Raw genomic sequence first — 142991 nt, 5'->3', positions numbered from 1 at the left:
AGTATTTCTTTTATCCGCAGACCAACCTTACATAATGATGTCTACCGCTAATTTTGCTCTGGCGGCAAAGAATCTTAGAGCCAGGCATATTAAAGCTTCCAATTAACTTAGGCGCTAAGTTTATAGAATTTTTTAAACTAAATATGCGTGTATAGTACTACTAAATGCTTTTTGTATTTTATTGATGTTTTTTAATGACTGTGTTCCTTCTGTAACAGCCAATGGCTATGCACAGATTTAATAAACTACTAAACTACAAGCAGTATATGCACCTTAATATGTGGCTCTAAAGTCCTACTTTAAATACTGATTTATGCTATTTCCTGTTACCTCTATTAATTTTAATTATTGATTAGGGATCCAAGTCCAGTCTACCACAATTCTCCCCTTTGAGGCTACGCTTCGTTTGTACCGGACTAGGTGGAAAGACTCTGAGGCTCCTAAAGTTTGACAAAGTCTTGTCTGCTTTCCCATTCTCAGAAAGATTCAAACATCCATCAACAATCATTTGCAGCTCAGTTTCATTTGCTGCCTCTGCTACTTTTCCTGTTTCCTTTACACAGCTCTTGAGACACAACCAAAAGGACAGAGCTTGGAAAAGTTACTTTTCTGAACTACAACTCCCATCAGCCCCAGCCAGCATGGCTACTGGATTGGGCTGATGGGAGTTGTAGTTCAAAAAAGTAACTTTTCCAATCTCTGCAAAAGGAATATATCAAAAAGCAAAGGAACAGAAACAGCAATGCACCATGTATCAGACTAGCTCCAAGGGATGAAAACATACTACCAAGCCATTCCCCCACATCCCAATTCAAATCTTCCCCAGTTACATCATGGGCTTCTTTCCCCTCCTTTTCCACTGATACACTTCTCTCCTGAATAGTCCTTTAACATCCCCCCCACAAGCAAGGATTCCTCTGCCCCGCAGATTTACCTTGCCCTAAGTCACCAGACCTTACGATCAACTTGTACTGTGCCAATAACATCGGACTTCACAAGGACAGGGAAGGACGTATTGGTGGCGGAGTCGCTCTATACGTGAAAGAAGGCATTGAATCCAGCAAGCTCGAAACCCCAAAAGAGGCAGACTCCTCCACAGAATCGTTGTGGGTGGTGATACCGTGCCCCAGGAGGGACTTAATACTGGGAACGATCTATCGTCCCCCTGATCAAAATGCTCAGGGAGACCTTGAGATGAGATATGAAATTGAGGAAGCATCCAAACTAGGAAAGGTGGTAGTAATGGGTGACTTCAACTACCCAGACATAGACTGGCCGCATATGTGTTCCAGTCATGACAAAGAAGCAAAGTTTCTAGATATTCTAAATGACTATTCCCTAGATCAGTTGGTCATGGAACCGACCAGAGGGACGGCAACCCTGGACTTAATCCTCAGTGGGGACCGGGACCTGGTGTGAGATGTAAGTGTTGTTGAACCGATTGGGAGCAGTAACCACAGTGCTATTAAATTAAACATACATGTAACTGGCCAATTGCCAAGAAAATCCAACACGGTCACATTTGACTTCAAAAGAGGAAACTTCACAAAAATGAGGGGATTGGTAAAAAGAAAGCTGAAAAACAAAGTCCAGAGGGTCACATCACTCGAAAATGCTTGGAAGTTGTTTAAAAACACTATATTAGAAGCTCAACTGGAGTGCATACCGCAGATCAGAAAAGGTACCGCCAGGGCCAAGAAGATGCCAGCATGGTTAACGAGCAAAGTCAAGGAAGCTCTTAGAGGCAAAAAGTCTTCCTTCAGGAAATGGAAGTCTTGTCCGAATGAAGAAAAAAGAACACAAACTTTGGCAAAAGAAATGCAAGAAGACAATAAGGGATGCTAAAAAAGTATTTGAGGAGCACATTGCTAAGAACATAAAAACCAACAACAAAAAATTCTATAAATACATTCAAAGCAGGAGACCATCTAGGGAGACAATTGGACCCTTGGATGAGAAGGGAGTCAAAGGTGTACTAAAGAACGATAAGGAGATTGCAGAGAAGCTAAATGAATTCTTTGCATCTGTCTTCACAGTGGAAGATATAGGGCAGATCCCTGAACCTGAACTAACATTTGCAGGAAGGGATTCTGAGGAACTGAGACAAATAGTGGTAACGAGAGAGGAAGTTCTAAGCTTAATGGACAATATAAAAACTGACAAATCACCGGGCCCGGATGGCATCCACCCGAGAGTTCTCAAAGAACTCAAAGGTGAAATTGCTGATCTGCTAACTAAAATATGTAACTTGTCCCTTGGGTCCTCCTCCGTGCCTGAGGACTGGAAAGTGGCAAATGTAACGCCAATCTTCAAAAAGGGATCCAGAGGGGATCCCCGAAATTACAGGCCAGTTAGCTTAACTTCTGTCCCTGGAAAACTGGTAGAAAGTATTATTAAAGCTAGATTAACTAAGCACATAGAAGAACAAGCCTTGCTGAAGCAGAGCCAGCATGGCTTCTGCAAGGGAAAGTCCTGTCTCAGTAACCTATTAGAATTCTTTGAGAGTGTCAACAAGCATATAGATAGAGGTGATCCAGTGGACATAGTGTACTTAGACTTTCAAAAAGCGTTTGACAAGGTACCTCACCAAAGGCTTCTGAGGAAGCTTAGCAGTCATGGAATAAGAGGAGAGGTCCTCTTGTGGATAAGGAATTGGTTAAGAAGCAGAAAGCAGAGAGTAGGAATAAACAGACAGTTCTCCCAATGGAGGGCTGTAGAAAGTGGAGTCCCTCAAGGATCGGTATTGGGACCTGTACTTTTCAACTTGTTCATTAATGACCTAGAATTAGGAGTGAGCAGTGAAGTGGCCAAGTTTGCTGACGACACTAAATTGTTCAGGGTTGTTAAAACAAAAAGGGATTGCGAAGAGCTCCAAAAAGACCTCTCCAAACTGAGTGAATGGGCGGAAAAATGGCAAATGCAATTCAATATAAACAAGTGTAAAATTATGCATATTGGAGCAAAAAATCTGAATTTCACATATACGCTCATGGGGTCTGAACTGGCGGTGACCGACCAGGAGAGAGACCTCAGGGTTGTAGTGGACAGCACGATGAAAATGTCGACCCAGTGTGCGGCAGCTGTGAAAAAGGCAAATTCCATGCTAGCGATAATTAGGAAAGGTATTGAAATAAAACAGCCGATATCATAATGCCGTTGTATAAATCTATGTTGCGGCCGCATTTGGAATACTGTGTACAGTTCTGGTCGCCTCATCTCAAAAAGGATATTATAGAGTTGGAAAAGGTTCAGAAGAGGGCAACCAGAATGATCAAGGGGATGGAGCGACTCCCTTACGAGGAAAGGTTGCAGCATTTGGGGCTTTTTAGTTTAGAGAAAAGGCGGGTCAGAGGAGACATGATAGAAGTGTATAAAATTATGCATGGCATTGAGAAAGTGGATAGAGAAAAGTTCTTCTCCCTCTCTCATAATACTAGAACTCGTGGACATTCAAAGAAGCTGAATGTTGGAAAATTCAGGACAGACAAAAGGAAGTACTTCTTTACTCAGCGCATAGTTAAACTATGGAATTTGCTCCCACAAGATGCAGTAATGGCCACCAGCTTGGATGGCTTTAAAAGAAGATTAGACAAATTCATGGAGGACAGGGCTATCAATGGCTACTAGCCGTGATGGCTGTGCTGTGCCACCCTAGTCAGAGGCAGCATGCTTCTGAAAACCAGTTGCCGGAAGCCTCAGGAGGGGAGAGTGTTCTTGCACTCGGGTCCTGCTTGCGGGCTTCCCCCAGGCACCTGGTTGGCCACTGTGAGAACAGGATGCTGGACTAGATGGGCCACTGGCCTGATCCAGCAGGCTCTTCTTATGTTCTTATGTTCTTAAGGCAGGAAGAACAATTCACTTGCTTCTCATAGTCAGGCTTTATTGTCCTTGTAGCCATTCACACAACCTAAACAGTGTTCTTAATGGCAACTGAGTGGCAAGGAACACTCGTAGCATGGACTTAGACCACAGTTGCCCCACATGCAAGTCCCACCACCAAACACAGTACCGCCACCTGGTTCTCTGTTGGCCTACTGGGCTCTGCATATAAAGATCCCCAATCACTGTCCACTGGTCTCTGTCAGCAAAATGCCGTATGGTCTCCAAGTAGACAGTTGCCCAAAGGTCTCCCAAATGGCAGCTGACCCAAACAGTACGCCACTCAGGACACTATTTTCCTTTTGACAAGGGACACAGAGGAGAAAGGGGAGGAAAACAGGACACCAACTTCCATGCAGGGTAGTTTGTGAACCTGGTCTCTACTAACTCCTTCAATCACTCAAGGTGGTAGACACCAGAATGCCAGCTGTTTAAGCAACTGATTCACTCGGCCTTGTTCAGATTGACTGACAAGGGGGAAGAGTCTTGCAAAATCAGCTGTGCATCCCAGGACCCCCTGAAACATACACATTCACACTAGCTTCTTCAGCCTACCATCGTGGGCACTGTGGAAGGAAAAACTTTCCAGTCAATTTATTGTGCTCCAGAGGACAGAGTTTATTGAGAAATACATATACTAATAGGGCATTGGGAGAGTGGCTCTGCAAGAACCAACTCTGCAGAAAACAGGTAATGCAACCTATACTCTGGACAGGAGGCTACTGTAAGGACAGAATATGGAGAAACCGATTGGTTCCCAGTTGAAAAGGGTGTGAGACAGGGGTGTATTTTATCACCCTGTTTATTTAATCTGTACGCAGAACATATCATACGGAAAGCGGGATTGGACCAAGATGAAGGAGGTGTGAAAATTGGAGGGAGAAATATAAATAATTTAAGATATGCAGACAATACCATACTAGTAGCAGAAACCAGTAACGATTTAAAATGAATGCTGATGAAAGTTAAAGAGGAAAGCACAAAAGCAGGATTACATCTGAACGTCAAGAAGACTAAAGTAATGACAACAGAAGATTTATGTAACTTTAAAGTTGACAATGAGGACATTGAACTTGTCAAGGATTATCAAGGTCCTAGAACGAGTGGTTGCAGGACAGCTCCAGACACTCTTGGATGAGACCAATTATCTGGATCCATTTCAGTCGGGTTTCAGGCCTGGTTTTGGCACGGAAACAGCCTTGGTTGCCCTGTATGATGACCTTTGTCGGGAGAGAGACAGGGGGAGTGTGACTCTGTTGATTCTCCTTGACCTCTCAGTGGCTTTCGATACCATCGACCATGGTATCCTTCTGGGGAGACTCGCTGAGTTGGGAGTGGGACTGCATTGCGGTGGTTCCACTCAGGGCCAGCTCCAGGAATGCGGGGCCCTTGGGCATTAGCCTGCCTCAGGCCCCTCTGCCCTTCCGTGATCCTGCGGATCGCAAGACGACCTTCCGAACCGCCCGCCATCCCCCTCCATCCCCAGTGCTTCACCTACCTTTCTCTGCTGTTTGCGCAGGGTTGCCATCAATAAAGATGGCGGCTGAGGTTTCCATAAGGGACTGAAGCTTTTGCCGCCATCTTGGTTGATGGCATGCAGTGCGCGCATTGCTGCCATCAACTAAGATGGCAGCAAAGGCTTCAGTCCCTTATGGAAACCTCAGCCGCCATCTTTATTGATGGCAACCCTGCGCAAACAGCAGAGAAAGGTAGGTGAAACTCGGGGGATGGCGGGCGTCTCGGAAGCTTGTCTTGCGATCCATGGGATCGCAGAAGGGGAGCGGAGGACCCCTCAGGGGCCCCCAGGGGCTCCTAGAGCTGCGGGGCCCTCGGGCCACTGCCCAACCTGGCCGCCCTTTGGAACCGGACCTGGTTCCACTCCTACTTGGCAGGTCGCCTCCAGAAGGTGGTGCTTGGGGAACATTACTCGGCACCCTGGACTCTCCAGTATGGGGTTCCGCAGGGGTCAGTTCTGTCCCCCATGCTGTTCAACATCTGCATGAAACCGTTGGGTGCAGTCATCCGGAGCTTTGGAGTGTGTTGCCATCAGTATGCTGATGACACGCAGATCTATTTCTCCTTTTCATCTTCTTCAGGTGAGGTTGTCAATGTGCTGAACCGGTGCCTGGCTGAGACAATGGACAGGATGAGGGCTAATAAATTGAGGCTCAATCCAGACAAGATTGAGATGCTGTTAGTGGGTGGTTCTTCTGACCAGATGGTGGATGTCCAACCTGTTCTGGATGGGGTTGCACTCCCCCTGAAGGAACAGGTTCAAAGCTTGGGGGTTCTCCTAGGACCATCTCTGTCACTTGAGGCTCAGGTAGCCTCGGTGGCACGGAGTGCCTTCTACCAACTTCGGTGGATGGCCCAACTATGTCCCTATCTGGACAGGGATAACCTGGCTTCAGTTGTCCATGCTCTGGTAACCTCCAAATTAGATTACTGCAATGCACTCTACGTGGGGCTGCCTTTGAAGACAGTTCAGAAACTGCAGCTTGTGCAAAATGCAGCAGCCAGATTGGTAACAGGGACCAGACGGTCCGAACATATAAAACCGATTCTGGCCCACTTGCACTGGCTGCCTGTATGTTTCCGAGCTCGATTCAAGGTGCTGGTTTTGACCTATAAAGCCTTACACGGCTTGGGACCACAATACCTGATGGAACGCCTCTCCCGATACGAACCCACCCGTACGCTACGCTCAACATCAAAGGCCCTCCTCCAGGTGCCTACTCCAAGGGAAGCTGGGAGGATGGCAACAAGGGAGAGGGCCTTCTCAGTGGTGGCCCCCAAATTATGGAATGATGTTCCTGACGCCAACCCTGTTATCTTTTCGGCGCCAGGTCAAGACTTTCCTCTTCTCCCGGGCATTTTAGCATGTGTTTTAAAGTTGTTGTTTTTATTGTTTTGAATTTTAAAATTGTGTTTTAAATTGTTTTTAAAATATGTTTTTAAATTGTGTATTTGTTTTAATGTTTTTGATTGCTGTAAACCGCCCAGAGAGCTTCGGCTATGGGGCGGTATACAAGTGCAATAAATAATAAATAAATAAATACCTTGGCACAGTCATTAACCAAAATGGAGACAATAGTCAAGAAATCAGAAGAAGGCTAGGACTGGGAGGGCAGCTATGAGAGAACTAGAAAAGGTCCTCACATGCAAAGATGTATCACTGAACATTAAAGTCAGGATCATTCAGGCCATGGTATTCCCAATCTCTATGTATGGATGTGAAAGTTGGACAGTGAAAAAAGTGGATAAGAGAAAAATTGACTCATTTGAAATGTGGTGCTGGAGGAGAGGTTTACGGATACATGGACCACGAAAAAGACAAATAATTGGGTGTTAGAACAAATTAAACCAGAACTGTCACTAGAAGCTAAAATGATGAAACTGAGGTTATCGTACTTTGGACACACAATGAGAAGACATGACTCACTAGAAAAGACAATAATGCTGGGGAAAACAGAAGGGAGTAGAAAAAGAGGAAGGTCAAACAAGAGATGGATTGATTCCATGAAGGAAGCCACAGACCTGAACTTACAAGATCTGAACAGGGTGGTTTGTAACAGATGCTATTGGAGGTTGCCGATTCATAGGGTCGCCATAAGTCGTAATTGACTTGAAGGCACATAACAACAACAACAAGGCTACTTTGGCTTATTTATTCAGAGCCTGCTTCAGCTGAACATGGAAGGAAGGTTTTTGGGACAGTGAATTCCACCAGGCATGTCTCACATCATGGCTTATGTTTTGGAGGGGCAAAGGGAAAGCTCAGACTTAACTCCAGGAACTGTGCTATCTGTTTCCCAAGAGGTTTCCGCACCCTCAGAAAATCAAGGAAGCCACAGACCTGAACTTACAAGATCTGAACAGGGTGGTTCACGACAGATGCTATTGGAGGTCGCTGATTCACAGATTCGCCGTAAGTCGTAGTCGACTTGAAGGCACATAACAACAACAATAAAATATAAAATAAAAAGAACATAGGAAACTGTATTATACCGAGTTGGACTGGTGGTCCATCTAGCTCAGTACCCAACACAGTCACTGAGATCATCTGCAGGAGCATCGTTGATCATCCTCCGAACTGGCAAGGCTCATTTAACACTGACACAAAATTGTGTCATTGGCCCACTTCTTTGGAATGCTCTACCAACAGAGATTCAGCAGGCGCCTTCTGTTTTATCCTTGAAACACCTGCTGAAAACATTTCTGTTCTGCCAGGCAATTAAGAAGATGTCTTTTACAATAGTTGGTGTTTGTTTTTACTGTAGTTTTAATGGTTATTACTATATTTTGGGGGGTAAACCTCTTTGATTCTTTTTTTTTCAAGTGAAATAGCAGTATACAAATATATGTATAAATATATACACACAAAAAAGAAGCTCACTGCTGAATCCTGGCCCTTTCCCTTTTTTATTCTATATGTTTTGTTCACAACCTAAGCAGCTATTTCTGATCAAGTCTTTTGAATTATTATGGTTCATAAAATTAGTCACACTCAGAACAGGCCCATTTAAGTCAATGGACAACTAACTTAAGAACCAGTGTGGTGTAGTGGTTAGGATGTCGGACTAGGACCTAGGAGGGCAGGGTTCAAATGCCCACTCAGCCAAAAGACTCATGGGTGATCTTGAGCAGTCACAGTCTCTAAGCATAAGATACCCCTGTGGAGGAAAATCTTTGGTTTAGGCTTTATAGTGAGCACCAAACTGGCTAGGCCTCATTGCGTGTTAAGATAGAACAGCTATTAATAGGGCAGCTTCCTTGTGTGCTAAATAGAACAATAGAGAGCAGCTGTTGCATAGCTTGCAGAGGAAACTGGAGATTGCAAGGCTTGCCAAATAGGAAAAGCAGATGACAGCTGACTTACAAGAAGGGAAAAAACAAGTTATTTTGGACATGAGTATGTTGGGAAATAAGGGCCTGCGATTGCCATTTATGGAAATGTGTGTGCAGCTTCTTTGTGTAATTGTGCAATGTACGTACATCATTGAAAGGGTATAAAGCTCCCTGCGTGGAGTGTGTTCGGGGGCTTGCACTAGGATTCTGTTTGAGTGCTTGTCCCCAGGCAATTGCTTGTTTAATAAAGCTTCTAATTACAGTGCCAATCCTGTTTGCTGAGAATTTCTTTAGAACCTCGCAGGATTGAACTCGCAGGGATGAGTCCTTTCCTTGGCCCCTGCCACACCTCACAGGGTTATTGTGAGGGTAAAATGAGGAGGGGGAGAACCAGGTATGCCACCTTGAAGGAAAGGCGGGATATAAATGTAATAAGTGAATTTAAAAAATCCAAGCAGTCCGTAGGGGCTCAGGAATTCCAAATATTTGGGCAAAATTAATATCTTTACTTTCCATTTGTCCCATTTTAGCAGCACGTCTGCCCTCCTTCATGACCTTGGCCCCTTAAATTGTCATGCTAGAATTTTGCTGTCAACTCCCCCACCTCCCCAAGGGCACTGGGAAAGGAACTTTGTTAATTGCAGCCCCACCTTCACTCTCAGATGACTCAATCCCTCTGAGAGTTTCATCTGGATTTACGAAGAAGAAGAAGAAGAAGAAGAAGAAGAAACTGGGGTGAGGGGGTAGGGGATCCCAAATCTGCATCAATAAATATATTTTTATTAGGACCAACAACATTTCACAAGATTGTGACCAAGCTTTCTCCAGAACTCTTCATCAGGCTGTGTTCAACTGGGGTTAGGGCAGGGGAAAGAGGAGAGAAAAAAGCTGGCTTGTTTGCTTAAATTGTGGAAGAAAACAAGCCTTCACTCTCTATTTTGGGTTGCAACTGTTAGGGTGACGTTTTGTTCCCACCTAAGGTGGGCTTGCTCACCTCAGTACCCCGGGAAGGAGTGCGAGCAATGGGGATTCCAATTACCTGCTTTGGATGTTCAGCCAGATACCAAGTAAAGACACACGTACACTTCTTGATCAAAAAGTGGGTCTCAAGCTCACACAGACACGACAGTCTGGCGAGGAAGAGAGCCCTGTTTATTATCTGTTTCACCATTTTATAGGTTTCTCAAGCAAAAATATTAGCAGACAGAATATAACATAACATAAAAGAAAAATAACAAGCCGAAGTTACATATCACTTGTTATATTTCAAAGTCAGGATGTTGTTTCTTTGAAAATCAGGACTATGAACAGTATTCTAAAGTAAGACAATGGAGAAGGGGCTTGGATTGACGCTTAGAGATCATAAACATGGAAGCACATACATACAAAGGGTCACTCTAACTGCTACAATTTTAATGAGAACTATGGAATTGTTTTGCTGAATTTGCTAGAAAAAGATATGTGGGCGTGAAAGGAGTGTAAAGGGCAAGGAGAGTAGAACAGAATGTAGTTATCTTCTCAAAACAATGTTGCCGCCTCGCAGGCAACTTTTACAACTTTTACAACAACAATAAAGAATACTGATATCAAGTAAAATTAAAATTACAGCAGGCCATATACCACATGGTGTGGCAGGTCAGTAGCCTTGGTCACAGCACAATACAGTAGGGCCCTGCTTTACAGAGCTTCGCTTTACAGCGATTCACTAATACAGCAGTCTCAATTAGATGTAATTAGACTAAAGCCCCACTCATAAGGTGCTTGTTCCGCTTTTACAGCGGTTTTGGGCATTGCGCGCCACTCTATGCAATGGGTTCTACTTTACAGCGGTTTTCGCTTTACAGCGGGGGTCCGGAACATAACCCGCTGTATTACTGTATATCATACTGAGTACACACGCATGCAACCAGGCATGACTGGGCCCTTGGGCACCAGCCTGCCCCAGGTGCGCGGCTCCTGCCTGTTCCACCTATCTCTCTCCTGCGTCCTGCTGCTGTGCGCGCTGTGCGCACAGGACTACCATCAACCATGTTGATGGCGGAGGCTTCTCTAAGGGACTGATACCCCGCCACCATTTTGGTTGATGGCACACATGCGCTATATGCTACGCACATGCACATGCCTGCCATCAACTAAGATGGTGGTAGGTGCATTAGCCCCTTAAAGAAGCCTCCACTACCATGTTGGTTGATGGCAGCCCTGTGCACACAGTGCGTGCAACAGCAGAAAACAGGAGAGAGAGATAGGTGGAGCAAGTGAATGGGCGGATGGCCTGGAATGTCTCTCCCTGTCATCTGCGCCAGGGTCCTTGCCACAGATTGTGGGAGCACTACTCCCCCACTTATGGGGCCCTCAGCCAGGGCCCAATCTGGCCACCCTTTGGCGTCAGCCCTGTTGAGTACACATAGTAGCTGTTCTATAGAGTGGCCCTAATACTCATCAATACCAATGGAAATGCATCCGGCCATTTCAGATTGATTTCCGCACAGATTTTGCTAGTTTGTTTTTTAGAATTCCATTCTGGTGTTCCACTGCTCCTGTGGATTGCAAGGGGGGCGGCAATGGAGATTTTGTGTGATTTGTGAGGCTGCACAGAGTTCTTTCATGATTTGTCCAATAAAGTGTGTGCCTCTATCACTATTGATACTAACAGGTATCCCGAACCTGGGTACAAAGTCTCTGAGTAATATTTTCACAACAGATTTCACATCTGCTGTCCTGCAGGGTGGACCTCAACCCATCCAGAGAACACATCAACAAGTACCAACACAAATTCATGGTTACAACATTAAGGCATTTGTATAAAATCAATCTGAATATTTACAAAAGGTCCCCAAAGAGGAGGATGTGCTGCTCTTTTTTAAAAACTGTTTTCCCCATGTTATGTTGTAGATATATCACACAGTGTTGACAGTATTGTTGGGCTACAACAGAAAAAGTGGGTGCGTACCATTCTCATTTAACTGCAGCAATCATCCCCCCTTTGCTCACATATGCCACCCTGTGGTGCACGCAAACAAAATACGGGAATAACACTTCAGGTGCAACTAGGCGGCCATCCGGGGAGTGCCAGAGGTGGTCAAGATAAAAAATGTACCCAGCAACACTCCATGAATGTTTTTCAGCCTCGGATGCGGCTTCTTGAACCTTCGGAAGGTCCTCAAGGGAGCCCAGTAGAGGTTGCCCATCGAAGACAAGAGAATGTGCAGCCTGAGGGGAAGAAAGGGCTGCGTTCTTGGCTGCTGAATCAGCCAAGGCATTTCCATATGTAACTTCATCATGAAGGGTTTGGTAAGCTGTGCATTTCACAACAACAATAGCTTTAGGCAACAGAAGGTCATCTAGAAAAGCACACACATAGGGACCATTCTTGATAGGGGAACCAGAAGAAGTGAGGAAGCCTCTTTGTTTCTAAAGTTGGCCATAATCATGCATATCTCTGAAGGCATAATGGGAGCTAGTGTATATGGTGACAGCTTGGCCTTGTGCCAAATTGCAGGCTTGTGTTAGGGCAAGAAGCCCAGCGACTTGGGTCAGATGGGGAGCAAACAGCATAGCCAGCAACCAATTGACCTTTAGGATTTCAGAGGCAGGAGCCATCTACAAAGTAGATGAGCCCAGGGGTTTTGCAAGGGCATATCAAGACGGTCGTCTCGCAGACGGGTGAGGGCAGAAGTTATGGACACACAATCATGGGGCTCACTGTCTTGAGGTCCAGGCATGAGAGAGGCTGGATTCAAGATGGGACAATGAGTTAGGGTAATGTAAGAAGATGACAAAAGTAATTCATATTTGATAAGGGTAGAGGTAGAAAGTGATGAGTTTTAGTTTTAAGCAAGAGGGCAGCCACAGCATGAGGAACTGCAATGGTCGGAATCAGACAATTCAACAGCCAAAGCTGCTACCGCTACAGCTTGAAAGTGTTGGGTCCAAACCCAACACGCAAGCTGTCACTGTCTACTCAGCTCACATACACCCAGGAAGGTGCGGAGTTGAGAGCAATAACCCACTGCCAGAGATCAGGAAATAAGTCGCCAAAATTACCTTTGCAAAGGGGTCCCAAAACCTGCCAGCAAGATGCTTTTCAGAAGTGGAAACCCCGTTTATTGAAATGCTGTAGATTATATAGTTTCCCCAGTGGTTACAGAAATGGGGAACAGACGTCATAAAGTAATAGAAAAACATTGCTAGACAAAGTAACATCTTAGATATGAAAAGAGGGGTGCTAAAGATAACAAAAGCCAGAAACATCTTGCTTTCTTTCAGACATAGGCTTGCATAGTTTCTACGACCTTGAGATAAGCACTCAGAGTCAGGAGAACAAAAGACAGATAGTAACGGGAGGTTCAGCACAAGAGAGATCATTAAAGTAAGAATAACACTCAAGTTACATCTTCTACATTTGTAATAGTATACGTGTCAAGGCCTACAGCCATATAAATAAAGTATAGGCATTCTTTTGTGATACAGCTAGCAACATTATATGAAACCTAAAATATAGATATGCACAGAGAAATGGGAGGGGAACACATTTCCAGTTTAAGCAGGCTTTTATTTGATGAGCCACTGGAATGTTTAGGGTCAGGTCACCAGGAAATAAACCGATATTTAGTTTATATCAGTCCCTTAATATTTCCATACCCAACAAAAGCAAGGGGGAAACCAAGCCACAACAGCATCCAGAACAGTGCTATAGTAAGCAAGCGGGCAATGTTTGCCCCCATGTTTTTGAGTTAATACCGCCAAGGCAAAACCATTTCATTCATGTCAGAAAAGAGCAAATGGTTTGGTGTAATCTGGAAGTCCAAGAGTTAGTGCACTGGAAAGACCTTGCTTGATGGCCACAAATGCCTGTTTTGCCTCTTGCGACTATGGAAGTGACTCAGCTTCCTGCAAGGGCTTGACCAGGGCAGCATACCCTAGAATCCACTGCTGACAGTATCCAGTCATGCTGAGACAGCTCCACATTTGAGAGACAGTGACTGGTCTGGGGACATTTAGGATGGCAGCAATGCGAGAATCCAACAGGTGGCGAGTGCTGGCTGAGATATTATGGCCCAGATAGTAGACCTTTGCTTGGCACAACTGAAGCTTTTCTCAGGAGGCCTTATGTCCTTTAGCAGCAAGGGCTGCCAAGAGGATGACAGTGTCAGATTTGCAGGATGCAAAAGAAGGAGGTGCCAAGAGAAGATCATCAACATACAGTATAAGGATAGATTTTCCTGGAAATACCACATTGTCTAGATCCTTCTTCAGGATCTGGGAAAATGGAGATTCAGTATATCCCTGAGGGAAGCAGAGGTCCACAACAGTAAAGTGGGTAGCTGAAGGAGAGACACAGGAAAGAATGGTAGCAGGATTTGGGACTACTGGGAAAGAGGGCAAGACAACAGTATTTACAGCACGTAGATCCTGAACACAACAGTGGGTGTTTTTAACCTGGTATCTTTACAGGTAGGATTGGTGTATTGCAGGAGCTAGCAGTAGGAACGATAATGTCCTGCTCCAACAAATAATTTATCACTGGAGCTATTCCTTCTTCTGCTTCAGGATGCAGTGGATAGTGTGGCACCTTGGAAGAGGTTTAGAGGGATCCATGGGAATTTTAACAGGTTGAGCTGTCTGGATTTGACTTACTTCATTTGCATGCTGGGACCAGAGGCAAGAGGGTACTTGAGATAGTAAACTGGCAAGGTCGGCATCGTAAGAAGAACTTACAAGGCTCTCTGATTCAACTGGCTCTTCCTGTAAGGCAGCCAACACAAAGTTGGTATTCCCATCTGGGACCTCTAAGAACACACCATCTGGCATGCAATAAATGGTGCAGCCTAATTTGCACAGGAGATTACATCCTAATAAATTAACAGGGGAGGAAGGACTTAGCAAGAAGGCATGCTGGTCTGAAATTGGTCCCAGAGAGACAGAAAGCGGTTTTGTAATGGGATGAGGAACAGGCTGATTAGAGATACCAGTAGCATTTATTTATGAAGAAGAAAGCAGGACAGAAGGAAATTTCTGTGACCTTAGAGTAGATCTACTGGCACCAGTATCTACAAGGCAATTTATGGTGTGTCCTTCAGTTTCACACTTCACATAAGGTCCCTTTTGGTTAATAGGTATTAAAGGATTCATGATGCTGTTACACTCCCTCAGGCTGTCCTAATATGGGTTATTTTGCCGAGGAAAGCCAGGGGCTTCTGGGTTTGGAAACGGAGGTGGGAGAGCTTGTGGTAATCGGTTTGGGCATTCATTTTTTCAGTGGCCTTCTTTACCACAATAGAGGCATGAGGTTCTACTGCGTCAGGTGGGGTTCGTGAACCCTTTGCCCTTTCCGCGTTCTTGAGCTCTCCCATTTCCTCTCAGCATGCCTCGTCTCCTACCTTGGTAAGTTTGTAATTCTAAAGCTATAGGTTTAGTTTCTGTATTCTCCTTTTTCTGTTCCTGACAGATTAGGCAGTGATTAGCAACTGCCACTAGTTCCTGTAGGGGTTTGGTCTGCCATCCAACACAAATTACCCTAACTTGTTGTTAGAGTTTAGGTAACAGGCCTTGGACAAAAGCAGCTGCTACTGCTTCTGTGGCGTTTTCAGCTGGCTGAGCAATTCCCGAGTGGAGCTCAAACACACTTTTTAGCCTATCTAAGTAGTCAGCAGGGGATTCATCCTTGTTTTGTTTGCAATTACTTATTTTTGTCCAGTTGGTTTTCTTGGGGCAGATTTCTGGGATTGCACCCAAAAGGTGGTCCCTAGCCTGGGCCAGCTCTACCCCAATGCTAGGATCAGTGCTTGGCCACTGAGCCTGAGTCAGTAGTAGCTGCCTAACTTCAGAAGATAGGACCACACTTCGGAGCTGATTAATGTCTGACCATGATGGATTGTAACATTGAACAACTTTGGAGTTCTTCTCTAAAATTTTCAGGTTCCTACCTGATGCTAGGAAATTATTTAACTAGGTTCCTGAGGTCTCCTAGAATCCACAGAGCATGCACCATGACCAAATTATTTCTGTCACTGGGCAATTGTCTTAAGGGTGCATGGATTACTCCCAAATATATCCTTTGATTCCTGGTGTGTGGTGGACTGAAAGTTTCAGATCCAAAAGTCACACCTGCCTCTTGATATGATGGGGGTTCTTTTCCTCCCACCACCCCTTGTTCTAGCTCTGCCAAGGATAGTGGGGGAGGCAGTGGAGGGGTGGGAGTCCAGTGGCTAAAAAAAAAGCAATATCTTCCATGGTTTCTCCATCACTCTGTTTTGGTCAGTTAGGGATATAGAGAAGCTGGTGGAGGTGAGGAAGCTGGGCCAGGGAGGCATTTGGTTGCTTTACATTTAGCCTTTAGATCCTGTATTTGAGCTTTTAGTCTTTCTTGGGAGTCCTTTAGACTCCTCACTTGAGACTCACAGAGTCTCTTTGAAGTTTCCTCACACCAATAAAAATAGGCTTCCCATTGACCATCAGGGGTTTTACTGCCTCTTGACTCGAGGGCTCCTCTTAAATGTACAATTTTATCCAAATCAAAGATACCTTCAAGTGGAAAGTTTAGAAGGGTCATCACACATGTAAAAGTTCCATTTATCCAAGTACTTGCAAGCCCTGCGGCCATAATGCATGTACATAGAGTACCCTGGAGTGCCCTTTGGTGGGGGAGGTACATCTTTTGACTAACCATGCCCCATTCTTCAGTCACCAGGGGAGGTTCCACTGGGTCACTCAGTTCGGCACACAGAGACTTAAGTCCCAGACCTGGTCAGGGAAATACTGAGGAAACATTTTCTCTCTGCTGGGTCACAAAGTTTGGCTGACCCCCCCCCCTTGATTTCAGAACTGCCCCACAGGGTAGTCCTGGGGCAGCTGGAGTCAGCTTAACTCTTGGCAGCAGCACTAACACCAAGCACTCACATTCACTTCACCAGACTTGGATCCATTCTTCTTTTTCTTTTTACTACCTTATTTCCGGTGTCCAGACTCAATACAACTTTTCCCTTATGTGAGGCTGCAATCTCCTCAGCACCATTCTGCATCTGACCTTAGTTGCTAGTTCAAACAGTTCATATGGAGTGAGCCCAAGAGCAGATGGCCCCACAGGCGGCCCTCCTCCAATAACCCCGTTAGAGATTTCAAAAGGTCTCTTACCTTGTGTGGCACCTTGGGGTTCAAGGGGGAATGGTCTGCAGCCTTCACGCCATCCCAACTGGGTGTTGCCTTCCAAGTTACGGCACCAAGAATTGAGGCAGAAAACAAGGCTTCACTCTCTATTTTGAGTTGCAACAAAGTCGTGTTGTTGTTATGTGCCTTCAAGTCGATTACGACTTATGGCACGACCCTATGAATCAGTGGCCTCCAATAGCATCTGTCATGAACCACCCTGTTCAGATCTTGTAAGTTCAGGTCTGTGGCTTCCTTTATGGAATCAATCCATCCCTTCTTTGGTCTTCCTCTTTTTCTACTTCCTTCTGTTTTTCCAAGCATTATTATCTTTTCTAATGAATCATGTCTTCTCATGATGTGTCCAAAGTATGATAACCTCAGTTTCTTCATTTTAGCTTCTAGTGACAGTTCTGGTTTAATTTGTTCTAACACCCAATTATTTGTCTTTTTCGTAGGGAACAGAGAAGAACTAGGAATTGTGGGGAAATGGGGCTTAGGTGACAGAAATGAAGCAGGAGAAAGACTTATTGAATTCTGTGAAGCCAATGATTTGTTTCTTGCCAACACATTTTTTGGGCAACCAAAAAGACGACTGTACACGTGGACATCACCAGATGGTCGATATAGGAATCAAATTGATTATATAATTGGAAACAGAAGATGGAGAAGTTCCATACTTTCTGCAACAAAGTCAGAGACACTTTATTCAAGCAATTGCAAGCGAAGACAGCAACCCAACAGAGTGTCCCCTGTCCTTGAGCAGATCTTCAGCCAGCATAACATTTTAGGCAAGTATTTATACATTTAGGTTATCACAGTTGCAGCATCACCTGTTATTTCCTGTTAAACATGTGCCTAATCAGGCGTTACCCACTATCTTCTTGAAACATAACTAAACAGCACATTCTGAGGTTTCCTTGACTCAAAAACAAGTTCTTTTCCCTTGTCATGTATACAAGTCATCTTAGATGGCTGCACTTAGGCCATTTCGTTCTTTTCTACTTCCACAAAATGTTTAGAGGAGAGGTTCCCAAACTGTGATCCACTTTGTTCAGGTGGTTTGCAGCGTGTCTGTGAATTTGCGATTGAAGATGGAAGACAGCACATCCATTCCATTAAATATTCATATTGACTTTAATTGCATTTCAGTTGCTTCTCTTGTTTCTTATGTTGCATTTTATTATTGTATTTCAGGTTGAATTCTATGGACTATAATAAAATACCATCTATAAGAAATAAAAGAAGCAATTAATATATAATTAAAAATCATACAGCATCTGGCACAGCACAGCACTATTATTAAATCAGACAGAAAAATCAAGACCCTGAGCAATTTTCAAGTGGTCTGTGGGGGAAACATTGGGGGAACCACCAGTGCCATAGGTGGCTTGAATAAAAATATGCAACTATAAAACACGATTTCATTCAGCCACCATAATTTAAAGCAGTACTGAATAAATATCCAAAAACAAAAAGGTGCAGCCAAGCTATTCTTAACATTAATTAAACCCTTCAGCACAACCTTACAACCAGCAGCGAAATAACCATCACTAAATCCAAGGCTAGCCCACATACTAAATAAAAGCATCTCAGCAGAAAGCAATTTGGAACAGAGGGGTATTCAAAGCTCATTTAAAAGCCAGAACTGATGGGGCCAGCCTTATATATCTTGGGAGAGAATTACTCTATTTTATTTATTTAAAAAGTTAGGATGTAATAAAAATCTTTAAGCACAGACACACAAACAATGGAAATCCAACAACATTCAAGAAAATGTCCCTAAAACTAGATAATGATAAAGTCACAAAGTCTGCATTTTAGTCACAGCTTTAAGCAGGGTTGTAGGAGGAGATAGCAGACTTAATTGAATTAGGAGTTTCAACCTTTTACTCTTTCAGTATCATCAACCCAAGGTCAAATCCCTTCCCTTTGTTTAGGTGGGAAAGGCCGTGAACGCTTTTGGTATGTATGGCTGGGGAGCTGAGCCCCATTTCATGATTAGTTCAGGAAGCTCTTATTAATCATTGTACTTGCGTGATTTGCTGTGTGCTTTTAAGGACAGTGTGATTTTATGGATTTCTTCCCACCCCACCCCCATCTGGTCGCCTGCTGCAAACTGCCATGTGGCTTGTGCAAAGGGAGGTATATAAATTATTTAAATCTGTCAATAATGTAAGAAAAATGGCCAGATGAGAGTACCAGCCCAATACACCATTATTTGGAATCTATGAAAATTGTCATAACTGGATGACTGCAACTCAAAAAAAGAAAAAATAGATAAGACTCCCAGGCAATAAATATTGAACAGAACGGAAACATGATTTATTTTCTCCAAAGGTTTTTTTATTTATTCTTTTTGTGTCTGACACCACTCTTTTCTCGATATCTCATTGGGTATTTAACATCCTTAATGATCTTGTGTTATAAATGTTATAACATTAAACCCTTCAGCACAACCTTATTTAATAAGTGCATATTTTGTGCCTATACTTTAAAAATCCAATAAAATCATTAATCTCAATCCACTATCTCAATCCATCCATCCATCCATCAAATAAGCTCTAATCTGACACTAGTCAGCTGTAACTCTAACCACTGTGTTGAATGTGTAAACTAGCAAGTGGTAGTCACTGCCTGTTTGAGGAATATGACTCCCCACCCTCTCAAAATAACACCCCAGCCTGCAATACATTTTCTTGGAAGGCTAGCTTATTCTGAGTTGGTATTGTCAGTACTGACAGGCAGGGCTGGCGCCAGCATGACTAAGCCCTTGGGCACCAGTCTGCCCCAGGCCTATGGTGCCCGCCCACCTCTACCTTTTCTGTTGGGGTGAATGCTGGTTGTGCTGAACGTGCATGCCTGCCATCAACCAAGATGCCAGCCAAGGCTTCCCTAAGGGGCTGATGTCTCAGCCGCCATCTTGGTTGATAGCAGGCATGCATGCAGCGCAACCAGCATTCACCGCAACAGGAAAGGTAGGTGTGGTGTGCAGGTGGGTTTCACAGGCCTGCACGGTTGTAGGAGGGGTGCCTGGGAGCACCCTCTCTGCAGTCTGTGGCAGGATCAGGAGCTGACGCTGCTGCGCTTCACGGAATGTGAGGGCTACCCACCCATCCTAAGGAGGGGCCCTACGCCCCCTGGCCCCAGGGGCCCTCATCCAGGGCCCAACCCGGCCATCCTCTGGTGCCGGCCCTGCTGACGGGCACTGAGTCTCCAGGTAAGGATGAAATTCGGGTGTTTTAATTATTTCATTTATGAATCACTTCCTATGAAGCATCTCAAAGCAATTTCACACTACAATAAAAACATATATAAAACAATTGCATAAAAACATAAGAAGAGCCTGCTGGAGCACGCCAGTGGCCCATCTAGTCCAGCATCCTGTTCTCACAGTGGCCAACCAGGTGCCTGGGGGAAGCCCGCAAGCAGGACCCAAGTGCAAGAACACTCTCCCCTCCTGAGGCTTCCAGCAACTGGTTTTCAGAAGCATGCGGCCTCTGACTAGGGTGGCAGAGCACAGCCATCATGGCTAGTAGCCATTGATAGCCCTGTCCTCCATGAATTTGTCTAATCTTCTTTTAAAGCCATCCAAGCTGGTGGCCATTACTGCATCTTGTGAGAGCAAATTCCATAGTTTAACTATGCGCTGAGTAAAGAAGTACTTCCTTTTGTCTGTCCTGAATCTTCCAACATTCAGCTTCTTTGAATGTCCACGAGTTCTAGTATTATGAGAGAGGGAGAAGAACTTTTCTCTATCCACTTTCTCAATGCCATGCATAATTTTATACACTTCTGTCATGTCTCCTCTGACCCGCCTTTTCTCTAAACTAAAAAGCCCCAAATGCTGCAACCTTTCCTCGTAAGGGAGTCGCTCCATCCGCTTGATCATTCTGGTTGCCCTCTTCTGAACCTTTTCCAACTCTAGAATATCCTTTTTGAGATGAGGCGACCAGAACTGTACACAGTATTCCAAATGCGGCAGCACCATAGATTTATACAACAGCATTATGATATCAGCTGTTTTATTTTCAATAACTTTCCTAATTATCCCTAGCATGGAATTAGCCTTTTTCACAGCTGCCGCACACTGGGTCAACATTTTCATCGTGCTGTCCACTACAACCCCGAGGTCTCTCTCCTGGTCAGTCACCGCCAGTTCAGACCCCATGAGCGTATACGTGAAATTAAGATTTTTTGCTCCAATATGCTGAGAGAGGCAGAGAGGTGTGTGGAGGAGGCCTTCAGGGACATTATAGCTGTGTCCCACTCCAGCGATGATAGCTCTCCTGCTATCATGGAGAACGATGGTCTCGGGGAAGGAGAGCATCCAGCTGAGGAAGAGGGAAACGATCCCTTAGAAGGGACCCATTCCTTGGGGGATGAGCAGCTATCCTCTCGTGCCGAGGATATATCTCCAGGGGGTGGAGGGATCCTTGTAGTGGGTGATTCGATCATCAGGAACATAGACAGTGGGGTGTGTGATGGGCGTGTAGACCGCAAGGTGTTTTGCCTGCCTGGTGCGAAGGTTGCGGATATCGCCCGTCGTTTAGATAGTTTGGTAGACAGTGCTGGGGAGGAGTCAGTGGTCGTGGTGCACGTTGGCACCAACGACATGGGAAAATGCAGCCGTGAGGTCCTGGAAGCAAAATTTAGGTTGCTAGGTAGGATGCTGGAAGCCAGGACCTCCAAGGTGGCTTTCTCTGAAATGCTACCGGTTCCACGCGCAGGACCAGCCAGACAGGCCCAGCTTTGCAATCTCAATGCGTGGATGAGACAATGGTGTCGGGTGGAAGGGTTTAGATTTGTTAGGCACTGGGGAACATTTTGGGACAAGCCGGGCCTGTACAAAAGGGACGGGCTCCACTTGAACCAGAATGGAACCAGACTGCTGGCACTTAAAACTAAAAAGGTAGCAGAGCAGCTTTTAAACTGACTGAGGGAGGAAACCCGACAGGAGCTGAGAAAGGTCCGGTTCGGAATAAACCTCCCCCCTGGGATAAAAACCAAAGAAATGATGAAATGTTAAAAGGGGTAGGCCTAGAAGTAGGCATTGTGAGAGCAGGGGCACAGGATATAAATTCAGAAGAGCAAAATTGCCACAGGCCAAACCACAAGTGCCAAAGACACTTGAAGAGAGACACTGCTTACAAGTGCCTGTACGCTAATGCTAGGAGCCTCCGAACCAAGATGGGAGAACTGGAGTGCTTGGTCTTAGAGGAGAGCATTGATATAGTGAGCATAACGGAGACCTGGTGGAATGGAGAAAACCAGTGGGATACGGTTATCCCTGGATATAAACTATATCGGAAGGTCAGGGAAGGACGTATTGGTGGCGGAGTCGCTCTATACGTGAAAGAAGGCATTGAATCCAGCAAGCTCGAAACCCCAAAAGAGGCAGACTCCTCCACAGAATCATTGTGGGTGGTGATACCATGCCCCAGGAGGGACTTAATACTGGGAACGATCTATCGTCCCCCTGATCAAAATGCTCAGGGAGACCTTGAGATGAGATATGAAATTGAGGAAGCATCCAAACTAGGAAATGTGGTAGTAATGGGTGACTTCAACTACCCGGACATAGACTGGCCGCATATGTGTTCCAGTCATGACAAAGAAGCAAAGTTTCTAGATATTCTAAATGACTATTCCCTAGACCAGTTGGTCATGGAACCGACCAGAGGGACGGCAACCCTGGACTTAATCCTCAGTGGGGACCGGGACCTGGTGCGAGATGTAAGTGTTGTTGAACCGATTGGGAGCAGTGACCACAGTGCTATTAAATTAAACATACATGTAAATGGCCAATTGCCAAGAAAATCCAACACGGTCACATTTGACTTCAAAAGAGGAAACTTCACAAAAATGAGGGGATTGGTCAAAAGAAAGCTGAAAAACAAAGTCCAGAGGGTCACATCACTTGAAAATGCTTGGAAGTTGTTTAAAAACACTATATTAGAAGCTCAACTGGAGTGCATACCGCAGATCAGAAAAGGTACCGCCAGGGCCAAGAAGATGCCAGCATGGTTAACGAGCAAAGTCAAGGAAGCTCTTAGAGGCAAAATGTCTTCCTTCAGAAAATGGAAGTCTTGTCCGAATGAAGAAAATAAAAAAGAACACAAACTCTGGCAAAAGAAATGCAAGAAGACAATAAGGGATGCTAAAAAAGAATTTGAGGAGCACATTGCTAAGAACATAAAAACCAACAACAAAAAATTCTATAAATACATTCAAAGCAGGAGACCATCTAGGGAGGCGATTGGACCCTTGGATGATAAGGGAGTCAAAGGTGTACTAAAGAACGATAAGGAGATTGCAGAGAAACTAAATGAATTCTTTGCATCTGTCTTCACAGTGGAAGATATAGGGCAGATCCCTGAACCTGAACTAACATTTGCAGGAAGGGATTCTGAGGAACTGAGACAAATAGTGGTAACGAGAGAGGAAGTTCTAGGCTTAATGGACAATATAAAAACTGACAAATCACCGGGCCCGGATGGCATCCTCCCGAGAGTTCTCAAAGAACTCAAATGTGAAATAGCTGATCTGCTAACTAAAATATGTAACTTGTCCCTTGGGTCCTCCTCCGTGCCTGAGGACTGGAAAGTGGCAAATGTAACGCCAATATTCAAAAAGGGATCCAGAGGGGATCCCGGAAATTACAGGCCAGTTAGCTTAACTTCTGTCCGTGGAAAACTGGTAGAAAGTATTATTAAAGCTAGATTAACTAAGCACATAGAAGAACAAGCCTTGCTGAAGCAGAGCCAGCATGGCTTCTGCAAGGGAAAGTCCTGTCTCAGTAACCTACTAGAATTCTTTGAGAGTGTCAACAAGCATATAGATAGAGGTGATCCAGTGGACATAGTGTACTTAGACTTTCAAAAAGCGTTTGACAAGGTACCTCACCAAAGACTTCTGAGGAAGCTTAGCAGTCATGGAATAAGAGGAGAGGTCCTCTTGTGGATAAGGAATTGGTTAAGAAGCAGAAAGCAGAGAGTAGGAATAAACGGACAGTTCTCCCAATGGAGGGCTGTAGAAAGTGGAGTCCCTCAAGGATCGGTATTGGGACCTGTACTTTTCAACTTGTTCATTAATGACCTAGAATTAGGAGTGAGCAGTGAAGTGGCCAAGTTTGCTGACGACACTAAATTGTTCAGGGTTGTTAAAACAAAAAGGGATTGTGAAGAGCTCCAAAAAGATCTCTCCAAACTGAGTGAATGGGCAGAAAAATGGCAAATGCAATTCAATATAAACAAGTGTAAAATTATGCATATTGGAGCAAAAAATCTTAATTTCACATATACGCTCATGGGGTCTGAACTGGCGGTGACCGACCAGGAGAGAGACCTCGGGGTTGTAGTGGACAGCACGATGAAAATGTCGACCCAGTGTGCGGCAGCTGTGAAAAAGGCAAATTCCATGCTAGCGATAATTAGGAAAGGTATTGAAAATAAAACAGCCGATATCATAATGCCGTTGTATAAATCTATGGTGCGGCCGCATTTGGAATACTGTGTACAGTTCTGGTTGCCTCATCTCAAAAAGGATATTCTAGAGTTGGAAAAGGTTCAGAAGAGGGCAACCAGAATGATCAAGGGGATGGAGCGACTCCCTTACGAGGAAAGGTTGCAGCATTTGGGGCTTTTTAGTTTAGAGAAAAGGCAGGTCAGAGGAGACATGATAGAAGTGTATAAAATTATGCATGGCATTGAGAAAGTGGATAGAGTGACTTCCGGGAAGGGTGACTTCGCTTGTGCCTGCTTTTTGAGACGAGCTCTCGTCTCAGAAGAAGCTTTTTCAGTTTTAAAATCAGTCAGGACGTTCTTTTTGACTGGTAAAGATTTTCTCCCGGGCAGGGAGAAACGTAGAGATTAACCACGGACTTTAACAGGCAAGCATCCTTCTTTCTATTTTTTTTCACTTGGTTTAAATTGTTGCAGCAAAAAGAGATTTGTCAATGAATCAGCTATAAAGAATTTCTGGGTGAGTTATAACTCTTCTCTTTTATTCACGAAATTAAGGAGGAAAGAAATTGAAAAAGCTTATCTTTTTTTTATTGCAAAAAGCTGGCCTGGAAGTGCATTCTAAAGATACAAACGGAAGAGGGATTTCTATTTCGAGGAGGAAAAATAAATAAATAAATTTGATTTATGAACTTTGGAGTATTATATGTCCGGGACTATTTTCTTTTTGGTCTATTTCATTTTGACGAATCTACTTGTTCACGACGCCACTAACTGTTTTGAAGCTGGGAACTAAATTTGTTTTGTATTCCTGAACATATAAGAGATAAGGCAGGCTGTACTGTCTACACTGTGATGTCATCAAGCCTGGAATATTAACCCAATTGTGGCTGAAATAATTTTTGTTTTCGTGGTTTTAAGAATGGCAATCAGGAAAGTGGCTGAGACCATGGAAGAAATTATGTTTCAGAAAATAATGGATGAGATTGAGATAACGAAACAAACCCTGAGACAGGGTAGACAGGAGATGAAAATTGAATTTGGCAAAATGACGCAGGAGCTTAAAGAAATAGGGGATCTTGTGAGAGAGGAGATTGATGAGATTAGAGATGAGAAAAGAAAAATTAAAGGGAAGATACAAGCCCTGGAGATTGGAACAAATGTGGAATTGGAAAAAGATTTGGAGTTTATGGATATTAGAAACAAAGTTTACTGTTTGGAAATCAACGTTGTCTCTGAAGAAATTATTGAGAAGGGAAGGGTGACTTCGCTTGTGCCTGCTTTTGAGACGGGCTCCCGCCCCAAAAGAAGCTTATTCAGATATAAATCAGTCAGAACATTTTTTTTTTGACTGATGAAATTTCTCCCGGGCAGGGAGAAACGTAGAGATCAATCTCAAAAGCCTGTTTTTGTTGGGAGGACTGGATTTCATTAATTTATGAGAAAAGGTCCAGCCAGCAATGCCGGACGGACTTCCAAACAAGCTCTATCTGATTAATGCGATACGTTTATCTTTTTTTCAAAGAGAAAACGGACTAACAGGCAAGCACCCTTCTTTCTATTATTTTTTTTACTTGGTTTAAATTGTTGCAGCAAAAAGAGATATGTCAAATGAATCAGCTTTAAAGAACTTCTGGGTGAGCTATAACTCTTCTCTGTTATTCACGAAATTAACAGCTTATCTCTGTTTCTATTGCAAAAAGCTGTCCTGGAAGTGCATTCTAAAGATATAAACAGAAGAGGGATTTCTATTCCGAGGAATATTATATTGTCTGGGACTATTCTCTTTTTGGTCTATTTTATTTTGACGAATCTGCTTCTTCACGACGCCACTAACTGTTTTGATGCTGGGAACTAAATTTGTTTTGTATTCTTGAACATAGAGAGATAAGGCAGGCTGCTCTGTTTATACTGTGATGTCATCAAGCCTGGAATATTAACCCAATTGTTGCTGAAATAAGAAGTGGTTCTTCTTTATTTTTGTTTTGTTTTGTTTTTGTGGTTTTAAAAATGGCAATCAAGAAAGTGGCTGAAAATCTGGAAGTAATTATGTTTCAGAAAATAATGGATGAGATTGAGATAACGAAACAAACCCTGCGACAGGGCAGTAAGGAGCTGAAAATTGAACTGAGCAAAATGACGCAGGAGCTTAAAGAAATAGGGGATCCTGTGAGAGAGGAGAATGAGATCAGAGATGAGAAAAGAAAAAATAAAGGGAAGATACAAGCCCTGGAGATTGGAACAAATGTGGAATTGGAAAAAGATCTGGAGTTTATGGATATTAGAAATAAAATCTACTGTTTGGAATTTAACGTTATCTCTGAAGAAATTAATGAAGATATTAGAGATAAAGTTATCAATGGCTTGGATAATATTCTGGACTGGAATGACGTGATGGAGCTTGATATAGAGAAAATCTATGGAATTAACTGCAGCCATGTGACAATGGAAAAACTCTCAAGAGATGAGCCAGTGCATTTTGTAAAAAAGAAGAACAGAGATATGACTTTACAACAATATTTCAGCAACTTATTCAGAATTGATGGCAAGAAAATATTTGGGATAGAGGAAATTCCCATCAGACTCTTATTATATGACTATGGCTATGACAGCAAGATTATTATGGAATACTGATAATGGAAGATTGGACACTGAAATTACTGGACTTAACAGGACTATTGAAGATGGAAGATGGAATTAATATGGATAATGGAATAATGGCTATTGAAATTATTGGACCTAACAGATTTTGATGAGATGGATTAATCGATATGTTTATGTGGACTATGGTTATGACAATAAGATTATTATTATTATTAACGAGATGGATTAATCGACATGTTTATTTGGAGAAAAATTGATAGATATATTTCTTAAAGAATTGAAACCTCTCTTTGACTTTTTGTGGAAAGAATAAAGTAATGTTTATGAGATTTGATGATTAATTAAGATAACTACTGGAGGAAAGTGATTTTATAATATAATTTAAGAGACAGGATTGTTATATATTGTAGACCTATAACTGATTTGATCTGCGACAAATGGGAAGTCAACATTTTATTTTTTTGTTTAATCATTTTTGTTTTGTTTTGTTTTTTGTCTTTGAATGTTTTATGATTTTGTTTTGTATGTTTTATGAAAATTTGAATAAAAATTATTGTAAAAAAAAAGAAATTAATGAAGATATTAGATATAAAGTTATCAAGGTCTTGGATAATTTTCTGGACTGGAATGATGTGATGGAGCTTGACATAGAAAAAATCTATGGAATTAACTACAGATATGTGACAATGGAAAAATTCTCAAGAGATGAGCCAGTGCATTTTGTAAAAAAGAAGAACAGAGATATGACTTTACAACAATATTTCAGCAACGTATTCAGAATTGATGGCAAGGAAATATTTGTGATAAAGGAAATTCCCATCAGACTCTTATTATATGACTATGGCTATGACAGCAAGATTATTATGGGATACTGATAATGGAAGAATGGATACTGAAATTACTGGACTGAACAGGACTATTGAAGATGGAAGATGGAATTAATATTGATAATGGAAGAATGGCTATTGAAATTATTGGACCTAACAGATTTGATGAGATGGATTAATCGATATGTTTATTTGGACTATGGCTATGACAACAAGATAATTATGGGATACTGATAATGGAAGAATGGCTACTGAAATTACTGGACTTAACAGGATTATTGAAGATGGAAGATGGAATTAACATTGATAATGGAACAATGGCTATTGAAATTATTGGACCTAATAGATTTGAACGAGATGGATTAATCAATATGTTTATTTGGAGAAAAATTGAAAGATATATCTCTCAAGGAATTAAAACCTCTCTTTGACTTTTTGTGGAAAGAATAAAGTAATGTTTATGAGATTTGATGATTAATTAAGATAACTACTGGAGGAAAGTGATTTTATAATATAATTTAAGAGACAGGATTGTTATATATTGTAGACCTATAACTGATCTGCAACAAATCGGAAGTCAACATTTTATTTTATTGTTTAATTATTTTTGTTTTGTTTTGCTTTTTGTCTTTGAAAATTTGAATAAAAATTAATGATAAAAAAAAGAGAAAGTGGATAGAGAAAAGTTCTTCTCCCTCTCTCATAATACTAGAACTCGTGGACATTCAAAGAAGCTGAATGTTGGAAGATTCAGGACAGACAAAAGGAAGTACTTCTTTACTCAGCGCATAGTTAAACTATGGAATTTGCTCACACAAGATGCAGTAATGGCCACCAGCTTGGACGGCTTTAAAAGAAGATTAGACAAATTCATGGAGGACAGGGCTATCAATGGCTACTAGCCATGATGGCTGTGCTCTGCCACCCTAGGCAGAGGCAGCATGCTTCTGAAAACCAGTTGCCGGAAGCCTCAGGAGGGCAGAGTGTTCTTGCACTCGGGTCCTGCTTGCGGGCTTCCCCCAGGCACCTGGTTGGCCACTGTGAGAACAGGATGCTGGACTAGATGGGCCACTGGCCTGATCCAGCAGGCTCTTCTTATGTTCTTATATTCTTATAATTTTACACTTGTTTATATTGAATTGCATTTGCCATTTTTCCGCCCATTCACTCAGTTTGGAGAGGTCTTTTTGGAGCTCTTCGCAATCCCTTTTTGTTTTAACAACCCTGAACAGTTTAGTGTCATCAGCAAACTTGGCCACTTCACTGCTCACTCCTAATTCTAGGTCATTAATAAACAAGTTGAAGAGTACGGGTCCCAATACCGGTGCTTGAGGGACTCTGCATATACAGAAACAGCCAGGAGCATAGGAAGCTGCCTTATGCTGAGTCAGACCATTGGGTCTTCTAGCTCAGTACTGTCTACATATGGAGCAGATACACATCAAATTATAAAGACCTAGCTCCAGTTACAGGCAGCTTGCCTGCCTTCGTTGCCGCCGCTGCTGCTGGCGAGACAGGTCACTTCTGTACTAACAGGCCTGGGCTCGGCCAGCGGCGCCTGGAGCCTTCTGCCTGAGGAGTCCGCTGCGAGGAGCAGCGGTGGCCATGGCAGCGGCAGAAACCAAGATCATCTACCATCTGGACAACCAGGAGACGCCGTACCTGGTGAAGCTGCTCATCCTGGTCGAGCGGGTGATGCTGGGCGACTTCAAGGCGCTCCTCAAGCGGCCCAACTACAAGTTCTACTTCAAGTCTATGGACGATGATTTCGGGCAAGAATCCAATTGTGTTGGTGAGCAAATCCTTTACAACAGCTGCTCAAAGACTAGAATTCTTGGAGTGGCAGTGCTACATTTTAAGGGCAGATTATAGCTCAGTGGCAGAGTATCTGCTTTGGATGCAGAAGAACCCAGGTTCAATCCCTGGAGTCTCCAGATAGGTCTGGGGATTTTTCTTGTGTGAAACTCTGGAGAGCCACTGTCAGCTGCTGGACGGACCAATGGTCTGACTTGGTATACATCAGGGGGCAGCTACTGCCTTACTGGGGAAGGGCTGTAGCTCAATGGTAGAGGTTCAATCCCTGGCATCTCCAAGTAGGGCTAGGAGAGAATCCTGCTTGAAATCCTGGAGAGCCCCTGCCAGTCAATGCAGACAATGCTGAACTAGATGGACCGATGGCCTGACTCAGTATAAGGCAGCTTCATATGTTCTTTTACTCCTGATTTTAAGACTGTTACAAACTGCAAGTCTTTCTCTCCCCCTGCCCATCATATTTTTCCTTAATATCCAGCTCGAAGATGATTTTTTCTTGGTTCTAATTAAGGTATTACCTTTTGCATGCAGAGCAGATGCTCTACCTGTGAGCTCTGGTCCTTCCCGACCAGGAATAGGAGAACCTTTGGTCCTCCTGAGACACACGTTACCAAATTCTCCCAAGCCACACAGGAAGCAGATTGGACTGTGAAAGACCAACCCAAATTATATTTGCGGTTTTACAGATTTGTAGGGCAGGACAATATCTCAGGAAAGGGGTCAGGTTTCACTATATAGCTGCCCAGTTTCCCTGCTTTTTAATGTTTGATAGAAATATCTGTTGGCTATCAGTACCTTCTTAAACTGCAAGGTTTTTTTGTTTTTGTTTTGCCTATTAGTGAATTATACATAGCAAGGAGGAAGTGGATAGAGAAAATTTTCTCTCTCTCGTAACACAAGAACTCGGGGACATCCAAAGAAGCTGCACGTTGGAAGATTCAGTCCAAACAAAAGAAAGTACTCCCACAAGTTGTCCCCAAAAGAGACAGTGATGGCCACCAACTTGGAAGGCTTTAAAGGAGGCTTAGACAAATTCATGGAGGAGAAGGTTATCAATGGCTACTAGCCAGGATAGCTATGCTCTCCCTCCACAGGCAGAGACAGCATGTTCTTGAATACCAGTTGCTGGAAACCGCAGGAGGGGAGAGCTGTTGCACTCAGGCCCTGCTTGTGGGCTTCCCAGGATGCTGGAGTAAATGGGCAACTGCCCTGATTCAGAAGGGCTCTTTTGTTTTTATGTATCATCAATATATAAATAATTGAAGTGTGCTTCTTCCTCCCTTGTCTGTGCCTGATTCCACTCCATCCTGGTGCCGTATCTTCACTGGCAGAGCAGATGCATCAGCAGAGTATCCTGCTAACACATATGGGATGTTTCACCAGTATACCTTTTGTGCAGGTGGCGTATCTGACGTTTCATTATCACAGCAGAACTTCCACCACAGCCTGTCGTCTCTCAACCAGCATAACTCAAGTGTAGAATTGTTGTGTTAGTCTGCATTAGGAATGGGCAAGAAATTCTGTTCTCATTTCAAGCCAGATCTATCAAGTTGGCGCGTTCCAAAACAATATTGGAAGCAAAACACAGCCATTCTGTGAACTTCGCACTTATTCGAAGTTTGCAATGCAAGTTCGCCAACCAATCAGTGTTTACAAAAATGCATATGTTAGGGGAAAGTGTGGATAACAATGAATACATGTGGGAAAAAAAGATACAAAAATGCATTATGTGATGGGGAATCATTTGCAAAAATGAGTACATTAGTCAAAGGTGCCTATGAAACTGTTTATTAGGAGATATTCACACTAAAATGCTGGTGAATACTGCAATGGGGGGATGCAAATGGGGCACTGATTATTTTTTTTGTCTGTAAGGCTGCATTGTTATTAACCCTATAAATGTGCCTCTGAGTAGTTGAGCCTTTGCCTGGTTCTGTAGAAATGTGGGGAACGAAACTGAAGATTGGAAAAACAAGAAACTAGGGGAACCAAAATTGACAGGTTCTTCCATCCTTAGTCTGCAGTCCAACTCATTGCTAGTTTCTAGCTTTTCCTCCAAGAAGAGAATGTGGAACATTTCCCCCACTGAACAAAGGTCTCATGAAACTTATTAAATTTCAAAGAAATACCACATATTTATTTTTACAATACTGCTAAAGATACAAAAGTCAGAATTCCAATACATCACTACCATCCACTTCAATTAAAAAAGACATCTTATAAATGTTAATAAAGGCCCATCAGAGCAAAATTATGAGACATTTCCACACACACATCTATTTGTAATGTGTACTATTCCTATTTCCTAATTACACAATTTAAGTAGATATTGGTGAAGCTTTCTGGGAAGGATGGGATTAAATTCTATGTTTCCAAGGTACATTTTGTGAAACATTCTGTATCTTCCTATAATTTCTCTCCCGTATGGATTTTCTGATGGGCTATCCACTTCATTTTCTTCAGAAAGCCTTCCCCACACTCCACACACTTGAACGGCATCTCCTTTGTGTGAACTACTCGATGGGAAATCAAATGATCATTCCGAGTGAAGCTTTTCCCACAGTCCAGGCAGCAGAATGGCCTCTCTCCTGTGTGAATCCTCCTATGCGTCATCATTTGAGACCTGAAGAGAAAGCTTTTCCCGCACTCTGGACATTTGTGCTGCTGTTTAAGCTGAACAATTGTTATTATTTCCTGTTGTCTATCACGGAGGCCTTTAGGAGGTGGCAAGCATGCTCCAGACAAGGAGCCATTCATTTGGCTCGTCTGATTTATAACCTGTCCCGATTTGCTGCAATGTGTCTTCTTGACCTTTGAATTGGGGGCCTTTTTCACACACGACGGGTCCCTTGTGGTTTTATTTCTCAATCTGTGGTCTTGGGCCAACTTAGCGGATCCACTTGGGCCCTCTGCTAGCAACACTCCTTGCTGTTGTTCAGAGTCAGGCACAAATTTGTTAATTGCAGCTCTTAGAGACATTCCTGATAATAGGGAGAAAATCTGTTAATTCTTGATAGATGAGGAGAAATTTCCCCATTTGTGGGATGCCCTCTGTGATGAGGTGCATTTATCTCCCTCATTAACGCTCAGGAGGAACTTGAAAATATTCCTGTTTACCCAGGTATATGACGACTGAAACTGTCCCTAGCAACCTAGATATTATTAGTTATGTGATTGTTTTTAAATATTTTCATATGCTTTTATTTTTAATTGTATTGTTTTAACATTTTAGTGTTTGCCATGCTGGACTCCTTTGGGAGGAAGGGTAGGATCATCCCTGGCCATTGGCCATGCTTGCTAGGGCTGATGGAGTTACATTTTAACAACATCTTGAGGGTCAAAACGTTTCCCATACCCGACATGGGGGTCCAATGTGCCAGGGACCACTTATGCTAAAATATACCTCACCCTAACCATATTTCCAATGACCAATTGGTTTTTAGCAAATAACTCATTTCCTACTGAGGAGTTCTTAAATCCTATGGTGATTCCTCATATACAGATGGTGAGAGTGAGAGACAGACAGAGAGAATATGCACATTTAACATATTTCCTGAGCCAATCAGGTGTGAGGAAGCTTTGGCACTCCAGATGTTGCTGAACTGCAGTTCCCATTAGCCCAAGCATGGCCAATGGCCAGCAAGATGGGAGCTGACGTTCAGCAAGATCTGAAGGGCCAAAGGTTCCCCACATGTTCAGTAATGGGATGAAAGGAAAAGGAGGAAAAGATGGGTGCCAGGGTTCAAATTCCCACTCAGCTATAGAGCTCACTGGGGTGACCCTGAGTCAGTCCCGGTCTCTGAGCCTAAGTTACCTCACAGGGTTGTTGTGAGGATAAGATGGGGGGGCCACCATATGTGCCACCTTAAATCAACTGCATGAAGAAGCCTCTACAGCCATTGCCAGCTCCCACTTCAGGCTATCACCAAATGCACAGGGGGCAGAGCCCGCTGGGCACAGGTTCACTGGGACAGAGCCAGAAGGTGTGATGACATTGTGGGCGGAACCAAAACCCCATAAGCAACACTTCCCCACCTCTACCCCAGCCAGCAATAAAAATATTTATTAATAATGAATTAAATAGCCAACCATTTATAGCCAACTTCTGTGATACCCACCATCAGATACCTGAAGCGGCTGCCTCATTCAGCTTAACAGCAGGGCCAACCCTGGGTGGAGTCCTACAGGGTGTTTCCCTGTGCCCTCGCTGCACACACCTGCCCTTCAGAAAACCCACTTTATACACCCCTCCTTCAAGCAGACACCCTGTCTTTAAAACCCCTTACCAAAAAGGTTGCCTTGAACCGCCATCCTGTCACGACAGCCCACTACAAGCATCTCATTCTCTGGTTTGGGCTCAGAGAAGACCTGAAGTTTGGGGATCACAACTCCTCCTAGAGAATGTTCAGGAGCACTGATGAGTCAATTAAATCTTGAAATTTTAAAGATGTTATCCAGAGTGGTGGCTGGTGGCTGCATGTCAGTGGAGCAGTGCAATTTGCTCTGGGTTTTAATCCCCTGTCCTTCCTTTCAGAATTCTCTGTAAGTCTTGGGTTGGACTAGCCTGTGCCTGGCCCAGAGCATTCTGGAATCCTGGCCCAGATCAAGGAATGGCTTTACCGTAGATATTACAGAGCTGTCTAAGGTTCAGCACTTAGACAGCTCTTTGAAAGTTTGGACTAAAAACCCGGAGCAGATTCCGCTGCCCCACTGACATGGGGGCACCAGCTGCCACTAATTATCCATAACTAGTAGCCACAATGTTCTACATCCACTGTTGCAGGCAGTATGCCTCTGAATACCAGCTGCTGGAAATCGCATGTGGGAAAAGCACTATTGCGCTCAGGCTTTATTTATTCATTTTAAAGTATTTATAAACCGCTTAATGTTTCAAAAATCTGTAAGCAGTGTAAAAAACCAACCCCAATGTATTATTAAAACAAAAACAAAACCTAAAACCAATAAAACAGCAGTATAAAAATACATTAGAGCAGTGCTTCCCAAACGTTTCTCCTGCGGACCACTTGAAAATAGCAGAGGGTCTTGGTGGACCACTTTTTCTGCGTGTTGTAGCAATTCTAATGCACTGTGCTACATGCTGTAAGATTTTAGTTGTAGTTTTTATTTATTTCTCACATTGTATTTGTATTCTTAGTTTGAATTTTTGAGGAATGCAAACTGTAACATAATAAAATACAATAGAAGAAATATGCAATAAAAATACAGTTTAAAAATCAATGGGGATTTTTAATGTGGACATTAGTCCGCAGAGCACCTGAATAAAACTTGTGGACCACTGGTGGTCCACAGACCACAGTTTGAGAATCCCTGCATTAGAGCATACAAAAGCAAATAAAACAGAAATCCAGAGGATTCAAACACGTAAAACAGGGTCCAATCTTATGGGTCAGGGGAAGCCTGGGCAAAACTATAAGTCTTCACAAGACATCGGAAGCAACTGATGGTTGCTGCTTCACATACGGCAGAAGGAAGGGCGTTCCTTAAGGTTCTGCCTGTGCCATGTGGTCTTCTCTGGGGCATCTTGTTGGCCGCTGTGAGAACAGGATGCTGGACTAGGATGGGCATTTGGCTTGATCCAGCAGGCCTCTTCTTACATTCTTACTGCTCAGAAGCCTCCCCCAACCTGGTGAATCTATCGATCATTAGGGGTAATGGATATAGTTAGTTGAAAGGCCCCTGCTTAATGACGTTATTTTGTTTAAGATAAACAACACTCTCCTTCATATTCTTTTTATATCTCCAAGTTGTGAGTTGGAGTGCGAGATAATGAGAAGGAATGTTGGAAGTTTCACTTTAACCAGTGCGTTATCTCGCTGTGTGTTCTGAATCTACTGACCATTAAGGGCAATGGATATAGTTAGTCAGTTGAAAGGGTCCCTCCTTGAATTCTCACCTTGTTACTTTCTTCAAATTTAAGCATGCCTCTGATTGGTTAGACTGATATTCTCAGGGCTATCATCACTTCCAGTTCTTCCTCCTCCTCCCCACAATTCTCTCTCTCCCTACCTTTTCAATTCAGCTAGTGTAGATGATTAGGCTTTCCTATCCACGTGTACTTTCTTAATTAAATGAGTTTTTTTTTCTTTAAACACCACTCCTCATCACTCCCACTCCACAGAACCTTGCTTACCCAGAAGGAAGACACTTACCTGAAGAGGTAAAGCCCCCACAATTCTCCTGTGCGACTTCCCAGCACATAGGGTTGCCAGTGGGGTTTAGCTCAGCCTCCTCAGCCCCATCCGAGGCCACGGTCACATCCGTCAAGCCCACAGCTTCCTGAAACAGCAAAGCATCCCCCATTCAGACCCAGCGGCCTGGAGCCCGTTTCCCATCCAGGCCTCAGGTCAGACCCAAGGAGGTCACTGTTGTTTGCTGGGAGAGAGACGGGTAGAGTGGTGTGGTGCAAATGAACTGGTGGTAGGTGCCAGAGGGGCTGGACTGGTGGTAGCCTCCCTCCCATCTTGCTGCTCTCCCTCCCATTTACTAGGAAGTTAGCGCAGCAACTCCACCCCACCCAATAAACTGCATATGATGCTGTGGGGGGGGGAACAAAAACTGTGTGGGAGGGCAAATGGAATGGAGTATTGGGAGGAGGACATGGCTGGCTGACTGACTGAAACAATGAACGGTAACATTCCACATTTAAACATTTTGCTGAAGGTTGCACTTGTAGCCTTCTAACAGCAGAAGTTAACGAAGCCTTTATAAGGGTTGATGGGCCCTCCCTGGCACCCCTGTTAATTCAAACTGTGGCTATTTAATGATGAGGTGAAGGCACTCTACAGATGCCCAGAAACATTTTTTTTTCATATTCCAGTCCTGAGGCTTAGCATTGAAAAACAGACACAAAATTATAGGCTGGACCTGCCCCAAAGCAAACAACCCCATGAGAGCTTCATGTACCTCAGACGGCCATATGTCAGGCACTTCCTGTCTTTCTGGAGGAAGAATCAAACTCTGGGGATTTAGGGTTGGTGACCCACTGGCTACAAGTCAAAGAGAAGGAGAATTAGTGTGTGTTACTCATCCTCTCATCCCGCAAAGACTAAACATGATCTGTTGATGTCTGTAAGACAGCAGATCTTGAATTCTCTTCCAAGTGAAGTTTAATTTAGTCCCTTCCCTGCTGCCTGAAGACCCTTCTTTTCCAGAGGGCATTTGGGATGTTTAGGAATGTCCATAAATAGTCCAACTTAACAAAGCTATTGTTGGCAGCCAGATGATATCATCCATCAACAACAATTTGTATGCTGTCTTTCCATAGTGAAACATGCTCAAGGCAAAATTAAATAGCCATATAAAACAAATAAATGAATGAAAACATCTCCTATTTTCATACATGTTAGACAGACGTCATCTCTATTTTCTTTTCATCACCCACTGAAGACCTTCCTCTTTCAACAAGCCTTTTAAGTGGAGATCTTTATCCCAATCTTCATCTGTATTGGAACTAATTTTAACTATTTTTTAATGTAGAATTGGTTTTAAATGTTTGTACTTTTTTATGTTTGGAAGCGTTTTAAATTATTTTAACATTTTCCTCATTTTATGGCTATAACAGTTTCATATTTGGGTGTTTTATTGTTGTAATTAATTCACTCTGGAACCCTATGGTAAAAGGTGAGTCAGAAATCCAGTTAAGTCCTACTCAGAGGAGACCCACTGAAATCAATAGTTAAATGGGCCTTAACCTCAGTGGGCCTACTCAGAGTACAACTAGAATTGGACATAGCTCAATAATGTTAAGCAGTTAACTGATACTGCATAATAAGATCTAACAACAAAAATACAAGAACATAATCCAGATTTACAACAAAAATCAATGCATCTCCAAAACTAAATACTGACACTGCCCTCCCCATCCCCTGCAACAACCCCAAACAACACCCCACCCTGATGGGCTCTAGACATCCTGAGCAGCAGAAATAGCCTTTGCGACTGGCCTGGCAATCAAAGGCCCCGTCCGCGCCCTCCCAGACCAGGTGGAAATGGGCAAGACAAAGCAGGGAGCAAGTCTTGCAGGACTCACAGCAAGATGGGCCCCTGGCACCTCTGGCAAAAGGCAGCTTTCCCATCGGTCCTTACCCATCAAACTGATTTCTCCATCCTTCTCTTCCTCTTTGTGGACCTGTCTCTGACAGTCCTCTGACAAAGCCTCGTCTGCCTCGGGCAGACGCACAGCCATCTCCTGCAACGGCACCTGAAACAACAAATAAAAGATGCTGCCATGCAGACATAGACAACTCAATGCCCTCCAGACGTTATTAGACTCCAGTTCCCATCAGCCCCAGCCAGCATAGCCAAGAAGAACATAAGAAGAGCCTGGCTGCTGGATGAGGCCAAAGGCCCATCTAGTCCAGCATCCTGTTATCACAAGGGCCAACCAGATGCCCCAACACAAAGCCCATAAGCAGGACCCAAGCACAGGAGCCAAAAGAACAAAGTACAGATAGGAAAAGGGGAGTATTGAAATAAGAGAGGCCTGTGAGGCATCCTTCCCTGGCTCTCCCTGTCAGGTTCCTACCTGCTCGTGGTTACTGCCTGTCTCTAGGCACCACCAGGGACTCCACCAGTCCGGACCGCACTCTCTTATGGTTTACCTATCCGCTCTAGCACAGATCTCAACAGATCCCCCTGCTAGGCAACCACCAGTAACGTCCCAATACTAGTATTCCCAGAGACTCTGAATACTGGTATTGTTATTCTCTTCACCGCTGCCACCATTTGTTACAGTTCCCCTTCAGCCTTGGTCATTACCTTACCCTCCCTTCTGGTCTGTGAAACCCCAGCCAAGGATCAGGCCTTTGGTAAACCAAATTAAGTATTTATTACAGATAACAAAGCTAACAAGATTAACAAGATTTCTTCTTAAGGCACATAAGCATATGGTTTTACTCAATACTAATCCGAACTCCACCTCCCTCCTTCTCCACGCTCTCCTGGCAAACAACTCTCTCAAACCCCACCAAGCAATCCACTCTTTCTCTTCTCCCCCCCAGATTCCACTCTCACTCTTCCTTTTATACATTCAGCCATTTTAAACACTCAGCCAATCATCTCGCATTCTACTGCCCATTCACTCCCCCTCCTCTTTCACTCCACTTACCATGTATCTTCTAAAACAACAACACTTACCATATATACATTAATATAGGAACATCACATTTCCCCCCCCTTAAACAACAGCAGAGTATTATTCCTGTTCCAGGATTTATACGTCGCGTTAACAAATAAAAGTCTCTATGGGGAAAATGTCTTTCTTTGTTCCTCTGTCTGGTCACGTCACTGCAGTCCCAGCCACTTGCCTGGAAAGTCCATTGGCCAGTACATTGTCCTTGCCTTTTATGAACTGGAAGTCCACTTGATAGTCCTGTAGAGCCCAGGACCACCTCTGCAGCATAGTGTTATGGTTTTTCATAGTCTGCAACCATAACAAGGCCCGATGATCCGTAGTCACTGTGAATCTTCGTCCCCACACGTATGGGCGCAACTTGTTCAGTCCCCACACGACCGCTAGGCACTCCTTCTGGACCGACAAATAGTTTTTCTCCCTCGGCGTCAGCTTGCGACTCAGGTACGCCACTGGATGTCTGGTGCCTTCTCTCTCCTGTAGCAAGATGACTCCCAGCGCGAGGTCCGACGCATCTGTAGCCACGATGAATGGTTTTTCATAGTCTGGTGCTATTAATATGGGTCCTTGGCACAAGGCTTGCTTCAGTAGATCAAAAGCCTTCTGACATTCATCCGTCCATACCACACACTCAGAACACTTCTTCTTTGTTAATTCACGCAAGGGGGTTGCTATTTCCCCAAAATTTCTCACAAACTTCCTATAAAATCCAGCCACACCCAGAAATGCCCTTACTTGTTTTTTGGTTAAGGGGATCGGCCACGCTTGTATTGCCTCCACCTTGCTCCATAAGGGGGTGATTTTCCCACTCCCCACCTTATGTCCTAAATAGATTACTTCCTTTAGTCCAAACTGGCATTTCTTAGCTTTTATTGTGAGGCCTGCTTTTCTTAAGGCCTCCAATACTGTTGTCAGGTGTTGGACATGCTCAGGCACCGACTTGCTAAAAATGGCCACGTCATCGATATAGGCCACTGCAAAATCTGACATGCCTCGCAACACAGTATTGATTAGCCTCTGAAATGAACTTGGTGAGTTCCTTAGTCCCATGGGTAAGGTCACAAACTCATATAACCCATCTGGTGTACTGAAGGCAGTTTTGGCTCTGGATTGCTCGTCTAGTTCCATTTGCCAAAATCCTTTACAGAGATCTAGTGTAGAGATAATGGTTGCTGCCCCCAATAACTCTAACATAGCGTCTACCCTAGGCATAGGATATGCATCTGGGACAGTAATTTTATTGATTAGTCGATAATCAATGCAAAACCTTGTCGTTCCATCTTTTTTCGGAACCAGGACAATACTTGAGGCCCAGGGACTGATGGATTCCCTGATCACTCCTAATTCCAGCATATCTTCCACCTCCTTTTTGATCTCATTCAAAACTTTCCCATTCACACGGTACGGAACAGATCTGATTGGGACATGATCTCCAGTATCAATGGAATGTATAACTATACTGGTTCCGCCAGGTTTGTTGCTAAAGAGATTCCTATAGGTTTTCAAAACTCTCAGAATCTCCTCTTTTACTTCCTCCTTCACCTCCTCTGACCATTCCACTTGATCTACCCCTCCTTTGTCTTTGCTTTCCTGTACCAAATCTGGAAGTTCAGGCCCATTTCCCTCAGGGAATAAGGTAACTTGCAACACCTGTGCATCCCTGGTATGGTAAGGCTTCAACATATTTACATGAACCACTTTGCTTTTGTTTAATTGGTCTGTGGTGATTACATACGTCACTGTGTCAAGCCTTTCTCTGATGGTATATGGTCCTTCCCAGTTAGCCTGTAATTTGTCATGTTTCCTGGGTATGAACGCCATAACCATATCTCCCACATTATACACACGTTCTCTGGCTGTTCTGTCATACCAGTAACTTTGCTTCTCCTGTGCATGACTCAAATTCTCTTTCACTACTTCCATCATTGATGTTAATTTATTGCGGAATTCCAATACAAAATCTACTACAGAAGTTTTGTACTCTCCCAGAGTTCCTTCCCATGAATTTTTTAGCAGTTCCAAAGGTCCCCTCACTTTTCTAGTAAACATTAGTTCAAAGGGTGAGAAGCCTGTTGACTCCTGAGGGACTTCTCTGTATGCAAATAAGAAGCATCCCAACCGTTCATCCCAGTCTTGTGGGTGATCTTGAACATAGCTTCTGATCATGCCCTTCAAAACTCCATTGAATCTCTCTGTTAGCCCATTAGTGGCGGGATGGTAAGTAGTGGTCTTTAGATGTTTTAGACCACAACATTTCCACATACATTGCATCACTTCTCCCGTGAATACACTGCCTTGATCCGTCAGCACTTCATGAGGGAAACCCAGCCTCATAAAGATTTTTAATAAAGCCTCTGCCACTACAGGGGCTTCTACAGATCTCAGTGCTTCTGCGTCTGGGTACCTGGTGGCAAAATCCACCACCACCACTAGATATTTCTTGCCATGCCTTGTGGGTTTGGAAAAAGGGCCCATCAAATCTATTCCCACTCTATAAAAGGGTTGTCCAATTATAGGAAGGGGCTTTAAGGGTGCCTTGGTCTTTACTCCACTCTTTCCCACCTTTTGCCATATTCCACAAGATAGACAATGTTGTTTTACATCCTTGGAGATATTTGGCCAATAATAATGTGTAGCCAATCTCCTCTTGGTCTTTTTTATTCCCAGATGTCCTGCACGTGGGACATCGTGGGCTACCTCTAGCAATCTGGTTCTGTATTTGCTAGGTACTATCAATTGCTTCACTGGTTCACATTCATCCTTTCTCTCAGCAGGCAACCACAGTCTATATAAAATCCCATTCTCACACACAACTTGATTCCTCAGTTTGTCAGTGAAAGGAATCTGTTGGGTCAGAGCTTGTTCCTTTATCTGCTTCAAACTTATATCTTTTTGCAGCTCTTCCCTGAATTGATCTGCTTCTTCCCCAGAGAACAATTGATACAGTTTGTCTTCTTCAGCAGGCCTGCTAGTGGTTGCTATGGTGACCTGAGGCTGGTTAACAGATTCCACCCTGTTTGTTTCAGCCCCCCTTAATATGGCTTCTTTTTCTCTGCCAATTTGCTGTGTGGTCACTACATAGATCTTTCCTTGGGCGCCCATTACATCCCTTCCCAGTATTACTGGTTCTTGTTGCTGGGCATTAATGCCTACTTTATATCGGCCCTCTCGGCCTCTCCAAGTCATATCCACCAGGGCCACAGGCAAACTTTCTGGTTGATCCCTCACTCCTTGGATAGTCACAGTTTCCTGAGGTAATATTACCTCAGATTTTATTAAATCTGGCCTCAGTAATGTCTGAGCGGCACCAGTATCAAGCAATGCCCAATAATTTGCCCCTTGTACACTCACTTCCTCTCTCAGACTTGAATCAAGGTCTGTTACTTCTGTCCAGTTTATCTGGCAAAACTGAACCTTTTTCGCTGTTTCTAAAGCCTTGGGCTCTGTTTTCACTGCCCTTGTCTGAGCAGGATTACTACTGGGGTTGGAAACCTCACATTGAAAACGTAGGTGCCCCGGTCTACCACATTTGTAGCATAATTTCTCCTCACTTTTAGGGTACACAGATCCACTCTGGGGTGTCCTGTGCCCTTCAGATTTTAATGGAGGACTCACTCGCTGTGGTACCACATCCCTTCTGCCAGCATTATATGGTCTGGGTTTAAAATCTCTTGATGTTTTCCCCACCCAGCCAGTTCTATTGGAGGCAAAGTGATCCACCATCTCTGCGGCCTCCTGCACAGATGTAGGGGAATGGTCTTTGACCAGGAGCCTTATTTCTGGTGGTAACTGATGGTATAATTGATCCAGTATCATGAGGCTTTTCACCTCTTCCACTGACTGAGCTTTGGCACTACTCATCCACTTTCCAAATATATCCATCAACTTTGCTCCCAGTTCCACAAAAGACCTCCCTGTCTGTATCTGGCAGTTTCTGAAAAGCTTTCTAAAATAATCAGGCCCCAGTCTGAATCTTTTAAACACTGCTTCTTTGAATTCAGCATAGGTGACGGGCCTGTCTGAGGGGAAATATTGGTATACCTCAGCCAATTCCCCTTTAATCAGGTTTGATAAATACTGCATGTATTTATCTTCAGGTAGCCCCCACAACTGAGCTGCTTTTTCAAAGGTGCTGAGGTAAATTTGAGGATCTTGACCAGGCTCATAGACAGCAAAGTCCTTTGGAGTAATTTTTATTTCTGCTCCATCTCTGTCTTTCCTTGTCTCATCAGAATGAAACTTCTCTCTTTCAAATTTTAACTTTTCTGCCTGTAATTCCGCATCCACTCTCATTCTCTCAAATTCCAACTCCCTCTGTTTTTCCTTCTCTGCACCTTCCATCCTCAATCTCTCAGCTTCCAACTCCCTCTGCTTGTCTTTCCCATCAGCTTCCATCCTCAATCTCTCAGCTTCCAACTTCCTCTGCTTGTCTTTTTCCTCAGCCTCCCATCTTAACTTCTCTCTCAAGTACTCTATATAAGCGGGATTGCTTAAATATCCTTCTGGGGTCTCTTCCCTGACAGGTTGTTTTTGCTGGGCAGTTGTAAATCCTATAAGTGCTACCCTCAATTCATCTACCCCTTTACCCTCGTGAGGTAAATTGAATGTTATGCACTTCTCCACCAGCTCCTCTCTTTTCATTTTTATATATTCAGCCATGGTGTTTGAGTTCACTCACTCTTTGCCACACACTCTTTGCCAGTCACTCTCACAAGTAATCTTGTTTTGTTATTTCTGTTTGCCACACCACTGTTAGGGATTCTCTAGTATTCGTATCTCACTGCTACAGCCAACACCTGTGACGTAGTCTCCTTTGTCACCACGTGTCTTTGGGACTCTCTTTGGTTCATATCTGGATTCTCTGTTGTTCGTATCCCACCGCTACTGCCACCACATGTGACAGCCTTTCTTGGCTCTCCCTGTCAGGTTCCTACCTGCTCGTGGTTACTGCCTGTCTCTAGGCACCACCAGGGACTCCACCAGTCCGGACCGCACTCTCTTATGGTTTACCTATCTGCTCTAGCACAGATCTCAACAGATCCCCCTGCCAGGCAACCACCAGTAACGTCCCAATACTAGTATTCCCAGAGACTCTGAATACTGGTATTGTTATTCTCTTCACCGCTGCCACCATTTGTTAGTTCCCCTTCAGCCTTGGTCATTACCTTACCCTCCCTTCTGGTCTGTGAAACCCCAGCCAAGGATCAGGCCTTTGGTAAACCAAATTAAGTATTTATTACAGATAACAACGCTAACAAGATTAACAAGATTTCTTCTTAAGGCACATAAGCATATGGTTTTACTCAATACTAATCCGAACTCCACCTCCCTCCTTCTCCATGCTCTCCTGGCAAACAACTCTCTCAAACCCCACCAAGCAATCCACTCTTTCTCTTCTCCCCCCCCAGATTCCACTCTCACTCTTCCTTTTATACATTCAGCCATTTTAAACACTCAGCCAATCATCTCGCATTCTACTGCCCATTCACTCCCCCTCTTTCACTCCACTTACAATGTATCTTCTAAAACAACACCACTTACCATATATACATTAATATAGGAACATCATTCAGTGGGGGATACATTCAGGTTACATTTCTGCATTTACAAACAGATACGTGTAGAAATCTATAGACATGTTAAAAGAAACATTAGCTTTCTTTGTGCTCAGGGTCAGCAATATGATACAATCTACAGGGTATTGATATTGAATGCATAAGGAAGGAAGGGAGTCATCTCCAGTTTATTCAGGCTTTTATTTACCCAGCCACCTGGAGTGTGGGGTCAGGTCAGGGGGAAATAAACCGATATCATGTTTATATCAACCTTCATTTTCTTAACCCAACATTTATTTGTGTTGAAGTCAATTTCTATTTTTGCTAACTTTTATGTCATTAACCTTTGTTTTCTAATGATCTAAGGTAGCCGTTCCCAAACTCTGTCTTCCCATGGACCACGTGAAAACTGCCAAGGGTTCTCTTAGGCCGCTCCTGTTGGGGCAGTTGTAATGCACTACTACATGCTGTTTGTTTTTAAATTGAATGTTTATTGCTTCTTTTATTTTTACCTTGTAATTTATGGTATTACATACATTATAAGAAATAAAAGAAGCAATAAAATACAATTTAAAAAATAAATGTGAAACTTTCATGCAGACACGACACAGGCCATCTGAACGAAGCTTGCGGACCATAGTTTGGGAACCCCTGTCTAAGGACTAGAAACAAAAAAAATCCATCTGAATCTTGATGAAGCAAATTTAATGATCCTTTCTACATAAAGGAAAATAAATAAAGCTCTCTCTAGTGGGCCGCCTGCTGGGTTTGGGGCCCTCATCAGATGCCCCAAACATCGACCCTCAGTGCCAGCCCTGAGCCAAATAAAGCCCCTCAGGTTAGCAGTAGCTTTATTTATTTATTTAAAATATTTCTATCCCACCCATCTACCCTATAAGAGGGCACTCAGGGCAGCTTACAAAAATAAAATCAAACACATACATAATAAAATTGTAAACAATAAAATCACAAAAACATTAAAATAAATTAAAATACATAAAGTACTATACACACACACACACATATATAGGGAGTGGTACTAAAGTGCTTATCATTATCTGGATATTAAAAATCTCACCTGGCATCTTCCAGTCGTGGACTCTTGCTGGCTCATCAGGAAGTCCTCCGCCAAGGCAACAGCCTGGGACCAGGTCTCCGGGCCCCCTCCCTGGATCCAGGTCTGGAGTTCTGGCGGCAGAATGGCCAGGAACTGCTCCAGGACCAGCAGCTCCAGGATCTGCTCCTTAGTGCGTCTCTCCGGCTTCAGCCACTGGTGGCAAAGCTCCTGCAGCTGGCTGTAAATCCTTTGCGGGTCTTCAGCCTCCTGATAGCGAAGCTGCCTGAAGTGCTGGCGCTGAACCTCCATCTGGATGGCATCCCTTTGCAAGATGGCAGCCTTCACCTTCCCATAGTCTCCTTTGTCCCCGGCACCCAGCCTGCTGAAGACAGCTTTGGCTTCTCCGCTCAGAGCTGGCAGGAGCCGGGCTGCCCACTCTCCTCTTGGCCACTGGCAGGCTTCAGCCACTTGCTCGAAGGAGGCCAGAAAGGCATTCGTATCATCCCATGGTTTGCGTTCCAGTGGTGGCAAATTCCACAGTTCTGGGTGAGGAGACTGGAGGGTCTTCAGCAATGCCTGCCATTGAGCTTCCCAGCTCTGTTGTAGCCCCTGAGACTCTTCGTGTTCAGGTTCTCTTGGTGTTATCCATTCTGGGTGGCCCATTCTCCATCCAGGGACAAACCCAGAAGGGACTTTTCCTGCTGCCAAAACTGGCCTCACTTCCATTTTTGGAGCAAAATTCTTTTACAAAAAGAAGAGCAAATTCTGGCAGGAGGCTTGGAAGTGAGTGTTCCTGTTGGTGGTGGCTTGATCCCAGCTGAAATTTAGGCTCTCAAATCCTTCTTCTCCCAAGAGACATAGAAGATGGCTTTCAAACCTGCCCCCAAAAGCTAGCCCTGACCTCAGGTTGATGGGCCTCACCTACTGACACAAAGAGCTGAACAACTGGAGGCCTTCAACACCCAGTGTCATTCCCTGGGGGTAATTCCTGATTTGTTATGTGGGTGCATTGTCTCTCCAAAAATGGGGGAAGATCCTTAACAAGGTAAGGTCCTTAAAAAGGAGGTCCTGCTAACACAAGGGGCCACCTTAAAGAGCAATCTCCTTCCTTCCTTCCGGGTGAAGAAATTAAACCCTAATAGAACAATTAGGTATTCCTAATAAAACTATTAGGTGATGTTGAATTTTTATTGCATTTATAGCTAGTTTCAAACTGTAAGCAGCTCTGTTAAGGTGTTTTGCTTTGAAAAAATGGGGGCATAAATTGAAATAAATGAAATCCAATAATAATCCAATTAGTTACTGAAAACAGAGATCAGGTGTGAATCTGCTAAAGAGATAACGAGATTTACAAAACAAGAGCCAGGTGCTGGCATTGTAACTGGCTTGTAGTTTTTTCTACCTTCCCCACAAATACTACGAAACTGAGTTAAGCAATGACAGGAAAAAAAAGACAGACATCTTGTCCCAATATATAATTCTTACGGCATTTGCTGCAGGGTGATGCAGAGTGGTGCTGGATTAATTGGCCTTAATAAAAAGGAGATTAGACAAATTCGTAAAGGCTAACCCAAAAGCCATGATAGTTAAATAGAACCTCCAGCTTCAGAGGCAGTCTAGCTTTGAATTCCACATGCTGCACACAAAACAACAGGGGAAGGCTGTCGCTTCCATATCTGGCTGTCGGGCTAGCCACACCTAGAAAGAGGATGCTGGTGTAAATGGACATGATCCAACAGAGCTCTCCAAGTCAGGCCTGTGGGATCTAATTTGGTTTTTTTGGTTTTTTCAAACTAGAATCCTGCACTCCACCAGCAGGAGCCAAGTGCAAAACAGTGACTTAGGCGGGTGGGCACACTTAAAACTGAGGAACAGAACACACCTGAGCAGCAGATCAGCCCAAGCATATGTTTTCAGTACCAGAACGGAGCTCACAGCCCTTTCATACAAACGCAAAACCCACCTCTGCTTCCCTGCCAGCTTTTTTCATTTGCAACAATAGACAAACAACAATCACAAACCTAACAATGGGTTGTATTCAACTAGCTTTTACTCACTAACTTAGGCCCATTCATTTCAATGGGCCAACTCTGACTAAAAGCTTAGCTGAATACACCCCAAAGTGTTCTAACAGTCTGGTGATTTTCTGTTACAGATGAAGACATATATTGGGCAGCATTTTGCACAGCAATTGCAAGTACTCTTGGATGCAACAGATTATCTTGACCCGTTCCAGTCTGGGTTCAGGCCTGGTTTTGGGACTGAATCAGCCTTGGTCGCCCTGATGGATGACCTTTATCGGGAGAAGGAGAGGGGGATTTAAACTGTAATGCCTGCAACTAAATAACTGAATGCTTTATTCTGCCACTCAGTTAATACTTACTTGGTTTATAAGCTAACATAGGAAATACAAACAAGCTCTCAGGCTTCATATATTGCTTAAAGGGAAGACATTATTCATTTTATTATTTATATAAAGCATTTATACCCTCCTCTTGAAAGGTCTCACAGAGCAGCTTACAGATGAATAAAAACAGCTGCCCTCAGGCTTGCAGTTAAAAAAAGACACTCCATAAAAGGGCTGCAAGAGGAAAAACAAGCAAACTCAGACATCAAGTTAATGTTACAAGGCTCTTACTAACCACCAGAACCAGATGGGTCTGTCCACCGTTCAAAATAGGCTGTAGTGGATGCCTGAGAAATAGCCTGGCAGATTTTCCTGGAAGTGCCTAAAATGCAAGTGGAAAGGCATTACAGGGTGGGATCTTGGCCTTCTGGGGCCTAGCTAGGAACTGTCCATTTCTTCTTACTCCCACTAAGGTAGGCAGACTGAGGCGGCCCCGTTGATACCCTCAGCCCTAGAGCAGATGGTCCTGTTGCTGTTACTCACAGGGCAGTTGGTTCCAAAAGTGTCTGGGAAGGGCAGGGCGGCCCAGCCCAGCTTCTTAACCTCACTGTGCAGTTGGAAAAAAGAAAACGACATTTTGTCAAAGAATAAGGAGGATTCTGATGTTAGCAAAATAAATAAGGTGTGAATAAGACAATGAGTCGTTTGCAAGCACATGCATGGTGATTCTTTGATGTCTAATCACAAGTCATTATCTTGTGAACAGTTCTGGTTTCACCTGCCTGGATTGTCTGGAGTCTAGTTACTGTATCTTTCCTAGAGGCGCTTTTCTCACACCTAGATCATTGGTATCTCTCTCACGTGTGGGTTTTCTCATGTTCATTATCTTTCCCTGACTGAAGTGTGTTCCAAACTGAGTTTGCTCATGTATTTGATGTCTCCTCGCGGTATTGGAAACTTTTCCCACATTAGAGCATTCATGTGTCTTGCTACGATGACACTGCTAATGATGGCTTTGCACACTAGCAAAAGCAATCCTTTTACGAAATGATTGCACTGCTATTATAATGTTGTGATGAACCACCCTCCTGGCAGATTGGATGGCAGGTCAGTTGTGTTGTCTGAAAGGCCTGGGGATGAAGAGAAACCAGGATGACAAGTTGAAAAGGGTTCCACTGGGAAACATGTTGGTTTATGGTAGGCTGTTGCCTGCTCTTCCATACAAATGCTCTAAGTGGTGTATAAAGTTCAAATGTACTCGAAAAATGCATTAAAAACATCTCTCTCTGTGGCTGAGACTAAAACACTTGCCCCAACATGTCACTCTTCTATATGCAGGGTATTTCTTTTTAGGATGAACATATATCGTAATTGATGGTGTTTTTGTTTTGTTGTCATTTGTGGATATCTTGTTAACATGATATGTGAAATGGATCCTTGAATTTTGCCAATTGCTTATTTTTAGTTATATTTTGAATTATTACACAATGACAGTGTTTGGGGGTATATTTTATCATTTCTATGGTTGTAAACCACCTTGAGAACAATAATGTAGAAAGGTGATATACAAATTAAAAATGAAATGAAATGAATGAAAAATGAAATGTTTTCTCATACTCGGAGCATTCAAACATTTCCCCCCAGTATGAATTCTTTGATGTTTGACCAGATGATCTTTCTGAGAGAAAGCTTTTCTGCACTCAGTGCATTTATACGGTTTCTCTCCTCCCACACACCAGACACTTGTAAGGAATCTATCCAGCATGGATTGTTTGGTCTGAGGCAAGTCTTGATTTGATGTAACGCGTCCTCCCACTCTTGGCATACATCTTGGGGCCTTGTAGGGTTTGCAGCTTTCATCAATGGGTCATGAATCTGTCCAAGCCTGACAGGTCCATTGTGTTCCTTCACTGGTTTCTTCCTCCGATGGTAGGAAACAGATTCATATTCTCACTCAAAAATCTCAAAGGGCTATTTCTAGTGACATATTCTGCCTTTCTCCTTTCCTTGTGAGAATGCTTCTCCTTGACTGCATCTGGTTCCTCATCACCTGCAAGGATGGAGAGATAATTCAGATATGATGTGTTGTGTGCATGGTATGGTGCTGGTATAGGTCGGTGGTATGTTTTGCATGCATTAGACCCAGGTGTTGGAATTACAATAACAGGGATCATTAAGGGTTAATTCTGTTGACAGTTAAACAGCCAACCAAGAGAGGATGGAGGTGTTGCCTAGAAACCACTCGGATTGAAATGATCTTTCTGAGGTGTTCAGATCGGTTGTGCAGTTCTGAAGGAGTGTTTCCCTTGTGTAGTGGAATACCTCCCTACTAAATAGTAGGCCTGAACCCTGTAAACAAGACAAAATCAACCCTGTTTCTTTCTCTTCATGAGCTGTTTTTCTTCATTTTACCTCAGCAAGGTATTATCAGTTTCTTGTCTGGCCTCTGTCTGCTTTATTCTGGTCACACGGGATATTAGATAGCAGGGGTGGAAAAATGCACTATGATACCACATTAACAGTCATGGCTTCTCCCAAAGCATCTTGGGAGCTGTAGTTCATGGGTGCTGAGAGCTGTTAGGAGACCCCCTATTACCCTCACAGGGCTACAATTGCAGAGTGGTTTTAACAATCAGTCCTTCTTCCCAAGGAACTCTGGGAAGGGAATGGGGTCCCCTAACAACTCTAGCATCTTAGTGCTTTAAATAGTGCTTTAAATGTACAGGGCAGACATTTTATTTATTTATAAAATTTATATCCTGCCTGTCGTCTCAGGAGGAGCCCAGGGTGGCAAACATCAAACAACAAAACACACAAACAATATTTAAACCAAAAAGGTATGGCCTGACTGACAGTGGTTCTCCAGGGTATTAGACTGGAGTCCTCCCCAGCCCTAATTGGAGATGCTGGGAATTGAACCGGAGGTCTTCTGAATGCAAGTGCTTTGCCACTGAGCGAAGGCCCTTCCAAAAAAGCTCACTGCTCACTTTTCTGCTGCTATGGATAAAACTCCAAACATTTCTAGTAAAAAAGGACCACCTTGGGTAGCAGGCTTAGGAAAAAACACCTGATGAGGAAAATTAAATTACTGGAATCCCTCTTGGCTTTAGCATCCATCCTGTTTTTCCAGAAAATAAATTTTTGTAAAATCTGACTGTGTCATTTTTGGGGGGAGACAGTCTGGGGCAGACACAGGCGGCTTGTGAAACCAGCTGGAGACCAGAAATAACAAAGAACAGTTTACAGCTAGGCCAGATGGTGGAGATTTCCTGGTAATAAGTACACCTGGGTCAAAGACATAATTTCTGAACTATCGGAAAGTCCCTTGCGAAAAAGCGCCTCTGTATTGCTATTGATTTGTTTGCTGTTTTCATATCTTTTACATGCTCAGTGAGGCTCGCTGGTAACTTCATGTATAAAATATGGTGCACTGCGCATGGAGGGCAGAGAGATTTTTTTCAAATTTCTTGGGAGATCTCTCTCATTACTGCAGTAATTGTATGAGTGGGTTTTGAATAAAGCTTATGGCAATTTATGTTAACTTGGTCAGACTTTTTTTCCACAACACACCCGGTTATCCGGGTTTTACCCGGATTATAGCCCTGCTACCTGGCACCCACTTAACCCATTAGGTGGTCCGGATTTTCTGGGTGGGCACCAAGCCGAAGAGAGGGAGCTACTATGCCTTTAAATCTGTATAAACCCAGTTCGCTGATAATGCAAAAAGCTCATTGGAGTTCTGTTTGCCTCTAATCAGTTTCATGTCAATTACACCCGGAGGCTCTCCTGCTGGTGTGCAATTGATAAGAAACAATGAAACTGATAAAAAAACTCATCCCCTTCTCCCTTAGCTTTAGCAATATTCCGGAGGGAGTAAACATTGTGTGTGCGTGTGTGTGTGTGTGTGCACCTTGGCAGACCGCAGCCCCCAACCAAGCAACCAGGGATGGGGAAGTAAAGCAGAGCAGAGCAGCAGCAGTAGCAGCAACCTTTGCTTTAAAGTGTCTGCAGCTTCCAACTACTTTCTGTCATGCCAGCTTGCCCTGGCCTGCATTTAAAATGGCTGTACACAAAGACTTTTTGTGGGGATTTTTCTCTTGACATCTTTTTCTGTTGACCTGCCAGTAAGCGGTTAACATTTGGTTTTCCTCACCAGTGTGACTTGGCAATTTTACAACCCAGCTGTATTAGATTACAAGCTAGCCTCACACCTTGTTATCAGTGGAGGGGGCCTGGTTCCATCAAGGCCATAAAATTCAAGGAACTGTCTTGGGAAACCAGGAGGGAGGCGCCTGGTGTTGTGGGAACATAGTTTTTTTCATCCTTTTGATAATATCTCAGTTGGTTAATTGTCTCCGGCTGTGTTGAGAATTTCTTCCATAAGAAGGAGCCCAGAATTCTGGTTTTTGTCCCACTTCGTGAGTACCACCTTGTTGCATAGGTGATGCTCTGTCGTGGCTCCAATTATATCCTGACTCGCAATTTCCTGAGGGGAGAAGGCTATTCATCTATAGATCCTACGGTCTATAAATATAGATTAGGCAAGAAAGCTTTGTTATTTTAAATTTGTGTCAGAACTCTCTTATTTGTATTTCTTACCAAACTTTATCCTGTTCGGGTGTATGGTAACAGCTGGATTTAAATTGCTGCTAGAACTAATTTTGTACACCTCTTTTGTTTGTAATACTTTTATGCTTTTCTTATTATTTTTAATAAACTTTAATTACTTTAACCAACGTGTGTTCACTTCAGAGAAGGCCAGTTCCTAAATTCAGTCCTTACCATTCATCTACGAACTACCGTGTAACAAAGGAACATTTTGCTTGAGGCTTTGGAAGGGGCAAGAAGTGTACCTAGGCTCTTGCCCTGAGAAGCTCTGGTGTTTAACTGGGTTCTGAGGTTCCCTTCGCCCCAGAGTGGCCAACCAGCTAGAAGGGTGGTGGCAGTTACTACCTTGCAGGGTTGGTGTGAGCGTGCACAACCTTGGCAAAGCAGGTTTTGCTGGGACCAATTGCCCAAGCTTGGGAATTGACTCCTGGGACAGTGAGAGCAGACAGACGGAGCCTCCCGGCTTTCACTACACTTTCCTCCTCCTCCTCTGGCCTGCCCAGCAAGTTGGAGGTATGGTTTCCCTTCTCCTTCTCTTCCCCCCCCCCCCGATTAGAGCTCCTTGCTCTTCCCAGGAAGCTGCTTATGGTAATAAAGTCTCTCTTTGTGTCTTGGGCGAAAGCAGCCTTTGGAAGCGCAGGGGGGTGGAATTGGCCAGCTCAGACCTGTAAACAGATCACCTGTTGTCTGCAGGTCTTGCTTTCTTTGAAATCGGGTTGTGTGTGTGTGTGTGTGTCTGTGTGAGTGTGTGTGAGAGAGAGATTTTTCAAAGTTGAGAGCCAGTGTGGCATAGTGGTTAGAGTGTTGGACAAAGACCGGGGAGACTAGGGTTTGAATCCCTACTCAGCCATGAAGCTTGCTGGGTGATCCTGGGCCAGTCGCTGCCCTTCTGCCTAAGTTGTCACAGGGTTGTTGTTGCAATTAAATGAGAAGGGCTAGAACTGTGTACTCCACCTTGAGCTCCTTGGAGAAAAGGTAGTATTTTAATAATAATACAACTACTTTACCAACGAAGAGCTTCCCCCTCAGAAAACAAAAACACACTTTTTTTGTTTTGAGTGCCCTGTTGTCTGTGTCTTGGTTAAGGGGTGTATCCAACCTTGATGTGCTTATGGAAGGGGTGTGCAAGTAGTGCCCCCCCCAAGTATGAAGGTTTGGACAAACACTGTGTTATAAAAAACAAAGTCTGTGTGAAAGTACGCATTTGGAAATGCCATTGGTGTGATCCTAAGCACATTTACTAAATTATGTCATATAGAACTTGAACTTCACAAAATATTTTTTGGTCACACCCATAAACACCTATGCAACCTTGTGTCTGGAGACCTAGAGCACATAACACATTATTAAGAATCACTTTCCATAACTGTAAAGAGGTATGTCTACAGGTGTGCATCCCAGCCACCTAAATGAGGAGTGAGAGCAACATAGGAACATAGACAGATGCCTTACACCAAGGGTTCCCAAACTTTTCTTGAAAAGTTACACTTCTTTGTTGTAATTACATTTGTAAGCTGCCCTGAGCTCTGTTTTTAACAGAAGGGCAGGATGTAAATCTTCTTAATACATAAATAAATTTTCCATAGTGTTGGAAAGTAGAGCCTAGGCATTAAGGCTGAAAATGTACATTAAAAAAAAAGATTTCTCACATATTCCTTCAGTTTTTGTTGGTAATTACCAGGTTAAAAAACCACCTGGATATTGCAATTATTAAAATGCTTCATTTGCATAATTGGCAAATAATTTGAATAATATGCAAATTAGCCTGCCGGATTTGTGGGACTGGAATATGGCAACCAAAAGGCCTCTCTTGTCCAACATCCTGTTTTCCACAGTAGCCAATCAGACGCATCAGCTGAATCCCAGAAGTGGGAGGTGAGGGCAATAGCCCTCTCCCATTGTTGCTCTCCAACAGCAACTGGTACTCAGAGGCATATTACCATTGAAACGGGGAGGTTTCATACAGTCATCAAAACTCATAGCCATTGATTGATGTATCCCCATCTAATTCCCCTCTCTGGAAGGGCCGTAGCTCAATTTCAGAGCATCTGTCTTGCATGCAGGTTGTGCTGTGGGGTGCCGCAGGGTACCATCTTTTCCCCCATGCTGTTTAACATCTATACGAAACCCTTGGGAGCAGTCATCAGGAGCTTTGGGGCAAGGTGTCAGCAGTATGCTAACGGTACCCAACTCTATTTCTCTGTAACATCTGAATCGGGAGAGGCCGTGCAAGCCGTGGACCGCTGCCTGGACTCGGCAGTGGGCTGGATGAGGGTCAATAAACTGAGTCTGAATCCTAGCAAGACGGAGGCGGTGTGGGTTGGTGGTTCCCAAGTTCGGATAATTGGTCAGTTGCTTTGGATGGGGTCGTACTCCCTCTGAAAGAGCAGGTCCATAGTCTGGGGGTGCTCCTGGATCCATCTTTGTCGCTAGAGGCCCAGGTGACCTCAGTGGCTAGGAGTGCCTTTTACCAGCTTTGGCAGGTAAGACAGCTGCGGATGTTTCTGGATCAGGATAGCCTGACCGCTGTTGTCCACGCACTGGTAACCTCCAAGTTGGATTATTGTAATGCTCTCTATGTGGGGCTGCCCTTGAGGTTGGTCCAGAAGCTGCAGCTGGTGCAAAATGCGGCAGCAAGACTCCTCCCTGGGGTAGGGTATTGCTAACATGTCACCCTGCTGCTGAAAGAATTGCACTGGCTGCCCATTTGCTACCGAGCCAAGTTCAAGGTTCTAGTTTTGATGTACAAAGCCCTATACAGCTCGGGACCAGGATACCTGAAAGACCATCTTACCCCTTATATACCCAGTCGATCACTGTGCTCTGCAGGTGAGGGCCTCCTGCAGATACCATCTTATCAGGAGGTTCATTCTGCACAATATAGGAAACGGACCTTCAGTGTGGTGGCACCTACCCTGTGGAATTCCCTCCCCTTAAATATTAGGCAGGCACCATCTCTGCTATCTTTTCGGCACCTTTTGAAGACTTTCCTCTTTCAACAAGCCTTTTAAGTTGAGACCTATCCCAGTCTGTGTGTGTGTTAGAATTGCTTTTAATATGTTTTCTTTAATAATATGTTCTTAACCCTTTTTTTAAAAAAAAGATGTTTTAAAAGCTTTTAAAAAATGTTTTTAATGTTGTTTTGTTTTAATGTATTTTAAGTCTTTTTATGATGTTTTAAAGCGTTTTTAGCATTTCTGTTTGCCGCCCTGGACTCCTGATGGGAGGAAGGGGGGGATATAAATCAAATAATAAATAAATAAATAAACAATGCAGGTTCAATCCCTGGCATCTCCAGGTTGGCCTAGGAGAGACCTCTGTCAGAAACCCTGGAAAGAGGCTGCCAGGCAGTGTAGACCGCACTGAGCTGGGTGGACCAATGCTCTGGCTTGGTGTAAGGGAGCTTCCTATCTTCCTAAAGCCATCTAAGCCACACTGCCCATCACCTCCTTCTGGTGGCAGTGAATTCCATAACATAATTTAGGTAGTTTGGGGGTAAAGAAATTGCTTCTTTTTTTCTTGTCCTGAATCTCCTCCACTTACTTCCCTCCCTCCCTTGTTTCACCCCATCTTGAATCTTAGTCTGTAAGCTACTTGAGGCAGGAAGTGTCCCTCTTGCACCCTGTAGAATGCCACCTACGCTGATTATATATAGATATGTCAGTTTCAAGGGATAATTTTTTGGAATAATGATATTGTGAAAGGGGGAGCGGAAAAGTTCTCTCTATTCACTTAACGCCATGCATAAATTTTAGAAACCACTGCTGTGTCTGTCCATCTGTCCCCTAACTTGCTTTTTCTCACGTTGGAGAACCACCTCCAATCACAGAAAACAATACTGAGTTAGATCTGACTTGGTATAAGGCAGGGTCATAAGTGCAAGGAACACAGTAGCTGCAACTCAAAACAATTCAGCAGAGTTACTGATAGAGAGGGAAGAACTCAAGTACTTGGTGCGTGACTTGCAGGGCTTGGACAATGGGGAGCAAATCCAGGGACTATTTCCAGACCTTTTATGTCCTGGCTCTCAACCTAAGAAGTAGACTCAGGACTCGGAGACCAGATTTTTCTGCATGAAGCTTTATTCCAGAAGTCAGTACAGGAACACAGCATCACACTTCAGGCTTGAATCAGGATACAGAACTGGAGCGAACTAAGTATATCTCAGGATAAAACACAGGAACAGACTAGACATATTTCAAGAACATACTAAGCTTGTGGAGGCAACAACATGACAAGTTCTCAGGACAAATCTAAACAGGCTTCACTACACCTTTATATTGGAGAAGAAGCCAGCACTTTATTCTACAGGTTAATTTTGGCTTTTTCTCACAAGTGCAGTTCAGCAGGGGCTACATCTAGAAGCAGAGAGCATTTTAGCTCATTGTCGTTCGACTCTTCGCCTTGACATTGAACAGATATATAATTCTCCTTCTGAGAGAGAGTCAGCCTTATCACTCTGGCTTGGGTCCTTATCGTCTGCTTGCTGAATGACTAGGTCTGGCCTGGGTGCCAGTGAAGGCTCTTAACTGACTGATTCAGGCAAAGGTGGGTTTTCTGGGCTGTTCTCAGTAATTTCATTAGCATGCCGAGAGGCTTCTGAAAGCATTTCCTCTGTGTCCTCTTCATTTCTTTCATCATTACTGGCAACCCCCTCCCCAACATCTATACCCTGCTCTTCATCCTCCCAATCTTGCCACAGGTTCTCCTAGGGTCTGATGACATCTTACATAGGAACGTGCCTTATACTGACTTAGACCATTGGTCTATCTAGTTCAGTAGTGTCAGTACTGACTGGCAGCAGCTCACTAGGATTTCAGATGTGGGTTTTCTCATAGCCCTACCTGGAGCTGCCGGGGACTGAACTTGGGACCTGGCTCCTGCATGCAAGGCAGGTATCCTGCCACTGAGCAACGCTACTTCCCATTGGTTTTTACCTGTGTTGCTTCCTGGAAATGTCCCTTTGTCCTTGTTACTCCGTGTGACCATTGCTTCCTCGCGTTCCTGCTGCATGGAGAAATCTGGGAATCGGAAATCTTTCTTTGATGTAGAGTGGGGGGAAAATGAATCAGATTGACCAAAGCTTTCCTGGCTTTGATTGTGGAATGCCCTCCACAAATACATTTGCTTTGCACAAACTATTCTATCAAGTGGAATTTCTGTTATTTGATAATGTTTTTGGTAAGCTCGTATCACAAACATATGTTGGATAATGGAACGGACCAAGGAATTTCAGAAGGAAATCAGCCTGTGCTTTACAGATTACAGCAAAGCCTTTGACTGTATAGATCACGAAAAACTACGGAATGCTTTAAAAGAAATGGGGGTGCCACAGCACCTGATTGTCCTGATGTGCAACCTATATTCTGGACAAAAGGCTATGAAATGCTGATGAAAGTTAAAGAGAAGCACAAAAGCAGGACTACAGCTGAACGTCAAGAAGACTAAGTAGTGACAACAGAAGAGTTCTGTAACTTTAAAGCTGACAATGAGGACATTGAACTTGTCAAGGATTATCAACACCTTGGCACAGTCATTAACTAAAATGGAAACAATAGGCAAGAAACCAGAAGAAGGCTGGGACTGGGGAGGGCAGCTGTAAGAGAACTTGAAAAGGTCATCAAATGCAAAGATGTATCACTGAACACTAAAGTCAGGATCATTCAGACCATGGTATTCCCAATAAGTATGTATGGATGTGAAAGTTGGACAGTGAAAAAAGTGGGTAAGAGAAAAATCAACTCATTTGAAATGTGGTGCTGGAGGAGAGCTTTGCGCATACCATGGACAGCGAAAAAGAAATAATAGAACAAATTAAACAGAACGATCATTAGAAGCTAGAATGGTGAAACTGAGGTTATCATACTTTGGACGCATAATGAGAAAACACGGTTCACTAGAAAAGACGATAATGCTGGGAAAAACAGAAGGGAGTAGAAAAAGAGCAAGGCCAAATAAGAGGTGGATTGATTCCATAAAGGAAGCCACAGATCTGAACTTGCAAGATCTGAACAGGGTGGTTTATAACAGATGCTATTGGCGGTCGCTCATTCATAGGGTTGCCAGAAGCCATAATCAACTTGAAGGCACATAACACACACAGCAATCCTAAAGGGGGGGGGTGGACTTTTTAACTGGCCACCACAAACCAACCGTCCACAAGAGGTTAGAAGAATAAACCCTAAGGAAATAGATAATAAAGATCCCAGCCATCCTATGAAATCAAAAATTATCTTTCTTTAAGCTAGCCACTTGGCAGGGCCCCCATCCCTCTCCCCACACTAGGCAAAGCAACTTTGCTCCTACAACCTTATAGCAAAATCTCTCTAACAATAAACTGGATTATCTAGACCCTTTTCAATCAGGCTTCAGGCCTGGTCATGGGACAGAGACTGCCCTGGTCGCCCTGCTTGATGACCTACGCCGGGCATCGGATATCCCAATACCCGATGTACAAGTTGGACAGTGAAAAAAGTGGACAAGAGAAAAATCAACTCATTTGAAATGTGGTGATACATGTGAAAATTGGAGGGAGAAATATCAATAATTTAAGATATGCAGACGATACCATACTACTAGCAGAAACCAGTAATGAGTTCAAATGAATGCTGTTGAAAGTTAAAGAGGCAAGCACAAAAGCAGGACTACAGCTGAACATCAAGAAATCAGAAGAAGGCTAGGACTGGGGAGGGCAGCTATGACAGAACTAGAAAAGGTCCTCAAATGCAAAGATGTAATGTGTTGGAGGAGAGCTTTGCGCATACCATGGACAGGGGAAAAGGCAAATAATTGGGTGTTAGAACAAATTAAACCAGTACTATCAATAGAAGTTAAAATGATCAAACTGAGATTATCATACTTTGGACACATAATGAGAAAACATGATTCACTAGAAAAGATAATGCTGGGAAAAACAGAAGGGAGTAGAAAAAGAGGAAGGCCAAATAAGAGGTGGATTGATTCCATAAAAGTAGCCACAGACCTGAACTTACAAGATCTGAATAGGGTGGTTTATAACAGATGCTATTGGAGGATGCTGATTCATAGGGTCGCCAGAAACCACAACAGACTTGAAGGCACATAACACACGCACAGAAATTCTAGGGGGTCAACTTTTTATCTGACAACCTCAAAGTGACCCTCCACAAGAGGGTAGGAAAACAAACCCTAAGGAAATAGGTAATAAAGATCCCAGCCATCCTATGAAATAAAAAATTGTATTTCTTTAAGCTAGCCACTTGGCAGGGCCCCCGTCCCTCCCCCCACACTAGGCAAAGCAACTTTGCTCCTACAACCTTATAGCAAAATCTCTCTAACAATAAACTGAACGAATAAGGCTGAATGCAAGAGGGTGGGACTTGTCAAGAGGAAAATGTACTGCCTTCAAGTCGATTCTGATTTATGGCGGCCCTATGAATAGGGTTTTCATGAGGCTGAGAGGCAGTGACTGGCCCAAGGTCACCCAGTGAGCTTCATGGCTATGTGAGGATTTGAACCCTGGTCTCCCAGGTCACAGTCCAGCACCTTTTATTCTCCTTGCAGTTTACTCAGGTGAAGGAGAGGGGAAGAGAAATGTGTTGCATCATTAGTGCAATACAAGTGACTAACAACTCTCAGCACCCTTAACAAACTCCAGTTCCCAGAATTCTTTGGGGGAAGCCCTGCCTGCAACAGTCGTATATAACACGACTTTAAATGTAAGCTGCAGATGGGGCGGCCCAAAAATCCTAATTCTTGTTGAGAAGAGAAATATTATAAGGGTGTCCCCATTTTCATGGAGTGGCCTATTTGACATCGCCTCGCCCCCATATTTTCATCTATTAAAAACTGGACGGCATGGAATCCTTGTCCTTAAATGATAAACATTTAAAATAAATTCTGTCCACATATCTAAGGGTTAAAGTGACCAAGTGCAGGCTCCTAGAGAGAGAGACAAAGAAAGGCGGGAAAGGGAGAAAAGAATGAGTGTCGCTCCTGCCTCTTCCAGCCTGCAGCGGTGGGGGGGGGGAAGGAAGGGAAGGGAAGGGAGGGAGCAGCTGGCTTTATATGCCTGCAAGGGGAAAAGGCGGTGAGTAGAAAATGAGCCTGTAGACAAAGGGAAAATGGAGTCTACCGGAAGGAGAAAATCGCTGGCCGGAGGGTGCACAGGATGGGCAATGAGAGAGGGAGAGATTCTTTTAAAAGCACAGATTGTTTAAAGGCAAGGAGCCCTTGTTTTCATGCTTCATCTCCAGTGTTGCCTTACTGGTCAGGAGACAGCAGCCTGCCCGTTAACGTCCTGTGGATCAGAGGTTTGCAGGTGAAGCTGTTCGGGAGGTGGAGATTAACCCTGATTAACAGCTGGAGATCAAGAGCTGTTAAAGGGGCAGCCAGTTGAAAAAAGGACCCAACTTTATTCACGTTCTATGAATTGGAAACAGAGCAGCAGATCAGCCTTCAAAGGTAGGGGAGGGGAACCTGCTGCCCTTCAGAGGTTGCTGGATTCCAGCTCCCGTCAGCCCCAGCCAGCACAGCTGATGGTTAGGCATGTTGGGACTTGGAGTCTAAACATACTTGGAGGGTCACTCAATATGCCGAATTTGACAGAGACAGGTTTTCAGAAGGCCTTGTCCCATTCAAATTCTCCCAGAGCGAGCTGTTAAGGGAAGAGGCACAGGGGCAGGTTTCAAAAGTTGGCAATCCTGGGTAAACGGGTGTGATTTTTGTCAGGCAAGCTGTTGTCTGAAATGTTGGATAGGAGTGACTTGAGTTGCTGGATGTGTATACCCAGTTAGCAAGCAGTTTAGCTGGCTGGGATACAAGGGCTTAGGGAAAATGATCATAAATGGGTGTTTTATAAAACAAAACCTTTCTCAGTGGTATCCCTGGCAGGAATCTGGTAAGCTAAGAATTGGAAAGAGGAGGTGCTCAATTGCTGTTCTTTGGGTCAGTGGATAGAGCAGGTCAGTGGATAGAGCAGGGATTCAGGCACCTCTGCTTTCCAGTTGTTGTTGGACTCTGTGATGTTCCTGTATTAATGTATATATGGTAAGTACTGTTTGTATAGAAGATATGTGGTAAGTGGAGTGAAAGAGGAGGGGGGAGTAAATGAGCAGTAGAATGCTGCATTATTGGCTGAGTGTTTGAATGGCTGAGAGTATAAATGGAAGGATGACAGTTGAATCTGGGTAGACATTGGTGGGTTGTTTGAGAGGTGTTTGGTGGGGTTTTTGAGAGGAGATTGTGTGGAGAGTTGGTGGATGTGAGGAAAGTGTGGAGTTCGGATTAATACTAAGACAAGTATCACAGGAATAGATGAAACCATATGCTTATGTGCCTTTATAAAGTAATCTTGTTATTTCTAATATTTAATAAACACTATTCTGGTTTACCGGAGGCCTGATCCTTGACTGGGGAATATACAGACCAGAGGGGAGGAAAAGGTACTTACCAAGGCTGAAGGGAAACTGTAACAACTGGTGGCAGCGGTGAAGGGAAGAATATAACACCACAAGTATCCAGAGCAACCCAGAGTTGTATGCTTTTTATATAAAGATCAAAGGGATTGGGGACAGCTTAAGCACACAGTCACAGAGGTAACCTGATAGAGAGACTCAGGCAGAGTCTCTGGGAATACTGGTTATAGGACGTGACTGGTGGTGCTGCCTAGCAGGGGGATCTGGTGAGGTCTGTGCTAGAGCGGAGAGAGAAACCATAAAAAAGGACAGTCCGGACTGTTGGAGTCCCTGGTGGTGCCTAGTGACAGGCAGTAGCCACGAGCAGGTAGGAACCTGACAGGGAGAGCCAGGGAAGGGCGTCACAGACTCCAATTCCCATCAGCCCCCAGGAATAGTCAGGGATGATGGGAGCTGGAGTCCATCAACATCGAAAGGGGCACAGGCTCTCCACCCATGCAGCCTTTCCCAACCTTTGGGTCCCCAGCTGTTGCTGGACTATAATTCCCATCATTCCTGACCATTGGTTGTGCTGGCTGGGGTGATGTAGTTCAGCGATATCTGGGGACCCAAAGTTTGGGAAAGGCTTTTTAGAATTAAAAATATAGGAATTAAATGTAGATATGGGGAACCTTTGGCCCTCCACATGTTGTTGGACTACAACTCCCATCAGCCCTGACTATTGGCTGGGGCTGATGGGAGAGGTAGTTCAGCAACCTCTGGAGGACCAAATGCTCCCATCCCTGGATTAAGCACTATCATTGTTTCTCTTTCTCTCTTAGAAACACATACCTGTATAGTAAAAGGCCCACCTGGTTGTTCCAGGAGTGGAGTCCAGCCCCCACCATCATAGCCAATGGGCAGGGCTGATGGGAGTTATAATCCAGGAATAAGTGGATGGCTACAGGTGCCCCTGCCCTAAAACCGCATTACACCACAATTAATGACAACCAATATTGGCCAACATAGCATTGGCTACATTAAATATGGTTTCATACAATTGTCATAGCAGTATTATATTCTGTCTTGCTACTTACCAGATGGCAGTGCTGCAGATAACATCATAGAGGAGACCTCTGTGCCCGGCCTCAAGAAGGAAGTAGCGAGCCAGACGAAGAGCTTGTGATTTTCCCAGAGTCCGAAAAGACATTCCCTTGAGGCCTAACGCCTGTGGAGAGAGACAGATCCCCAACATGAGTCTAAAGGAACATCCATGGAAGACCCACTCTGGAGATGAACATGGTCTCTTTGATCCAACAACAGTTAAATACGAGGATGAGCTCATGAACTTCAGCAAATCAGAAGATGACAAAGGTGAGAGAAAGACAACAGGGGCCCACCTCAATTTAGGACATCAATGGTTTTCAGACTTTTAACATTCAGGAAATTTTTCCTGCACCTTCTTAATAATAATTAATCATTGTTATTATTACACCTATTTTTTTCCTAGGTACTATACGCAGATTAAACAATGGTACAGGCTTTGCCGTCAGGCTTACCGTATAAACAGATACACTACAAAAGGAAAAATGACGGTGAGGGGTGAGGAAAACAAGCCAATTCAGGTGCCAAGACTTTTCTGTTACATGATGACCAGTGGAATGGCCACTGAGGAGATAGCTCTGGGAGAGGAGGAGCTAAGCAGCAGTTGATCCCAGCCAATGTGATGGTTCCTCACTCATCTGCTGAGTAACCCATGTGTTTTACAGACGTTTTAGGGAGCCCTCGCCACCCATCCTACACCTGATGTCATACATGATGTCAGGTCTGGGGCGGTAAGAGCAGGGCTCCTCAGGAACAAGGGGGAGCTTGGAGTGGGCTCCTGATTGTTTCTTTGCTGGTGGGCAGTTGGGGTGTACCTTGCTCAGGGCGGGGGAAGTGGCTTGCATTCGGTGGAAACCAGATCTCCGTGCTAGTCCTGCTCCTTGAAGCCATTTCATGAAGCTCCTTTCCATCTCCAGCATCCAAAATGGAAAGAAGCACAGGGAGGCTCACTAAGGGCAAGGGATTTTGACAAGGGGGGGACACCAACAACCCACATGTCAATTATGTGACATCATAATGATGTCATGCAATTGACAGGTGGATTGCCATGCCAGCGTGTGAAAGTTGGCATGTGGAGTGCAGCCAGATAAAGCTGTGGCCCCCAGAGCCAGAGAGGATTCTAAGATGATCAGTAAGAGTGAGCGGACTTTCAGGGATGTTTGAAAATGGAAATGCACTGCCTTCAAGTCGATCCCAACTTATGGCGACCCTATGAATAAGGTTTTCATGGTAAATGGTATTCAGAGGTGGTTTACCATTGCCTTCCTCTGAGGCTGAGATGTTCAAGTTTAGGAAGCCCTCATAAGCTTCCAGGGAACCCCAGGGCACATTATCTTTGGTGTTACCCCAGGGGTGGATTTAAACTTCTTGTGGCCCTAAGCTATAACATGAGTGAGGCCCTTCCCTCTTCAACAAGTAATAAAAATTTGAAATGCAAAATACGGGCTGTACAATTAAATGGAATTTGATAGTCATGTAATAAAATTGATTTCATGATAAAATTGCCTCAAAAACAGTGTAATAGGTACATGAGCATCGCAGTCCCTGGTTTAATTTGTATAATAAGAATATAATACTAATTCTAACTACAAAAATAAGATAATGTACCTTTTTACTTTTATTGCAAGATGCAAAACTCGTCAATACTTCACAACAGCGCACAACAGTGGTTCACGTATTGAAATAAAGTAGATTGTATTCGTAATTGATTCGGATTTTTTCTTTCTTCCTTTCTAACGCGAGGCCCCTCGTAATGTGAGACCCTAAGCTGTAGCTTGTTTAGCTTGTATGTGAATCTGGCCTTGTGTTACCCTTATCAGAATGCTGTAAGATAGATCAGTGCCATTATCCCCATTTTGCAGATATGGGGTGCAGGTGTGACGAGGGACACATAATGGATTTGTAGCAGAGGCAAGGTTTGAACAACTGCATATTCTTGAATCATACACTCAGTCCCTTAGTCACTGTGCTGTAACCTTGTTGGTCCTGGCCCATAAACAGTAATGGAGCAAAATGCCTGGTAAGGATGTGATTCTGTAAACTTGGCAGACATTTTCAGGTGTCAGATTGGCTCCAGCTTATTTATTTATTTAAATTGTTTCTATACTGCCCTTTATATGGGCCAGATGGCAGTTTAAAAAAAAGCAAGTGCATAAGAATACATAAAATTCATTTAAAAACACACACTCAACAACAAATCACTGAATACTAATAGAATCAGAAGCGATCAGGTAAATTTGGTGGCAGTTGAATTGGAACAGGCATGACCCAGTGAACTAGGCAAGGAAGATGGCAGAAGTTGGCCTGTAGCTAACAGAGTTCCTCTGCTTTGTCTGACCACTGACTTGGAAGCTTTTATAGGGGCCACTGAGTATCACCTGGTCTTCTCTGGCGTGGTGCATGTTTGAGCTGGATGGTGGTGCACTCCCTGCCTGACATCTTCCAGGCTACCAGTTCAAGACCAACTCGTCTCAAGAGAACATCCGCCCTCCTAAGCAAATCCCTTTAATTAATCCCAGTAAATTTTAAATCATTGTGCATACCCCTTGTAGCAAAACAACTGTATAGCCAGGGAAAGAGGTGTGTGTGTGTGTTCCATTTTTATCTGACTGTTCAGCCAAAATTCAACTCCCAGAGTGGCTAATAGAATTGAAATCCAATGCAAATGGCAGTCAAAGTGGGAAAAAAAGAGAGTGGGCTCTCAACAGGCATGAAGCAGGCATGTTGGAGAGGATGTCTAGTTGCTGCTACTTCTCCCTCTGATGGTCTCGCAGTGGCGGTTGGTAGCTGGAAGAAGGGGTGGTGATAAACATTACCGGTCATTAATGGAAAAGGTTATGTGTCTCACACACACACACGTGTGTGTGTCTAAGTTAAGGGCAATGTAAGTTGAGTGGTTAATGCACATCATAACCAGCCATTGTGCACATTCACCACGCTTCATGGAGGATGCGCACATAATCCTTCCATGGTGAGGGAATTGTGTGCGTTTCCGAGTCAGTATATATAATCTCCAACAGGCCTTGGGAAATATACCTATATTGACTGAATTCTGTACATTTGCTAGCCATTATGCATAATCCCCAAAAGGAGAATATGCATATCTGAGCTGTAACATATACACATGAACACCGTCCCTTTATGTAGTGATTTGAATTTCTCTTATTGTGCTGTTTCCCAGAGGGAAGGAGGTACTTCACAAGAGGGGTGTTCCATATCTTCCATGGGCCAACACCAACACCCGAAGTGAGGGGGTCAAAGAAGGCACTGACTCATCTCTGAACTGCTACAAGTGCAGCTTTATTTTAGGCCTGCTGCTTCAGGGGCCAACTTCCACCCATGCCCCAGCTGACTCACCAATGAGTAAAGGCTTTCCTTTGGCCTCCTCTCCCAGCATCGCTGACTTTGGTGCTGTTGCTTTGGCAGGCTTAGGTCCAGACCTCCTATACCTCCCTATGGAGGAAAGGGGATAGGTGGACTGAAGACACAGGGATCCCTTCTTCAGCCCTGTCCAATTGTGGGGGGCTTAGGGGGAGAGCCTGAAGACAGCCTCTGTCAGGAGTGCGACGGCCAAGCTTCTCTTCCCTGCGTAGAGGAACCTCACCTAGGCCTAGCAAGGACTACCTGTTCCCACTGTCCCTCTGAGGCCTTTTATAGCCTCTAGGTTTCCCTACCTTTCATGCCAGCTGATTCCCTGCAGCTGGGCTACTTCCCTGTTACCAAGGAGACGCCCCGGCCTGCTCCATCTCCCCTAGGTAGAGCCTCCAGATAGTGACCAAATATGGTCTTCCTGGGAGCCATTGCCTGCTTGGTTCTTGGTGGTGTGGATTGAGGCCTACGTAAAGGGTAAGGTGCTGGCGACAGGTGAGCCCTTGCAGCCCATTACCCTTGTCACTGAGGCAAAACAACCAAGACAGGGCCTTTTTAATAGTTTCTTTTACATTGCCTGTTACAAAACGACAGCACAAAACAAAGTCAAGGTGTCCTGTAAATAAAAAAATCCTTATTATTATCAATAGCAGTAGTATGATTGAATGTATATCCCATCCTTCCTCCCAACGGAGCCCAGGGCAGCAAACATACCAGCAAAAACAACTGAACAAGAAGAAAAAGAAAAGCATTCTAAAAAACCCCAGTTAAAAACATTATTTCATCAGTGATCTTCACGTCACCCAGAACAGCCATCAGATCCAAGAACTGTGATCCCAAAGTGGTCAACTCATAAGGAAGGGGTGAATCTATTGAAATGCATGACCTGCTGCTGCTGGAGCCCTTCCTCCTCCTCCCTCCCTCTCTGTTTTGCTACTGACTCTGTCCAAGGCAGGCTTGTATGTTCACTTTGGAATCTCTTTCTTATCCCATCAGGTGAGGGGAATGCAGTTGAGAATGCAGATGAAGGTCATCCATGGCAAGCCTCTGAGCAACGGGGACTCCGTGTGTCTGAGGGAACCACGGAAGGGAATGTTCCCAAAGCTTTTGAGAAGGCAGAAGCCGTTGAAAGTCCCCAAGGATTGTGGGGGCAACAAGAAAACTGTTTGGAGAACAGCATGGGTAGATCCATTCCTTATTGGCCAAGTGAAATTGCAGACCAGAGTAGAAGCTGTGAATATCAGAGACAAGAGATGCTGACCAAAGGGGGGAGCACCTCAGGCCGGGCCCAAGCAGAGGAGAAAATCTACCAATGCTTATACTGTGGAAAATCATTCAATGCACACTTTAAACTTGTTAGACATCATAGAATCCATACGGGAGAGAAGCCGTATAAGTGCTTGGATTGTGGGAAGAGTTTTGACCAGAAAGGAAACCTTATTGCTCATGCAAGAATCCACACAGGAGAAAAACCACACGTATGCTCAGATTGTGGGAAAAGCTTCAGCCACAAAGGCAGCCTTGTTTTGCATGTGAGAATCCACACCGGAGAGAAACCATACAAATGCCCAGATTGTGGGAAAAGCTTCAGCCGGTCAGGATCCCTAAAAGAACATGAAAAAACTCACACAGGAGAGAGACCATACACCTGCTTAGACTGTGGGAGAAGCTTCAGAAAAATCTCTGAGCTTACAACACATCACAGGTTCCACACTGGAGAGAAGCCTTATAAATGCTCAGGCTGTGAGAAATCCTTCAGTACGAGCTCAAATCTTATTGCCCATCAGAGGACCCATACAGGAGAGAAACCTTATAAATGCTCAGATTGTGGGAAAAGATTCAGCCAAGCTGGGAACCTTAAAGAACATGAGAGAACCCATACTGGAGAGAAGCCGTATAAATGCCCAGACTGTGGGAAAAGCTTCAGACAAATTTCTTACTTTATTAAGCACCACCAAACTCACCTTGCAGATGAGGGGATGCATTTGGAAGAGAAACCATATAAATGCTCTGATTGTGGGAAAGGTTTTGGCGAGAAAGCGAGCTTGGGTAGACATCAGAGAATCCACACAGGAGAGAAACCATTTAAATGCTCAGACTGTGGGAAAAGCTTCTGTCTGAAATCAAATCTTGTTGTCCACATGAGAATCCACACTGGCGAGAAACCATATACATGCTCAGAGTGTGGGAAGAGCTTCAACCAGACTTCAAGTCTTCATAATCATGAGAGAACTCATAAAGGAGAAGAACCGTATAAATGTTTAGAGTGTGGGAAAAGCTTCAATAGACCTTCACAACTTAAAGCACATGAGAGAATCCACACCGGAGAGAAGCCATATAAATGCCCAGACTGTGGAAAAGGCTTCATTTATAACCACCATCTTGTTAGACACCAGACAAATCACACAGGAGAGAAACCATGTAAATGCCCAGAATGTGGAAGAGAATTCAGCCTCAGATCGACCCTTATTAAACATCAAAGAATCCACACAGAAGGAAAACCATAGAAATGTGGACCTGAGGGTCAGGTCAGGGAGACTCTGCCAGTGTGGCAACATCTCATTCAGGCCAAAGGACTGATGGACATTTGGTCAGATCCAGGAGGATACTTCCTATGTTCTTAATAAAGTGGTCAGATAGACAAGAGAGGGGGAACTTTTATTTCTATGATGCATGAAGAGATTTTAATAATTTTTATTTTTATTTTTTTGTATGGCTCTTTCAGCAGTCTGTCCTTCTGGGTGCACTTGGTTGGTTTGATAAAAAAAGGATTACCCATATTGTGTATTAAGTAAAGTAGAATATTGTTCTAAAGTACATACTGTCGTTGAAAATTGCCATGGTCTACCCCTAGGCTAATGCATAAGTCAAAGTAGTGATATGCATATGGAGAGTAACTCAGTGGTCTGAGCTGCGTGTGCCAGTGTGTGCATTTACCTAAGAAGCAGGCTTTTACCCTGTGTTTAAATCACTCAGAAGACTTAGTAAAATAAGAAACAGCTACTTTATTTATAAAAATGCATAGTAGCTGGGAAAGGCATACCTAGTTCTATCTAACTAACAAAGTTGGAGGTGCAATGCCCAGACATGGGTACTGCCCTCATGACTCAGGAGAGAGAGCAAAGACAAAGATGTCTCCTCTGTTCTCGGACAATCGAAGAAGACGAAGGAAGGAGGGGCAGGTCAGCTTCCCAGAGCATATCAGTTTACAACAGAAGGAAGTTAGGTAGAGAAGAGCTCAGGTAATTTGTTCTGACACCCAATTATTTGTCTTTTTTGTGGTCCATAGTATCTTCAAAGCTCTCCTCCAACACTACATTTCAATGAGTTGATTTTTCTCTTATCCGCTTTTTTCACTGTTCCACTTTCACATCCATACATAGAGATCGGTGATACCATGGTCTGAATGATCCTGACTTTGGTGTTCAGTGATACATATGGCTTCACACATTAACACACATGGCTTCTCCCAAAAGAATCCTGGCAACTAATTCATTACCGATGCTAGGAGTTGTAGCTTTATGAGGAGTAAACTATAGTTCCCAGGATTCTTTGTCAGAAGCCATGTGCTTTAAATGTGTGGTGTGAATGTGACCTGTCTTTGTGCACGTTATTTGGCACCTTACTCTTTTATCATGTGTTTGAGTTTGGGGGTTTTGTGTTTCATCCAGCTCTAAAATGAGCCTCAGTCTATGGAGCAGTTTTAACACATTTCCCCTTATTACTTTTGCCTCTCTTCCCTGCTCCCCTTCCTTCTGTTCAGCCCAACAAAGTTTAGCTAGTTTGTGAGCTCCTCAGGGAAAGGCTCTGTCGTCGTCCCAACACACACACACACACACATATCCTGTTTATTTACTCTGTAAAATGCTATGTATGTTAGGGGACGGGGGCACAGCTCAGTGGTAGATCATCTGCTTTGCGTGCCGAAAGTCCCTGGTTCAACCCCTGGCATTTTCAGATATGGCTGGGTATATCCCGTTTAAAACCCTAGAGAGCTGCTGCGAGTCAGTGCTGACAGTACTGAGCTAGATGGACTTCTGGTCTGACTCAGTATAAGGCAGCTTCCTGTGTGCTGTTGTCAGTATTATCTGAAGAATGACAACTCTGTATGAATGGGTGTTTCATGAATTGTTCTGATTCTTTGCTGTGACCTCTGCCTTACTGCTGTTCTAGCACGATCCCTGCAGCATCAGCAGCGCTGTAACTATTCAGACTTAAGGAGAGTGCCTTGCTGCAGAAACTCCAGCCCCAAAAGAATAATTCAATTAAAGATTTTTAGCCTTGGTTGCAGAAAGCCTATTGACTTTTATACTTAAGGGAGCATCTCTCTCCCTCTCTCACAGGATACAAAGGGCATGAAATTGATTGGACCAGACAGTCTAGTCAATTTCACAAAGCAAAACAAGGTTTGTCTAATTCCAGACTAGTAGCTGCAGTTTAAGGGGGGGGGGGCTTGTCAGCACAATATTGGGGAAAGGGCCCTTAGCTTGGTGGTAGAGCATCTGCTTTGCATACAGGTCTGTCTGTCTCAGGTTCAGTCCCCAGCATCTCTGGCTAGGGCTGAGAGAGACTCCCATCTGAAACCCTGGAGAGCTGCTGCCAGCCAGTGTAGACAATACTGCTCTAGATGGACCAATGGTTTGACTCTGTATAAGGCAGCTTCCTATGTTTCCTGGTGAGCACCCTTCCGGGGTCTGCATGCCAATGTTGGGCAGGGTAATAGATGCTGCTCTTACCTTTGAACAGTAGGCTACAATGTAGGAGAAAGCAAACACTGGTTAGATTAATGCCTAAATGAAGTCCACAAGATCTCCCAATTGCTAACACCATAAAACTTTGCTAATGTGTTCATGTATTCAGTCAGGCACATGGTGACTGCAGCATCACATGGTGACTACAGCATCAGAGAGCAACTTGCCTATGTGAACGAGACGCTGCAAATCAAACATGAGGCACATAGAAGTTTCATAGCACCTCATGCCATTTCAAGCACTGTTTTGGAGTCGCTTCACACATTTGGCTGCCACTAATGGAGCAATGAGAGATCAAGCGATCAATGCAAATGTGTCAACCAACTCTTGGAAATATATTGTATTCTGACAAGAAGGTAGCCTAGTTCTCACTGAGGTGGGTAAGGCTGTATCTGAACTGATAACACTTCAGACATCAGTGTGTGTGTGGGTGGGGGGAAGGGAATTGTATGACTGAATGTTTCTCCAAACAAAAATCCCTGCTCGTAGCAAACTAGTATATCAGGTAGAAGGGTTCTATGTGCCAGTTTTCTATCTGCAAGAAATGTTTGGACTGCCTTTGTTGGGGTTAAATTGAAATCCCCAGTGCTTGTAAAACTATAGTTCACTTGTCCTATCTAAACCAGCTTGGGCTTTATGGGAAATAGAACCAAAGTGGCCTTTATTTGACTTTTGATATAAAATGTCGGTTTATTTCCTGGTGACCTGACCCTTACCTACATTCCAGTGGCTCGCATAATAAAAGCCGGTTTAAGCTGGACACGTCCCTACTATGCATTTCTGTATCACATTTATGCTTATAACCTTGCTTATTGTTACTAATGTGCCTTGCATAGCAATGTCAAACGCTGTTCCAATGTCCCACAAACCTTGACTTGTAAAACTCCTTTGATATGTAAGCAAAGTAATATCATGTCTGTCTCCAGTTTAGGGGGGCGCCCGGTTGCAGCTGGGCCTCCCCTCAATAGTTGCCTTTGTCTGCTCCTGCATAGTGCTTATCTCAAGGACATGCGAAATATGCAGACATAGAGTCTAAGAGATAGTCTTGATGTTTCCACTTTGTCCTTCCCCCTTTACCTCCTTACATATGCCCCAAAGCTATGACAGTTAGCAATTGCTTCTTTTGTATTTTATGACGTGAACCCTGTAGATATCACGACACAGTGAGACACGGTGAGACCAGAGTTCAATTTCGGAGCCCCCCTCGTAATTCTGGTCTCCGCTTTTATTTTACCTCCGCCTGGAGGCGTGGATTATTTTTTCTCCATAAACAGCCTATGACCTTTAACTATTGTATAACATCACGTACATACATAGTACAACAGCATTATCTACGTGGCAATATGCAGGCAGTTATTTAACCACTACAGATGTCAGTATCGTTTACAGCCATAAAGTTAACCACATCCTGTTTTTCCACTGGTCAGATCGCAATGTCTTGAGAGATAGTGTACTGAGAACAGCAGCGTGGTTTGCCAACGTATGCTGTTCATTCAGTCCACCCCACATCTCCCCCTTTTTTATTTTTTAGCAAAAAGTAATTACTACGTAATGGTCGCGGAGCAACAGGTGTACACGTCTGGAAAAGGTATTGTAAAAAACAGCATAAGCCTATACTTAAAATGAGTAAAAGAATAGCATATCTAAGAATCTGACTTAGCCATCCAGTGGGCAGCCAACTCCAAAGCCACTGCCACCAAGTTGTAGGGGCGTCCTGCAAAATGTTATTAGCTAGATCCTTCAAGTTTTTTACCTGTGCTCTGATTTCAAAACTGTTGTCAGTTAAATTAAAACAGCACATATTCTTTATAGTTTCGCACCCCAACTGATGTTGTAATAGCAGGTAATCTATAGCTGCACGATTATCCAAGATAGCTTGTCTTAATATACCCTGCTCTTCATTTAACAAAGCAATGGCTCGAGAGGTGGCATTTATCATCTTAACATAATTACAGGCTAATTTATGTAATTGATTGCTGTTACTTACTGCCAATGCAGGAAGTCCAACAAGGGAGATGGCTAGTGATACACTTTCTGCTTTATTAAGCAATTCCACCTTGTCATTACAATCAGCCGGCATGGCAACAGCTTCTCTTTTCCTACGTTGGGCTAGCAACTCCCTTTTATGAAGGAAAATGGGAACCAGTCGACTCAGGCAACAGATGGTATCAGAAATATTAGCGGGAACATAATTAAAAGTGGTTTCTCCACATGTCCAAAACCATCCACCTGGTAAAGGAATGTGTCCGTACATACTGGATATGTTAATGTGCTGTGTACAATTCCATGTGGGTCTCCCAACCTTTAGACATCCCTTCTGCACCTTATGTCGACTACAATTAACCATCCGAGCACACGTATTATTAATGGAATTTGCAACATGTGATGTAAATAATTGAAAAGCATTAACAGGCAGCTGGAAGGTTGGAGTTCCCCAATTCGAAACAGTATGATATTTAATCTCTGAAGTATTCATGAACCGCCCAAGTCCTGTAATGTTCCCAATATCCCCAGGTGCTTTGCATACGGGTATTAAACATGTTCCCAACATACCCATTTCCTGTACATGTTCAGTCATGCAAAAGTCACTCACATTTGTCATTCTTGCTAACTGAACCCAGATATTGTGTTGAAACCGCATCCCCAACTCCTGCCCCAACCTGTCAGCCCCGGCGCTTCCTAAAATCCAACAAATGCAAAGTACAAAAATAGAATTTGTATTTAAAGACGCAATTAAAGCAAGAATGGTATTCTCAGTTGTCTTGTCCACCCCGGCTTGTTCCATTGCTTTTTCTGCTTGTGTTGCTAAGTTCTTTATTTGGCCCCAAGTCACGGGAGGTTGCGGAACATTCCGACCACGCTTCCTGGAAGACATCCCAGTATCCTGAAGTTGCAGAGAAAAATTAGGGATGGGATTCTTAAGATTATCGTGCCAGGACATCGTCTTTCCAGGGCCGGATACACCTAGCAGGTACCCACACAGGACCGTCAGGCGTAGACACAGCCGCGTAACCTCGACCCCACGTTATAAGCGGAACTGGGCCTTTCCACTCTGGATTTGGTAGTTGCCGAAACTGCACCCGCGGGGCAGGTAGAGACTCCGACTGCTGAAAATGCCGCTGCGCTCGAGTAGAAAAGGAAAAATGAGTATTGGGAGATTGAGACAAATTTAAATGATTAATGGTAAACAACACTTGTGCCAGCCACTCCTCTTTGGTGGCCAATCCCAGTGGTACTCCTCCTTTTTGTTTTTGTTTAAGCAAATGCTCTTTAAGGGTACGATTGGTACGTTCGACGACAGCTTGACCTGTAGAATTATAAGGAATACCAAACAAATGTGTAATGGACCACTTAGTGCAAAACTGTGCAAATTGCTGTGAAACATATGCAGGGCCATTATCAGTTTTTATCGTCTGAGGTTGGCCCATGATGGCAATAGAACGAATGACATGATTAATAACATTCTTAGTTTTTTCCCCTTTCTGAGGAGTTACCCATATGTATCCGGAATATGTATCTACTGTAACATGCAAATACTTCCATGGGGAGAAAGTAGGAAAATGTGTAACATCCATTTGCCACAACTGGTTAACTATGAGACCTCGTGGGTTCACTCCTGGTTCTGGGGATAGAGTTAACTGTGTGCATTGGGGACATTGTTGAATAATGGCAGAGGCTTCCTGGGCAGTAAGATGGAATTGCTTCTGGAGTGCTTTAGCATTTTGATGATGAAGGGCATGACTTTCTATGGGTGTGCAAAGGAGGGCACGAAGAGCCTGATCAGCATATTGATTACCTTCTGTTAACAATCCTGGGAAAGGTTGATGACTGCGAATATGAAATATAGCAAATCGACAAGACCGAGTATGTATGAGTTTTTGAAGTGTAAGCATAAGAGCAAGTAGATTAGTGTCCAGCATGGGAGAGACATAACTACCGGGTAATGCAAGTACAACATTCTTAACATAAAGACTATCGGTAATAATGTTAACCTCCTGATTTGCAAAAGTCAACAGCGCCATACTAACAGCGGCCAACTCAGATCTCTGAGCGGAAGTTTGGGGTAAGGTGAAAATTGTCTTCCAAACCCCCTGCTCGTGCCATGCAACAACCCCTCTAGTTGGACTGCCATCAGTATAGACCGTGACCGCAGGTAAGGGTTGTAAACTGATTACAGATTGAAACTGGATAGGAATTTTTTGTGTAATTTGAAGCCGTGGATCTGATGAGGAACGACATGAAATTGTGCCCAAATAAGAGACTAAAGCCCATTGAAGGTCATCAGAAAGTGCAACAGCATTTTCCCATGTGTAAAGTTTAAGAGGCAACGAAATTTCAACCGGATCGATACCTAATAATTGCCTTGATCGTAATCGTGCTTTTTGGATTATTTCTGCTGCTTGCATTGGCAAAGTTGTGATAGATGACTTTGGTGTATGGGCTAAGTAAAGCCACTCTATTATATGTGTAGCATTGGAGCCTGACTCCTGAGTGAGTGCAGCAAAAAGTTGGCTTCCATCAAATAAAACAAATAAAATCAGTGGTTTATTCAATATTTGTCGATCCACCCAAATAGCTTTTAACGTTGTAGAAACTAATTCTAGGGATTGCCTTGCCTGTTCCGTTAAAGTAATAATATCTGCAGGTTGACGTCCTTGTTTTAAACATTCAAATAAAGGCCCCATGTCTTGAGTGGTAAGTTTACAATATGGTCGAATCCAATTAATAGAACCCAAGAATTGTTGTAGTTCTACATAAGTTGGCTTCATTGACAAAGTAAGACAGGGCAATACAGGAGTGGAGTAGGATTGCATTAATTTATGTCCTAAATACAGAAATGGTTCTTTGAGTTGTACCTTTTCAGGGGCAATCTGCAACCCTGACTGTGACAAATGATCAGTAAGGTGTTGTTGCCACATAGATGGGAGGGTTCTCCCAGCCACCAAGATGTCATCCATATAATGGTAGACCAATAATGTAGGGTATTGAGCCCGAAAGGGTCGCAGGGCCATGTCTACAAACTGTTGACATAGGGTTGGACTATTTAACATGCCCTGAGGTAGCACTTTCCATTGATATCGTTGCGCAGGGCCAGAGTTATTATATACGGGAACAGTAAACGCAAATTTCGGTGCGTCTTGCGCTTGTAACGGTATTGTGAAAAAGCAATCTTTCAGGTCTATAATAGCTAAGGAATAGTCATATGGAATTAAATTTGGATTAGGCGTCCCACATTGTAGCGGACCCATGGGCACAATTAATTTATTTATTTCTCGTAAATCATGTAAGAGCCTCCACTTTCCAGATTTCTTTTTAATCACAAACACTGGGGTGTTATAAGGGCTATTACTTTCTGCTATATGATCAGCTTCCAGTTGCTCCTTTACCAGTTGGTGCAGAGCTTCTAATTTTTCTTTGGGTAAGGGCCATTGTTCTACCCAAATGGGTATGTCTGTCTTCCATTGTAAAGGAAGAGCTGCCTTTTGTTGGCTAATCATTAATAACAATGGTGGTCTGGAATTGCTCCAGTAAATCCCTTCCCCACAGATTTACTGAAATGTCCAAAATACAAGGGCGAATGTGGGCTATACGATCACCATCAAGAGCAACAACTTGTATCCAATCCTTACTCCGTTTTGAATCCTGAGCTCCGCCCACTCCCCACACAGAAGGGGCCACTTCTACTGGCCAAGAGGATGGCCAGTTATGTTCAGCAATTACTGTGACATCTGCCCCAGAATCTATAATACCTTCAAAAATAACATTGTTTAAACAATACTTACGAACCGGTTTCTCCCTGGTCACTTCTGCCAGTACTGCAGCTACCTGTGGATGGAAAGGATTACCTGAAATACTCACACTCGGCGATTTCGTCCTTGTAGATCCGAATCCACCAGTACGTTTTTGGGAGGAAGTGTTCGATGTGAAAAGACGATATGGCAATAACAATAGTTGCGCAAAAGAATCTCCCTTCTTCAACTGAAGGGGAAGGTGACTCCAATACTGAATATAAATAATTCCCTGATAATCAGAATCAATAACACCAGGTACCACCATTATATTATTCTTGGAAGCAGAGGATCGCGGTAGTACAAGGCCTACGGTGCCTTCTGGTAAAGGGCCAGTGAGTGTGGTAGGCATTAAAAGAACTGCTCCAGGCAAAGGAACATCTTTTGACTCTGCATGTATTAAATCAATTCCAGCGCTTCCTTGAGTAGCAGGGGTGGGTACACTTCCTTGAGATTCGGGGCTGGAAGCCTGCCCCAAGTTCAGTTTCCCTCAATAGGACGGGAAGACACATTGGTATTGGTAGTGGGAGCTGAACGACACTGATTAGCCCAATGATAACCCTTTTTACATTTCGGACAGATCTTCTTTGGCCGGTTTGTAACAGTGCCCCCACCTTTAAATGCTCCTCCGCCAGGAGCCCGACATTCCCTTCTGAAATGACCAGGCTTTTGACAATTAAAACAATTGCCTGTAGGTTTGTTACCCTGTCTTAATGCCCCAGCTAACAATGTCATGGCATGAACATGTGTACCTACCTCTGCACAAGCTTGAATCATGTCTCCCAATTCATATTGCGGTCTATGAATAATGTTTTTCAAAATCTTTTTACAGTCTGTGTTAGAATTCTCGTAAGCTAATTTTAACAATAATTCCCCTTGTGCCTGAGGGTTATCAACCTGCCGTGTCAGAGCCTCTTTCAAACGGTCAACAAACTGAAAATAGGGCTCTGTTGCTTGCTGCCGTACATTCGTAAAAGAACGTAAGGGTTCTTTCCCAGCAGGTACCTTTTTAAATGCTTTCTGTATACACTCAGCAGTTCGATGAAATGCGGCTTCAGGCAATACCCCTTGTTGTGCTATGGTAGCAAAATTACCTGACCCATAAATTTGCTCGGGAATGATATTAGCATCCCCAGCTGCTATAGCAGCATGTCTAAATTCTTGGTCCCAAACTACATATTGCGAAGGAGTCAAAATCATCCTAAAGAGATCCTTCCAATCTTGAGGGATCATGTTATATCCAGTAGCTACTCCTTCCAACATCCCTTGTACATAATTAGCCGTAATCCCATATTCTCTTACTGCCTTATTTATTTCTCTAATAACAGAAAACGGAAGAGCTGTCCAAGTTGCTATGCGATTATTAGCATTATTAGGATCTGGCTGATATGTAACGGGAAAAGCTGAAATTGTACCCTCCCAGTCTCCCATTTCTTCCATAGATAATAATCCTGAGGCTGCAGCCTGAGCTATGGCTGCTTTAACCTTCCCAGTAACCTGTTCTTGTTGGACTGGAGGGCTATATGGAGGAGCATTTACAAATTTCTCAATATCCTTTTCAGGTGTAGGTAAAGAAAGTTGGGGATAAAGAGGAGTTTTCTGGTCAGAATTGGCAAACAGCGATGTCTCTTTTATCCCTAAATGACTAATGGCCTCAGCACACTTTTGCCATAATAAGAGATGGTGAATAGGTGCTCTTGGTTCTTCATGTAATTTTCTCCCTATCTTTATCCAATCGGACTGACGTAGCGATCCTTGCTCTGGATACCATGGACATTGACATTGAATTGTTTTTAACAATGATTCAATGTGAGAACGACTTACAAAAGCTGAGGTATCCTGTTTTAAAATTTTTTGTAGCTCTTGTGCATGAACCTTCTGCTGAGCTGACAATTCCCCCCCCATACTCACGAATGGGAGCTGTACGCTGAGGTGCACCGTTGGCTGATCCTGCCAGTGGGTACGAGGGTGTTTGTTCTGAATCACGTCGGGGTCACCAGATGTAGATATCACGACACAGTGAGACACGGTGAGACCAGAGTTCAATTTCGGAGCCCCCCTCGTAATTCTGGTCTCCGCTTTTATTTTACCTCCGCCTGGAGGCGTGGATTATTTTTTCTCCATAAACAGCCTATGACCTTTAACTATTGTATAACATCACGTACATACATAGTACAACAGCATTATCTACGTGGCAATATGCAGGCAGTTATTTAACCACTACAGATGTCAGTATCGTTTACAGCCATAAAGTTAACCACATCCTGTTTTTCCACTGGTCAGATCGCAATGTCTTGAGAGATAGTGTACTGAGAACAGCAGCGTGGTTTGCCAACGTATGCTGTTCATTCAGTCCACCCCACAGAACCCGATATTGTAAACTTCGGGGTATGCCTATATAAACCCTTGAACACCAATAAACGAGGTTCCCATGCTGGCCTGCTTCGGCTTGTAAGTATTGGGTCCCCTTTGCAAAGGTTTTTGTCTCGTGTTACTTGATCTCTGATAGTGGGTTCATTTGCACTCAACTCCGCACTCTTCCCGGGTGTAATAAGCGAGTTGGGGTTGACAGGGCGACTTGCGTGTTGGGTTTGGACCTAACACCTTCAAGTCGACTCCGACTTATGGCATCCCTATGAAGAGGCTTGTCATGGTAAGTGGTATTCAGAAGGGGTTTACCACTGCCTTCTTGAGGCTGAGAGGCAGTGAAGAATCTCTCTCACGCACATTGCCCATCCGGTGCACCCTCCAGCCAGCAGTTTCCCCCTTCCTGTGGACTCCATTTTTCCTTTGTCTACAGGATCATTTTCTACTCACCGCCTTTCCCCCTTGCAGACATATAAAGCCAGCTGCTCCCACCCTTCCCTTCCTTTTCCCCCGCCGCCGCAGGCCGGAAGAGGCAGGAGCGACACTCATTCTCTTCTCCCTTTCCCGCCTTTCTTTGTCTCTCTCTCTAGGAGCCGGCACTTGGTCACTTTAACCCTTAGGTGTGTACACAGAATTTATTTTAAATGTTTATCATTTAAGGACAAGGATTCCATGCCATCCAGTTTTTAATAGATGAAAATATGGGGGCGAGGCGATGTCAAGGAGGCCACCTCATGAAAATGGGGACCTCCTTATAATATTTCTCTTCTCCATTAGGATTTGGGCCGCCCCATCTGCAGCTCACATTTAAAGTTGTGTTATATACGACTGTTGCAGGCATGGCTTCCCCAAAGAACTCTGGGAACTGTAGTTTGCCAAGGGTGCTGAGAGTTGTTAATCACTCATATTGCACTAGTGGTAGATGCATCACATTTCTCTCCCCCTCCCCTTCACCTGAGTAAACTGTAAGGAGGAATGAAAGGTGCTTTCCCCTTGACAAGTCCCACCCTCTTGCATTCAGCCTTATTCCTTCAGTTTATTGTTAGGGCGATCTTGCTAGAAGGTTGTAGCAGCAAAGTTGCTTTGCAGTGTTGGGGAAGGGATGGGGGCCCTGCCAAGTGGCTAGCTTAAAGAAATATAATTTTTGATTTGCTGCTCTGTTTCCAATTCATAGAACGTGAATAAAGTTGGGCCCTTTTTTCAACTGGCTGCCCCTTTAACAGCTCTTGATCTCCAGCTGTTAATCAGGTTTAATCTCCACCTCCTGAACAGCTTCACCTGCAAACCTCTGATCCACAGGACGTTAACAGGCAGGCTGCTGTCTCCTGACCAGTAAGGCAACACTGGAGATGAAGCATGAAAACGAGGGCTCCTTGCCTTTAAACAATCTGTGCCTTTAAAAGAATCTCTCCCTCTCTCATTGTCCATCCTGTGCACCCTCCGGCCAGCGATTTTCTCCTTCCGGTAGACTCCATTTTCCCTTTGTCTACAGGCTCATTTTCTACTCACCGCCTTTTCCCCTTGCAGGCATATAAAGCCAGCTGCTCCCTCCCTTCCCTTCCTTCCCCCCCCCCCACCGCTGCAGGCTGGAAGAGGCAGGAGCGACACTCATTCTCTTCTCCCTTTCCCGCCTTTCTTTGTCTCTCTCTAGGAGCCTGCACTTGGTCACTTTAACCCTTAGATGTGTGGACAGAATTTATTTTAAATGTTTATAATTTAAGGACAAGGATTCCATGCCGTCCAGTTTTTAATAGATGAAAATATGGGGGCGAGGCGATGTCAAATAGGCCACTCCATGAAAATGGGGACACCCTTATAATATTTCTCTTCTCAACAAGAATTAGGATTTTTGGGCCGCCCCATCTGCAGCTTACATTTAAAGTCGTGTTATATACGACTGTTGCCGGCACGGCTTCCCCCAAAGAATTCTGGGAACTGGAGTTTGTTAAGGGTGCTGAGAGTTGTTAGTCACTCGTATTGCACTAATGATGCAACACATTTCTCTTCCCCTCTCCTTCACCTGAGTAAACTGCAAGGAGGAATAAAAGGTGCTGGACTGTGACCTGGGAGACCAGGGTTCAAATCCTCACATAGCCATGAAACTCACTGGGTGACCTTGGGCCAGTCACTGCCTCTCAGCCTCATGAAAACCCTATTCATAGGGCCACCATAAATCAGAATCGACTTGAAGGCAGTACATTTTCCCCTTGACAAGTCCCACCCTCTTGCATTCAGCCTTATTCGTTCAGTTTATTGTTAGAGAGATTTTGCTATAAGGTTGTAGGAGCAAAGTTGCTTTGCCTAGTGTGGGGGGAGGGATGGGTGCCCTGCCAAGTGGCTAGCTTAAAGAAATACAATTTTTTATTTCATAGGATGGCTGGGATCTTTATTACCTATTTCCTTAGGGTTTGTTTTCCTACCCTCTTGTGGAGGGTCACTTTGAGGTTGTCAGATAAAAAGTTGACCCCCTAGAATTTCTGTGCGTGTGTTATGTGCCTTCAAGTCTGTTGTGGTTTCTGGCGACCCTATGAATCAGCATCCTCCAATAGCATCTGTTATAAACCACCCTATTCAGATCTTGTAAGTTCAGGTCTGTGGCTACTTTTATGGAATCAATCCACCTCTTATTTGGCCTTCCTCTTTTTCTACTCCCTTCTGTTTTTCCCAGCATTATCTTTTCTAGTGAATCATGTTTTCTCATTATGTGTCCAAAGTATGATAATCTCAGTTTGATCATTTTAACTTCTATTGATAGTACTGGTTTAATTTGTTCTAACACCCAATTATTTGCCTTTTCCCCTGTCCATGGTATGCGCAAAGCTCTCCTCCAACACATTACATCTTTGCATTTGAGGACCTTTTCTAGTTCTGTCATAGCTGCCCTCCCCAGTCCTAGCCTTCTTCTGATTTCTTGATGTTCAGCTGTAGTCCTGCTTTTGTGCTTGCCTCTTTAACTTTCAACAGCATTCATTTGAACTCATTACTGGTTTCTGCTAGTAGTATGGTATCGTCTGCATATCTTAAATTATTGATATTTCTCCCTCCAATTTTCACATGTATCACCACATTTCAAATGAGTTGATTTTTCTCTTGTCCACTTTTTTCACTGTCCAACTTGTACATCGGGTATTGGGATATCCGATGCCCGGCGTAGGTCATCAAACAGGGCGACCAGGGCAGTCTTTGTCCCATGACCAGGCCTGAAGCCTGATTGAAAAGGGTCTAGATAATCCAATTCATCCAGGAAAACTTGGAGTTGAGCCGCCGCCACCCTCTCAATCACCTTGCCCAGAAAGGGGAGATTAGAGACTGGATGGAAGTTATTAAGATCCACAGGATCTAAGGAAGACTATTTTAACAAAGGTCTAATCACTGCTTCCTTCAATGATGCTGGCATAGAGCCTTCCCTTAGGGAGGTGTTAATCAGATATATGAACCAACCAGCTACTCCCAATCTGGCAGATTTAATTAGCCAGGATGGGCAAGGATCAAGCGAGCAGGTAGTGGCCCTCATTTCTCCCAGAATCCTGTCCACATCCTCAGGCTTTACAAGCTGAAAAGTATCCATGGAGAAATGACCAGAGGGAGCAATGGGGACATCTGGCACAACTGTAATTAACGAGGAGTCCAAGTCAATCCGAATACGAGCAATTTTACCTGCGAAGTGCCTCACAAACATTTCACAGCGAGCAACTGATGGTTCAGGGTCTGCTGTCGGGCCAGAACCCAAAAGACCCCAGACCACCCAAAAAAGCATCGCCAGACGGCACTGGGCAGACGCAATGGTGGCAGAGAAGTAAGCTTTTCTCGCCACCATCACCACCACATGGTAGGCTCGAAAATGAGCTCCAACCAGTGTTCGTTCAAAGACAGATTGAGTTTTTCTCCATCGTCGCTCTAGCTGTTGTCCCTGCCATTTCATCAGGCCCAAGGTTTGAGTAAACCAAGGTGTAATATGGGCCTTCCCTGGTGGGAGAGGGCGCTTTGGAGCGATAGTGTGCACCACCTGGGTCACCTCCGTATTCCAGAGGTTGACTAGGGCTTCGGCAGTAGCGCCAGCCATGTTAGGAACATCCCCCACAGCATTCAGGAAACCATCAGCATCTATGAGTCTCCTGGGGCGGACCATCTTAATCGGCACATCACCCCTGCAGAGGTTATCAGGGGCACAAAGTCTAAACCTAATCAGGTGGTGATCTGACCATGACAATGGAGTCACTGGGAACCCCTCCACCCTCAGATCACCAGCTTCCTGTCCCGAACAAAACACAAGATCGAGCGTGTGTCCTGCCACATGAGTTGGTCCAGAAGATATTAAGGACAGTCTCATGGTTGTCATGGCAGCCATGAAATCCTGAACCGGACCTATGAGACTAACCTCAGCATGTATGTTGAAATCACCCAGGACTATCTTTTATATAGTTCTTCAATGTATTGCTTCCATCTACCTCTTATTTTATCTCTGTCAGTCAGTATGTTCCCCTGTTGATTATTCAACATCCCTACTCTCAGTTTAAATTTTCCTTTAATTTCTCTAATCTTCTGAAATAAAGCTCTTGTTCTACCTTTTTGTTATCGTCTTCTATTTCTATACAACAGTTGTTATAATAGTTCTCTTTGTCCCTATGTACTAGTCCCTGTATTATTGCATTTAGGGTTCTGACCGTGTTTCTATCTCCTTTTGCTTTTGCTTTCTGTCTTTAACCATTTTAAGAGTTTTGTCAGTCATCCATTGAGGTTGTTCTCGCTTTTTAACTAGAGGAATTGTCTTTTTGCATTCTTCCCTGATAATGTCTCTGACTTCATTCCATAGTTCTTCTGGATCTCTATCAACTAAGTTTAAAGCCTCAAATCTGTTCCTTATTTGATCTTTATATTCTCCTGGGATGTTATTTAAATTGTATTTTGGCATTATGATTGCTTTGTTGGTCTTCTTTAGCTTTACCCTGATTTTCGATATTACCTGTTCATGATGTATACTGCAGTCTGCTCCTAGTCTTGTTTTTGCAGAAAGCATGGAACTTCTCCATCGTCTGCTACCAATTATATAATCAATTTGATTCCTGTATTGACCATTTTGTGATATCCACGTGTACAGTTGTCTTTTTGGTTGTTCAAAAAATATGTTTGCAAGAAACAAATTATTGGCTTCACAGAATTCAGTAAGTCTTTCTCCTGCTTCATTTCTGTCTCCTAAGCACCATTTCCCCACAATTCCTAGTTCTTCTCTGTTCCCTACTTTTGCATTCCAGTCCCCCATGATTATCAGCACATCTTGTTTTGGTGTGTGGTCAATTTCTTCCTGTACTTCTGCGTAATATGGTATATACATTTTTTAAATAAATAAATAAATTAAATTAAATGCTGATGAATTTTCATGAGAACTTTTCGCTTTTTTTCTTCCTATGATGTCAGAAAAAACATGGTGGCTGAGGGGAGACAGTTATTCGTGGGAGAGGGAGGTATTACTAGTTAAACCATAAGGGCAGTAAAATACCATTTAGAATCTAAATTTTAGTTATGCTTTAGACCAGCCTTGTCCAACCTTTGGGCCACAGATGTTGCTGGACTACAGTTCCCATAATTCCTGACCATTGGCCATGCTGGCTGGGGCTGATGGGAGTTGCAGTCTAGCAACATCTGGGAACCCAAAGGTTGGACAAGGCTGCTTTAGACCATTTAAACAGCAGTAAAAACTAATAGGATTTCAGCTCTTCTTTTTTTAAAGAAAGCAACCTGAAATAAACAAGTTTTTACTGCCGACCTCAAGGGCTTTATGGCTTGTAAATAAAAAAAAGGGGGGGAGGAACAATGGGAAATCTGAGGGTTTTTTCCCCCCAGTTCTGTGGGGAAGAGATTTTGATTTTATTTATGTGCCACCCAGTAGCAGTGTTCTCTGGGCAGCTTACGACACAAAAATTAAAATACGGTAATAGTCACAGAACAATAAAAAACAATACAACTCAAGCTTTAAACGTCAGCACAATTCAGGCAGCAGCCAACTAGCCAGGCAGAGTACTTAACTAGTTTGAACCAGTACAAGTAGTTTAATTTTTTAAAAAGATTTAGACGTCCCTCCTATGAGTTAAAACGACAGAGCGCTGGTTCCTAGAGGGGCGGACAGATGGTCACAGTCTCTTTCTGGTCCTCCTCCTTGGTTACAGGGGAAACTCTTTGTTTACTATTGTTTGTTTTTCCAATGGCTGCAGGAGAGGTAAGTAGGCGAGAAATCTCAGGAGGGAGGGCGAGCAGCACAAAGGTCCTTGCTCGTCTTCCATAGCCAGGTAACAGAGCAGCGGCCCCGTTGTCTAACAAAGGGCTCCTAAGCATTTTTGTTTCTTATTAAGCTTCATTGAACGTTATGCGGTTTTATTCCCAATGGAACGTGTATAAGATTGAGGTTCAAGGCTGCAATCGCCTGCCCGTTTCCTCTGGATGGAGTAAGCGCACTTAACTCTGGGCTTTGTTTCTAAGTGGACATGTATAGGGTTGAGGTGTAAGGCAGCAATCTTCTGCATATTTACTGAGGAGTAAGCCCATTTAACTCTAGGCTTTGTTTCTAACACATGAGCATGTATAGAAGATGTGGGGAACCTTGCCCCCCCCAGATGTTGCCAAGCTACAACATGGAAGCACGGCCAGTGGCCAGGAATGATAGGAGTTGTAGTACAGCAACATCTGGAGGTTGTTGTTCCCCACACCTGTCCTAAAAGAGCCTTTCCTAAACTGACATCCTTCAGATAGTTTGGATTACAACTTCCATCAGATGGACTGAAAAGAAATCATAGAAGAGTATAGAGTTGGAAAGGGCCTATCACACCATTGAGTCCAACCGTCTGCTCAGTGCAGGAATCCAAGTTAAAGCATACCCAACAAGCGGTTGTCCAGCTGCCTCTTGAATCTGGAGCGCCAAAGATCCCCCGTTGTTGCTTTAGGAGAAAGTAGGGGAAATGGCCTAAGTGATACAGAGGGGGAGAAAAGCCATAGGAAAACATGAACTGGAAGGTTTAGGAGGGATATGACTCAGTGGTAGAGTATCTGCTTTGCCTACAGAAGGTCCCAGGATCAATCTCTAGCATCTTTAGGAAGGGCTGGGAAAGACCCTTGTCTGAAACCCTGAAGAACTATGGCCAATCAGTGTAGGCAGTACTGATTTAGGTGCACCCATCAGTCCTAGCCAGCATACCCAATGGCCAGGACTTATTGGAGATGTAGTTCAGCAACATCCGGAGGGCCACAAGTTCCTAGTTTCCTTCTGTTTCCTGCCCTGCTGCGAGGCTGTACTCCAGGACCACAGAGCTCTGATGCTGTTTCAGCAATAAACAACCTGAGTTTAAGCCCTATATAGTAGCAGGAGCTGCTGCTTCCTAATTGTTAGCCCCGCCTACACTGAAAGGTGCTTCTGTAGTTAAAGGGGCCCAGCCCTCTCCAGTAGTCTCCTACTGCAGTGGAGTAGGGGTGTCTCTGGTCTCACTGGATCTGCACTGGAGTCCGAGGAGAGCAGTGGCACCACACACTCGTGGTAGCAGCACTTCTGGCTCTGGTCCAGCAGGTCCTTCCTCTTCGGAGTCTTTGACCCCTTCCTCCTGAAAAGACACACTCCATCCCTATTGCCCAGTGCAATTTTTAACCATGGAAGATCAGGGTTCTAAATTGCACGGGGACCCTCCACAAATATAGGAGGGATCTCCCTTTTCATATGTTTATTTATATATTTAAAAATTGTATTCCGCTGTTCATTAAAAAAAATTAAAAGTTTACAACATTCAATGCTTTGATTTGGATTCCTGCACTGAGCAGGGGGTTGGACTTGATGGCCTTATAGGCCCCTTCCAACTCTACCATTCTATGATTCTATGATCCATCCATACAATAAAAACTATGTAAAAGTTAAAATCGGAGATCTAGTTGCTAACTAGATGCTCTTGGAGGTTACTGATTCATAGGGTCGCCATAAGTCATAATCGACCTGAAGGCACATAACAACAACAACAACAAAGTAGCTAACTGTTACAGAAAGATATTTGTTGAACTGCCTGCATAAGCTGGGTAGCATAGAAAAGTTTTCAGCAGGTGTTTAAAGGTCAAAGCAGAAGGCATCTGCTGAATCTCTATTGGCAGAGCATTCCACATTTATCCTCTGACTTATGGAAAATGGCAGGGATGGTGACAGAGGAGCACAATTTACCTGCACTTGTTCTTGCTTGTGTGTTGGCTTTATATGGGATTGAATGCCTGAAGAGGGCTATTTTAAGAAGGACATGGACAAACTGTAACACACCCAGATAAGGGTGACCAGCTATGGTGGAGGTGGTCTGGAGACAAAATCCAATGAGGAACAGCTGAAAGAGCTTGGTATGTTTAGACTGGCAAAGGAAAGATGTGGAGACACAATTGTGGTCTTCAAATATCTGAAGGAGAAGATGGAGTGGGCTTGTTCTCTGCTGCTCCAAAAGAGCAGCACTAGAAACTTGTTTTGTCTTCACATTAGGAGAAATTGCAGGTTTCAGCTTAACATTAGGGGAAACTTCCTAATGGTAAGAGCTGTTTGGCCATAGAACAGGCTGCCTTGGGAGGCGGTGAGCTCCCCTTTGTTGGAGGTAATTAAGTAAGAGGCTGGGCGACCACTTGTCAAAGATGCTGTAGTTGCAGACTGCATTGAGCAGGGGTTGGACTAGATGACTTCCAAGATCCTTCCAACTCTGTGGTATCTATATTTCTTATGGATTCACTCTTACAGTAATTGCAGAAAAGAGGCATGTGAGTTGTAGCCAACTCAGTTCTGTTCGGAGTAAACCCACTGAAGTTAACGAACCTGCGTTAGTCAGGACTATCATTGGATACAACCCTATCATTAAAAAACTTGACACAATTTGTTCCACGCCTTTTTTGTAGCCCAGTTTTTGTTGCTGTTATTATCATTATTACCTCTATATTTAAGGCATGATTCATACTCACTTCTCTCTTCAATCAGATAAGAGAAAATGTCTGAACAACTGGAACAAATTGGTATGTCGGTGAGTTCAGCGGAAGAAAACACATCACCACGTCAGGTCAAGGCTAGTGAACAGCCACATGGATTGTGGAAACAATGGGAAAAGCCCTTAGGCATGAGAATGGATGAGTCCACCCTGGGCGGAGAAAACTGCAAGGACCAAAGCGAAATCTTGGCCAAGTGGGAGACAGAAAAAGATGAGGGACTAGTAATTTTAACCGAAAGTGAAAAGAGTGCAGACTTCATTACTTCTGGGGGAACCCTTAGAGCAATGAAACTGTATAGATGTTCAGATGGTGGAAACTCCTCCTGTATGAACTCTGAAGATAATTGGAATCATAATGCAGGGGGGGAAACTAAGGAATCCTTCAGTATGAATTCTGGCTTTATCCAACATTACAGAACCCACACAGGAGACAAAACATATGAATGCTCGGACCATGGGAATTGCTGCAGAACAAAAAGCCGGTTGGTTGCACATCTGAGAATGCACACAGGAGAGAAGCCACTTACATGCACCATCTGTGGAAAAAGCTGCTCTCAGAAAGGAAATCTCACTATTCATGACAGAATGGACACAGAAGACAAAATGTACAAGTGCTCAGAATGTGAGAAATCCTCCTGTAATAATGCTGACCTTGGATATCACCAAAACCAGACAGGGGAGAATCCATATAAATGTTTAGATTGTGGGAGATCCTTCACTATGAACTCTGACTTTATTAGACATTACAGAACACATGCAGGAGGAAAGCCACATAAATGCTCAGACTGTGGTAAGACCTTTGATAAAAAAATTAAATTAGAAGCACATGTGAGAATCCACACTGGGGAGAAACCGTATAAGTGTTTGGTCTGTGGGAAAAGCTTTGCTCAAAAGGGAAATCTTGTGGTTCATGTGAGAATCCACACTGGGGAGAAACCGTATAAGTGTTTGGATTGTGATAAATCATTCACTGTGAATGCAGACCTGATTAGACATCACAGAATACACACAGGGGAAAAACCGTATGAATGCTCACAGTGTGGGAAATCCTTCAGGACACACTCTGAAATGTTTAGACATCAGAGAACCCACATAGGAAACAAACCATACGACTGCTGGGATTGTGGCAAAACCTTCAGTCAGGAGGCCCACCTAGTTTCACATATGAGGATTCACACTGGAGTGAAACCATATAAACGCACAAACTGTAGGCAAAGTTTTGCCCAGAAAGGGAATCTTATTCTCCACCAGACAACCCATACAGTAGACAAGCCATATAAATGCCTGGACTGTGGGAAAACCTTCCTTGTGAAATCTAAACTAATGGAGCATCAGAGACTTCACACAGGAGAGATGCCGTATGAATGCTCGGAGTGTGGTAAAAGCTTTACCCGGAAGGGAAGCCTCCTTACCCACATGCAGTTCCATTCAGATAAGAAGCCATACGAATGCTCTGTTTGTGGGAGGTCCTTCATTATGAATTCTGATCTCCTTAGACATCAGAGAACCCACACAGGAGAGAAACCATATAAATGCTCGGATTGTCATAAAAGCTTTAGTCGGAAAGATGGCCTCCTCAAACATGTCATAATTCATGCTGGAACAGAATTGTGCATTCAGGAGAAGCCCTATGAATGTTTGCACTGTGGCAGAAGTTACAATTACAAACAAAACCTCATTGTCCATCGGAGAACTCACACTGGAGAAAAAAGATATAAATGCCCAGACTGTGATAAAGTCTTCAATACAAACTCTGAACTTACTAAACATCAGAGAATGCACACAGGGGAGAAACCATACAAGTGCTCAGATTGTGGGAAAAGCTTTGCTCAGAGAGGAGGCCTAGTCGTCCATAAGCGAACCCACACTGGAGAGAAGCCATACAAATGCACAGTTTGTGGGAAATGTTTTAGTCTGAGCTCTTGCCTAATTAGACATCATCAAATCCACACAGGGGAGAAACCATATCGATGCCCAGACTGTGGTCAGTGTTTTACTCACAAAAGAAACCTTGTCAAACATGCAGCAACCCACCAAGAGGAGAAGCTGTATAAATGCGCAGACTGTGGAAAAAGTTTTGGTATCAGTTCCCATCTTATTCAGCACCAGCAAATCCACAGCGGAGAGAAGCCGCATCAATGTTCAGAATGTGGGCAAAGTTTCACTCACAAAAGAAACCTTGTGGTACACATGAGAAGTCACACAGGAGAGAAACCCCACAAATGCCTCGAGTGTGGGCAAAGTTTCCCTCTCAAAAAAAATCTCGTCAAGCACATGGGGACACACATGGGGGAGAAGTCGCAACAATGCACAGAATGTAGAGAAAGTTTCAGTGATCTTCTTGTTCTTACTAAGCACCAAAGAATCCACATGGAAGCAGTCTCCCTCTTGGGATAAAATACTTGGTTGACGCATGAACATTTACTGCACATTAGATAAGTTGTATTGTAGAATACTATTGTATTTTTCCCCCATGGACCACTTAAAAATTGTCAAGGGCCTTGGTGGACTACATGATTTTTCTGCCTGCTGTAGCAGTTGGTAAGGTGCCATGCTGTCTGATTTTTCATTGAATCAAGGTTAAGCTTCTTAATTCCATCCTCCCATTAACTTCGCTGCTAATCCTCTCCACTCCTTTCAAGTGCCTCCCCCCCCCAGTCATTTCCAGTCCATCCTGCTCACCTGCAGGGCAGACTGCTGGGTTGTAAGAATGATGGAGCAGCTGCTGTGCCTGCTTTTCACAGCTGCTGCTCCTGCCGCTCTTCACAGACAAACCATGGACTGCCTAAATGCAGCTTGCAGATCACAGTTTGTGAACCCTTGTTGTAGAAGATGCATAGAAAGAGCAAGGTTATTAGAAAACCATTAGAAAGTATGACATCTGCTTCTTATATACACGCACATACGATGTACACATAGGCCAATCTGCTCTGTACATTTCAAGCACTATGATGCCACTTTAAACAGTCATGGCTTCCTCCCAAAGAATCCCGGGAACTGTAACTTGTGAAAGGTGCTGAGACTGCTAGGAGATCCCCCGTTCCCCTTACAGAACTATAATTCCCAGAGTTCCCTCAAAAGAGGGATTGATTGTTAAACCACTATGAGAATTATTGCTCTGGGAGGGGACTAGGGGTCTGGGTGTCCTTGGGCCAGTCACTGTCTCTCAGCCTCATGAAAACCCTATTCATAGGGTCGGCATAAGTCGGAATCAACTTGAAGGCAGTACATTTTTTTAACTAGGCTCAGCACTGTTAACAAACTCCAGTACCTAGGATTCTTTGAGGGAAGCCCTGACTATTTACAGTGGTATCATACTGCTTTCAATGCATAATGCAGATGGGGCCTTGGGATGGAGGGGGCATTTCACAAATTTTAAACTATGCATATGCTATTTTCTGGCTAACCTCACAAAGTGGTGTACCTAAAAAAAACATTAAAGCAACAAGCATCAATTAAACTGTAGATCTGCAAGGGGGATAGGGACTCTTCTAAGAACTCTCAGCACCCTTAACAAACTACAGTTCCTAGGATTCTTTGTGGGAAGCTGTGACTTTTAAAGTGGTATCATAGTGCTTGAAACGTATGGTGCAGATGCGGTCACACCCATAAATCTCTAGTTAATGATGAAATCAGTGGTATAATTTGCATCCAACCTTTGGGTCTTTACAGAACTCTGAAAGTGGTTTATATAACACAGAGATGACCCTCCCATCAGCCCCAGCCAGCATGGCCAATGGCCAGGGATGATGGGAATTGTAGATCTCCTGCAATATCTTGTGGGTCACAGATTCTCCATCCCTGATACAGTAAATATGTGCATTGACATTACAATCCTGTGTATGTTTACTCAGAAGTCTCATTGGGCAGAATGGGACATACTCCTAGGGAAGTGGGTCTATAGGATTGCACCTAAAAGTATTACAATCTTTTAATAAAGTACGTGTAGTCATGCTCAATTCGGTCTGGAAAATGTTGTTTTATTGCTTTGGTATGCAGTACACATTTCTGTAATAATGTGCCAGATGTTTCTGTGAGTGGGGACACATTCACACCATACATTTATTCTACCATTATTCCACTTTAAACAGTCATGGCTTCCCCCAGAGAATCCTAGGAAGTGTAATTTGTGAAGGGTGCTGAGAATTGTTTGTATCCCCTCACAGAGATACAAATCACAGAGTGGTTTAACAGTCAACCCCCCTTCCCAGGGTACTCTTCCCAGGGTACTCTGGAAATTGTAGCTCTTTGAGGGAATAGGGGTCTCCTAACAACTCTCAGTACCCTTCCTAGGATTCTTTGGGGGAAACCATGAGGGTTTAAAGTGGAATACTGTAATGGTGGAATAAATGTATGATGTGAATGTGGCCTGGATCTGTCCCATTCCCCCACTCTTTCATTCTGAAATGTTTTACCAGTGTAATTAGGACTGGTTCCATCAGAAATATGAGTGGGGGAAGGTTTGGAGGAACCTGTGACTTGTCCCTGTTTGGGAAAGGAGATTTCAATTCAGAAGAGTTTCTTCCAGTATGAACCTACTTGCTAAAATACTAAATATATAAAGACAGTCATAGATAAAAGTACAGAGATACATAAATGTATAACCATGATTAGCAGGCATCGACAACCTTATCCTCCAAGAATTTGTCTAATCTTTTAAAGCCATCCAAATTGGTGGTCATCCCTGCCTCTTGTGAGAGTGGATCCCATACTTTAACTGTGCGCTGAGTGAAGTACTTTCTTTTGTCTGTCCTGAATCGCCAATAATAAATAATAATAAATTTTATTTCTGAGTCGCCTATCTGGCCGAATCAACGGCCAACATTCAACTTCATTGGATGCCCCCAAGTTTTAAACTTGTCAAGGATTATCAATACCTTGGCACAATCATTAACCAAAATGGAGACAATAGTCAAGATAACAGAAGAAGGCAAGGACTGGGGAGGGCAGCTGTGAGAGAACTAGAAAAGGTCCTCAAATGTCAAGATGTATCACTGAACACCAAAGTCAGGATCATTCAGACCATGGTATTTCTGATCTCTATGTATGGATGTGAAAGTTGGACAGTGAAAAAAGCGGATAAGAGAAAAATAAACTCATTTGAAATGTGGTGTTGGAGGAGAGCTTTGCGGATACCATGGACTGCAAAAAAGACAAATAATTGGGTGTTAGAACAAATTAAACCAGAACTATCACTAGAAGCTAAAATGATGAAACTGAGGTTATCATACTTTGGACACATCATGAGAAGACATGATTCATTAGAAAAGATAATAATGCTTGGAAAAACAGAAGGGAGTAGAAAAAGAGGAAGGCCAAACAAGAGATGAATTGATTCCATAAAGGAACCACAGACCTGAACTTACAAGATCTGAACAGGATGATTCATGACAGATGCTCTTGGAAGTCACTGATTCATAGGGTCGCCATAAGTCGTAATCGACTTGGAGGCACATAATAACAATCTACTTTCTCCATGCCTTGCATAATTATATACACCTCTGTCATGTCTCCTCTTACTTGCCTTTTGTCTAAACTAAAGAATCCCAGACACTGCAATCTTTCCTCATAGGTGAGTTGATCCTTGATCATTTTGGTTGTTCTTTTATGAACTTTCTCCAGTTCTATGATATCCTTTTTGAGGTGAGGCGACCAGAACTGTTGCAACCTCACCATAGATTTGCATAATGGCATTATGATATTGGCAGTTTTATTTTAAATCCCTTTCCTAATGATCCCTAACATAGAATTAATATGGAGACCCAGTACCTGCAGGAGGAAGGGGACCACCACCGCCCAGGGAAGAAGGAGAGCCGTTTGCTGCTGCTGCTGCTGCTGCTCGGCTACCACCACCGCGCTCCCCCTGTTGGACTTCTGTGCTGCAGGTTGTCAAGCCTTGCAGGACCAGGTCCCCAGGCACTCAGCCAGCTGTTGCTGATATCGTCCACCTGTCCCTTCACTGTAAGGGATACATAAGCCGGCTGGCTGAGGTGGCTTCTGCTTTGCAGATTGTCTGCCTTTTTGTGGGTCTTGAGTTGTGTGTCTGGGGGAGAGGACTCGGAGTCACATGAGGAGACTTAAGGGTCCCCCAATCAGTGTAGTGACCGGTAGAGGGAGATATGGTGTTGTGAGGAAGACTTGCCAGGTAAGGGCAACGTGGCCCAGGCAGTTGATGACTGCCGTGTTCCGGTCCTCCCCACACCCACAGGTTTGTTGGTTGCACTATCAGCCAGCTCTCAGGGCTCCGGATGCTGCTCCTAAACGCAAGATCGGTGCATAATAATTTAATTGTGGATGAGGCAGCCAATCTGGCATGTATAACCGAGACCTGGGTGGGTGAGCAGGGAGGAGTCAGTCTCTTCCAGCTATGCCCGCCAGGGTACTTGGTTCAGCATCAGGGTAGACCTGAGGGTTGGGGAGGGGGGGTTGCTGTGGTCTATAGGAGCTCCATCTCCCTCTGCAAGCACCCTGTCCATGTGACTACTGGAGTGTTTGAACCTTACGTTGGGTTAGTGGGACAGACTGGGGATTCTGTTGGTGTACCGCCCACCCCGCTGCCCAACAGACTCCCTGGCTGAGCTGACGGAGGTGGTCTTGGGTGTACTGTTGAGATCCTCCAGACTGTTGGTTCTGGGGGATGTCAACATCCATGCCGAGGCCACCTTATCCGGGGCAGCTCAAGATTTCATGGCTCCATGACAACCATGGGACTGTCCCAATATGCCACTGGCCCAACACAAGTAGCACGGCATACTCTAGACTTCGTTTTTGCAACTGGACATGGAGATGGTGATCTGAATGTGGGGGGCCTTACATCAGTTCCTCTGTCATGAACAGATCACTGCTTGCTGAGGTTTAGACTTACAGTGGCTTTTCTCCTCTGCAAGGGTGGGGGACCTATTAAGTTGGTCCGCCAACACAGACTAATGGATCCGGATGGTTTCCAAAGGGCTCTGGGGAGTTTTCTGGCTGATAGGGCTGGCGCTTCTGTCGAAACCCTGGTTGAACTGTGGAATACAGAAATGACCCGGGCGGTTGACATGATTGCTCCTAAGTACCCTCTCCTGTGTAGAACTTGTATGGCTCCATGGTATACCCCATTGCTGAGAGCAATGAAACAATATAGGAGATGGCTCGAGTGCAGATGGAGACAAACTCCTAGTGGATGCAATTATACACTGGTACGTGCCTATGGAAAGCTGTATTTAGGGGCAGTGAGGGCAGCAAAAAAACAATGTTTTACTGCCACTATCAAATTATCAATCTGCTGCCCAGCGGAGCTCTTCAGAATTGTCCGGGGGTATTACACGCTGGCCCTAAGCACATGGTAGAACCATCTGAGGCCCGCTGTAATGAATTTGCTAGGCACTTCCAGGATAAAATCTTTAGCATCCGCCAGGACTTAGACTCCAATGTTATAGCAGGTGAATCAAGTGAGGTATCCAGACCACAGCCTTGTCCTGATTTCTTGGATGAGTTTCAGCTGGTACAGCTTGAGGACATTGACAAGATGCTTGGACAGGTTTGTGCAACCACTTCTGTGCTGGATCCTTGCCCTTCTTGGCTAATAAAAGCTAGCAGGGATGGAATAGCTGGCTGGGCCAGGGAACTGATGAATGCTTCTTTGCGAGAGGGGGTGGTCCCTGGCCACCTGAAAGAGGTGGTAGTGAGACCACTCCTGAAAAGACCCTCCCTGGACCCAGAATATTTTAATAACTATAGGCCGGTGGCAAATGTTCCATTCATGGGCAAGGTCCTTGAGCGAGTGGTGGCAGGCCAGCTCCAGACACTTGGATGAGACCGATTATCTGGATCAATTTCAGTCGGGTTTGAGGCCTGGTTTTGGCATGGAAACAGCCTTGGTCGCCCTGTATGATGACCTCTGTCAGGAGAGAGACGGGGAGTGTGACTCTGCTGATTCTCCTTGATCTCTCAGCGGCTTTCGATACCATCGACCATGGTATCCTTCTGGGGAGACTGGCTGAGTTGGGAGTGGGAGGGACTGCATGGTGGTGGTTCTGCTCCTAGTTGGCAGGTTGGCTCCAGAAGGTGGTGCTTGGGGAATATTGCTCAGCACCCTGGACTCTCCAGTATGGGGTTCCACAGGGGTCAGTTCTGTCCCCCATGCTGTTCAACATCTACATGATACTGTTGGGTGTGGTCATCTGGAGTTTTGGAGTGCATTGCCATCAGTATGCTGATGACACACAGCTCTATTTCTCCTTTTCATCTTCTTCGGGTGAGGCTGTCAATGTGCTGAACCGGTACCTGGCTGCGACAATGGACTGGATGAGGGCTAATAAACTGAGGCTCAATCCAGACAAGACTGAGATGCTGTTAGTGGGTGGTTCTTCTGACCAGATGGTGGATGTCCAATCTGTCCTGGATGGGGTTGCACTCGCCCTGAAGAAGAAGGTTCATAGCTTGGGGGTTCTCCTAGAACCATCTCTGTCACTTGAGGCTCAGGTAGCCTCGATTACATGGAGTGCCTTCTACCAACTTTGGTTGGTGGCCCAACTACACCCCTATCTGGATAGGGATAACCTGGCTTCAGTTGTCCATGCTTTGGTAACCTCCAAGTTAGATTACTGCAATGCACTCTACGTGGGGCTGCCTTTGAAGATGGTTTGCAAACTGCAGCTTGTGCAAAATGCAGCGGCCAGATTGGTAACAGGGACCAGACTGTTCCAACATATAAAACCGATTCTGGCCTGCTTGCATTGGCTGCCTGTATGTTTCCGAGCTCGATTCAAGGTGCTGGTTTTCACCTATAAAGCCTTACACGGCTTGGGACCACAATACCTGATGGAACGCCTCTCCCGACACTATGCTCAACATCAAAGGCCCTCCTCCAGGTGCCTACTCCAAGGGAAGCTGGGAGGATGGCAACAAGGGAGAGGGCCTTCTCAGTGGTGGCCCCCAAATTATGGAATGATGTTCCTGATGAGGTGTGCCTGACGCCAACCCTGTTATCTTTTCGGTGCCAGGTCAAGACGTTCCTCTTCTCCGAGGCATTTTAGCATGTGTTTTTAAATTGTTTTTAAATTTTTAAATTGTGTTTTTAAATTGTTTTTTTTAAAATAATGTGTTTTAAATTTGTATATTTGTTTTTAATGTTTTTAATTGCTGTAAACTGCCCAGAGAGCTTTGGCTATGAGGCGGTATATAAATGCAATAAACAATAAATTAATTAATAATTTTGTCTTTTTCACAGCTGCTGCACATCAGGTCAATGTTTTCTTTGAGCTACCCTTCTTTTCATCTCATCCACACCATACATTTAAAACCCACCCAATGCACATTTAAATCATATGACATCCCCCAAAGAATCCTGGGAACTGTGTTTTCTCTCTCGCAGAGGTACAAATTGCCAGCAACTATAGTTGCCAGGATTCTTTGGGGGATGTCATATGCGTTGTATGTGCTTTAAATGTACAGTGTGGATCTGGGCCCTTCTGTGTGCAAAGGAGATGCTTTACCTTTGAGCAATGGCCCTTCACCTGTAAGCTCATGGATATTCTTGAAAGAGACTCCCAAGGGAGAAACCAAGTAGGAGTTCACATATGTTGTGGCATTCCACATGTTCATCTACACCAGAACTGGGGAGTGTGTGGCCCACTAGATGTTGTCTCCAACCAGTTTGGCCAATGGGCAGGGATGTTGGGAGTTGTAGTCCAACAACATCTGGAGGGCCACAGATACCCCAGACCTATAACTGCTCTATGGCTGGGGATGTTGGATTTGCCAAGTGTCAGCTGCAGATACTGGAGGGCAAAAGCTGGGCAAGACACTCTTTGTGGTCCCCTCTCCCTTAGTGAGTTCACCATACTGAAGGGCCGTAGCTCAGTGGCAGAGTATCTGCTTTATATGCAGAAGGCCCAAGGTTCAGTCCCCGGAATCTCCAGGTAGGACTGTGAAATATTCACTGACTGAAACTGGAAAGCTGCTGCCAGTCAGTGTAGACAATACTAAACTAGATGGACCAATGGCCTGACTCAGTATAAGGCAGCTTCCTACATTCACAGTGGTAGTCAACATGGTACCCCCTCCAGTTGTTCCAACTCCCATCAGGCCAAGCCAGCATGGCCCATGATCAAGGATGATGGGAGTTGTAGTCCAACAATACCTGGAAGGCCACTGCCAGAGGTCTTCTGTATCTTTAAAAGTTGTGCAGGGGGAAGGGAGAATTCCACCTTGTGGTTTTTCCCATTACAGTGTTGCAAGAAAACCTGGACTTGGCTGAATTTTCTCTTCTCTTAAAGATACAGAATCATTCTCATGCCCTGAGCCTGGCAACCCTATTCTCAGCTGAGCAAATGGGCAGGGGCTGAGACTTACATTCAAAATGCTTGACAAGAAGCTAGAGTGTGTTTGCAAGAAAATAATATAATTTTCTTCAGCACGTTCTAAGGTTTGCTACCATGTTATTTTTTGGGTCTGAGACTGGCACTATTCCCCTCAACCCTTCCCCAGTTTGTACAGTGGCCAATGAAAAAGAGGATGGAGCTCCTGTACCTTGACTAATTGTGGATAGAAGAGGGAATTTCAGCACATCTTGCTTGTCCCTTTTTTTTTGGCTGGCCTGCCACTTTCCCACTGAAAAAAATCCCAGATTTTCCACTGAAAATATGGATAGGCCCTAGTTTGGTGGTACAGCATCTGTTTTGCATACAGAAGGCCTAGGTTCAATCCCTGACAACTCCAGGTAGGACTGGGAGAAACTCCCTGCTTGAAATCCTGGAGAGCTGCTGTCAGTCAGTGTTGACAATATTGAGCTTGTTGTTGTTATGTGTCTTTAAGTCGATATACAACTTATGGCGACCCTATGAATCAGCGACCTCCAATAGCATCTGTCATGAACCACCCTGTTCAGATCTTGTAAATTCAAGTCTGTGGCTTCCTTTATGGAATCAATCCATGGTCTGATTCATTATAAGGGAGTTTCCTCTATACACACAGACCACATCTGCATTATACAATTGAAGCGCTCTTGAATGGACTACCTTCAAGTCGATCCCGACTTATGGTGACCCTACGAATAGGGTTTTCATGGTAAGCGTATTCAGAGGGAGTTTACCATTGCCTTCCTCTGAGGCTGAGAGGCAGACTGGCCCAGGGTCGCCCATTGAGTTTCATGGCTGTGTGGGGATTCAAACCCTGGTCTCCTAGGTCGTAGTCCAGCACCTTAACCACTACACTACACTTATACCACTTTAAACACCCATGGCTTCCCCCAAGAATCCTGGGAACTGTAGTTTGTTACAGGTGCTGACAGATGTTAGGAGATTCCCCCATTCCCCTCACAGAGTGGCAATTCCCAGAGTAGATTAACAACCAGCCCTTCTTCCCACTGAATTCTGGGAACTGGCACTTTGTGAGGGGAGCAGGGGCTTCCTAACAACTCTCAGCACCCGTTACAGTTCGCAGCCATTCCCCTCTGTTTGAGGACAGAGCTGTATATGTTATGTGGCCTGTCACCCGCCCCCCAGACTATCCCCCTGTTCAGTGTAGGAAGCTGTCCCGTGGAAGAAAGCTTCTGTACTTGGAAAGGGGTGGAGGCACCATCTTGTCCTTCGCTTCAGACAGCCAAATGTCTTTGTCCAGCCCTGCTTCTTCCTCCAACTGCCTGCTGGCCAGAGAGAGAGCCACAGATGTGGTGCCATCTATTGAGTGAGACCAGCGGGCCATCCAACTCAGCCTTTTCTGCACTCAAGTCCTTCTCCCATACCTGACACCTTCAATAAGGAACACAGGAAGCTGCCCAATGTCCATCTAACTGAGTATTCTCAACAGTGACTGGCAGCAGCTCTCCAGGCTGGAGATGCTGGGGATTGAACCTGGGACCTTCTGCATGCAAAGCAGGTGCTCTACCCACTGGGCTACGGTCTTCGTTATAATTGTTACTGATTGCTTGCTTGCCAATGAGCAAAGGCAATGGCATCTACCCCTCCTCAGCAGAGGATGGGCCAGAGCAAGCGGCAGGTGAAGAAGCAAGCAGGTTGCGATGGTGAAAAAGAGAAGTAGGTTCAGAAATCTCATGTCATTGTGCCCCCTCTACTGGGGTGAGTCTCCGCGGCAGATGCCTGACCATTCCAACTCTTTATACCAGACCTTAAAGCACCAAATAGCTCTGGAAGTTTTTTTAAAAAAAATATCAATCTGTTTCTAAAACTTACATCCCCATTTTCATGGTCTGAGGCTCACAAACAGCGGTCTATCTAACTCAGTAGTGTCTACCTTGACCACCAGCACCTCTCTAAGGTTTTAGGTAGGGGTGTCTCCCAGTCTTACCTGAAGATGCCAGGGATCGAACCTGGAACCTGCAAGCAAAGCAGATACATTGCCATTGAGCTACAGCCCTCCCCCAAAGCAGTTTAGATTTCATGAACTACCATAAATAAAAATAGGATGCTCACCCTGTTATATAAAGAAATCTCATTCAATTAATTGCATAATTTTTGGATGACATACAGGTGGTATGCCTGCCTGTACTGCCTTCAAGTCGATTCCGACTTATGGCGACCCTATGAATACGTTTTTCATGAGGCTGAGAGGCAGGGACCAGCCCAATGTCACCCAGTGAGTTTCATGGCTATGTGAGGATTCAAACCCTGGACTCCCAGATCGTAGTCCAGCACCTAACCACTACACCACACTGGCTCACAAGTGGTATAAATCTGCCTAGGAATGAAACAACGCTTCTGAATTTTGCTTCGCTTTGGATGAGGAGGAGAACACATGTAAAGCTGTGGGATACCAGGGAGATTAGGCATTAGGGCAGCCTTTTTCAATCAGTGTGCCTCCAGATGTTGTTGGACCACAACCCCCATCAGCCTCAGCCAGCATTGCCAATGGTCAGGAATGATGGGAGTTGTGGTCCAACAACATCTGGAGGCACACTGGTTGGGAAAGGCTGCATGAGGGTATATATGAACAGCTGGATGGAGGACCCCATCCAGGGCTTAGAACCTGCTCAGGAGCGAACGAATCACATTGAGGAGTAATTAGTCAGAGAACAGAGTGTGCTCTTGTGCGTTTTGCGTTTAGACATTCCTAAAAGAGTTAAAGTGACAGAGGCGGGTTCCTAGAGAGGCCTGGGAATGTGAGAAGGGTGGATGGGAAAAGAGCCTCTTCCTGGCCCGCCTCCTCGGTCCAGGGGAAGTCAACTTTTGAATGGCTGCAAGAGGAGGAGGTGAGTTGCAGTAGGAGTCTAGTCAGGCAGAGCAGAGCAGGGGTGGAAGTGCGGGGTGAAAAGGGTGCCTAGAGGGGGTCAAATTTACAAGAAAGGGGTATGTTCTGGACCATATAGATTGGAAATAGTTCCTCCTCCCCCTTTCATATTCTTGCCGCCAGCTTTTTGTATTCAAAGCCCCACTAACTATGTTGTCAGTCAGCTGTAGGTCCATCGTAGAGAATCTGCTTTGCATGCAGAAGATCCCAGGTCAGTCCCCAATGGCATCTCCGGATAGGGCTGGGAGAGAGTCCCTGTCTGAAACCCTAGAGAGCTGCTGCCAGTCCCTGTAGAGAATGCTGAGTTAGATGGACCAGCGGTCTGTCTCTGTATGAAGCAGCTTCCTGTGTTCCCTGTGGAAGGGGATGAGAATGGTGAAGCATGCTGGGTGCCCCCAGACACAAGCTCTCTTTTCTCCCTGGCACTTCTGAGTGGAAATTTGGATGCAGTCCTGTGCATGCATATTAGAGCATCCTTCACCAGCCTGGGGCCCTCCAAACATCTGGAGGGCATCAGGTTGGCAAAGCTATACCGACACCAGCTGTGGGGAGCCTGTGACTCTCCAGTTGTTGCTGAACTATAACTCCCATCATGTTTGAGCATTGGCCATGCCAGGTAGGTGCTGATGAGAGCTGGAGTCTGACATCACCTGAAGAGTCACCATGTTTCCCAGCCCTATATTAGAGAGTAAACCCCGCTGAGCTCAGTAGGACCTATTTCTCCGTGAATGTGCTTTAGGTTGCAATGTGGGTACGGTGGCGAGATAGGCCAAGGTACCTCCTTCTTTAATTGTTTTCATGCATTTAACTCTCAGGTTAAATAAGGGAAGGGCCATACCTCAGGGGTAGAGCATCTGCTTTGCATGCAGAATGTTCCAAGTTCAATCCCTGACACGTGTAGATAGGGCTTGGAGAGTGAAATCCTGGAGAGCTGCTGCCAGTCAGTGTAGACAGTACTGGGTTAGATGGACCAAAGGCCTGACACAGTATAAGGCAGCTTCCTATGTTCACAGCTGCTCCAACTCCCATCAGCCCAAGACAGCATAGCCCATGATCAAGGATGAAATAGGTGGACCATTGCTGAGCTAAATGGTTGGTCTTGAAATAAAGCCGTCTCCTATTTTACAAGGCCTTTGGGGGCTGTAGCTTAGTGGTAGAGCATCTCCTTTGCACCCAGAAGATCCGTTTCAGTCCCCAGCATCTCCAGCTAGGGCTGGGAGAGACTCTCTTGTCTGAAATTCTGGAGAGCCGCTTCCAGTCAATTCAGACAACACTGAACCAGATGGACCAATGGTCTGACTCAGTACAAGGCAACTTCCTTTGTTCCCTATGTCTAATAGACATTGACAGAACTATTCTCCATTAATTGGGCCTTTTAAAAATAGAAAATGCAGACTCCCTGTTCCTGTTTTCTTTTAGTCAGATGGAATAAACGTAGCTGTTGTTGTGGGAGCTTCCCCCCCAATGCCTTTTTCATATTTGAATCATATTTTTTCTTATCTAAGTCACCTTTTTCATATGCAAAACATTGAATAAATACATAAATAAATATGTGGAAAACTGATCTCTCTGGCACTTTTCTTGGGGCTCGTGAGCAATTTTGACTTGCTCCTGCTTTGGTGTCTAGCCTAACATCCCATCTGCACTATACAATTAAAGTAGTATCACATCACTTTAAATGTCATGGTTTCCCCCAAAGAATCCTGGGAACTGTAGTTTGTTAAGCAAGGGTGTTGGAGTTGTTAGAAGACTCCCCTATTCCCCTCACAGAGCTACAATTCCCAAAGTGGTTTAACAGTCAATCACTCTTCCCAGGGATCTCTGGGAATTGTAGCTCTGTGAAGGGAATATGTGTCTCCTAACAACACTCAGAGCCATTAACAAACTATAGTTTTTAGGATATTTGGGGGTGGAAGCCATGACTTTTTAAAGTGGTATAATACTGCTTTAATGGTATAGTATAGATGGAGTCTTCGTTCTGAAATTATTTTATGACAAGGTTGGGGAATCTTTAGCCCTCCAGACGATCTCAGACTCCCAACTGCCATCACCCCCCCCAGCCAGCATGGCCAATGGTCAGGGGTGATAGGGGTTGAGGTCCAGCAACATCTGGTTCCTCATCTTTTGTTTTATGACCTCCAGATTTAGGGGTATGATTCACTTGGGAATATCTGTTTCCTCTGTCAGATAAGAAAACTGAGTAGAGAAGATGGCCAGGGTCATGAGCACAAAATTTCTGGGTAAAGTGATCAAATTGGGACATCAACCAAAGAGAGGGGCCCTCAGCACGATGTGAAGCCAGATGCCATTGAGAGGCAACAGGAAAAATATCCAGGAATTAAAATGGGTGAATCCATTTTGTTTGGGGAAAGCTTGAAAAACTCAGATGCAATCACAGCCAAGGAGGAGATCAAGAAGAATGAGGAACAAGTGTCATTAAATGAATGTGAGACAGGCTCCCCCAGAGCTACATATATTAGAACCAATGCAGAAGGGAAACCACATAAGTGTTCAGATTGTGGGAAGTCCTTCAGTATGAGCTCTCACCTTATTAGTCATCAGAGAACCCACACAGGGGAGAAGCCATATGGATGCTTGGTGTGTGGAAAAAGCTTCTCCCAGAAAGGGCACCTTGCGGTTCACAAGAGGATCCATGTGGAAGAGAAACCATACAAATGCTCAGATTGTGGGAAGTCCTTCTGTAAGAACGCTGACCTCGTCAGACACCACCGAAACCACACAGGGGAGAAGCCATACAAATGCTCGGATTGTGGGAAGTCATTCAGTATGAACTCTGACTTTGTTAGACATTACAGAACCCACAAGGGAGACAAAACGTATGAATGCTCGGACTGTGGGAAGAGCTGCGGAACAAAAAGCCACCTGGTTGCTCATCTGAGAATGCACACGGGAGAGAAACCATTCACGTGTCTAGTCTGTGGGAAAAGCTTCTCTCAGAAAGGAAATCTTGTTATTCATGAGAGACTCCACACAGAGGACAAGCCGTATAAGTGCTCAGAGTGTGAAAAGTCCTTCTGTAAAAATGCTGATCTTATTAGACATCACCGAAACCATACAGGGGAGAAACCGTATAAATGTTTGGAGTGTGGGCGATCCTTCAGTATGAATTCTGACTTTATCAGGCATTACAGAACACACACGGGAGAGACTCAGTATAAGTGTTCCGAGTGTGGAAAAAGCTTCAGTAAAAAGTGCAACTTGGTTACTCATGTGAGAAGCCACACGGGTGAGAAGCCGTATAAATGCTTAACCTGTGGGAAAAGGTTCTCTTTAAAAGGAAACCTTGTTGCACATGAGAAAACCCACACAAAAGAGAAGCCGTGTAAATGTTTGGACTGTGGAAGGTCATTCAGTGTGAACTCTAAACTCGTTGAACATCAGCGACTTCACACACGAGAAAAACCGTATGAATGCTCAGACTGCGGCAAAAGCTTTCGCTGGATCGGGAACTTCATGTCGCATATACAGTTCCACTCGGGGGAGAAACCATATGAGTGTTCACTGTGTGGGAAATCCTTCATTATTCAACATGATCTCGTTAGGCATCAGAGGACCCATACAGGGGAGAAGCCATATGGATGCTCAGATTGCGGGAAAACATTCAGTCAGAAGGGAAGCCTTGTTGTACATGAGAGAATCCACACAGGGGAGAAACCATACAGATGTGCTGATTGTGGGAAATGTTTCAATCTAAGCTCTTGCCTCATTCGACATCAGCAGACCCACACGAGAGATAAACCCTATATGTGTGCCGATTGTGGGAAAAGCTTTGGTGTAAGCTCTCGCCTTCTGCAACACCAGCAAATCCACACTGGGGAGCAGCTGCATATGTGCGTGGAATGTGGGCAGAGTTTTGTTCACAGAAAAGCACTTGCCAAGCACACCCAAACGCACACAGGAGAGAAACCACAGATATGCTAAGTGTGTGGTCAAAGTTTCATTCATCCTTCTGGTTTTATTCAACATAAGAGTATCCATGCAGAGGAAAACTCATGAAATCTCCCTATTGTCATAAACATCCACTCGTCAACCTTTATTGTGTGGGAACTGTAGAGGAGATAACTCTATGGGGGATCTTACATCAGATAATAGTCATCTGAAGAGAGAACTTATAAATGATTGTGGGAGACCAGGAGGGGCTTTTTTTTGCTCGTTGAGAAACAAGTAACTTTTCAGTGGTAGATTGGATGCTCCCACCCCTGACTTCCCACCACAAGGCTAATGAAGAACCATCTTGCCCTGAGAGGAGAAGGGAGAAGACAGAGCATCCTGGGGAGTGTCTGTTACTTGGTTCAGGAAAGGCTGCAATTTGGAGGTGTTGTTGGACTCCCAACTCCCATCATCCCCAGCCAGCATGGCCAATAGTCAGGGATGATGGGAACTGAAGTCCAGCAGCATCTGGAGACAGTTCCCTATCCCTGAGCTGGAGGCTCCACCCCTTCCTGGTCCTTAGCCAGGCCCTGATCTGGGCAGCAGTTTACACAAGCTTCCCCGTCTTCCCGACTAGATACATGTGCAGCTAGCTGGGCACTTTGCTGGTAGCCCTGAAGCTCCTGCTTGGCATGCCATCTTCTCTGCTCCTGTGGCCCTAAGGTGATGGGGAGGGGTCCAAGAGCTGGCCAGGCAACCAGTGTGGAGACCTTCTGTCCTATGGCTGGAATATATGGCCCCAAAAGCATCCCTGAGTCACTTGATGGTATGGTCTTCTGCTGGCGGTGTCCTGCTCCTCTTCCAAGGAGGCCCCAGGTTGCAGGTCTGGGCAAGGCTGAACCTGTTCTGAGGTGAACTCTGCTGTCGTACCAGATCAGGCTTGAGGCTGTGCTCGAGGAGAGCAAACTGATGTTGCTTCAGCATGACACAAACTTGCAACCAAGCCCTATATAGCAGCAGCCACAGATGCCTATTTGTTAGCCCCGGCCACACTGGAAGGCGTTGCTTTAATTAAAGGGGCCCATGTCATGGTTTTTGGTATTGCAGCAGAGTGTAGAAGTAACTGGCCTGTTAAGACTGGTAGTTGAAAGAATAAAGAAACGTAAGGTTTATTACTACAAAGAGGTAAACTCATACAAGCTGAAGCAGCCCTGGGCTCCTGCTGGGAGGAAGGGCAGGATATAAATCGAATAACAAATAAATAAATAAAATAAGCAGCCATGTGGCTTCCACTCAGGGAGCCATCCCTAACTAACTGAGAACAAAGACAGAAAGAGAAGGGAGGGAGGGGAGGAGCAAAGCCTGCAAAACACTTTAGAGGAGGAATCACCAGAGGGAAGAATAAATTGCCTTTCTGTCACCCACCCCCACCCCCACTGGTTCATGTAACATGCTTTGGTGCTTTACTCCCAACAGTCCAGACCTCTTCAGTAGTCTCCTATAGTGATGGAATGTGGAAGCCTCTGGTTTCACTGGGTCCTCTGCACAGGAGTCTGAGGATGGCAGGGCCACATGCTCAAGCCGGAAGAGTACTGGCCCCACAAGCTCATCCAGTAGCAGCACTTCAGGAGGTGGCCCTGCATGCCTTTCCCCTTCCAGTTCAGAGTCCTCAACTCCATCACCTGAAGAAGAGGAATGTGACTCCTGGTCCTGGACACCACCTTGACAATGACCTGCCCAGCAGGGCTCCTGCTGTTGGGGGTGGAGGCAGCCCCTCCTTCCTGTCCCTACCATCAAAGGGCTAAATTGAGAACCCTCTTAGCCCTGAAAGGAGAGGAGATTGGGCTTTAAAACTTTTCTCTGTAGCTGGTTTTTTTTTTTTTACTGTTTCCTAATACAGGGTGGTTGTTTTTAAATGCAGATTTTAAAAATAGTTTTATGTAAATTGCTTTGGGAGCTTTATCTGAAAAGCTCCAAAAGAATACCTTAAATAAATAAATGTGAGACCCACACCCACACACCACTCCATGATGAAGGAAAACATGCAGTCTGTTGAGAAAGGTTTTCATTATATTTTTCTTTTTAGAAATGTGATGGAATGTGTTAGGGTGAGAAGCCCAAAGTAGATAGTATGGTCTATGCTAAAATATTCTTTTCTTTTTGCTTCCCTAATTCTTACTATATGGATATTGTGGCTCAAAGCCCCTTGCGTTCCCCATCCCCAGTGAGTTTTTGTGTTTCCTCCAAAATACTTGGAGTTTTTCTGTGTTTTCCCATACTTCAGGAGTCGGAAACTTGTGGCTGTCCTGATCATGCTGGACTACAATTCCCATCATTCCTGACTGCTGGCCATGCTCGCTAGGGCTAATGGGAGTTGTAGTCCAACAACATCTGGAGGTCCACATGCTCTCCATCCTTGCCTTATTTGTAAGAATGATTTAAAATGTCTGCACAAGAACAAAGGGTTCCTGCAGAAAGCTGGCTAGGATCCCCATTGTTATATTATTATTATTTACATCTGTTAGTTGATTATGTCAGTTTGTCCTGCCATCACCTCTAGATTTGACATCTACTACTTATCGATCTGTTTCAGGGATGGAGAACCTGTGGCCTTCCATATGTTGATGGACTCCAGCTCCCATCATCCCTGGCCATTGGCAATACTGGCTGGGGCTGATGGAAGTTGGAGTCCAATAGGACTCCACAAGTTCCTCAATCTGCTTTGTCTCCACTTAGAGGAGAAAGAGGAAATCTCATGAGCTCCTTCATTGTTGACCAGTTTCTTCTCATACCGTTTAGTATACACATCTTTTTATAATTTTTGCCCTCCATGTTATTGCTTGCAGCACTCTGTCAAATATTGAAGTTTAACAGATCCATTATTCTCCGGGGAAAAGCCTTTCCTCCTCTTTAATCTCACTATTTCCCCATGAATTCTCAAAGAGGGCTTTGGGATTACTTGCTTCTGGGATTACTTTGGCTAATGACTTTTTAGGCCTCAGTCCTCAGCATGCTTACAAATCAGTAAGGTTGCATTCCTAACCCTACTTAGATTACAGTAAGCCCCACTAAATTCAATAGGATTTAATTCTGAGTAGCCGTGGTTATGATTATAGCCCAAGTCTTCCCAAACTTCATGAGACTCGGAAACAGGCTGCCTACAACCTCAACTGAAATAACCACAATTTGCTAATTTGAACCCATCTAAGGCTGCAATCCTATACCTGCTTGTTGTTGTTATGTGCCTCCAAGTCAACTACGACTTATGGTGACCCTATGAATCAGTGACCTCCAAGAGCATCTGTCATGAACCACCCTGTTCAGATCTTGTAAGTTCAGGTCTGTGGCTTCCTTTATGGAATCAATCCATCTCTTGGTTGGCCTTCCTCTTTTTTTACTCCCTTCTGTTTTTCCCAGCATTATGGTCTTTTCTAGTGAATCAGGTCTTCTCATGATGTGTCCAAAGTATGATAACCTGAGTTTCATCGTTTTAGCTTCTACTGATAGTTCTGGTTTAATTTGTTCTAACACCCAATTATTTGTCTTTTTTGCAGTCCATGGTATCCGCAAAGCTCTTCTCCAACACCACATTTCAAATGAGTTGATTTTTCTCTTATTCGCTTTTTTCACTGTCCAACTTTCACATCCATACATAGAGATCGGGAATACCATGGTCTGAATGATCCTGACTTTAGTGTTCTGTGATACTTCTTTACATTTGAGGATCTTTTCTAGTTCTCTCACAGCTGCCCTCCCCAGTCTAGCCTTCTTCTGATTTCTTGACTATTGTCTCCATTTTGGTTAATGATTGTGCCAAGGTATTGATAGTCCTTGACAAGTTCAGTGTCCTCATTGTCAACTGTAAAGTTGCATAAATCTTCTGTTGTCATTACTTTAGTCTTTTTGACATTCAGCTGTAGTCCTAGTTTTGTGCTTTCCTCTTTAACTTTCATCAGCATTCGTTTCAAATCATTACTGGTTTTTGCTAGTAGTATGGTATCATCTGCATATCTTAAATTATTGATATTTCTCCCTCCAATTTTCATACCTTCTTCATCCAACAAACTACAGTTCCCAGGGTTCTTTGGGGGGAGGGAGAGGAAACTATGACTGTTTAAAGAGGTATACTGCTTTAAATACATAATGCAGATGGGGCCTCAGGGTACATATAAGATCACACGGTTTTTTTCTCCATATATTTATTCCACCTAAAACAGTCATGGCTTTCCCCAAAGAATCCTGGGAAGGATAGTGTGAGAAGGGTGCAGAGAATTGTTAAACTCCTATTCTCCGTAGAGCTACAATTCTCAGAGTGGTTTAGCAGTCAGTCCCTCTTCCCAGAGAACTCTGAGAATTGCAACTGTGTGAGGGAAATAGGGATCTCCCGTTTTAACAACTCTCAGCACCCTTCATAAACTGTTCTTCCCAGGATTCTTTGGGGGAAGCCATGACTGTTTCAAGTGGAATAAATGTTTGGTGTGTATGCAGCCCCAGAGATTTACCTGTCGATGCCGAGTAACCTTTTGCTCATTCTGGCACCAACTTGGGGAGGTGGGTGCTACAGGGCTTGGGCCTAAGGTATTATGCTACCTGAGGCGAAGGACAAGATGGTGTGGAAACTGACTAGACTGGCAGTTGAATCTGACTTGAACAACGAGGCAGCGGCCTCCAGCACAGCTGAGGGTAGCAAACTAACTGGGGGTGAGTGGGGTGCAGGACAGGCTGTGTAGAAAACACAGCTCTGTCCTCCAGCCTCTCACCCTCATTCCCTGCCCCTCAGCATCTGCTGCCTGAGGTGACTTCCTCAGTTAGGTGACTAACTAAGACTTTGGGCTCCTTCAGACCAGCGTTGTTCCCTTCAAGAGTATTCTGCAGCGTATCATTGGCTGTGTAAACACCATATATTAAATGTGCTTTGAACATGGCTTCCACCAAAGAATCCTGGGAGCTGTCATTTGTTCAGGGTGCTGGGAATTATAGCTCTGAAAAGGGCTTGTGAAGCAGCTTCAGCAAGCAAGGGTCCAGAGATAATGAAAGAAAGGACTCCTGGGTTCTGGCTGTCTAAGTGATTCAGCAGGTGGTTTCAGGTAGAGTGATATTCAGCAGTGGAAGGGGGCAATCAGAATAGTGATTTAGCAGGTGATTTTATAGTGGAACTGGGCATCCAGAACACCTCTAAGAGTCCAGGTTTTACACCTTTCTGGACAAAAGCCTCAAAAGAGAATGAAGAATTGATTGGATCAGGCAGGTGTCCTTCCTTAATTTCCATACCTATTATATCCTCAGGGTAATGGGCTTTTCTTTTGGGAGGACAGGTGGTGGCATTCACTTTTTAGCTAGCTTGATAAGATACAGATTTGAACAATGGGCTCCTCTCTGGAGGGGCAAACTTTTACAATTACTTTTGGGATTGCATTGATTGGATTGCCAAAAGCCACGTCCTGTGCATATGACTGGCAGTCTCCTCTCAGATTAGAGGTCTCAGCAGCCTCTTTGAAAAGTGAACCAAACTGAAGAGATTTTAAAAATCATATAGGCCATATTGGAGTGGAGTGTCTCTCAGGTGTACAGGCTCAAAGCCAGCCTGCCAACAGTATAACCCACACCTATATAATCATGACCCCCTCTAGGATGCACATTTTAACATGGTGAGGGGGTTTGAGTGTGTTGAAGAAGCTGAGAGCAATGCCGTCAGAAGTCTAGACCAAGAGGCTAGACTCCTAGCAGGGGCACCCAAGGTGGAATGGTCAAAGCTGAGACACCAGACTAAGAGGCATCCAAACTCGGAGGAAGGCAATGGTAAACCACCACTGAATGCCTCTTACCATGAAAACCGTATGAACAGAGAATCCAATATAATCATGAACACAAATAATCATGACTGCATAATAAAAAGGATGTCTGGAGGAGCCCTTGTCCTTGGCTTACCATTTGTGGAAAACAAATTATGAGCCCAGGTTTGGATATAACTCTAAGCCTGACCATGGTTTGTTTACCAGCAGCAGGACTAGGGGAGGAGCAAAGTGCCTGCCATTTAAACCATAGTTTAGTTTAACTGTGGTTTAAAGTGATGTGTGAACCAGGCTTCCTGTAATCCCCTGCAGCTGGTGGTTAGAGGCACAGAGCATCTGATCCTGGAGATACTATAACCATACTATAACCATCTATAACCATTGTGACTGCCTAAATAAATAATGAACCTGTGACTCTCCAGAAGGTGTTCAATTACAACTCTCATCATCTTTGACCATTGGACCTGCTGGCTAGGGCTGATGGGAGTTGGAGTCTAACAATATCTGAAGGCCACAGGTTCCCCACTCTGGTTTGAAAGCCCCTTTAATGATCAGAGGCCAAGATGGCTGGCTAGGTCCAGTTTTGTTAGCTGGGGAATGGAGACACAGCAGTTTGGGAATTTCACCTTTTGGCTAGTGCAAATTATACTCAGCTGTCCAGAAACCAACAGATACCTGTGTGTGTGTATGTTACTGAAAATGGAAATGGACTGCCTTTCAGTCGATTCTGACTTATGGTGACCCTATGAATAGGTTTTTCATGGTAAATGGTATTCAGAGTAGAGTTGCCAGGTTCAATCCCTGAGACTGATCCTGTATCTTTAGGAGAAGACAAAGTCAGCCAAGTGCAGGTGTTCTTGCAACATTGTAATGAGAAAAACCACAAGGTGGAATTCTCCTTTCCCCCTGCACAACTTTTAAAGATACAAAAGACCTCTTGGAGGCTGGGCCTGGCAACCTTTAAAGGCAGCCTCATAGCCAGGGCCGGCTCCAGGAATGTGGGGGCCCTTGGGAATTAGCCTGCCCGGGGCCCCTCTGCTTCCCTTCCGTGATTCCGCGGATCGCAAGACGAGCTTCCGAACCGCCCGCTATCCCCAGCGCTTCACCTACCTTTCCCTGCTGTTCGCGCAAGGTTGCCATCAATAAAGATGGCGGCCGAGGTTTCCGTAAGGGAATGAAGCCTTTGCCGCCATCTTGGTTGATGGCATGCAGCGCGCGCATTGCTGCCATCAACCAAGATGGCAGCAGAGGCTTCAGCACCTTAGGGAAACCTCGGCCGTCATCTTTATTGATGGCAACCCTGCACAAACAGCAGGGAAAGGTAGGTGAAGCGCGGGGGATGGCGGGTGGCTCAGAAGCTTGTCTTGCAATCCGCAGGATCACGGAAGGGAAGCAGAGGGCCCCTCAGGGGCTCCTAGAGCTGCGGGGCCCTCGGGCCAGTGCCCAACCTGGCCGCCCTTTGGAACCGGCCCTGCTCATAGCCCACGTCAGGATCCACAACGGGCTAAAGCCATACAGATGTGGCGAGTGCGGGAGGTGCTTCAACCAGAGTTCAAAACTGAAGGCACATCTGAGAATCCACGCGAGGTAGAAACCATGATAAATGCCCTGCGCTCTGCCAGAATCCTTCAGTACTTGTCCTGGTACTTGCACAACCATGAATAGATCTTCCCGGTTCTTGACAGAGGTTCTCCTTTGGGCCCCCTTCTCTCTGGGAAGTTGTGCAGTACTGGGATTGGGTCCTTTTCATGAGTGGTGCTACACCTGTGGAATGCTCTGCCCCAAGAAGCCTGCTAAGCCACTTTGCCAGCTAGCTTCACACCGCTTCTCAAGACATTCCTATTTAAAAGGGTTGTCACCAGCAGAGGCTAGTCCATTAGGGCAAGTGAGGCACTGCCCCACCAACTACAGCCTGCCCTCACTCAGCCCTCACTTGCCCACCTTCTTACTTACATCCAGTCCAGGGGGTGGCAGCACTGGCTTTCAGCCTCTTCCTCCTTAGTTTCAGTTTTGCACTTGTAGAACTTGTCATGGGGTGGGGCAGGATGGGAATTATAGAATCGTAGAGTTGGAAGGAGCCTATAAGGCCATCAAGTCCACCCCCCCTGCTCAATGCAGGAACGAAACTAGCATTAGTTGGCTCTTGCTGTCATTGACTCTGGCTCCACCTGCTGTGGGCTTTCCCACCTTCCAGTCTCAGTGGTCACCGGCCACCATTGGTTCTCACCCGATTAAATTAATCTTAGCTCATTGTTCAGCGCGCTAATAAATTAAACCAGCATAACGTTGTACACAACTAAACAATTGATTTGAAGGGGTTGGGGGGGAGGACACTGTGACGGTCCTTCCCTGGCTCTCCCTGTCAGGTTCCTACCTGCTCATGGTTACTGCCTGTCACTAGGCACCACCAGGGACTCCACCAGTCCGGACTGTCCTTTTTTATGGTTTCTCTCCCCGCTCTAGCACAGATCTCACCAGATCCCCCTGCTAGGCAGCACCACCAGTCACGTCCTATAACCCGTATTCCCAGAGACTCTGCCTGAGTCTCTCTCAATCAGGTTACCTCTGTGACTGCGTGCTCAAGCTGTCCCAATCCCTTTGTATCAATGCTGATAATTCTGGTTTGCTCTGAATACTTGTGGTGTTATATTTCCCTTCACCGCTGCCACCAATTGTTACAGTTCAGCCTTGGTATTTACCTTACCCTCCCTTCTGGTCTGTGAAACCCCAGCCAAGGATCAGGCCTTTGGTAAACCAAAAGTATTTATTAAATAACAAAGATAACAAGATTTCTTTAAAAGGCACTTAAGCATATGGTTACATCTATTCCTGAGGTACTGGTCTTAGTATTAATCCGAACTCCACCCTCTCCTCACATCCACCAACTCTCCACACAATCTCCTCTCAAAACCCACCAAAACAACCCAATAACATCCACCTCACATCCCCCCAGATTTACCTGACATCCTTCCATTTATACTGTCAGCCATGTTAAACATTCAGCCAATCATCCAGCATTCTACTGTCCATTCACTCCCCCTTCCTCTTTCATTCCACTTACCATGTATCTCCTATACAAACAGCACTTACCATATTTACACTAATACAGGATCATCACAGACACTTCAATTTAAGATGGCACATGTTAGGTGTCCCCTCATGTGCTGTGTGTGCAACCTGCAGTTTTTTAGAGGCATTCTTTAAAAAGCTATTAACTTTTTTAAAGTTGCTTGTTTAATCAAGATTGCCTTTTTGCAGTGCTATGCTGTACATGCCTACTCAAGAGTAAGCACTGTTGAGTTGAATGGGCATTAGGGACATGGGAAGGGCCCTGTTGGAGCAGACCAAAGGTATGTCTAGTCTGGCATCCTGTTCCCCGCAGTGGCCAACTGCCCTGGGCTCCTTTGGGAGAAAGGGTGGGATATAAATATAAAATACATAAATAAACAAACCAGATGCTTATGGGAAGTCCATAAGCAGAACATGAGTGCACTAGCACCCTTCACCCCTGTGATTCCTAGTAACTGGTGTTCAAAGGCATATTGTCTCTGATCCTGGAGGTAGTACACAGCCATCATGACTAGTTGCCACTGGTAGCCTTATCATGGATTTGTCTATAAGGACAATTATTCCTAACTGCATCCTTAGCGGCTGCATTCTAAGGAAGTGGTTGGGGAAATGCTGTGGCAGAGTAACTGCCATTTACTAAGTCAAGGGTGGCTAACCTGTGGCCCTTCAGATGTTGATTGACTACAACTCCCATCATTCCTGACCATTCACTATGCTGGCTGGAGCTGTTGAGAGTTGGAGTCCAGCAGCATCTGGAGGACCACCAGGTTCATCCAATCTCGGTCCTTATGCTAGCTAAATACGAAGGTCCTTGCCTAATGTCAATGAGCAGGGAGTTCCATAGTATAGGAGCTGCCACATTAAGAGATATCTTACATGTGCGAAATGAACATAAACATTGTACCTGTAAAAGTTCTGCAGATCAAAGTGGTTGAGTGGGCATATGTGAGGTAAGGTGAAGTATTGGTTCCCCTCTATTCGGTACTGGTTAGGCCTCATCTTGAATACTGCATCCAGTTCTGGTCTCCGCACTTCAAGAAGGATGCAGACAAACTGGAACAGGTTCAGAGGAGGGCAACAAGGATGATTAGGGTACTGGAAACAAAGCCTTATGAAGAGAGACTGAAAGAACCGGAGAAGAGAAGACTGAGGGGAGATATGATAGCACTCTTCAAGTATTTGAAAGGTTGCCACACAGAGGAGGACCAGGGTCTCTTCTCAGTCGTCCCAGAGTGCAGGACACAGAATAATGGGCTCACGTTGCAGGAAGCCAGATTTCAACTGGACATCAGGAAAAACTTCCTAACTGTAAAAGCGGTATGACAATGGAACCAATGACCTCGGGAGGTGGTGGGCTCTCCAACACTGGAAGCCTCCAAGAGGCAGCTGGACAGGCACCTATCGGGGATGCTTTAATTTGGATTCTTGCATTGAGCAGGGGGTTGGACTCAATGGCCTTACAGGCCCCTTCCAACTCTATGATTCAATACTTGGAATTGTTTTTTGTTTTTAGGTCAACTTGTTTTTTAACTTCTGACTTTTGTTACTGATTTCAATATATATTGTTTGTATAATGGCTGAAAGATCCTGTTCCTAGCGACCTTGACATTATTAGCTGTGAGAGTATGTGATTGTTTTCTGTTTTTAGACTTGTTGTTAAATGCCAAGTGTAGATGTTTTTAACAGTTTTAAATATGTTTTTTTATTTTATTTTAATTGTATTGTTTTATCACCTCTGTGTTTGCTGCTCTGGGCTCCTGTGGGAGGAAGGGCAGGATAGAAATTTAATGAATAAATAAGTAACCTAGTGTTGGACTCAGTGGGGCTCACTTCTGAGTTGGCATGCTTCAGATTGTGCTGTTAAGCTGTTCTATTGGGAATGGGGCACATTTTCAGCCCGAGGGCCACATACCACTCCAGGCAGCCTGTCAGGGGCCACATGCCCGTGGTGGGTGGAACCAGAGGCAAAAGTGGGTGGAGCAATGAGTGTGAATTTTACTTTTTACAGTAGGCTAATTTCTGCACGCTCAAGCAAGAGTCATTATTAGAGCTCAAGGAACACAGGAAGCTGCCTTATGCCGAGTCAGACCACTGGTCCATTTGGCTCAGTGTTGTCTACACTGACTGGCAGTGGCTTTCCAGGGTTTCCGACAGAGGACGTTCCCAGCCCTACCTGGAGAAACCGGGGATTGAACCTGGACCCTTCTGATGCTTTGCCACCAAGCTATGGCCCTTCCAGCCACGCAAAAAACATTCAAGGAGGGTATGAAGCAAGGCCAGTGAGGGATGTGGCTGTGGACGGGTGTATGGCCTGGGAAGTGTCTCAAGGGCCAGAAAGAGAGGTCTGGATGAGGTCCCCACCCCTGTCTTATAATATTTTGTAGAAGGGAATTCACATGAAAGAGATAATGCAAGTGGATCTTTATGCTGGGGGCGGGTTAGGGGAGAGGTTTGATTAGAGAGGAATCCTTGTTTAACTAGTCAAGTGAGAGATTGTTAAAATGCTCAGGTTTTGCAGAGACACTTTTGAACCTGTAGACACAGCAGAACCACACAAGCGTATGAGAAAGGAAACTTTTGTGGACATCAGGACTCAGACACTATTGTATATCTCTTGGTAACATTTTAAAAAATCTGGATTACTGCACTGTGATCTCTATGGGGCTGCCCTTGAAGAGAACCCAGAAATGGCAATGTGATATAGCTGCTGAACTCTTGACTAGGGTAAGCTACAGGGATCACACTGGACCTGTCTTGAAAAAGCTTTGCTGGTTACATTCAGAATGCTGGTGCAGACATTTAAGGACCCAAAATATCTTGGACCCAAGATGTATAAGGGATGCCTTTATTTACATGGACCTCCTGACCCAGCTTCTCAAGATCAATCAGGAAAGTTTTACTATGTGTGCCTTTGACTTTGATACTTACCTGTGGCATGGCCTTCTCCGTGGCGGCACCTGTGACACTTCCTACTAGGCCCAATCTTTCTTAGTGTTTAGAAAGTTATGCAAGACTCGTCTGCACTAACATACTTTTGTTTCACATTGTTTCTGACATTCTTTTGCTGGTTGTTGTTGGTGTGTGTGTGTGTAGGGAGGAAGGGCCATTAAATTATAGAGATTGTGGGGTAGGGGCGGGTAGGCAGTGCCTCTGTCTGAGTGCAGAAGACAGCCATCTCATACTTGCCCTTGGCAGGAGCAACTCTTTTTCAGTCTGAGGGCCACATTCTCTTTTGGGCAACCTTCTGAGGGCCACATGTCAGTGGCAGGCGTACCAAAGTTCAAGGGCACTTTCCACCCAACCAAAAACATTCATGGTAAGAAACAGGGCCAGTAGGGTGTGTGGCCTGGGGAGAGCTCTGGGGGCCAGATAGGCCTGGAGGGCCGCATTTGGCTTCTGGGCCTGAGGTTCCCCACCCCTGTTATACACCATTCCCTGCTTGACAAAAGAAGCTTCAGAACAGCCAACCTATGCCTGGCACACAACGAAGGGGGAAAGCGATGGGCCCAGAGTGCAGGACACGGAATAAGAGGCTCAAGTTACAGGAAGCCAAATTTTGGTTGAAGATCAGGAAAAACTTCCTGACTGTTGACAATGGAGGCAATGACCTAGGGAGGCAGTGGGCTATCCAATATTGGAGGCATTCAAGAGGCAGCTGGACAGGCACCTGTCGGGTATGCTTTAACTTGAATTCCTGCAATGAGTAGGGGGTTGGACTCGATGGCCTTAGAGGCCCCTTCCAACTCTACTATAATTCTACAATATGTATGCCATCTGGAGCTCCTTGGAAGAAAGATGTGGGATACAAATGTAGTAAGAGTCAGTGATGTGTAATGGTTAGAGTGTCGGACTATGACCTGCTAGACCAGGGTTCAAATTCCCACTCAGCCATGAAGCTTGTTGGGTGACTTTGGGCCACTTGTTGTGTCTCAGCCTAACCTACCTACCTCACGGGGTTGTTATAAAATGGAGAAGGAGAGAACCATGTACACCACCTTGAGCTCCTTGGCGGAAAAGGTGGTATATAAATAACAACAAAATGAAACTAATAAATAAATACACACACTCAAGGGTATAGTCGTCCAGGGTCTCAGAGGGTCTTAGACCCCTTACCTTTTTGGGAGCAGAGTCCCAGCAGGGTCCCTATGCCTCCAGCATCCTACGAGCCAATCAGCATGAAAGGGGAGTGTGTTAGCCACTGAGAAGAGTCTTCTAACATGCTTCTTTGCCTTTCTGTTGATTGGAGCCAATCAGAGTGAAAGGAGGTGAATCAGCCACTGAGAAGACTCTTTTCAGCAACTAACACTCTTCCCTTTCAGGCTATTGGCTTGTCCGTTGCTGTGGGAGAAGGCATTAACAAGGATCTCATTCTCAACCCAGCAGGAAAAAAAAGGGGGGGGTGTAACCATCACAAAGGGGCCCTGCACTTCTCCATTTGCCACTGCACCACTGCACACACTAGGCCTGGGCGGCCATAACGCAGCGATGAGAGTTCCTCTCCCTGAGTTGGACCAGCAGAGGGCCCTGGAACAGAGTGAGGAGGGAAATTTCTCTCTGTTTGACGGCTCCCTTTTCTCCTTGCTCTCCCCCCGCCCACCCCCTCAGCTTCCTCGGTCAGAGAAGCCTGAAAGACCGGGGGAGGGGGGCTCTCCTTTCCTCCATGTCAACGTTGGGAAGGAGAAGGCACGATTCGAGCTCGACGGTGGGAGCGGCAGCAGGATCCGGATTGGAGAAAGAGCCCGCGGAAGGCGAGGTTGGAGCTAACAAGGTTCCAAAGGTCCCGACCGAGAGACTCGAAAAGGATCAGGACCTCTGCACAAAAACTAAAGGGGGGGAGATCCTTCAATGGAGTCTCCGCCTCCATGGTTGTCGGTCTCTTTTGAAACTGGGATTGAGAGGAGCGGTACTCAGGTTGGTGCGGAGGGAGGGAGCCTTCTTGTGTCCTGTGTTTCCCCCTACTCCATCTCGAAAAAATATACCTACCAAACCGAAATAAAGAGGACTGTTGTGTAGCCCAATCGTATGTACGTTTTCTCGGAAGTAAACCCCACCGAGTTTACCCACGGAAGTGTGTGAAGAACGTGTGCATAAAGTTATGTACCTTCAAGTCGATTACGACTCATGGCGACCCTATGAATCATCGACCTCCAAGAGCATCTCTCATGAACTACCCTGTTCAGATCTTGTAAGTTTAGGTCTGTGGCTTCCTTTATGGGATCAACACATCTCTTGTTTGGCCTTCCTCTTTTTCTACTCCCTTCTGTTTTCCCCAGCATTATTGTCTTTTCTAGTGAATCATGTCTTCTCATTATGTGTCCAAAGTATGATAACCTCAGTTTCATCATTTTAGCTTCTAGTGACAGTTCTGGTTTAATTGGTTTTAACACCCAATTATTTGTCTTTTTTGCAGTCCATGGTATGCGGAAAGCTGTCCTCCAACACCACATTTCAAATGAGTTGTGCAGAATTTCAGTTATACCATGCAGGCTACTTCACCTTTAATAGCTATGTAGAAGTAGGAATTTCAACGGGTGTAAATTCCAGGTCTCCTGCATCTTTAATAGTTGTTCAGAAGAGGGAATTTCAGCAGGTGTAGCTTGTCATGATTGGCCTATTTAGGGCCAGGGGAGCTCATCTTTTTGTCCATATTTTGCAACTGTATTCCCAAGCAGGGCAGAGTTTTACTTTCCCCACTGGAGTGCATGTCATCTTTTCAGTGATGCAGAATAATATGCAAGAGTGGGTTCACAGATGCTGTTGGGAGGGAGGCCTAAAACTGGCTTTCTGCCTCTGACAGACCCTTGGGAGCGACCTCCAAGCATCTATTAATCATTCCGAGTTTGCTTGTGTTGGCAAATACTGGGAAATGGCTTTTCTCCCAGTTTTACTAAAATGGGTATTTCCGCCACTACTACTGTGGCACCCACTCTGGCTTTAGAGTTGGAAGGGACTTTGAAGGTCATCTAGCCCAACCCCTAGTCAATGCAGGATTTGAAATGCAGGATGCAACTACCACATCCCTGACAGACGGCCAGCCAGCTACCCTCTGCTTAAATGTCTCCAGCAACGGAAGGCCACAGCGTCCCAAGGCAGCCTCTTCCAGTGTCGAACAGGTCTGACCATTAGAGACATTTCCTCCAAACATTTAGCTGAAATGCACTTCCTTGCATTTTCCACCCATTGGTACTAACTTAGTCTTGCCCTCTGGAACATTAGAGAAGAATCATAGATTCACACTACACGTTGAAAGCACATCCAATGCATATTTAAAGTTTGTGGTGTCCCCCAAAAGATCATAGGGACTGTCGTTTGTTAAGGTTGGTGGGAATTTGTATAGTAGCTCTGTGAGGGGGAAACTTCAGTTCCCAGTATTCTTTGGGGGAAGTCATATGATTTAAATGGGTGTTGGATGTGCTTTCTGTGTATGGTGTAGATCAGGGGTATAGCTGTCTGGGGTTGCAGGGAGTTGTAGACCCTGTACTTTTTGGGGAGTAGGGTGTCAGCCAGGTCCCTATGTATGAGCCAATCAGCATGAAAGGGGAGCATGTTTGCTCCTGAGAAGAGTCCTCCTTTTGTGCTGACTGGAGTCAATCAGAGTAAAAGGAGGCGAATCAGCCACTGAGAAGACTCTTCTCAGAAGCTAACACACAGCCTCCACTTTCATGCTGATTGGCTACTAAGGATGTCTTTTGTAGTAGTGTGTGCTCAGAGATGACAAGGGAGCAAGGGAGATGAGGGAAAGTGGAAAAGGGGGCATGGCTGTGAGGGGCCATGGTGTGACTATCATGAAGGGACCCTGCACCTCAGAATTTGCCACTATGCTACTGGTGTGGATTTACACCATCTTCTATGTGACAGTTCTTCAGATATTTCAGGGTTGGGGATCCTTCATCCCACCGGCCTAGTTATCTGTGACAGGCCTCCCCCTTTGGCTCTGCAAGGGCATTTTGGCCAAGCCATGCCCACCTGCCAGGTAAAGAGAGGGCTGGGCTGGGGGGGGGCTGCCAATCAGCTGATCAGTGCCATCTGCAAAGTCCAGTGCACAGAGCTTTGCAAGCAGCCTGACAATCAGCTGATTGTTGCATAGCTCTGTGTGAGGTGCTTTGCGAGCCCTGATTATCAGCTGGTCATCTGCACTGGTAAAAACAAGAAGAGTACAGTAACAGTGCTGCCTATGGGTGAGGTGACAGCTGGTGCTGTTATACCTTAATTGGTGGTGTCACAGATAGAGAAAGGGCTGGCAGAAGCAGCTGGGGATAGCAGTTGCTGCTCTCACCTAGTTTGGTCCTGGCTCTGGAAAACACTGTGATGAGAGGAATGGTAGGGGCAGTGGGATGGGCAGATGAGGGAAAGGGCCTAGCTCAGTGGCAGAGCATCTGCCTCACATGCAGAAGGTCCCAGATTCGATCCCAGGCATCTCCAGGAAGGGCTGGAGGACACCTCTGTCTGAAACCTTGGAGAGTCGCTGCCAGTCAGTGCAGACTATATAGGGGTAGCTGGACCAATGGTGTGACTCTGTATAAGGCAGCCTCCTCTGTGGGAAGATGGGGCAGGAGCTGTGCGCTGCCCAGATCTTCTTGGAGGTCATGCAGGGCACCCCTGTGCTGAAGAAGTAAACCTTCACCTAATGGCTGCATCTGCAAGACAAAAGGCAAATTGTTTTGAAGGATGCAGGTTACTGTGTAGAGATGTCTGCTTTGAGGGTATGGAATCCCTCAATCTCATTTCAGCGATTTGGTTATTGTTTTGAATGATGCTTATGTATGTGTCTGTGCAGGGTGCTGATGCCTCCCTCGCTGTTTCCTTAGAATTAAATAAATAAATGGGTCACCTAACATCATTGTGACATCAAGTGATTGACATGTGGGTGGCCCCACCCTCTTGTCAGATTTTGCCTGCGGGGTGGAGGGGAGGGACATAAGGATCCAGCCCTCTGGTGAGATTCAGATCCTCACCCCTGAGATATTTGAAGACAGCTGTCACGTACTTGAAAGGTTGCCCCACAGAGGAGGGCCAGGATCTCTTCTCGATTGCCCCAGAGTGCAGGACATGAAATAATGGGCTCAATTTACAGGAAGCCAGATTTTGGCTGCACATCAGGAAAAACTTCTTAACTTTTAGAGTGGTACGACAATGAAACCAATGACCTAGGGAGGTAGTGGCCTCTCCAACACCGCAGGCTTTCAAGAGGCAGATGGACAGCCGCCTGTCAGGTATGCTTTAAGCTGGATTCCTGCACTGAGCAGGCGGTTGGACTCCATGGCCTTATAGACCCCTTCCAATTCTACAATTCTATGATTCTGCGTCTCAAAATCCTGGAGAGCCGCTGCCAGTCAGTGTAAACAATACTGAGTGAGATGGACTAATGGTCTGACTCAGTATAAGGCAGCTTCCTATGTTTTCCCCATAAATCGTCTCTTCTCTAGAGTAGCCTTTCTTAATCTTTTGGTCCTCAGATGTTGTCAAGACTACAACTCCCATCAGCCTCAGCCAGCATGGCCAATGGTCAGGGATGATGGGAAGTGTAGCCCAGCAACACCTGGGGACCCAACGGTGAAGAACGGCTGCTGGACTAGGTCTTAAATAATTTACCAGGTGTTCCCCATGTATTTCAACCCATGAGGACTGGGAGCTTGTGCTTTTCAAGGTGATAGCTGAGGTTCTCAGGATGCTGCAGCCAGTACCAGATGCAGTAGCTTTTTCTGTGCCTGCCTGGAACTGAGCAAGACATCCATCCCTAAGTGGTCTTAAAATGAGGCAGAACAGCGTAACTTCCATAATGAACAGATTCTGTTTCGTTTAGGTGATGGGCCTGTGAGTGAGGTGAAGGGTATGCATACTCCAAATGAAAGCCTACAGCACCAGGAGGAACCAGAAATATCACTGGGATCAGCCAAAGAGAAAATCTCCATGCTTCGCCATCAGGAGAATGGTGCTCAAAGTCGGCTTGGATATCTCTCCAAGAAAATGGCTGGGGAATCGTCTTGTGGTGCAGTCTATAAAGACTTCAACAAAACTATTGAGCACCAGAGAACCCACAGTGTAGGTGCAGGGGAAGGGGTAGTCACTAAAAGTGAGAAAAACTGTGGCCGGGACTCATTCATTGTTCCCTGTGATGAAGCCAACGTTGCTGAGAAGCTTCACAAATGTTTGGAGTGTGGCAAAAGCTTCCATTATCGATCAAACCTTGTTGCGCATGAGAGGACCCACACAGGAGAGAAGCCGTTCCCGTGCTTGCATTGTGGGAAACGGTTCCGCTTGAGCTCCCATCTCTACAGGCATCAGAAGCTGCACACGGCTGAGCAGCCATACACATGCGCAGAGTGTGGGAAGCTCTTCCGCCATAAAGCCAGCTTCGATGCACATCAGAGAGCCCACACAGGAGAGAAGCCGTTTGCCTGTCTGGAGTGTGGGAAAAGCTTCACTCATCAGTCAGGCCTTATTTTACACAAAAGAATCCACACAGGAGAAAAACCTTATGCTTGCGCCAGGTGTGAGAAAAGCTTTGTCGATCGGTCGACTTTGGTGGCACATGCGAGGGTCCATATGGGTGGAAAGCCCCATAAGTGTTCTGAGTGTGGGAAGACCTTTGTTCACAAGTCACGTCTTATTGTCCACGAGGAGACCCACACAGGAGAGAAGCCGTACAAATGTTCAGACTGTGGCAAAAGCTTCAGCTTGAGCTCGGCCCTCCTCACGCACCAGCAGATCCACATTGGGGAGAAGCCGTACCACTGCTCAGACTGTGGGAAAAGCTTTGTCCAGCGAGGAAACCTTGTGGCTCATGAGAGAACCCACACAGGAGAAAGGCCATACAAGTGCCCAGACTGTGGAAAACGCTTTATTGTCAGCTCGAGCCTCAGAACGCATCACAGGACCCACACAGGAGAGAAGCCCTACAAATGTTCCGACTGCGGGAAGAGCTTCAGCCAGAGTTCGGTTCTGATGAGGCACCGGAGGATCCACACAGGAGAGAAGCCGCACAAATGCTCTGATTGCGGGAAATGCTTCTCTCAGAGGTCGAGCCTCATTTCACATGCACGAACCCACACGGGAGAGGCGCCCTGTTGACCGTAAGGAAGGGAATGAAAGAGAGAGATTTTTCTCCCTCTCTCATGATACATGGAACATCCCGTGAAGCTAGATGTTGGGAAATTCAGGACAAGCAAAAGAAAATACTTCTTCACGCAGTGCAGAGCTAACCCATGGAATTCGCTTCCACAAGAGACAGTGGCGGCCACCAACTTGGATGGCTTTAAAAGAGGATTAGACAAATTTATGGAGGAGGGAATCACGAGTGGGGAGACCTGCTGTTACGCTCAGGTCCTGCTTGCGGGCTTCCTATTGGGACATCTGGCTGGCCGCTATGAGAACAGAATGCTGGACTAGATGGGCCTTTGGCCTGATCCAGCAGGAATCATCTTACAGATTTATATTTACCAGAATAATATAAACTGTGATGAAGTATTCTGTGGTGTTATTGTAATTTTTAGCTTCCTGGAGGCTTGGAGAAACAAGCCACATCTGCACTATGATTTAAAGCAGTATCAGACCACTTTAAACAGTCACTGCCTTCCCCCCTGCAAAGAATCCTAAGAACTAAAATTCCCAGAGTTCCCTGGGAAGAGGGATTGTTTGTTAAACCACTCTGGAAATTGTAGCTCTGTGAGGAGAACAGAAGTAACAACTCTCAGCATCCTTCATAAACTACAGTTCCCAGGATTCTTTGGGAGAAAGCCACGACAGTTTAAAGTGGTATGATATTGCTTTAAATGTATAGTGCAGGTGGGACCCAAGTCTTGTTTAAAGATTTGTTGTTGTTGTTGTTGTTGTTCTTGTGTGCCTTCAAGTCGATTATGACTTATGGCTACCCTATGAATCAGAGATTTCCAGCAGCATCTGTCGTGAACCACCCTGTTCAGATCTTGTAAGTTCAGGTCTGTGGCTTCCTTTATGGAATCAATCCATCTCTTGTTTGGCCTTCCTCTTTTTCTACTCCCTGCTGTTTTCCCCAGCATTACTGTGTTTTCTAGTGAATCATGTCTTCCCATAAAGTGTCCAAAGTATGATAAGGAACCATAAAAAGGTAGAGTGCAAGCCTTGCAAGCAGCACCTGGTCAGCAAAGTGAACAGGCACACAAGTTGTCTGGGTTTTTTTGTGGCACTTCAAGACTTCCCCCAGAAAATTGTCTTTTTAAAAAAAAAATTTTTAAATTATTGACTTACTGGCGTCCTACTGTGATGCGTTTGTGGCCCCTCAAATTTGTCAATTGAATTTATTTTAATGATTGCTTTCATAGGCCCCTCGCTGTGATATTATGATGGCAAAATGTTTTCTGCTTCATTTAAATGCTGTCCAAAATTATTTTTTAAAAAAAATGATGATTGTTAACTGACTGCTTGTGTCCCCCAATTTGTCTTTTAAAAAATTGTTTTTTTAAAAAGTGTTTTTTCTGGCCACTCCCAGAGGTCTCCTGCTGCCAAAAGCTTTTGTGACCCCCCAAAAACATTGTCTTTTAAAAAAAGTATACTAAATGTAATAATGAATTGTTTAAAATAGTGTAGGTAGCCTGGAGAACTGCACTTGTAGCCACACCTATTTTCACACTTTGGCCATGCCCCTTTTTACATGGGAAGGCTGATCATAGGACAATGCAGCTCTTGGCCTGAAAAAGGTAAGCAACCCTTTGGATTTGTTGTTGTTGTACCCATTTTACTTTCATAGTTTTTTATGTACACTAATACAAAATGAAAGCAAAATCAAACCAAATAAGAAATGCCCAAATATTTTGGGCATTTCACTGGTAGGGATAGGAGAGAAGTTTGATTCAGCTTGTATTTAAAGGTGAACCTAACTTGCACTTTCCAAAACAGTACAACAATCAAAATACAGCCATCCTTTGAAATTTGCACTCCTCTGAATCTTGCAATGCTCCAGCCCAGTCACTGGTACAAAAATGTATACATTGGGCTAAAGTATCTATAAATATGCATATATTAGTGAAGACAACATACAAATATGCAAAATCTTGGGGAAAAGTGCCCTGCAAAAGTATGTCTATTAGGCAAAATTGCATACCAACATGTGTATATTAGGAGAAATTCATGAAAAAGCTGCTGGATTTGCATGAGGACTTAAAAAAATGGAAACTGATGTGGAAATGGGGAGAACCAAATTTAAGACTGGAAAAAATAAACTTATGGGAACATGGCAGGATGCACACGGGAGAGAGATCATAGAATTGCTCAGACTGGGAGAAGAGCTTCTTGCAAAAGCGTTACCTGATGATACACAAGAGGATGCACAGAGAAGAGAACCCATACAGATGCCTGCACTGTGGGAAATGTTTCCCTAAGAATTCCAAAGTTGCAATACATGAGAGAATCCACACTGGAGAGAATCCATTCATTTGCTCCGAGAGTGGGAAGGGCTTCAACCAGAAGGGAAACCTCATGACCCACATGTGTTTACACACAGGAGAGAAACTATAAAAGTGTGCCTAATCATCATTTATCAAGGTGAGTGTGTTTCTCCCTCACAAATTCCATTCCAAAATTCTGGAAATTTTTGCACCTCCATAGCAAACAGAAGCAGTACCCAACTGTGATAACATAATTTTCCTTATTTCTTGAAAATCTGCTTTTCTTCAAATAAATTATTTAGCATTAAATCATTATCTTGCTCTGTCTCAGGTAAAACATAGCTTTATTTTAAAGAGCACTTTTGCAGTCCAAGGGAGTCTCAGTTTTCAGCTGTGGTCCCATCCACACCATACATTTGAAGCACTCTTACACCACTTTAAACAATCATGGCTTCCCCCAAAGAATCCTGGGAAGTGTAGTATGTTAAAGATGTTGAGAGCTGTGAAGAGATACCCCCAGCCCAATTCCTCTGAGGGAGCTGCAATTCTCAGAGTTCCCTGGCAAGACAGATTGGCTGTTAAAACCACTCTTGAGAATTGCAGCTCTGTGAGGCTAAACTGAAGGCTGCAATCCTAAACACACAAAGCAGTAGTTCCCACAGGCTCAGGCGTTACTAAATAATTATGGGAAATATTACATTATATTAAGTGCCATGTGGAACCAGCTGATTGTGGAAGAGCACTAATGGACCCTAGGAATGCATAGAGACACACTTTGCTTCCTCTCTCATAATACTAGAACTGAGCCTCCTTCCCCAATCTGAAAGTGATGAACAGTAGAAACTGATTCAAAGAAGAAGCATATAAATGCACAATTCATATAATGCATAATTAATTCATGGAATTTGTTGAAAGATGAGGTGATGACCACAGGCTTGAATGGCTTTAAAAGGGGCATTAAGACACTGTTGTGGAGGAGCAGTCCATGAATTGCGATAAGCCTAAGCCATGATAGTTAAATGAGGCCTCCAGGTTCAGAGGAACTATCATAATTCCCTCTATTTTTGAGCCAGCCATGAACAGGAGCACTCCGACTCCATTCACACGCTGCAATATTTTGTTGCGTGTCCTACTTAGATCTCTCTGAATTTCAATCGGGTGGGTTGGTGGACTACTAGGGTTGAGCAAGAATTTCGATTCAGTTCACATTTCAAGCCAAATCTATCAAATGTGCATTTTCCAAAACTATGACAACGGAAACACAGCAATCCTTCAAAATTTGTACTTATTCAAATTTTGCAATGTAGTTCACCAACCAACCAATGTTTACAAAAATGCATGTATTAGGGGAAAGTGTGTACAAACATGAATATATGAGTGAAAATAACATGCAAAGTACATTGTATGATGAGAAATGGCTTGCAGAAATGTGTATGCTAATCAAAACTGCCTACAAAAATGTGTTTATTGGGAGAAATTCACACTAGAATTTTCATGAGGATTTTTTTTAAAAAATGCAAATTGCTGCAGAAATGTGAACTGAATTTAATCTGGGGAAAATGAGAAACCGAGAGAACCGAAATGGATGGATATTTCCATACCAAGGGACCACAGGGAAGGGCTGTTGTCTTCATGCCCTGCATGGAGTCTTCCCTGAAACATCTGGCGGTGGCGGTGGCCAACTGTATTAAACTGTGCAGCGACTAGGGTTGCCAGGTTCAGGGCCTGAGACACTCATGCTATCTCTAGAAGAGAAAGTCAGCCAAGTGCAGATGTTCTTGCAACATTGTAATGGGAAAAACCACAAGGTGGAATTCTCCCTTCCCCCTGCACAACTTTTAAAGATACAGAAGACCTCATGGTTGCCAGGCCTGGCTGACTTTCTCTTCTCCTAAAGATACAGGATCAGTCTCAGACCCTGAACCTGGCAACCCTAGCAGCGACTTGCCTTCCTGTTAAAAAGCTAGCCAAGGTGACATACGAAAAATAATGATCGGGCTGTAAAAGTTGGAAAATGTGTAATAATTAAATGATGAGAGCTGTTCTGATGAGGAAAGCCTCACCTACTCAATCTCTGCTTATCAGGCGTTGTTAAATGCACAACAACCCTGCAGGGGAGAAAGTTAGCAAGCGGATCAGTCTCAGACCCTGAACCTGGCAACCCTAGCAGCGACTTGCCTTCCTGTTAAAAAGCTAGCCAAGGTGACATACGAAAAATAATGATCGGGCTGTAAAAGTTGAAAAATGTGTAATAATTAAATGATGAGAGCTGTTCTGATGAGGAAAGCCTCACCTACTCAATCTCTGCTTATCAGGCGTTGTTAAATGCACAACAACCCTGCAAGGGGAGAAAGTTAGCAAGCAACCCTTGTGGGACGTTCTTACAGAAAACAGCCACAGAAAGCGGGTAAACGATATCCGAAATGGTTAAACTCACTGACCTCCGCTGTGATTCCTAGAACGGCAGAAGGCAACTTCCTGTATATGGAATTGCATATTGAAGCCACTTCCGGTGCCCTTTCTACCTCCCCTCCCTGGGTGAGACTCTTGACTTCTCTCTCAGCTTTATGAGCGCTTTGAAACGGCAACAGATTCCTCTCCGGGAATAGGGGTCGGTACACACCTTAAGCCTGCAAGGGGTGGCGAGTTTCCAAAACGAGCATCTCTGGAAGGGTAATAAAGAGAGAGAGGGGGAACCTGCAAGACAACGAGGACATCCCTGGTGATGTGATGCTCTTAGGGTAGGGCTTTAGGACAGGTGTCTGGGGCCCCATGAAGTAGAATGAGCTGGAGGGCCCCCAAACCTGGCAGGGCTCGCTTGCCACATTATTAAGTGAAGTACTACAGTGGTTAAGGTGTTGGACTACGATCTGGGAGACCAGGGTTCGAATCCCCACACAGCCACGAAGCTCACTGGGTGACCTTGGGCCAGTCACTGCCTCTCAGAGGAAGGCAATGGTAAACCACCTCTGAATACCACTTACTGTGAAAACCCTGTTCATAGGGTCCCCATAAGTTGGAATCGACTCGGAAGGCAGTACATTTACATTTTACTACACATTACCATCTAAATAGCACCCCCACCATGACTATTTCAAGTAAGTGAGTACAGTATTGTAATATGCATTGGTATCTGAAGGACACCCTGTGATGTTCCTATATTAATGTATATATGGTAAGTGTTGGTTGTTTAGAAGATACATGGTAAGTGGAGTGAAAGAGGAGGGGGAGTGAATGGGCAGTAGAATGCTAGATGATTGGCTGAGTGTTTAAAATGGCTGAACGTATAAAAGGAAGAGTGAGAGTGGAATCTGGGGGGAGAAGAGAAAGAGTGGGTTGCTTGGTGGGGTTTGAGAGAGTTGTTTGCCAGGAGAGAGTGGAGAAGGAGGGGGGTGGAGTTCGGATTAGTATTGAGTAAAACCATATGCTTATGTGCCTTAAAAAGAAATCTTGTTAATCTTGTTAGCTTTGTTATCTTTAATAAATACTTAATTTGGTTTACCAAAGGCCTGATCCTTGGCTGGGGTTTCACAGACCAGAAGGGAGGGTAAGGTAATGACCAAGGCTGAAGGGGAACTGTAACAAATGGTGGCAGCGGTGAAGAGAATAACAATACCAGTATTCAGAGTCTCTGGGAATACTAGTATTAGGACGTGACTGGTGGTTGCCTAGCAGGGGGATCTGTTGAGATCTGTGCTAGAGCGGGGAGAGAAACAATAAAAAAGGACAGTCCGGACTGGTGGAGTCCCTGGTGGTGCCTAGTGACAGGCAGTAGCCACGCGCAGGTAGGAACCTGACAGGGAGAGCCAGGGAAGGGCGTCACACACCCCCATCCTGTAAGACTATTTGGTCCAGAGTCTAAAGCAAACGTGGGAAGCCTGTAGCCCTGTGTACGGACTTGGACAATGGCTTTCATCATCCCTGGCCGTTGCTTATGCTGGCTGTGGCTGATTGGGATTGGAGTTCACCAAACATCCGGAGGATGCGCCCTATCTGTGGTCTCATCTAACTGCAGCAGGGATCCCTGGCTTTAAAAAAAGGGGGGGCAGACACCGAACCAGGATGTTGGGAGTGAGTGGGTGAGAAGCCACGCTGACTTCAACGCTAACTCCTTTCCTCTTTCTCAAAATGCAAATCTAAAATACAAGATGGTAAGAAAAAGAAGCTGATTGCAGTTATGCAAGACTCTTTTTTAAGGGTCAGTTCTCCATCCATGAGCCTATGCCTATTGGGCATCCATATGATTATTAAAAATAATTATTACAAATGTTGGAGAACTCCTGCACCTTTGTACAATTGATCTAGAAATCTGCAGGGATGTTACCAAAGGGCTCCTCTGTGTTCCCTGTGACTTTTGTGCAAATATTTAGCCTCCTCCCAAGTATATTGGGGTAATAGAATGTTTTTTAAACGTTTCACATCATGGTAAGCCATAAATCACGGTTTACTGTTCACAAGTGAATCTTGCCCGCTTCATTCCTCCCTGCTAGCATATAGTGGAAAATAAAACACAATCCCTGGTTTAGCATTATCTGGGGATAACAATCTAGGGATTGTGGTTTGTTTCATTCAGACAAACCACGTTTGGTAATTCAAAAGCAAACTTTGTGCTTTGTTTGGAATGAAACCAACCATGATCTTGGGGAATGGCTGTAGCTCAGTGGCAGGAGCATCTGCCTTGCATGCAGAAGGTCTCAGGTTCAATCCCTGGCAATTCCAGGTAGGGCTGTGATTTGTTTCTGCGCGAGTGAGGTGGAATAAAGCAGGTATGGTTCCCTTGTGCATTCTAAGTGATGCTTTATGGTTTGTGGGGAATCTTTTTCAGCCCGAGGGCCGCATTCCTTTCTAGGCAACTTTCTGGGGCTGGGGAAGAAGTCTATGTGGGTACTGTAACAAATTTAACATCACATGTCCCTTTGAATCCTCCATCCAGGTAACAAAGAAGCATTGTCAGAGGTCAAAGAGACATTCCAGCCAGGCAAAAGCATCCAAGGAGGCTGGGAAGCAAGGCCAGTGAGGGTGTGGCCTGGGGAGGAAGGGGGGGGCGTCCTGAGGTTCCCCATCACTGGCTTATAGCTTACTGTGATGTGCAGATGTGGCCAGCATTAAAGATGCCCATCACAAACAAACTCGAGACCTGGAAGTTTATTTCCTATATTAATGTTGATAACTTGCAACACTGCTTCTCCAAAGTTTCCAGGGACCATGGTGTATCTTTATGTTTGTAATCCTTTATGCTTGGACTACGTATTCAAGGGAATATGCGTTATTCGGGGTCAGCTCTCCAGACTGGTTATACTGTTTATTCATTTGTATTACTTGTGCTATTTAAAACCCAGTAAAATTACTTTAAAAAAGAAAACCCTAGACTAATTTATTGGCAACTTGGCTGGCCTCAGCTCACTCAGAGGGGACTACCACCCCTGCAAATTTAAGAACATAAGAGGAGGCTTGCTGGATCGGACCAGTGGCCCATCTAGTCCAACATCCTGGTCCCACAGTGGCCAACCAGATGCCCGTGGGAAGCCCGCGAGCAGAACCTGAGCACAAGAGCCCTCTCCCCTCCTGCGGCTCCCGACAACTGGTTTTCAGAAGCATACTGCCTCTTACTATGGAGGCAGAGCACAACCATCATGGCTAGTAGCCATTTCATCCAGTCTTGTTAACAAATGTGAAAGTAATAGGTGCATTGAGACCTTTCCTATTTAAGTCAATGGGAAATGCAAATGAAGCTTTGTTTATGAAACGATGTGACCGTCCAAAGCAAGAACAAAGCCAATCAACGTGTACCTCCCAACGAAGCTGAACTGAAGCAGTTCAGACTTTTTCGCTCAGAGGTCTCAGCTGAAACATTTATTTTTTCTGTGTAGGGCTGCTGATTCTGCATAAAGCTTTAGAGGAAGCCTTCTGAGAGACCGGGAGTTCTTCCATGCTTGAGGCAAGGCTGGAAAAGAAAAGATTGCTGAAGGAAGAGAGGAACGGCACCCCCAATTCTAGCAATGGTGGGCTCGAAAGTGTCGGAAGGAACTGAGAGTGCAGCAAATGCCCCACAGCTTCTACACGTCAGGAGTCTTGGAGAGTTACAGACTGCCCTCTCTCCAGAGCATATAAAACGTGAACCAGAAGAGGAGCTTCAGGAGCGATGGGAAGGGCAGTGGCAGGAGTTCCTGAGGATGCTACAGGCCTCTTGCCTGGGTTGGGGGAGCCCTCAGCTATCCAAGGAGCCTTCGCCGTGGGAGGATACTCAGGCGTTCCTGGTCTCCTTTGAGCAAGTTGCCTCAGCCTGCCGGTGGCCTCAGGACAAGTGGGTGACCCTCCTCCTGCCGGCTCTCAGCGGAGAGGCCGAGCAGGCCTTCAGTAGCCTCAGTGCCTGGGACAGGGGCGACTACGGGACGGTGAAGGCAGCCATCTTGCGAGGGGAGGCCATCTTGAGGGAGAGGCAGCGCCAGCACTTCAGGCAGCTCCGTTATCGGGAGGCGGAGGGGCCGAGAGGGGTTTACAGTCAGCTCCGGGAGCTTTGTGGCCGGTGGCTGAAAATAGAGAGGTGCACGAAAGATGAGATTCTGGAGCTGCTGATCCTGGAACAGTTTCTTAGCATCCTGCCAGTAGGCATGCAGAACTGGGTCAGGGAACATAAGCCAGGGGACTGTGCCCAGGCAGTGACCCTGGCAGAGTGTTTCCTCTTGAGGCGGCATGAGGCGGAAGCAAAGGTAAGAGAGTCTGAAGGTATACGGCAGCCTTTGCTGTCCTGGCCCCCTCCAGGTGTTTTGGACTACAACTCCCATCATCCCCAGGTGGCCATTTATGGTGTCTGTGATAGGATGCTCAGGTAGATCTGAATAGCAAGTGTATGTGTGTTCTAATATTCCTGTACTTGAATTTTGATTTCAGTTCTTTGAGTGCTGTCGCTTAACCAAAACATAACCAAAATGGTGACAGCCACGCACAAGAGGGAAGGTGTCTCAGAAGACTCTGGGATGGGAAGGGAGCGGGGCTACACCAAACAGCTCGCTGTGGGCTGAGGATATTCAGTGCCCATGGAATGCTGACTGTTCAGAGAAAGCTGCAGGGAAAATAACTGGAAACCCAGGTGAGAGCTGGAATAGAATTGAGTGTCTGGGTTAGGAGGACAGAAGAAGAGAGACAGAGGTATAAAAAGGATAGAGACAACTATCCCATTGCCTAGATAGGTCAGTTCCTTATTCACGTTGGGGATCCATTTCGAAGGGCTATGTTCAACTAAGTACTGTTCAGTTGTGTGCATTAACGTCAATGGGTCTACTCTGAGTAGCACTGGCATGGAATACCACTCTTAAGTGTCCCCAGCAGTAGTGGCAAATTCAGAAGTTCAGAGTCCCTTCATGATACTTTCAGCCATGCTCCCCTCCTTTCTGCTGCAGGGCTGAGGATGAGATCCTTGTTAATGCCGTCTCCCACAATAATATCCCTATGAGCCAATATTAACGAGGAGAGTGTTAGCTACTGAGAAGAATGTTCTCAGTGGCTGACTCCACCTCCTTTAACTCTGATTGGCTTCAATTGGCAGAAAAGAACAAAGAAGCATGTTAGAAGACTCTTAGTGGCTAACACATTCCCCTTTCATGCTGATTGGCCTGTAGGATGCTGGAGGCATAGGGACCCTGCTGGGACCCTGCTCCGAAAAAAGTAAGGGGTCTGACCCCCTGAGACCCTGAACGACTACACTTCTGGTCCCCAGCAACAGAAGTGAGAACTCCCCATATAAATCAATGGGGAAAAGCCAGGATTTCAATGTAGCTGGGATTTGGCATAAGCATGCTCCTCCACAAAAAACAGCCTAAGGAAGACTGAGCATGCTTGGTGGGCACAGAATGGCAACTGGCTATTGTGGGGGGAGATGTAGATCCGAAAACCAGGAGCGGGATGGGATGGAATCTCAGGAATCCTGAACAGAAGCACTCCACACTGCAACATTTTGTTGCAGTCCCCATATTATCTGTATATACTATTAATTCATCTTGCAGCACCTTAGTGGTTTTATTATTATTATTATTGTTCGATTTGGAATGGTTGGAATTCATGCCTCTGCTCCTCCCCCTGCCAACGCTTCGGGATGATTATTTATTAGGCTTCTATCTCACCTTTTCCCCAAGGAGCTCGAGGCAATAAATATGGTTCTTCCCATCCCCTTTTTATCCTCGCAACAACCCTGTGAGGTAGGTTAGACTGAGAAAGACAGTGACTGGAAAAAGGTCATCCAGTCACCTTCGCAGCTGCATGGGGATCTGAACTATGGTCCCCGAAGGTCCTAGCCCAGCGCTCTAACCACTTTGCCACCCTGGCTAGCTTCTATGAAGACATAAGATAAGATCAGCATAGGGCCAGAGGTTCTACTGTTCCCTCCAGTTTCTTTGTCTGCAAGGACAAAGGGAAACTTCCGAATTCTTGGATAACACGTGGTTGTTTTTTCATATGCTGAATTTAACATGAATCTATAAATTGCCGGAGTCTTTTTTTTCCAGAACAGTTGTGAAGGTGGACTTTCTTGTTTCCCCCTCTGAAAGACATCCTAATATAAGTTTCTTCCCTGTTTGGCATTGGTTGGGTCACCTGACTAGGGCAGGGGTGGGGAATCCTTTGTCAGCCTGAGGGCCACACTGCTTCATGGGCAACTTTCCAGGGGCCATGTGGCAGGCGGGCTCACAGGCAAAAGTGGGTGGAGCAACAGATGCAACTCTTATTTTTGTGCAGTAGGCAATACTCCAGCCACACAAAAGTCGGAGGTTTCTGCACACACCTCTCTCCATCCGTGCAAGGAGGAGGCAATATCACAGGCCAAGAACAAATTCCTGCCAGGCAGAGCCACTCAAAGATGGCACAGAGAATGACTGGTGAGGAGTGTTGCCTGGGAAGGAGGGCTGTGCCCTGGAGAGACTCCCAAGGGCCAGATGGAAAAGCCGGAGGGCCACATTTGGCCTGAGGTTTGACACCCCTGGATAAGGGTGAGGGCCTGGTGGAGCAGAATTCATTGCAGCACTGCACCCTCCCTGAAGGAACTCACTGCTGTTTTTAGGTGTTTGTACCATCCCTGGAGATGGCCGTGGACCCTTCCGAGTCAGGCCTTGATCCACCACTTGATGTTTGGACCGGGTTGCTTTGCCAGAAAGCGAAGCAGGAACGAGATGAGGCCGCGAGACCACCAAGTAAGGATTCACTCCGCTTCTCACCTTGGAAAATTGATTCGTGTGTGTATCTCACCCTTCTTCTATGCTGGAAATGAAGGCAGCATCCTTGAGATTCCTCAGGTGGCCCTTCCCAGACCCAATTGGCTTCGGCAAGACTGCCGTGTCGGACTACATGTGGGCACCAGGAGGTTCCCTTAGGAATGTTCATAAGGCAGGTTCACAAAAGGCTCCATTATCTCTCTGGAGCCTGACACTTAACTATGTTGTTGGACCACGACATTCCCTCTATTTCTGATGTTCAAGTTGTGAGTGTCATTCCTTATGTAGCCAGAATGGTGCATCTAGTCCAGCATCCTCTTTCCCACATGGTCTACCAGATACCTATGGGAAGTCTGTAACCGCAACAGCCTGTTGCTCTTGTTATATTGGGCTGCCCCTGTTCTATGGAACAGCATCCCTCTCGAGATATGACAGGTGCCCAATGTCTGCAGTTTCCAGAAACAATTGAAGACATTTCTGCTGGATGATGAGGTCTTTGCTATGGGTGTCTACTTTGTATGGTTTTCTGATTTATCTGATGTTATTTTCTGTGTTATTTTTAACTGTTTTTAGCTGTTTTTATTGAACTTTGTACATAACCTTGAGACGTGTGTGGAAGGTGATTAATGATTTGTTAATAATAATAATAATAAAAAATTAAAATTAGCCCACGTTTTGGCCAGATAGGCCCTCAAAGTGGCATACGGTCAGAGCAAACCCTCGGAAATTAATGAACCCAAGTAAGTCACAGCCGTTAATTTTTATATAATAAGATCAGCAGCACTGCAAGATAAGCAGTGTTTTCTGTATGGTTAAATATGGGTAAGATCCATCTAAGACATATTCAGGGTCAACCCACTGAAATCGATTGAATATGACTAACACTGGGTATCACCAGTGTTTGCAGCCTGTGTTTAATAACTGACTTTTGGTTGTTGTTGTTGTTGTTGTTATGTGCCTCCAAGTCGACTATGACTTATGGGCACCCTATGAATCAGTGACCTCCAGTAGCATCTGTCATGAACCACCCTGTTCAGATCTTGTCAGTTCAGGTCTGTGGCTTCCTTTATGGAATCAATCCATCTCCTGTTTGGCCTTCCTCTTTTTCTACTCCCTTCTGTTATTTCCAGCATTATTGTCTTTTCTAGTGAGCTTTCACCTCACATTCTAAAATTTCTGGTTCTTCATCATATGGTTCCTCTGTGAATGAATCTGTCATCCTGTCATCTCTTTTATAGAGTTCTTCCATCTTCCTTTTATTTCATCTCGGTCAGTCAGCGTGTTCCCCTGTTGATTATTCAACAAACCTACTCTTGGTTTAAATTTCCCCTTAATTTCTCTAATCTTTTGGAATAGGGCTCTTGTTCTTCCCTTTTTGTTGTCCTTTTCTATTTCTATACAATAACTATTGTAATAGTTCTCTTTGTCCCTACGTACTAGTCGTTGTATTACTGCATTAGGGTTCTGTCCTTGTTTCTATTTCCTTTTGCTTTTGCTTTCCTTCTCTCTTTAACCATTTTAAGAGTTTCTTCAGTTATCCATTGAGGTCTTTCTCTCTTTTTAACTAAAGGTATTGTCTTTTAGCATTCTTCCCTGATAACGTCTCTGACTTCACTCTCTGACTTCACTCCATAGTTCTTCTGGTTCTGTGTCAACTAAGTTTAAAGCACATCTTGTTTTGGTGTGTGATTTCTTCCTGTACTTCAAAATCTCTCCAATTCCTCTTCTTATGCATTTGCTGTTGGAGCGTAGACTTGGATGATGGTTGTGTTAATAGGTTTCCCGTTAAATCTCATTGATATCGCTCAGACCTTGTGTTATAGCTCTTAATTGTTTTTGCTACATCACTTCTCTCTATTAAAGCAACCCCATTTCTTCTTAATTTCTCATATTTTGTAGTTGCCTGATTGAAAATGTCCCATTCCCGTCCATTTTAATTGACTCATGCCAAGTATTGTAATGTTGATACGTTCCATTTCTTGCTTGACAATTTCTAACTTTCCCTGGTTCATGCTTCTCACATTCCATGTTCCTATTGTGTGGGTCATACAACTCCGGACTCTCCTTTTGCATCTATGCGCATCAGCCTCTGGGCTTCCTTTTGGCTTTGACCCAGCTGTGTCAGTCACAGCCCTACTCGTACTTGTCCTTTGTTCTTCCCCAGTAGTTCGGTGAGTGTCTTCTGACCTTGGGGGTCTTATCTTCCAGCTCTATCTCGTGTTGCATTTTGGATACTCTGTTCATAGAGTTTTTGTGGTAAGAGGTATTCAGAGGTGGTTTACCATTGCCTTCCTCTGAGTTTGCTTGCATCTTAGTCTGGTGTCTCAGCTTTGACCATTCCGCCTTGGGTGGCCCTGCTAGGAGTCTAGCCTCTTGGTCGAGACTCCTGATGGCATTGCTCTCAGCTTCTTTAACGCTCTCATACCCCCTCACCATGTGAAGGTGTGCATCCTAGAGGGTGTGACTTTTGCTATTTATAGTAAATTGTATTTTATTGCTGTTATTAGTAATTATTGGATTTCTTACCTGCCCTTCACCTCAAGGTTCCCAGGTGGGTTATACAACAACACAAAAATACAGTATTAAATCAATATTAAAATCAGTGTGCATTTATATAATCATAACTTTAAAATGGGCATCTAGTATTGAGTTAGAGGGAGAAAAAAACTCTAAGTCCTTTTATAACAGGAATGCTATGATACTTAATACTGTTCGAAGAATCGCTTGAGAAGAATATGACAATGATTCTATTATTCCTGCAGGTAGCAGGCAGGTGTGGGAGAACCAGATGAGTACCCTTCACCGGGAAGGTTCTGAGCAAAGGGAACCAAATGATGCATCTCTGGGTAGAGACGAGGATTTTCAGTATTGTAAGAAAGAAGTAATGTTTGGGAGTCGGCAGGAAGAAGTGAACAAGCAGGAGGAAAATGATGAGAAGGGTGTGGATGGATCAGTTTTCTGGGCAGGAAGTTACAAAGAAGAAAGACAATCCACAGAACAGCAAAGATTCCAGTACAGTGAGGCACAAAATGCCCCTTCTGACTGTGGCAGAAACTTGGGACACCATTCAAACCTTATGAAACATCAGAGCATCCACACCACCAGGGGAAAACTGCACACACCTTCCTGCTGTGGGAATGGCTTCAGTCAGACACAGGAACTCATTGCAGAGGTGCAAATTCAGGCTGAGGAGAAGAAAAGGCACACATGCTCCCACTGTGGGAAAACCTTCAGTTGTGGATCCCTTGTTAAAGAACATATGAGAATCCACACCGGGGAGTCTCCATACAGATGTTCATACTGTGCCTGTTACTTCGGCCGTTATTCGGTCCTGCGGGATCACATCCGAACACACACGGGAGAGAGGCCGTACGAATGCTCAGAGTGTGGGAAGACCTTCAGCCAGAAGCACTACCTGTCAGCCCACGAGAAGATGCACAAGGGAGGAAACCCATACAAGTGTGTTCACTGTGGGAAGAGCTTCCCTCGGCGGTTCATCCTTGTAAGACATGAGAGAATCCACACAGGTGAGAATCCATTTGTTTGCTCGGAATGTGGGAAGAGCTTCAACCAGAAGGGAAACCTTGTGACTCACATGCGGTTACACACAGGAGAGCAGCCGTACGAATGTGCCCACTGTGGGAAGAGATTTCGGCAGAAGGCAAGTCTCAGTTCCCACGAGAAAACCCACAATGGAGTTAAAAGAACCATTTAACAGAGGACTGTGCTGGTTGTACCTGGTATAACTGATTATATCGGGGTCTAAGTGGGGTTATTGAGCATGGGTACTGGGTTGTGGATGGCTTAAGCAGTCATCAGTTGCACAGGCCTAACCTGGTATTTCAGACTGGGGTGGGTGGGGGAGTTGTTCATCTGTTTCCTTTAGGTCTGAGAAGGACACAACTGCCTTGAGCAGTGAAGATGCTGTGCATCGGTGCTCACCCCTTTGAAGACAAATGTGCAAACCTCTAAAGTGAATTGAGCCTGGGAGTGACCAATTCTTCCTGGTTCCAGCAGAAGCTGGCTGCTCAGGTTGCTGATTGGCTGGACCTCATGGCAATCATGGAGTTGCTTTCCCCTCCTCAACACTTCAGAATTCTTTTTTTAAAAAAATTGAGCCTGGGAGTGACCAGTTCTTCCTGTTTCCAGCAGAAGCTGGTTGCACAGGGTACCGATTGGCTATACCCTATGGCTATCAGAGAGTTACTCTCCCCTCCTCAGAGCTCTTTTTAAAAAAGTAAAAGTTATGTGTGTGTGTGTGTGTGTGTGTGTTTAAAATGTAGTGCTGTATGCTTTAACTGTTCAAGTTGCCCAGAAACACCTTGCGTCAGGTGATACATTTAATTAAGTAATTAATAAACAAAGAACCTGGACAGATAAATCCATTTTGCAAAACGTGCAGAATAAGAGTTGCACCTTGTGGTGCAGAAGGTTAAAGGGAAAAAGGATGCTTGAAGCAATGTGTCACCAGAGGAGCAAAGGCAGGAAGAAGCTGAACTGGAAAAGCTTACATGGCGCAGGAAGTTTTTTTATTTATTTATTATTTGATTTACATCCCGCCCTTCCTCCCAGCAGGAGCCCAGGGCAGCAGACAAAGCACTAAAAACACTTTAAAACATTATAAAAATAGACATTAAAATACATTAAAACAACTTTAAAACATTTTTTTTAAAGCTTTGAAGACATTTTTTTAAAAAAGGTTAAAAAACATTGTTTTTTAAAAAAAGGTTTAAAAGCATATTAAAAAGCAATTCCAACACAGAAGCTGACTGGGATAGCAGACTGGGAAGTTGTATCAGGTTTTGGCTTTATGTAGGAGGGAAGCCATGCCAAACCTGGAATGTTTGGGAGCAACTTCAACAGGCATCCAGAACCAGGAAACCAGTGAGCTAGTGTGGCATTGTGGTTAGAATGTTGGACTAGGACTTGGGAGACCAGGGTTCAAATCCCCACTCATGCATGAAGCTGACCTTGGGTCAGTCACTGTCCCTCAGCTTAACATACCTCACAGGGTTGTTGTGAGGATAAAATGAGGAGGCAGAGAGACCCACTTTGAGCTCCTTGGAAAGGGATATAAATGGAACAAATAATAAAACCTTCATGACAGAGTTCAGTGGAGTTTACTGTCCAGTAAGAATGCATAGGGCTGCAGCTTTAAACTGGTCATTCCATTTCCCCTGGGAATTCTGGGGAATTTAGATCTTGGGCAAGGGTGGGAACTCTCCGCCTCCTAAGGCCACACCTCTCACCATCTTTGCTCTGTGCTCTCCTCAAGTGCTTTTGCCTGGCTGGAGCACATCTTCGATGCCTCTTGCTTCCCTGGATGGAGAAGTGAGGGTGGTTGCGAGCGTGTAGAAACCTTGGCCTTTTCGCGTGGCTTGGAATATACTCTACTCTGTAAAGGAGGAGTGGCATCTGTTGCTCCACCCACTTTTTTCCTAGCTTTGTCTGCCTTTGGCATGTGGCCCCAAGGAGGTTGTCCACAGAGGAATGCAACCCTCAGGGCTCATCCCCTGTTTCAGTGGGAACATAGTGCCCATTGGAACTGATAGGGCCAGAAATCAGGGAGGTCAACAGTAGGGGGCACCAGAGTAAATGGCTGGTGGAGCTAGAGCCAATGGTGGAGCCAACTCATTCTGGTTTTGTTCCCGTCCTCTCCCTGCTGAGTTCTACAAGGGCAGCACTAAGTACAAGGAGGCTGGTATCCAGTGCTACACACTGGAATGCCTGTAAGTAAGAAGGTAGGTAGGTGGGGGCTAGCTGAGGACAAACTGAGCTTGGTGGGGCAACGCCCCACTTGCCCTATTAAACTAGTCTCTACTGCCTGTTTTTATGCATGGTGAGGTATCCCAAGGTGACGGCTAAGGATGACTCTTCAATCATGTACTTGGAAGTTTCTCCTTAATTATATGGCAGGACGATACAGTTGATCTTGGCCCTTCAAAGGTGAGTGACCGTGTCTTGTTTTGCTCACCTGTATGGGCTGCAACCATGTCTATGGTAGTTTTAACGGTATCCCCAAGTGCAGAGAAGTGCAGCCACTATTCATTTTAATCGACCTTTCTCAAGGTGTGTACTGGAATTCAGGAAGCTGCTTATATCAGATCAGACCATTTTTCTGTCTACAAAAAAGAGTCAAGGTAAAAACACTCAATTGTAGATTATACAAATATTCCAGCGGATAAAATATACCCGACAGGCAAATACTAAGAATGCCTTCCTGTATTCTACTTATAGGCCAGATGCCAATTAAAAGTGAGTGCTCCTGAGATTATTCTGCCAGGCACGTTTCAACATAACTTCTTCGGCAGCCAAACATTCGTAATCCATAGGCTTCAGGGTGAAAATGTCATAACTGGAGCAGATATAAAACTTGTCCAAACTAAAGGCATTTAAATCACCTTTAGTTTCTAGTTGCAGTACAGACATCCAAACAAGGATGCCAAGTTTCAAAAATCATTAAGAAGCCATATTAACCCTTTGAAGTTGTATTTTGATAAGGAGAGTAGAACTGTTTTCTGTTTTTGTATTTCTCTGTTTAACCCAAGTGTTGGGAACCTCAGACTTGGAGGGGGAAATATGTGGCCCTCCAGGCTTCCCTATTTGGCCCTCGGAAGTCTCCCCAGGCCATTGGCCCTACTTACACCCTGAGTGTTTTCCTCTGGCTGGAATGTGTCTTTGAGCTCTGACAATTCAAACCGCTTTTTCTACTACCAAGTGATACATAAATTTTGTTAAATAAATTAAACAGTGCTTTCTGCTTTTCTGAATGGAGGATAGAGAGAGGTGTGTGTTTGTATATTGAAAGTAGCCTACCGTACAAAAGTAAAATTTACTTTGTTGCTCCCTTGCCACACTTCTTCCTCTGGCCCTGCCCACCTCTGCTATGTGGCCCTCCTAATGTTGCTCAGAAGGGAATGCAGCCCTTGAACAGGAAAAGATCCCGCAGCTGTGGTCTAGCTTAGTATTGTCTGTTCTGATGGGCAGTGGCTCTCCAAGTCTCTCCCATCAATTGTTGTCTGGGGAAGGCAGGGATGGAGCTGCTTCCTTCTGCATAAGAAGCAAGGGCTCTTCTGCTGAGCTATGGTCCCAGTGCACGTATTGGTCTCTCGCAAACAATGTCTTTGCCATACCAAAGCCACAGTTGTTTTTCTGCTGTGGGTGGCGTTCTATAATGTGTGTGCTCATCTGTCTGTATTTCTTTCAATAAACTATTTAATATAAAATCTCTTGCTTATCATTTTTTTGTAAGACGAAGCCTCAGTTCAAAAGTGCATTTTTTTTCTAGCAGAAGGAATTCTGATCCTGTGTTTATGTTTGTCTTATAAGACAGCTGGTGTAGCACAGTGGGGAGGAGAGCCTGGCCAGGAGTCCAGAGGCTGTGAGTTCAAATCCCTGCTCGTGTCTCCTGGG

General features: G+C 44.6%; 6 protein-coding genes across 12 annotated transcripts; 5 read left to right on the top strand and 1 right to left on the bottom strand.

The window, feature by feature from the left end:
* Window positions 1-31681: 31681 nt before the first annotated feature.
* LOC133381196 (zinc finger protein 24-like) lies at window positions 31682-46594 on the bottom strand. Its single transcript, XM_061619906.1, has 6 exons — window positions 45363-46594; window positions 37685-37799; window positions 36503-36585; window positions 35749-35875; window positions 33865-33972; window positions 31682-32559 (listed from the first exon to the last, which is right to left on the bottom strand). Exons 1-6 carry the CDS (start codon window positions 46065-46067, stop codon window positions 31985-31987), a joined length of 1713 nt encoding a protein of 570 aa, XP_061475890.1. The 5' UTR covers window positions 46068-46594; the 3' UTR covers window positions 31682-31984.
* A 13739-nt stretch (window positions 46595-60333) lies between these two features.
* On the top strand, window positions 60334-68960 carry LOC133381197 (zinc finger protein OZF-like). Of its 3 annotated transcripts, none has more exons than XM_061619908.1 (3): window positions 60334-60738; window positions 62771-63044; window positions 67140-68960. In XM_061619908.1, exons 2-3 carry the CDS (start codon window positions 62924-62926, stop codon window positions 68648-68650), a joined length of 1632 nt encoding a protein of 543 aa, XP_061475892.1. In that variant the 5' UTR covers window positions 60334-60738; window positions 62771-62923; the 3' UTR covers window positions 68651-68960. The 3 variants fall into 3 exon arrangements, with proteins under 3 accessions (XP_061475892.1, XP_061475891.1, XP_061475893.1); XM_061619907.1 differs by having other exon boundaries at window positions 60334-61323; XM_061619909.1 differs by lacking the exon at window positions 60334-60738 and adding an exon at window positions 63181-63265 and having other exon boundaries at window positions 62956-63044.
* Window positions 68961-85168: 16208 nt separating this feature from the next.
* On the top strand, window positions 85169-92788 carry LOC133381194 (zinc finger protein 260-like). The gene is made up of 2 exons (XM_061619900.1): window positions 85169-85264; window positions 88025-92788. Exon 2 carries the CDS (start codon window positions 88035-88037, stop codon window positions 90426-90428), a length of 2394 nt encoding a protein of 797 aa, XP_061475884.1. The 5' UTR covers window positions 85169-85264; window positions 88025-88034; the 3' UTR covers window positions 90429-92788.
* An 8381-nt stretch (window positions 92789-101169) lies between these two features.
* LOC133381199 (zinc finger protein OZF-like) lies at window positions 101170-107422 on the top strand. Its single transcript, XM_061619910.1, has 2 exons — window positions 101170-101223; window positions 103449-107422. The coding sequence occupies exon 2, from the start codon at window positions 103605-103607 to the stop codon at window positions 105201-105203; it is 1599 nt and encodes a 532-aa protein (XP_061475894.1). The 5' UTR covers window positions 101170-101223; window positions 103449-103604; the 3' UTR covers window positions 105204-107422.
* An 11046-nt stretch (window positions 107423-118468) lies between these two features.
* Window positions 118469-126589, top strand: LOC133381201 (gastrula zinc finger protein XlCGF52.1-like). 2 transcript variants are annotated; one of them, XM_061619918.1, is made up of 2 exons: window positions 118469-119198; window positions 122817-126589. In XM_061619918.1, the coding sequence occupies exon 2, from the start codon at window positions 122846-122848 to the stop codon at window positions 124082-124084; it is 1239 nt and encodes a 412-aa protein (XP_061475902.1). In that variant the 5' UTR covers window positions 118469-119198; window positions 122817-122845; the 3' UTR covers window positions 124085-126589. The 2 variants fall into 2 exon arrangements, with proteins under 2 accessions (XP_061475902.1, XP_061475903.1); XM_061619919.1 differs by lacking the exon at window positions 118469-119198 and adding an exon at window positions 119682-120126.
* A 2303-nt stretch (window positions 126590-128892) lies between these two features.
* Window positions 128893-142767, top strand: LOC133381179 (zinc finger protein with KRAB and SCAN domains 8-like). 4 transcript variants are annotated; one of them, XM_061619875.1, is made up of 4 exons: window positions 128893-128913; window positions 132246-133085; window positions 135428-135557; window positions 138341-142767. In XM_061619875.1, exons 2-4 carry the CDS (start codon window positions 132375-132377, stop codon window positions 139291-139293), a joined length of 1794 nt encoding a protein of 597 aa, XP_061475859.1. In that variant the 5' UTR covers window positions 128893-128913; window positions 132246-132374; the 3' UTR covers window positions 139294-142767. The 4 variants fall into 4 exon arrangements, with proteins under 4 accessions (XP_061475859.1, XP_061475856.1, XP_061475858.1 ...); XM_061619872.1 differs by having other exon boundaries at window positions 128900-128986; XM_061619874.1 differs by having other exon boundaries at window positions 128900-129048.
* Window positions 142768-142991: the final 224 nt, after the last annotated feature.

This window comes from Rhineura floridana, chromosome 3, assembly GCF_030035675.1.
Source record: "Rhineura floridana isolate rRhiFlo1 chromosome 3, rRhiFlo1.hap2, whole genome shotgun sequence".
Classification (NCBI taxonomy): domain Eukaryota; kingdom Metazoa; phylum Chordata; class Lepidosauria; order Squamata; family Rhineuridae; genus Rhineura; species Rhineura floridana.
The sequence above is the reverse complement of the archived record's forward strand: the minus strand, read 5'-3'. Positions and strand labels throughout refer to the sequence as shown.

What these genes read in the sequence shown, in the direction of transcription:
- LOC133381194 (XM_061619900.1), top strand. Translation starts at nt 88,035, where the DNA reads ATGTCTGAACAACTGGAACAAATTGGTATGTCGGTGAGTTCAGCGGAA.
- LOC133381199 (XM_061619910.1), top strand. Translation starts at nt 103,605, where the DNA reads ATGGGTGAATCCATTTTGTTTGGGGAAAGCTTGAAAAACTCAGATGCA.
- LOC133381197 (XM_061619908.1), top strand. Translation starts at nt 62,924, where the DNA reads ATGAGTCTAAAGGAACATCCATGGAAGACCCACTCTGGAGATGAACAT. An exon ending in CAAATCAGAAGATGACAAAG is followed by an intron (nt 63,045 to 67,139) that starts GTGAGAGAAAGA and finishes TTATCCCATCAG; the next exon opens with GTGAGGGGAATGCAGTTGAG.
- LOC133381179 (XM_061619875.1), top strand. Translation starts at nt 132,375, where the DNA reads ATGGTGGGCTCGAAAGTGTCGGAAGGAACTGAGAGTGCAGCAAATGCC. An exon ending in GGCATGAGGCGGAAGCAAAG is followed by an intron (nt 133,086 to 135,427) that starts GTAAGAGAGTCT and finishes TGCTGTTTTTAG; the next exon opens with GTGTTTGTACCATCCCTGGA. An exon ending in TGAGGCCGCGAGACCACCAA is followed by an intron (nt 135,558 to 138,340) that starts GTAAGGATTCAC and finishes TTATTCCTGCAG; the next exon opens with GTAGCAGGCAGGTGTGGGAG.
- LOC133381201 (XM_061619918.1), top strand. Translation starts at nt 122,846, where the DNA reads ATGCATACTCCAAATGAAAGCCTACAGCACCAGGAGGAACCAGAAATA.
- LOC133381196 (XM_061619906.1), bottom strand. Translation starts at nt 46,067, where the DNA reads ATGGAAGTGAGGCCAGTTTTGGCAGCAGGAAAAGTCCCTTCTGGGTTT. An exon ending in CTGACATATGGCCGTCTGAG is followed by an intron (nt 35,876 to 36,502) that starts GTACATGAAGCT and finishes TTGCTGTTTCAG; the next exon opens with GAAGCTGTGGGCTTGACGGA. An exon ending in GGTTCAAGGCAACCTTTTTG is followed by an intron (nt 32,560 to 33,864) that starts GTAAGGGGTTTT and finishes CCCTATTATCAG; the next exon opens with GAATGTCTCTAAGAGCTGCA.